Here is a 120,822-nt window from a genome sequence, read left to right on the forward strand (position 1 = left end):
GTGATATTTAACAGCAATGAATGCTTCGTATGGACTAGGGAGGAAGCATGGTTTTGTGGTTAAGCCAGAAACCTGGGAAGTAGAAGATCAGGTTTATATTCTTGGCTCTGCAAAAGACTTGGGATGTGCCCTTGAGGAAGTCACTTAACTTCTCTGTGCCTTAGTTTCCACCTCTATACCATTAGGATAGCACTTCCCTACCTCTCAGAGGTGTTGTGAGGCGCTTGGATAGAAAGTGCTATTAATAATGGGTGTGGAAATTCACCTTCCAGGGGTTTCTTCGGGAAACAGAGGGGTGCCGAAGTTTCTCATGTGTGTTTCAGCCTCAAACTGATTCTGCCTCCTCCTTTAGGAGCTTCTTTCAGTCCTTCCATAGCTGGGATCTAGACACCAAGTGCCTGGTTTCTTTCAACTCTGCCTGTCCCCGCTGTCAGTTTGCTTCTTCCACACGGAGTACACATGCTGGGCACATCTCAGCTGGCACGCAGACGGGGCAGCCCTTGATCCCAATCATATTCACTCTTCAAAACTCCAGTGGCTTGGCTGACATGGAAACAAACACCAGCCAGATTCCTTGGCACAGGACTTGAGCAGCCCCCTAACCCGGCACTGGGGGAGGGCAGCCCCCTAACCTGGCACCCAGCAGTGGGGGTTAGGGGGGAAGACTGCGGGAGGAGGGGGAATTTAGTCCGCCCCCGCCGGCCGGCACTGGGGGAGGGCAGCCCCCGAGCCTGCCCCCTCGCCAGGCACGGAGGGAACAGGAATTTAGCCTCCCTCCACACTCCCGACACTGGGGGGGGGGGAGGGGCAGCCCCCGATCCCGGCCCCCCCGGCACTGGGCTGGAGAGGGGCAGTTCCCGAGCCCGCCCCCCCCCCCGGCTCTGGGCTGGAGGGGGGCAGCCCCCGATCCCCCCCGCACTGGGCTGGAGAGGGGCAGTTCCCGAGCCCGCGCTCCCACCCCGGCTCTGGGCTGGAGGGGGGCAGCCCCCGACCCCCCGGCACTGGGCTGAGGGGGAAGGAAGTCCCCGAGCCCCCTACCCCCGGCACTGGGCTGGAGGGGGGCAGCCCCGATCCCCCCCCGCACTGGGCTGGAGGGGGGCAGCCCCCGATCGCCCCCCGCACTGGGCTGGAGGGGGCAGTCCCCGATCCCCCCGATCCCCCCCCGCACTGGGCTGGAGGGGGGCAGTCCCCGATCCCCCCCCGCACTGGGCTGGAGGGGGGCAGCCCCCGATCCCCCCCCCGCACTGGGCTGGAGGGGGGCAGCCCCCGATCCCCCCCCGCACTGGGCTGGAGGGGGGCAGCCCCCGATCCCCCCCCGCACTGGGCTGGAGGGGGCAGTCCCCGAGCCCCCTACCCCCGGCACTGGGCTGGAGGGGGGCAGCCCGCTCCCCGCGCTGAGGCGGAGGCGGAGGCGGGGGCGGGGGCCGGCCCCGGCCGGGGGTGGGCGGAAGGGGCGGCTCTAGGACCCGGCGGCCGCCGGCTCCCCGGGGGGCCGGGAGGAGGCTTCCACCTGCCCGCCCGCCCCGCCGCCCCGCACTCCCGCGACGATGCTGCCGCGGGTTGGTCGCTGCCGCCCGGCTCCGGCCGCCTGGCTCCGGCTGCTGCTGCTGGCGGCGGCGCTGCCCCGGCCGGCGCTGCCCGAGGTGCTGTTCCGCTGCCCGCCCTGCAGCGCCGAGCGCCTGGCCGCCTGCGCCCCGGCCGCCGCCTGCCCCGAGCTGGTGCGGGAGCCCGGCTGCGGCTGCTGCCCGGTGTGCGCCCGCCTGGAGAACCAGTCGTGCGGGGTGTACACGCCGCGCTGCGCCGCCGGGCTCCGCTGCTACCCGCACCCCGGCGCCGAGCTGCCGCTGCAGGCGCTAGTGCAGGGCCAGGGCACCTGCGCCCGGAGACGGGACGCCGCGGAGTACGGGGCCAGCGCCGAGCCGGGCGCAGGTGAGGGGAGCCCGGGGGGGCGGGACAGCGGGGGGGTCCGCAGGTGAGGGGAGCCGGGGGGGGAGCGGGACAGCGGGGGGGTCCGCAGGTGAGGGGAGCCCGGGGGCGGGCGGGCGGGACAGCGGGGGGGGGTCCGCAGGTGAGGGGAGCCCGGGGGCGGGCGGGCGGGACAGCGGGGGGGGTCCGCAGGTGAGGGGAGCCGGGGGAGATCGGGATAGCGGGGGAGAGGTCAGCAGGTGAGGGGAGTGGGAGGGGGTGGGACAGCAGGGGGGACGGGAGCTGGGCTGAGAAAGATATGGGGGGCTGGTGAGGGGAGCTGGGCTGCGGGAGGAGTGGGTGGGTGATGGGGACCGGGGTGGGGTGAGGGGAGTTGAGGTGAGGGGGAATCTGGAGGGGCAAGTGAGGTGAGTGTGAGTGGGCAGGGGCACCCCAGTGGGGTGAGGAGGACCCCAGTGGGGGAGGGGAGACAGGCTGAGGGGCAACCTGGGGGGTGGGTGAGGAGAGCTGGGGGAGTGGGTGTTAAGGTGAGGGGGAGCTGGGGGGTGAGCGAGGGGAGCTGGACTGTGGGAGAGCCAGGGGTGCAAGTGAGTGGGACTCCAGTGGGGAGAAGGGAGCTGAGGCAGGGGGATCCTGGGGAGGGGGCAGGTGAAGGACATCTCAGTGGAGTGAAGGGAGCTGGGCTGAGTGGGAGCCCAGGGGGTGGTGGCTGAGGGGAAGCCTGAGTGAGGGGAGCCCGGGGGGGGTGGTTGAGGGGAGCCAGAGGGAGAGGCAGCTGAGGGGAGCAATGAAACAGCCCCGGGTTGGCTGACATGGGCTAGCAGCGGGTTTTTCTTTGCTGTGTAGACGTACCCTAAGGGTACATTGCTAACATAATGGCTGTGTCTACACTACCACTTTCAGCGCTAAAACTTTAATTGTTCAGGAGTGTGAAAAAACACTCCCCTGATTAAAAAAGTTTTAGCACTAAAAAGCACCAGTATAGACAGCGCTTAATCGCCAGAATAAAGCTATCACCCCTTGTTCAGGGTGGTTATTTTTTATCGCTGGGAGAGCTCTCCCCTGGGATAAAGCGTGTCTACATTGCCCACATCACAGTGCTGCCTGATCTTGTTTGGAGCTTCTAGGTAGCATAAAGTATGTAAAGATCTTTAGAGAGCCAAAACTCCTGAGAACAACTTGATGTGAAATTTTGCTCAGCTTACAGAAAACAAATGTTAAGGGTCTGATTTTACACTCTCCAGAAAATCGTGGACATTTAGGTTTGTCATCTTGAGTTGCCTTTCCAGTTTTTACTTGTGCTGTTAGAAGGGGGTGGGGGGAAGCACAATAACTTCAGTACAAATTTAAGTGTCAGCCTGGATTTCCTTACTGAATGCTGTTTTCTTGCATTTGTGGATTTATCTCAGAACTTTTGTTACTTCAGTGCGGTTTTTTGTCTGGTTTTAAGTTTCTTGTTTTCTTGCAGTTTGTGTAATTATTTTTATATATATATATAACACACACAATAACAAATTTTAAAACACTTTAGTGCTCTGTATGTGTTACTCTGTAATGCCCATAGGGATGAATAATGAAAATAATGGCAAATCTTTAACCAGAGCAGTATAAAGCATGGTGTTTTAATACTCAGAGCTGAACATGTCTTTGCAAAAGGGGTTGGACATCTTCTCGCACCAAAGAGCGAAGGATTCAGTCATTTCGAGCTATGTAAGTTTTAACAGGTTGTTGCAACCATTGGGGGGAGGGGGAGGAAAGTTCCTAATAGCAGAAAATACTGTCAGCTTCCCCTGATGTTCTTTTGTTGAAATTCATATTGTACCTTCTAGCTGCAGCATGCACCCAAAATAAGGATGGGAGAGGTTTGTTTTTCCATTTCAAACAGGAACGGAGAACCATGAAATTCATTCTGTTCAGCTCTCACGTTTGAGGAGCAGGGGAAGAATCAAATTCACTTTCAGACGCTGGTGTCAAATAGTTTGAAATATGCTATGTTGTAGGAGCGGTTTTCTCTTGCAAAAAGGCAGGTGCTGATCCTTCCTTTTTATGCATTTCAAGGAATTCGCCCAGTTTTCACGCTTCCAGTTTGAAAAGTCTCCTTTTGCTGATTGGGGATTGGAATGGGAAACTCGTATGTTATTCTTTAAATTAGGGGGTTGGCAAGTTATTTTATCTCTGATGAGAGGCAGGAAGGTTGCCCAAGTGAAACAAGGCATAAGACTCTGAAAATTCTCCTGCTATGGGCTCCAGCATTGTTTAGTCTTCCACTTAGGTCTGCAATGCCAATCCAGAAACGGTTGTAGGCAGAAAGAAACATAAACCACCACGCAACTAGGAAACATGCAACACTGCTCATTGCACAAGGGGTTGGGGGTATTTTGAAGCTGTTGGGAATGTTGGAACAAAATAACAACAGTCTGTGAAAATCTGAGTGAGCATTTCTAGATGCACCCTTGGGGCCGGATGCCACAGGGTGCTGAGTGCTCTCAACTCCCACAGAAGTTGGAAGCTGAGATGCTCCGCACCTCTCAGGATCTGGTCCTCAGCAATAGTTTTGATGCCATTGAAATCTGTACTCTTTTTTACAGTTTATTTTACATCATTTTATAGTAAATTTTACACTCTGCCCACAGAAACTGTATAAGTGCGGGACCAAATTTGTTGCCATCTATCTAAAGTGATTATATGGCTTCCACCATATCTGAGGACCTCAGAATCTTTAACACATATAGCCTTATAACATCCCTGGGAGGTAGGAAAAATGCTGTTATCCCCATTTTACAGATGGGGAACCAAGGTACAGAGAGACGGAGTTGCCCAACGTCACTCAGGAAGAATATAGCAGAGAAGGAATTTGAACCAGGGTCTCCCAAAGGCCAATATAGCTGGACCATTCTTATTCTCTGATTGCTGTTCTAAAGACTATATGAAATGATTTTGTGTGTTGTTTTTATTGAAATGTCTTTAGCCTTCCAGATCTTTCAGAGTTTTCCAAAGGCTGTAGCAGCTAGTCTGATTCTTCTTATCATCTTCACAATTCTCATTCTTCAGTACTAGTCCTCCGAGGTACACCATTTTTTCCATTTGTTCTAGTTCTTTGTCTCCAAGTTTGACCTTTATCTCTTTCTTTTATCTTCCAACTGTCATAAGTTTTGTCTTCTCTGTGCTGATCTTCAAACCAGATTTTCTGATTCCCAGTCTACCTGGTCAGTTATTATCTGTAAATCTTCCTTGGTCAAAGCTGTGAGGTCAATATCATATGTATAGGAGACAACTGTCATGCTGATACTGCTGCATGGGTTGGAATGTTGGAGTTGTGACGGGTTGGATTTTCTCAGACTGGACACCTTCCAGGCCTGGGCACAATTCTTTCCCCTGGTACAGCTCTTGTTGCAGCTCAGGTGGTAGCTAGGGGATTCTTCATGATGGCTTCTCCCCCTCTCGCTTCTCTTCCCCCCTTTATATATCTTTTGCATAAGGCGGGAACTCTTTGTCTCTCTGGGTTTCCACCCCCCCTCACTGGAAAAGCACCAGGTTAAAGATGGATTCCAGTTCAGGTGACATGATCACATGTCACTGCAAGACTTCATTACTCACTTGCCAGCACACACATATACAGGAAGACTCACAGGTAAATACAGCCATCTGCAGACAATGGGAGTCATCAAGATTCCAAACCATCATTAATGGTCCACACTTTACACAATTACAATAGGCCCTCAGAGTTACATTTTATATTTCTAGTTTTAGATACAAGAGTGGTACATTTATACAAATCAGATGATCATACTCAGTAGATTATAAGCTTTGTAATGATACCTTACAAGAGACCTTTTGCATGAGGCATACCCCAGTTACTTACATTCACTTATTACCGTATTTTCTCTAAAACTATCTCAGTTAGATTATATTGACTTATTATCAAGTTTTTATAAAACCATATAGACTGCACAACGTCACAGGAGTATGAGGAAAGCCGATGAACGAAAGATTTTGACTGCAGAAATAAGCTGACTTAGGGCTATACTGAAAGTTTCAAGACTGCAGGAAATAAAAATGAAGAGATAAGAAAACAGAGCAAGAAATAACACTGTTACAGGCGATTCAAGAAAGACGACTGCAGTGGTTTGGACACGTGTCAAGAATGGACCCAGAAAGGATACCATACATGGCGATACATTCCAGAGTGCAAAGAACTAGGAATAGAGGAAGACTGAGAAATAAAGGACGCCGTGAAGCCGGTACAAGATAGAAAATGGTGGAAAGACTTAATTTGGCCCCATTGTCACTGTTGAGCTGATGAGTGAGAATCAAAGAGAAAGGAAAGAAGTGTTCAGATTACACACACAACCCCAGTCAAAATCATTGTCTTCCTCTTCTACAGTTTTAGAGAGGCCAAGAACTGAATGGGCTATGGAGATTCTGCTTTTGCCTTTTTGCCGTTAGAGGTGATCCCTCCAGGGCAAGGGTGAGGTTCACTGGTAGGAGGCCGTGTAAGAGACAGCTTGCTATAACAATTCAATGCACAGGAATATGAGAATGAGAAATACTGGTTTTGCCATGTTGAATTTAAACTGTTACTGGGACCTCTAGGCAGTGTCTTCACTAGGACAAAAGGTGTGTTCCTAATTTGTGTTAGCTAACTCGAGGCAAAATCTTAGCTAGTTTGTATTTTTCACGTTAGCAGGTTGAAATAAAGACTATAGGGGAGACTAATCTTTAACTTGACCAGCTAACTTGTGTGAAAACTACAAATTGCTTTGTCTTCTTCACAAGGATTTGATCTTGAGTTAGTTTGAGTTAGCTGACCCAAATCTTTTTTCCTTATTGCAGATTAGGCCATAGGGTTAAAACATGCTTCTAATTTTGAAAAGTGGCTTTAAAGATGGTACTGTGCGTTGTGGGGTTCCTTGTTTGTGTCTCAATTATTCTAGCTCAAATTTAGCAAAAAGACTGTTTTTCTAACTCCCAGAGCAGCACAATCAGCTTGGGTTCATGGGATGTAAAAGTCAACCTTTGTTTTTTCTGGCTCATGTATCATCACTAGTAATCAGGGCCTTGTGTACTTTGCAATTCCAAGTCCGTAGAAACTGTCACAGAATTCACCCTTTGCCACTGACTTATGCTCCAGAATATCAGCTTTCATTTAAAAAATAAGTTTCTAGGTCTTATGATTGCAAAGAAAACCTTCCAACATTAACTAAGCAGAGATCCTAAACAATAGCTCTGAGAGGTGAAAACTGGCCCCGCCCATTCACTGCAATAGGGTGTTAACTTTGAAAACTAATAATACAAATGTCAGCATCAGAATAGTTAACTTTTTCACTGTGGATCATTGTAACATCCAGCTATAATGCTTATTTGACAAGCTCCAAATGCCTCACATCCATCCTCAAGGGCCAAAGACCAAAAAGTAAAAAAATCTCCATCTTCAACCCAACAACTGCTTGAATACAGTTAAGCCTTTTCAATCCAGATTTGTATCTCACATTGACACTTACAAATATTAGAGGCAACATAAAATAAATTGAATGCAATATCAATTTGAAAAACACTGGGGAATGTAGTGAGGGTGTTTTTCATTTCCATCTTTAATCCAGTGAAGACCTCTGTGTTTTAATTTCTCTCAAGATGCTGCAAAATCTCCAGTCTGTTGTGCTGAAGTGCTGCAGAATGCAGGGCTCTTGCCACAGAAGTTAGGTTACACTTTGTGTGGACCACACATGAGTTTCCAGAAATTAAAATAACTTCAAATGGACTGTATTTAACAACTCTGTTGATGATGCATGAGCTAGAATAGAATACAGCTCATTTTCTCATCATTGCTGTGGTGCTTGCAGTAGGTTGGTCGTCTTCTTCCTATGGCTGATGTAGAGCAACAACTATAATTTTACAGTCAGATGGTTAAAACAGATAATTGTGTCAGGAGTAGCGGAGTGTATCACTGTATCCTTCATATTTGTGAATTGGGCATTGAGTAGTTATATGTTCCATGATCTGTTCAGGGTGACCACAGATGCACACTGGAGAGTCTTTAATTTTCCATTTGTGCGGCAAGTATGCACATCTGCCATGATTTGTACTGATGCAGTTTAGGGTTGCCCATGAGCTTCGCGGGAGATCAAAGCCAGGGATCTACTGCATCGGGTCTTTCTCAAGGTGTGTATTTGTGACTTCTTGTGAAATCAATTCCGCTTCCCAAGCTTCATCAGAGGTGAAGTTGCACGGGCGAAGGTTAAATGCATGGGTCCAAAAAGGCTTACGTGACTTCAGGTGGTGGTGAGGGATGTTGTTAAGGTTCCGTTAGATTGGGAGAGGTTCATGTTCCATGATCCCGAAGGGTTGTGGCATCGCGGCAAATGGATGGGGGAGCAATGGGCGACAGAAGCGGCAGCCAAGGTGTTGGAGTTGACTTGAGGGTTCCAGTGATTCACTGCCTTGCAATGTTCAGTTGGACATCAACAAGTCGAGTGTGGCTACTTCTGGTCCATACCAGTCTACGGAGTATATAAGGACCGTCGCTGATCTCCATATCCCTGATGTCCCCAGCTTGTGCTTGCCAGTTTCTGGATCAGGTTGGTCCTTGTTTTCATCTTGGCGGCCACCTTCTTCAGATGGTCATGGAGGGTTAGTGTGCGATCCAGCTTCACTCGGAGACAGGAGTGGGTGGGTTAATCTATGTTAGTTCTTTTGGAGCAGGATGTGCCTGTACAGACATAACACAATGGGACCCTAAACTGCCTGTGTAGTTGTAACAAATAATACATAATTACGAAGCAGCTCATTGACTATAACATAGCCATTCCTATCGCCACTTTCTCCTTACTGAGGTGACGGTGGTGGTTTGTAGGAAGGGGTGAAGATTTTGAAGACTTCAGGACACTTACTAAAGAAGTGTTTTATTTTTGTCCTGTCCGTTGGCAAATGTTCTGTTTCCTCCTTGTCCCAAGAGGCAATTGTTTCTTTTCCTCTTGGTTCCAGTTTGTTGCTAACTAAAAGCAGTATTTGCTGAGGGAATAATTAGAAGTTCTGGCTGAGAGAAACTTCATGTAATTTGTTTTATCCACATCCAGGAATTGAGCTCAGATAAACAATGCAGAAAGGAGAACAGTGAAAAATGGAGCATAGGGGGTGTATTTATTTATGAAACTTTGCACTAGAACTTGTCAAATGACTAGCTGTGCCTTATTTATCTGACTAGTTTAGCCATTGCATTTGCTCACATGTTATTCATGAACATAATGTGATTTTTACAAATTTGTTTTTTTATTCTAATTGTTTAGACTCCTTTGTACAAACATTTTAGCTGATAGAACTTCTTGTTTATGAATATTCAGAGTATTTGCTATTTGTGTCATATGCTAGCTCCTGTAAATCGCATGATATTTTTTCTATTCTTGATTGGTTGATCTTAGCTTTATGAAGTGGAGGAAGGCTAAATAAACCATTGGCACTTTGATTCTTTCAGAGAAATTATGTGAACACTTTAGGTAAAGACACACACACACACACACACACACACACACACACACACACACACACACACAGAGATGGAAATAAAGTTTTAGGACATTGTAAAGCTTTTCTTTCATACTAGAAAGAGCATTGGATCCAGTTGTGTACCTAGATCCCAGATTTAAAAATACCTTGGTTTCTTTCTCTGACTGAGAAAGATATAAGCTATATTTATAGGCTGTTTAGCAGACTTTACATGTGTTTGTTTCTTGTCCTAGTTGCACAAAGTAATTCTGTGTTTGTGTGTGGAAATGTTTTCAAAGATGTTTTCACACACATTCACCTGTCTTTCCTTGGTTGCTGTTCTGTTACATGTCCCATGCACAAGAGTATTTAATGCATCTGCCAAGAGTATGAATTGAATCGGTTGGTCTCTTTCATTACACTTTATCACCAGCTGTTCACATCTGTTAATAGTTGTATATGTGTACTCAGACTTGCAGTTGCCAGTCAAGGCTTTAAATATATTGCTTTTTCTTGTTGGGTTAGCTGTAGTAATGCCAGGTCTCTGGCCCAGGTCGTTTGGGAAAGCGCTCTATAAATTGTCCCACTCCTAAACAATAACATGCTGTTTCACATGTCTGCCAAATGCACTTCTTTGCTCTAGGACTCTCGCACTCCTCTCAAAATTCACAACAATCATTTGTGTCAGGAAAACTCAATAGTTATTGTACGTGCATGGTCCAGTGTGAAAAGAGTGAAATCTCTGTCACAACTGGTGTGCAGCGGTTAGGGGGCAAACTCCTCCCCTTGTTGTATTGATAATATTAAGCAGTGTCTCATAGTAATTGCTTGAACTCAATAGCACACATAATGAGTAAACAGGGCAGTTATAGCAAAACTGGAAGTAAAGTGAGGTCTGTTTGCTTTCAAAGATTAGTCCCTGAAAAGATACAAGGGGACAACCCTAAGGTGGTCAACTCCCGGGAAAGCTTCATCCTCGCACACTGTTATTTATGGTAGTGGCAGAGCACGGTGAACTGCTGCCCAGAAATACCAGTCTTATTTGCACAGGTTGATTGTGAAAAGCAGGAAGTCAGAGGCTAGGGGAGCCTTGTTTTGTGTATTTGTATACAGAGGATCTGGCAAATGTTCTTGTCTCAATACAGAAGGAGGCAGCAGAGTGTATCTGCAGCTGAGTCTGGAGGGGGTTAAACTGCTGGGAGAGAAAAAGATAATGTTGTTACTACCACAGTGCCAGCTACTCCTAGTGACATGAGGGTCACCTGTAGAATGGCCCTGGGAATAAAAATTCTGGCACTTGACCCGCTCCCCTTTCCCCATGTGGAGGGTGAGAGCTTTGGGAAGTGGGTGACTGCTGCCTCTCCATTGCAACAGGTTATTTTGTTGTATTTATTATTTTATCAAATCCAGAGGCTAGCAAGTCCTTGTGTAGAGACCAGCAGAAAGCAAGGGCCTTCCTTTGTGAGACTGCAATGGAAGTTAGCTATTCTAAAAAGAAAAGAGTTAGCAATCAAGGTACTTTCTTATGGAAAGAGATGGAATATTGGGCGAAATAACAATGATCCCAAATCGCTTTTGCAAATGGTAAAACAATGTTTCAGCATTTCAGCCATTATTCATAGCAAAGCTGAGTTGTGCCTCTTGGCTGGTAAAATTATATATTTACTGCCTAGTCTCCTGTCTAGTCAAAGATTCATGTGGTGTTCATTCTTTTCTGAGGAGCACTTCCTTTGTATTTGATTACAGAACCTATAACTGGAGTCTGGTCAGTAGTGACGCTTTTCGTAGATTGTGCATGTGGGACTTGGGCTATGTTGAAATTAGTACGGTTTAGTCTTGCATTTTCTGTTAATACAAAATCTCTGGAGAGATAACAGAAATATAATGTTTTTCCTAGAAATTAATAATGTGTCCACATCACATTTTTGTTCAAAGACAATTTTTCGAGAATTTGGTGTGAGATTTGTAGCTTATTCTGGTCGTCCAGTAGATATGGCACAGATAGCCCAGTTACATATTGTTGCAAATCGCTGGCCACCAGGTTTGTTAATATGTCGCAGATCTTGGCCACTCAGAAATTTCACAGTGAGAGAGAACTCAGATCCTCCTGCTCCAAAGGCCTCTGCCACTTTAAATAAAGGAGAATCATCTTTAGCTACGAGAAGTATTGGATCTATAATGCACAGTTGAGCAGTTCTGGTTCCATCCATTAGAGAACAGTGGTCTCACACAGACAGATTGAACCCTCCACACCCACAGGCTCTCTCCCAGACACACCAGTCCAACAGTATATTTACATATTTCTAAGCTCATCTTTGATTTAGGTAGCTGTAAAAACTGGCCATTATGAGCAGAATCACTGCAGTATTGGCAATGTTGGATGCAAAGTTTAACTTAATTCAGTTGGTAAGGAGTTAAACCATGGTGAGGTTTGTGGGGAGATTGCATGCCAGACATGTATATTATAGTCCTAGAGCTTAGCGAGAGAGAAATCTGCTAGGTCCTACCTAGTCCATCTCTCTGGGGTTCGTCTAGGATGTCCCTCTACAGTATATTCTCAAGTGTTCTGTCCATTCTAGTTTTAATTGCCCCAGTGACAAAGCACCCCACAGCCCTTTTGCAACCAGACCATCCTAATAGATTCCTCTCACCTCAGTATTAGAAGAGTTTTCCTGATAACCATCCTAAGTTTTCCTTTGCCTTTTAATAGTAAGACAGGATGGGCACTTATGTTCCCAAAGCACAGACAATATGCTTGTCTCAACCTGGCGAGACAGTGCAATATGCAGTAGAGTGAGCTATCAAACTAATTTTTGTTATTTTCTGGGTGTCCTTCAGACCCTTATCAGAACCTAAAAGGTGATGCGCACACCTCGACTCACCCGTTGTCTCTTCATCTTCAATCTAGTGACACTGCATCACAGCCACTCCGCCTGGAGGGGAGTTTCCAGATCCTGTCATTGCTGCTCCATGAAGTGTGATTATAACTCAGAATGTGACTCTAAAAATGGCATGGTGTAGCTCCATGTTTACTGGATCGATTTTTCCCAGTTTCCGAGTACAAATATTTCTTTTTTCTAATGGCCAGCCCTGCATCTTTCACCTAGGACATGAGTGTCAAGCTGGGGTTTTGTATGATCACCAGTAATAAAAGATTCAGAAATTGGAACTTGGACATTTCTGATGTAGAATCCAGCACCTTCATGCAGAGCTCTGATTACCCTTTAGGGGCAACAGAGTAAAGGTAGTAGAAAATTATTTTTGTCAGTGAAATCAGCAGGTTTAACTCAGAATACACATAGGAAGAGTCTTACCGAGTAAGAAGATGCCATTCAGCGTACTCACTTACTTGACAATAACCACAGATTAATTATCTGAAGGGATCACGGCTGAGTAATGGGAGTTTCATAGATTCTAGGACTGGAAGGGACCTCGAGAGGTCACCGAGTCCAGTCCCCTGCCCTCATGGCAGGACCAAATACTGCCTAGAGCATCCCTGAGAGAAAGGGAGGCACTCCCTTTCTCTCCTTCCTCCTCTGCCCCATTAGTGAAGTTACTATAGATTTATGCCAGTATCATTGAGATCAGGAACTGGTTCACTGGGCCTGATTCTCCTCTCACTGACTGAGTCACTGACTTCAGTGGAGATGCTCCTGATTTGCATTCGTGTCTGTGAGAGGAGAATCAAGCCCACTGTCTCTAAATAGGATTCAGTTCAGTGTACCAGTTCCTTCAGAACACAGATATAGGGCTAGATTCTGATCTGAGTTATACTATTGAAACTGTAGAAGTCCTTGATTGTACCAGTGTAATAGAAAAACATTTGCTGCACAGTGTGCAGGGAATACCCTATATATTTTAAGACCTAAATGTAACTCCTGAGGCCAATGGAGCTACTGTGGATTTACACCAGTGTAACAGACCAAAATTTGACCCTGTGCAGAGTTACTTAGGAGTTTCCCTCCATTTGAACTGAAGAAGGTGTCTTTTGAGTCCTGTAGATACTGAGCTGGGAGGGCACAGAGCTGAATGGTGGTTCTGTGTGAAGTGTCTGAGGCAATGCATGCTAACTTAGGGAAAATGGAGATTGACAAATTTATCAGATGAATGTCAATTCTCCCACACGTCCACTCCTCCATGGATGTGCCCACACCTCAATCCTTTGAGTTAGCTTTCCACTCTTCCTCTCCATCTGGCGCCTTTTACCTTAGACCTGGCACTGGACCATTTGAAAACAAACAAGTGAAAATTAAAAAGTATCTCCTAGTAACAAACAAGAAAAGTATGACAAATATCAACAGCTTATACTGTGGCCTTTCCTTGCAAAATAGGATGAAGCAACAGCGGAGGTCCCTTCTTTTTGTTAGCTGCTCCTAGGCCCTGTAGATTCTCCCCCAAATACTCCCTAGTGTATTCTTTCATTCTTTGCTAAATTATCTGTCCAGCTTTTACAGGGGTAGGCAACCTATGGCACGGGTGCCGAAGGCAGCACGCGAGCTGATTTTCAGTGACACTCACACTGCCCAGGTCCTGGCCACCGGTCCAGGGGGGGCTCTGCATTTTAATGTAATTTTAAGTGAAGCTTCTTAAACATTTTAAAAACCTTATTTACTTTACATACAACAATAGTTTAGTTCTATATTATAGACTTTTAGAAAGAGACCTTCTAAAAATGTTAACATGTATGACTGGCACGCGAAACCTTAAATTAGAATGAATAAATGAAGCCTCGGCACACCACTTCTGAAAGGTTGCCGACGCCTGGATTAGAATTTCCTTGGAGAAGGGATAGTATGTTCTTATTTCTCTGTACACTATATACATAAAGGAGTTGTTGGTCTCTGTTGAAACTGTTCGACTGCATGACTGGTCCCAGGCTTCCTCCAACCTAAATTTTAGCGGGTTAGACATGTTCAGCCAAGGCAATGTTATGCTTGCCTGAATATCCCTTTCTGCTTTTAATGAGATGTTCTGTGTCATCTCACTTGTAGGGACTAACCTGTCACCAAACTAGCCATTCATATGCCACTTTAGAGATACTTCGTTTCTTTGGATGTGCAATGAGAGCAGACAGGTGGAAATAAAAATAATACTGATCCTGTACTGAATAGTGTGAATTGATCACCATTGCCTTCTACTGGATGGAAACAGAATTACTTGTTTTTTGTCATTTGCCCTATACTGCTAATGGTGATTCCCCTTTTGCTCAAGTCTCAGAGGGGTAGCCGTGTTAGTCTGAATCTGTAAAAAGCAACAGAGGGTCCTGTGGCACCTTTGAGACTAACAGAAGTATTGGGAGCATAAGCTTTCGTGGGTAAGAACCTCACTTCTTCAGATGCTCAAGTGTTATAGACCTCTTGCTTTGTAGAAGGAGGATCTTACTTCTCTCCCTACTATCACTGTTTTGTTCCAAGGGACGCATAGTGACAACTGTTGTTTCCTAGTTGGCCATGGGTTTGTTTCAATATTTGCCCCTTATATAGCACGTTCCATCTTCTAAGTGTCATATAAATGTTACAGAATTAACTAAATGGGGAGATCACTTCTCCCCACCTTGCTTTCAGGGATGGCATTAGTCCACCTTGTTGCCATAATGCTTTCATTGCAGTTTTAATTGGATAGTTATTAATCCACCATCCTCTGAGATCACACATGCTGTGGGGCAAGGAGGGAGTAGCAAACGATGCTTAAAACAATTGACTAGCATTGTAGTTAAACACTTTTATTGACCTGAATGAACAATGTCTGCGTGGCTTGCACTGAGGTGTGTGGTTTTTTTTTTTTTTTTTTTTTTTTTTTTTTTTTCAGGAATTTAAGATAATACCTCTAATTCATTATACAGGGGTCTTCTCTGCAGTCTGTTGTCCTTAGAAAACCTACCTAGATTCCTTTGGCAGCTGGTTGTGTTAAGAAATACAATTATGTTTTCTTTGCGTTTAATTTTAGACTTCAAAATTGCAAGGGAAAGTAGTCACTGTTACAGGTGTCCATGTGGCTTTGTTGGTAGTACTCGCCTCTTTTGGGTCAAAAGGTCTTGGCTTCTAGTCCATACCAGGACAGGGTCATACCAACGCTCGCAAAGGAGGATGGAGGTAGGTGCTTTAATGTTGGATCTTTAGGCTAACCCATTAAACTAACACTGTCCAAGTGGAAGTTAAAGTGCTGTTCATCTCAGAAAAGTGACAGTGTAAAATATTAGCGAGACAAGGTGGGTGAGGCAATATCTTTTATTGGACCAACTTCTGTTGGGGTGTGTGTGACAGAGAGAGAGAGAGACAAGATTTTGAGCTTACACAGAGCTCTTCTTCAAGTCCAATAAAATATATTACCTCACCCGCCTTGTGTCTCTAATATCCTGGGACCAACATGCTTACAAATACCCTGAATAGATCACGGGTAAAACATTACTTTCTTCCTTAACAGACCTGCTCCCTGTGTGTGTTCAGAGCCATTTTTGCTGATTTTAGTAACTAAAATAAAGTGTTTACAGCATTTTACTCCTGTTAGTTCTGCAGAGTCTGCACAGCTAAGAGGGAGTAAGAGGGATTTTATTCCTTCTGGTGCACTATCAGGAGAATATGCCACATTCCAGCTCAAGGGCCAGTCATTTACACATGTTCAATTCCTTGCCACCAATATATTTGAACATGTGTCGTCGTCGTCATGATGTTCCCATTACACCTCTGGCGTTTAGGGCAGTGACAAAGCTCCTCCGCTCCTGTCTGTTTCTAGCAAGTCTTTCAATGGTTCCCCAGCTGTGCCCCAGGTTATTCAGCTCATCTTCCACAGCTCTTCGCATTGTTGTTTTCGGGCAGCCTCGTTTTTGCTTGCCTTCAGGTGTCCATCTGATTGCTACTCTGGTCATGGAATCAGTTTCCATCTGAAGCACCTGGCCCATCCATCTCCCGCGTCTCCTGGCAATGATGGTGTCACTGAGAGGATAAACGGAAGACAATCAGATTGCACAGGCATTAGTGAAGGCACAATTTGGTCTGAAGAACCTTTAATGCCAGTGATGTTTTGTGCGAAAGAAAAAAAAAAAAAAAAAACTCTGCTTGACTCCGGCTTAGTTGGTAGGACTGAGTCAGTGAAAAACATATTTTTTCTTTAAACTGAGCACATTTAATCTGGAATCAAAGAGAGAACATGGATTAACATGGCGCTTCATGATGATATTTTCTAAAGAGTCATGATGGTGCCTCAGTGACACATTTGAAAACATGTAAGGCTTTGTTAATTGATGTTGAGCAAGTAATGGCACCTCTGATAGTCTGCACGGCCACTGCACATACAATCTATTTGGAGCCTGTTCTTGCACCACTGAAATCCGTGGGAAACTTGCTATTGACCCGAGCAAGATGAATGGTCAGTACTGGCAGTTTTTCACAGGTGACGAAGCTTTAGCTACTTTGATAATACAGTTCTTATGAACTGCTTAATTTTTTTATGGCGAACATCCTTTCTGTTGCTCTAGTGTTGCCTGAAACATTGAACAAATTACATAGAAAAATCCAAATGGTGTTAAAAATACTGATTGGTATCTAAATGGTTTGTAAAAGGAAATCCAGGGCACACAGACACATTAAACCAGAAGCTTTCCCTACTACTAACCTCGGATGTTAGTCACGTTTTCAAATAAGACCTAAAACAAAAGTCCTGACCAGAAGTTGCTCTTAAAGATTCCATGGCATGTCCCACAGAGGTTTTAGTTCCCAGTGATCTGGCCAAATCCCAGGTCAAGCAATGCTGTCCTGCCTTCCTAAATTCCTCCTGCAGTTTCAGGTTGATATGGCATTCAGTTCCTTAGCTCCTTGTGCAGTATTGTTGTGTACTGTTAAAACATCTGCCATGTCCCAACCAGGAGATGGAGCATTTCTGTAACCCCTTGCCTATCTTCCAGGGGTGTTATGTGAGACCTCATCAACGTTTGTAAAGTACTTTGAAATCCTCAGAAGAAAGGCTGGTAAAGTGCTTAGTATATTAGTTTTAGTAAATTGAATGCAATAAAAACCGGAGCATGAGATTTTAGCCATTTGAAGTCATAGCGTTAGGTTGAATAGTCATGGGCTACTAAAGCGATAATTTTACTATTATTCCATTGTAAATCTGTGCACATCTAACCCTGTACGCTGTTGCTCAGCATTATGAACAGATGCTCTTTACATATTTAGTTTGATTAGATTTCAATCTCTTTTTAGAAATGCAAAACTTTCTTTTATGCAGCGGAATTGTAGCCATGTCAGTCTCAGGACATTAGAAAGACAAGGGGGGGGGCGAGGTAATATCCAGTAAAAGATATTATCTCACCTGCCTTGTCTCTCAAACACTTTCTTTTGGAATTTGCATTATATTAAGGAGTATTATGCAAAATGCAGCTTGCTTGGCCCATCTATTTCAGTGTTTGCTATGCTAGTATTACTTCAGATACGTGTGTTTGAACAGGAGTTTTCTCCATTTGAGCCCAGCTTCCCCTTCTTCCTAATCCAGCAATGACGTTAAAACCTGTGTTTGTGATATGTCGGTTTGCTTTGGAAGTGAAGGTGATGCACCAAGGTCAGTATTATGGGCCTGAGCCAAGGAGGGGCGGAGCACTTGTAGCTCCTGTTGAGTTTCATGAATGTGGTGTGTTCTCAGCCCCTTTCAAAACTACGCTCCATGACCTCACTGTAAGATCTAGTAGGGAGACCCGCTGAGCTGAGGAAGGGGTGAAATGTAAATCTTCAATCATCAGCACAATGTGCCCAGAAAAATAATGAAAAATGAAAGTGAAATAATGGGTCTGTTCTAAGATGAATCCATTTGTAAATTTCTCCCAGAGTATGAAAGTCTCTTTTAGTCCCAATTACTTTGATTTCCTTCACCTTCCTCTGTTTTTGTCTGCTCTGTCTCTCTTCAGGATGTTGAGAAGAATATATCACTTGCTCTCAGCTTTATCATTCCAGGGAATCTCCTTGGAAATACTTTACAAGGACTTTAGAACAACAAAAGAGACTGCCTTCCAGAGAATACGTCACTTTACATGGAGCTCCGTGCATGCCGAGGCAGGATTTAGGGAATTTAGTCCATGTTGTGTGAATGCCCACACAGTGCAGATATGATCAATAAAAGACATAATTATGTATCTCACTATTGGGTCTCTGGGCTTCAATTCAGGGAGATCCTACTAGCTGGAGACATAACAGAAGACTGTTCCTATAAGATTTCCAGTCGAGTTTTCCTGACCGCAGGGTGAGCACCCAAAAAGATTTGTGCGTAACCAAACCTCCTAACTCTTCTGAGGTGGCCCCACAGTAACCTAGCATACTAACTACCTTGACATTGGTCTCCTGGAAAGGCTGACCTTCTGCTTGTGCAGCAGCCTAGCTCTTTGTGTATGAGACAATCTCAACTCTTTCACCCCCACGACATGTGACTTTGTTCTAAGACTCCCAAACAAAACTGTCTGCACCTGCGGTGCTCTCCTATCTTCCTGTTTGTGCTTTCGGTGCAGCAGGCGTGGCAAGAGAATGAGAATCTGATTAGTTGAGCTGTAACTGGAGCGAAATAGCACCAGTCCAGTCTGTTGTTCCCCTGTGTTATCAACTTGGATAGTTTTGAATTCTCAGCTCCAAGGTGTGTTTGTGTTTAACTATGGAATTCTTTCCCGTGAAACTAGTCTGTTCTAGCAGAGCTAAAATGTTCCAGCTGACCTCAAAAACAGCTCAGCGTTAAAATGCGAGGGAGCTCCTATAAATGTTTAACCAAGACTGTAATTTTTTTTATATCTTCACTTCTCTCTCTCTCTCTCTCTCTCTCTCATATCAGCTGTGCGTAACCCTTTTGTATTTTAATTATACACCTTCCTTGCTTCCTCTCAGCAAAACTATCCTTGTGTAGGACTGATACCATGCTAAGTGACCCCATTGTTCTGTGGTAGTGTTTGTGACCTATTGGTCCTTTCACTACTATCTAAATTACACCATAAGAGATGTGCAACACCAAACAGCTGGAATAAGCTATTGTAACGGTCTCGTTGAAATAGGCTCCTATTTTGGATTTAAAAACTCTTTAGAGAAAGGATTCAGAAGTTTTGACAGTATCAAATGAGATTCAATTGTGACTGCTCAATGCTGCTGTCTGCTGTTTGAGATGCAGAGTTCTGCATTATATTGTTTTTGTTGCACTGAAATAATGATTTGTTATCGGTTATATTTTTCAATGTAGGTGCTGGTTTTAGTGCCCTCGCACAAGCCTGAGTCTCTAGATCTGGGCTCTGAGACACACTGCTGTGGATTTTAAAATACAGTGTAAGGGTACCCTGTACAGTAGAACCTCAGCGTTACGAACACCAGAGTTACAAACTGACCCATCAACCACACACCTCATTTGGAACCGGACGTACGCAATCAGGCAGCAGCAGAGACAAAAAACGAAACCCCCTTCCCCCCAAACAAACCCCAAAACGGTACAGTACCGTGTTAAATGTAACCTAATTTTAAAAAGAGGGAAAGCAGCATTTTTCTTCTGCATAATAGACTTAATACAGCTTTGAAACTTTATGTTCAGCTGTAAACTTTTAAAAGACCGACCAGAACGTTTTGTTCAGAGTTATGAACCATCTCTATTGCCGAGGTGTTTGTAACTCCGAGGTTCTACCGTATGTCCTGATCTAATGCACATTGAACTTACTGTTTTCTTCGCTGCTTTTTATATCCCTTTATCTCTGTCCTTTCCCCCCCTTCACTTGGTGTTGTCCATGGTGTTATTTTCTTCTTTACAAGTTGCTATGTTGTTTTTACTCTATTGCTCTTTCTTTCTTTCCCTGTGTCACATTTTCTGTTCACTTTACCTTTCCTCTCTGACTTTGCATGCAGAATTACTTTGTATGTTTTCGGTAAATCTCTGACATGATGATTCAGACCAGCCTCGCGCAGTGAAGACCTGCTCAAACTTGTTCTGCCTTCTGAGAAAGCAGGACTTCATGGCTATCCTGAGGGGGGAAGGGTCAGGTTCAGTGTGCTCTGCGTGTGCACATTTGTTAATGGTGAAGGGGGCCTGCCTCTTCTGATGCTTGGATTCAGTGACAGCAGCCCAGGTTCAATATGCTGTGGAATCTGTGGACCTCCAGATCAGCCAGTATATACAAGTCAATAAACTCTTGGATGGTGAATGAAAATAATTCTGGCATACTTTGCTGCTTTTTGGTGACCTGTCATGAGACCCCTTTGCCTTAATCGTGCCATCAGTCCATTGACTTTAATGGCATTACAAAAGTGAGTACAGCGAGCAGCCTTTGATTCTTGATTGTCTAACTATGCAGATTTAAGGCTTGATCCCACTCCCATGAAAAGCTTTGCCGTTGACTTCAATGAAGGCAGGACTGGACCCTTGGACATCTCTATGATGAGAAGAAACCTGCAGTATTTTTTTTAAGTGGGAGGGATAGCTCAGTGGGTTGAGCATTGGCCTGCTAAACCCAGGGTTGTGAGTTCAATCCTTGAGGGGGCCACTTAGGGATCTGGGGCAAAATCAGTACTTGGTCCTGCTAGTGAAGGCAGGGGGCTGGACTCAATGACCTTTCAGGGTCCCTTCCAGCTCTATGAGATAGGTATAGCTCCATATATTTATTATTATTACCTTCGTTTCCCTGTGCTTTCAAGATGGCCGTGCGTCCCAGGATAAGTCTTTGCACCAGATAATATGGGAGTCCTGTTTTTAATCCTTTAATCTTAAAGGATATTTTCCGTTTCTGATTCCTGTGATCTGTGTAATTTGTTCCTTTTAGTGATCAGAGGTCCTATGCTGCTCTCACTGGGTGCTGGCCTGCTGCACCGGGGGGTGAATTTCATTGAGCAGAAGCAGACCCCTTGATAATTTTATTATAGAAACTTAACTGTTCTTTGTAACAGAGAAATGTCACCTCATTCCCCTTATCACCAGACTCTGCACTTGTTTAAGTTGATCTCTTCTTGTTCTAGAATTCGATGCGTTGTAGCTTCTAACTCTTCCTTACTACTTGTTTGCTTGAGGCGTGACCCCGCACACCAAGAAACTTGCCCTGACTTTAAAAACCAGCGAAAGGATGGAGAATATGGGCGTGGATAAGAGGAGTGTCTAACTCTTGTGTTGAGACCTTGGTTAAATGGCAGGTCTCGGTCTCTTTCCATCTAGTAAAACCAGTTCTCACTCCAGCTGCACACAGGTACTCCGAGATTTGCACACAGGGCTGGTTATCCTACAAATGCACGCTTGTTTCTAAAGACGTGTTCAAAGTGTTTTCACTGTTCACAGCTTTCAGCGCTCACTTGAGAGCATTTGAGGAGAACCACTTTGCCTCACTACAGCTACGTGTATCTTTTAGTTACAGCTCCCTTCCTTTATGAACGAGCAATAAAAAGAATTTCAGGTGGCTGCAGAGAGAGCAAAATACTGTCGAGGCAGGAGATGCAAACTGTTACAGGCCACATGCTACCCTATGGCACCTTAGAGACTAACAAATGTATTGGAGCATAAGCTTTCGTGGGCTACAGCCCACTTCATCGGATGCATGCAGTGGAAAATACAGTAGGAAGATATCTATATCTATATATACACACACACCTCTACCCTGATATAACATGAATTCGGATATAACGCGGTTAAGCAGTCCTCCGAGGGGGCGGGGCTGCGCACTCCGGCGGATCAAAGCAAGTTCGATATAACACAGTTTCACCTAAAATGCAGTAAGATTTTTTTGGCTCCCGAGGACAGTGTTATATTGAGGTAGAGGGGTGTGTGTGTGTGTATATAATATCTATCTATCTATCTTCCTACTGTATTTTCCACTGCATTCATCCGATGAAGTGGGTTTTAGCCCACGAAAGCTTTTGCTCAGATACATTTGTTAGTCTCTAAGGTGCCACAAGGACTCCTTGTTCTTTTTGCTGATACAGACTAACACGGCTACCCCTCTGAAACACGCTGCCCTATGTACATGTTTCCAAACTGTGATGACCAAGTGGGGAGGAAGGGGACAGAACAGGTGTGGACGCGTGTTTCTCCTAAATCAGCTGATTTCCAGACACTTGCAGGGAGCAGGATTATTTGTGTGGAAGCTCAGTGCCTCTGTGTAGCTCACTGGGGTGCCTGGCCCCCATGGTGGCATGGCTCCCTGCTGTCTAGTACGTGTTTCTAGAACCCCCATTCAGACAGTGAGGGCAGAAGGTTTACAGACATGTAAGGAAGTTACTGGTGACCTGACCAACAGGAATCAAGCGGAGCATGCTATCCAGAGCAGCTGCACCATAGTAGCCTCTCAGGTCCTCCCACCCGGAGAGTCTTTGCTGGGGGGCAGGGGGGCTTTCCCCCTCCTGCTGTGGGTTTGTCCAGGCTTGCCACAGTTTGCTCCCCTCCAAATTTGGTGGTAGTACAGGGTAGCCTTTGAACCCATGTCTTTATTTATGAATATCAGACACTACTAAACAAAGCCCTGCCATATAATTTTGCATGAGTTTGTCTGAACTTTTTCTGTGGTTTAGATATGTAGGAGTTTGCACCCCTCAGAGATTGGGTTCAAACTCCCAAATTAATTCAGCACATTTAAGTTTCTCCCAGATTTCCAGGCAGTCCACACAGAAACATGAATTTGGTGGTTCTGCATCAAAACCACATGGATCAGTTCAAGTTCTGAAACTTCTCCATGAACCGTCTGTTTGTACTGAAACCCAGAAGGCTTGACTAGTAATGGATTTTGAAGGGAAAGTTTCCAGAGCTGGCGAGTCAGCTAATTGCAAATGCACTTTCTATAGAGGGAAGAAGGAGGAGATGCTTTATCTTTAGGTTTGGAAGGATTAGATTTTTATTGGTATATGTCGGTAAACGTCAATTTCCATATGCACATACAAACAGCTGAAAAATATTTCCATTAATAATAAACACAATTTACAGATGGGCCAAGTCAGAAAATGCTGCCCCCCAGTTTCTTACAACTGAAAATTTAAATAGATAAAAACGAAAAAAAGCTTAAAACCCATAATTTCACGCAACCGCGAATATTTAAATCGATAAAAATCAAAACAATGTTTAAAAATAAACATCAGTATTATCAGTTGAAATGATAAAAATCCTCTTCTGCCAAGACTGTTTATCTTACCCCCTCCTGGTAGTGTCTTTTCCTGCTACATTCTCCCCCCTTTCTATCTCCTCAGCATGTAAATTACACTTGTTTTGCATCTCAAAGAATTCAAGTTGGTGGAAATTAGGCTCCGGCACTGCTCATGCTGGTTTCCTGACTTACCACTTATGCCACCACCGAGTTTGGCTCATGCACTTCCACGGGGCTGGCACCCACTTACACTGGCTCAGAATTTGGCCCTTTGTGTTCAAGCTATTTGCAGTAGCTTGTGAGTTTTTACTTCCTTGCTGTGAGTCTTTTTTGTTTCACTAATGTGAGCCTTTTTCTGGTGGCGAGAGATTTAGGGTTGGGGGGGAGGTGAGAACACTCCTTGTGCTTAGAGAAAAATGATGAATGACTCTCTTGTGCTCTGAACAAAACCAGGATATAGTTTACTGTTTCTCATTTCCCCCGCCAACCCCCTTCTTTTAAAGAGGCCTCCCCACCTCCACATAAGCACTGGCTTTGCAACATCTGGAGCCCAGTTAAAGGGCTGTTCCCGAGAGAGCCCTCACTTGCCACTTATACAGATCCTCTTTCTTGAGAGCTATCAGGACTGCAAAGATACCCCACCCCCACCACCCTTAAGTGCTTTTCTGCCTGGGGAAATTGACAGGCATAGCTATAGCAGAATAGACTATTCCACTCTGTCTGTGGCGGATTAACTTCCTGGTGTGGACTCCCTATTCCAGAATTAAAGCCACCTTTTATTCCAGAGGAATTACGCCACTTTTGAAGTAATTATCCCAGAATACAAGCGTCCACATGAGGAAATACAGATGCTCCCCGACTTATGCAAGCGTTCCGTTCTGGAATGCCTTGCGTAAGTCTCGAATGTATACCCGACAATTGCACGCCCTCTCCCTCGCCCCTCCCCCCCCAAAGAAAAGCGTACGGAACTTTTTCCATAAGTCCGGATTTGCATAAGTCGGGTCTGTGTAACCCGAGGAAGATCTGTAGATTGGAATAGCTCCACAAATGGATGCTCTTATTCTGGAATAATTACTTCAAAAGTAACATAATTACTCTGGATAAAGTTATCTTTAATAAGAGCATCCACACAGGGAGCTACTCTGGTGGATTTCCCTGTGTAGACAAGCCCTATCAGCAGTTGAATCAATTCATAGATTCCAAGGTCAGAATGAACCATTGTGATCATGTATCTGATTTCTTGTATAACACAGGCCATAGGACTGCTCCAAAATATTTCCTAGAGCGTAACTTTTAGAATAACATCCAATGGTCAGTGATGGAGAATCCACCACAATCCTTGGTAAGTTATTCGAATGATTAATTACTGTCTGTTAAAAATTTAGTCCTTGTTTTCAGTCTGAATTTGTCGAGCCATTGGATCATGGTATACTTTTCACTGCTAGGTTGAAGAGCCCATTTTCCTTTGAGTAGTGGCCCTGTGGGCGCTCCACTTCCAGTGCGCCTGTGCCTTTCATCGGGAATTTTTGGTAGCAGTGCCCGTTCAGCCTGTGCATGCGACCGCACATGCTTGTGCCCAGTGCCGAGACTGCCCTCAGTTTTTTCTCAACCTCCTTGGGCCTGTTCTCTACAATTTAGCTTTTTCTCAGATAGTTAACATATAGGTGCTTACCTTATAATGCTATAGTTCTTGGAATAATTATTCCCTTTGTTTTTAATTGTTTCTTAAAAAAAACGAAACCCTTTTTATTTGTAGAGAGAGTTATATAATTAACCCCTCTAGGGTTAAAATTTCATTAGTTTTGCTTGGGAATGCTGGGTTCCCTAGGATTCAAAAGGTCCCTCTCCTGTCCTGAGGCTGTTCTCATGTTGAAGACCTCACCTTTGGCGGTCATAAGCTCTTGGCAGACTCGATGGATACATCTCTCCACACTTTAAAGGACTCAAGAGCCACGCTGTGATTCCTAGGATTTATACTTGTGTAAATGTGAGGAGATTTAGTAGGTCTCATACTGCACAAAGAGCATGCCCAGCCCCATATTTTACATATTGTAGACCCAAAAGACCAAGATACTCAAAAAAACAAACCTCCTTTAGCTACATTTTCTGAGCCATCCATGTCCTCCAAATGACAGTTTTGATAGCTTGGTCAAGAGTCTCCACCATCTAACCAGCAAGGTCTTACAGCTGCAACATCTCACCTCTCTCCCTCCTTTCTGGTGCCGCCTCTGCCGTTTTCAGGATGCATGAGAGCATATAACATTGGACAAAAGGGTTTTGGAAGCCATAACATCTGGTTATGCTATTCATTTCAAATCCAGCCCACCTACCTATTCCCCCTCCCTGTCCCTCCTCAGGAATCCCTCTAACAATTAATTGCTAAAGCAAGACAGTGATCTCTTTTCTACATATTGCAGCAACAGAACCACTTCCTCTGCAACACAGGAGAAGGGGATTCTATTCAAATTACTTCCTGATTCCCAAAGAGAATGGAGGTGGAGGCCAGTTTTAGACTTCAGATCTCTAAACAAATATGTAAAGCAACAAAAATTCATGATGGTGACCCTGGCAGCAATAATTCCTTCATTAGAAGTAGGAGATTGGCTTGTGACTCTTGACCTACAAGATGCGTATTTTTATGTCACTCTTCACACAAGAGGTTTCTTCATTTCCTGATAAACAACGAGCATTACCAATACAAGGTGCTCCCTTTTGGCCTATCTTTAGCACTGAGGGTATTTTCAAATACTCTGGCAGTAGTTTCCTCTCACCTGTGTTGTTTGGATATAATTGTTTCCCCATAGCTAGACGATTGGTTGATTGGGGCAGATTGTATCAGGAAGTGCGGACATCAGTAAAGATCCTATGTTCCCTGTTTCACAGCCTGGGCCATCAAATCAACCTCAGAAAGTTCATTTTGACTCCACTACAAAGTCTAGATTTCATAGGAATTTTCCTGGATACAGTGACTGACAGAGAATACCTCCCATCCAGCAGAATTCTCATACTAGTGAATCTCTTCTCAAAGATTCAAGACCGTCCTCAAGTTAACAGTAAGAGACTGTCATCAGCTGCTGGGACACATGTCAGCTTGTGTCTTTGTAGTGCAGCATGCCAGATTGTACCTCCGAGGTTTACAAAGATGGCTTCGAACAGTTTACAGATCAAGCAAACATAGTCTAAGCAGGTTACCGTCTGTTCACCAGTGGGTTCTCCAGTCTCTCAACTGGTGGAATCATAGAATATCAGGGTTGGAAGGAACCTCAGGAGGTCATCTAGTCCAACGCCCTGCTCAAAGCAGGACCAACCCCAACTAAATCATCCCAGCCAGGGCTTTGTGAAGCCTGAGCTTAAAAACCTCTAAGGAAGGAGATTCCACCAACTCCCTAGGTAACCCATTCAGTGCTTCACCACCCTCCTAGTGAAAATGTTTTTCCTAATATCCAACCTAAACTTCCTCCACTGCAACTTGAGACCATTGCTCCTTGTTCTGTCATCTGGTACCACTGAGAACAGTCTAGATCCATCCTCTTTGGAACCACCTTTCAGGTAGTAGAAAGCAGCTATCAAATCCCCCCCTCATTCTTCTCTTCTGCAGACTAAACAATCCCAGTTCCCTCAGCTTCTCCTCAGAAGTCATGTGCACCAGCCCCCTAATCATTTTTGTTGCCCTCCGCTGGACACTTTCCAATTTTTCCATATCCTTCTTGTACTGTGGGGCCCAAAACTGGACACAGTACTCCAGATGAGGCCTCACCAATGTCAAATAGAGGGGAATGATCATGTCCCTCGATCTGCTGGCAATGCCCCTACTTATACAGCCCAAAATGCCGTTAGCCTTCTTGGCAACAAGGGCACACTGTCGACTCATATCCAGCTTCTCGTCCACTGTAACCCCTAGGTCCTTTTCTGCAGGAAGGATCCGACCAAAACCTGCACAGCTATTCTGTTCTTACAGATTCCCCCTATCATAGTGATAACATCAAATGCTTCACTTTGGGGATGGGGGGCACATCTGTGACCTCACAAGGTACAGGAAAATGCTCACTACAAGAGTAGCTTCTCCACATCAATCTTTTGGAATTGAGGACCATCAAAAATGCTTGCCTACACTCTTGACTGATAAACAAATTGAAGTCAGTTAAAATGATGACAGACATGCATACATATATCAGTCGTCAGGGAGGCACACATTCCCCATCCGTCTGTGTCTAAGTGATAAAACTCTGAATTGGTGCACGGTCAATAGTCATCTCAGCTTTTTACCTCCCAGGTATTCAGAACACCATGGTGGATGACCTCAGCAGACATTTCTTTCTAAATTACGAATGGGAACTGAATTCCAGAGTCCTCTACAAGATATTCTTAGCCCGGGGGTGCCCAGTGGTTGATCCGTTTGCCATGGCAGCCAACGCAAATGCATCAGGCATATGCCTTTGATCAGAGATTTTTGGCACCAGTGCCCATTTGTCCCATGCATATGCCCCAGTATCCCTATGCCCTGCACCGAGGATATATGGGACTGCATGGGCAAACCACCCACAGTTCCTTCACCACCATAGAGACCCACAAGGGATATTCTGAAGCAGAGGAGAAGGGCATCAGGCATTGCTCCAGAGGGGTGCTTGATTCCCAATCTATAGGAGATGCCTTCCTCATCTCACGGATGAAAAGACTTCTCTAAGTGTAGCCACTGACACCATTACTGTTAAAGGCTCCAAACAAGATATCCAGCCAGAATCATATTGATTGCACCAATGTGGCCCAGCACGTCTAGTGACTCTCTTGCCCTTTGTGGAGGTTTCTGATTAGTCCTCATCTACTGATGCAGGATGCTGGTTGAACGCTTCATCCCAACCTGCAAATTCTGAGGCTTCAAGCATGGTTCTTTGATGGCTCTCAAAAGTAGAGAGATCCTGTTCGTCAGAGGTACAATGCGTTTTATTAAATAGTAGAAAAGCGTCTCTAAGAAATACTTACCTCCAGAAATGGAAATGGTATCTTTGGTGTAACAGTGGTCCAGTTTTGCTGACTCCTTTCCCCAGAGTATTGGATTACCTATCGGAACTAAGAACATTGGGTCTTTCTATGAATTCCATTAGGATTCACGTAGCAGCAATAGCAGCTTTTCACACACACATAGGGTTTTTTTTAATTCTTTGCTCACTCAAGTACGGCAAGATACTTAGGAGGTTTACAGAATATCTCTCTACAAATCAAAGATCCGTATCGGCGGGTAGCAATCGATTTATCCGGGATCGATATATTGCGTCTCGTTAAGACGCGATATATCGATCCCCGAATGCGCTCACCGTCGACTCCAGAACTCCACCAGAGCGAGTGGCGGTAGCGCAGTCGATGGGGGAGCCGCGGCCATCGATCCCGCGCGTGTGGACCCCAGGTAATTCGATCCAAGATACTTCGACTTCAGCTACGCTATTCGCGTAGCTGAAGTTGCGTAGCTTAGATTGATCCCCTCCCCCAGCGTAGACCAGCCCCTACTCTGAGCTGGGACTTGAACCTAGTACTTAATTGCCTTATGAAACACCCGTTTAAGCCACTAGTGACATGTTTTTTATTAGATATAGCATTAGATATATCATTGAAGGCAGCCTTCCTGGTAGCAATCACATCTGCCTGAAGGGTGGGAGAATTAGGGGCCTTAATGGCAGACTCTCCCCCCACCCCAGATTTACGGTATTCACCAGAGTGCAAGTGTCGCTACAGGCATATACAAGATTTTTACTTAAGGCGTCATCAGAATTTCATATTAAATCATCCATCTCCCCCAAACTGCACTGGACTACTCAAGAAGCCCTATTACATACCCTACATGTCAGGAAAGCATTATCCTTCTAATTAGATAGGACCAAACCGTGGAGGACATCTCCTAGACTATGTGTATCCATTGCAGACACAAACAAGAGTTTGGTAATTTCAAAACAGAGGTTCTCAAAATGGATCTCTGGTTGTGTTAAGATTTGTTCGAGAACTCATGTTCTATCCCTTTTGAGAGCGATAACACATTTCACAAGAGCACTAGCTATGTCCATAGCCTTACTTAAGGATGTACCAATTGCAGACATCTGCAGATCGGTGACTTGCTCATCCGTTTATACCTTTTCTAAACATCATGCTTCGATACCTACAGCAAGATCAGACGCTGCTGTAGGAAATGCAGCTTAATCTTCTGTATTGGACTCTGCTCCAAACCTTCCACCTCCTTAATGTTCGTACTGCTAAGAAGTCACCTGAAGTAGAGCACCCTCAGGGACACTGCTCAAAGGAGAGGTTACTCACCGTGTTCAGTAACTAGAGTTCTTTAAGTGGGATATCCCTTGTGGGTCTCTGTGTTGGAGAAGGAACTGAGGGTGGTTTGCCCACGCAGCCCCATATAGCCTCGGTGCAGGGCATAGGGACGCTGGGGCATATGCGTGGGACACATGGGCCCTGGTGCCAAAAATCTCTGATCAAAGGCATATGTGTATCTGATGTGGAACACCCACAGGGAGGCACATCTCAGTGAACTCCAGTTACTACACAAGGTGAGTAACCTCTCCCTATTAAATATTTGTTCCCTATGTAGGTACTTACGGACTGTAATCAAGTCACCCTATAACCTTCTCTTTATTAAGCTAAATAGATTGAGCTCCTTGAGTCTATCAGTATAAGGCAGATTTTCTACTCCTTTAATCATTCTCATGGCTCTTCTTTGAACCCTCTCCAATTTTTCAACCTTGTTGAATTGTGGACACCAGAACTGGACATATTATTCCAGCAGCGGTTGCACCAGTGCCAAATGCAGAAGTAAAATAACCTCTCTGCTCCTACTCAAGATTCCTGTTTATGCACTGAAGGAGCGTATTAGCCCTTTTGGCCACAGTGTTGCACTGGGAACTCTCATTCAGCTGATTAGTCACCAGGATCCCCAAATCTGTTTGTCACTTTTCCAGAATAGAGTCTCTTATTGTGTAAGTATGGCCTACATTCTTTGTTCCTAGATGTATAACATTGACATTTAGGTTTCAGAGTGGCCTGTTAGTCTGTATCAGCAAAAAGAACAGGGAGTACTTGTGGCACCTTAGAGACTAACAAATGTATTTGGGCATAAGCATATCCCACGAAAGCTTATGCCCAAATACATTTGTTAGTCTCAAAGGTGCCACAAGTACTCCTCGTTCTTTTTATTGACATTTAGCTGTATTAAAATGTATTTTGTTTCCTTGAGCCCAGTTTATTTACCAAGTGATCCAGATGGCTGTATATCAGTGCCCTGTCATCTTCATTATTTAACACTCCCACAATTTTTGTGTCCTCTGCAAACTTTATCAGTGATGATTTTATGTTTTCTTCCAGGTCATTGATAAAAATGTTAAATAGCGAAGGGTCAACAACAGATCCGTGTAGGACCTCACTAGAAACATGCTCGCTCGATGATGAGATGTATATGTTAGCCAGTTTTTAAACCACGTAATGTGTGCCATGTTAATTTTATATAGTTCTAGTCTTTTAATTAAAATGTCATGTGGTACCAAGTCAAATGCCTTAAAGAAGTCTGTTATATCAACACTATTACCTTTATCAACCAAACTTGTAAAAAAGATCTATTTTCCATAAACCCAGCGTGATTGGCATTAATTATATTACCCTCCTTTATTTTTTTATTAATCAAGTCCTGTATCAGTTGATCCATTATCTTGCCCAGGGTCCTTGTTAGGCTGACAGGCCTTTAATTACCTGGGTCATAATGTGTACCCTTTTAAAATACTGACACAACATTAGCTTTCTTTTAGTCTTCTGGAATTTCCTTAGTGTTCCAAGACTTGATGAAAATCAGCATTAACAGTCCAGCAAGTTTCTCCACCAGATCTATTAAAACTTTTGGATGCAAGTTGTATGGACCTGCTTGCTGATTGAAAAGTGTCTACCTTTAGTAGCTGCTGTTTAGCATCCTCCTGAGATACTAATGGAATGGAAAGAGTATTATCAGCATCATATGATGAGACATCATCTGTTTTTTTTCCCCAAATACAAAATAGAAATATTTATTGAACACTTCTGCTTTTTCTGTGTTCTGTTTGATAATAATTGTGCACCCTCAAAACATGTACATTAAAGCAACCGCACAATCTTACTGTAACTCTTGTCCTCTCTCTCTCTCTCTCCAGTGTTTGTTACCATCTCCTATCAAGTCATGTCTTAATGTAGGTTGTGAACTCTCTGTGGCCAGGATGTTGGCTATATTTTGCTCTGTTATGCAGGTGTATCTCCAGAGTAATTTTATTGGCTTCATTGAATTACTCCGGATTTACACTGGCAACGTGGAGAGCAGGGTTTGGCCTTTGGGCTTTTGTCTGTAAAGTGCTATGCCTGTTTATGGCACCGTAGAAAGAATTTCTAATAGTAAAATTTCAGGTTAGACAGGTATGGAGGACACTTCCTGCCTTCCTAATGTTCTTCTGGCCATTTTAACTGGTTACAATATTCCCCTTCACTTTCTGTCCTGTAATTTTGTGTAGTTTTACTGTATGTTACTTACCAGCTGCCACCTGGGTTGTAAAGCTCGTTGGGATCATTCAGTATGAAAGGCACCATTGAAATGTAAGTTCTTATTATTAGGAATAGTCCAGGCATTGTGTACCCTTTGGGGGAAGGGGTATACTAGGTACCATTTTTATTATGTTCAGGGTTCATGCCTTTCTTCAAGTCATAAAATTCTACTCATAGTCCCTTATGTCCTGCTGGAATACTTGAATTTCCAGGGCTTTTGTTTTAACAAGCCCAGAGGGTTTTGTATGTGTATAAAATATATTGTCATTCACCTATAAGGAGATGGAGTTGTGAAAAAGGGATACAGTTTACATGGCTAACTCAGTTGTTTGCACTACTATGCTTCGTAGCACCTTGTGAGGGATTGCTGAGTGAGACCTCCTGTAATTTGGTGACTGTTATGTTTTCATCATGTAGCTCTGCTTTCAATATTTCCATGCCGACTTTCACTAGAAGGCTTGTCGGGGTGTGTGTATTAATAGGTAGGGGAAGGAGGGCATGTTAAGGGTCGGCAGCATCTGCCTACTTGCTGAAGTTACACAAACTTCGCTATCTTGGGGAAAGATGGCAAACAGAATTATAGTAGATTGTTCCTTAGCAAAGCAGCATCTGTAGGCTTTTCTAACTGGTTAATGACGGGGTCTTATAAAATCCTAGAAATTCAGACCTCTTGCCTGGTGTGTGTATTACACAAAAGCTTACTGGGTTCAAGGGCAATAGCAGTATTGCCTTTGGGTTTATAACAGTTCCTGGGATTGTGCAGTATTTAGATGAGGACACGATTGCACAATCTCAAGTTATTTTGTCTTTAACCCAGAAGACAATATTTTATTGCTATTTTTCTTGAGCCTGGTCAATATTTATTCAGTCAGCTCTTTGGATTTTTCTCAGAGCTGGCTGTGCACTTGAAAAATATTATGGGAAGCAAGGAAAATGCACACGGTCACCTCTAATGGATTGTTCTCTGAACGTGGACTAGTGACCTGTTGGGTCAGTTTGGGAGCAATCGGGTCAGTTGGTTTTGGTCAAGTAACAACTTTTGAGCCAATGATAACGCTTCAAACAGTCCAAAGAGTCTGTGGCTATGAGAGAAACCCAGCCCCCCTGTCTCTGAGGCCTGAACAGGCTAGACATGTGTTAATTAGTTATAAGGTAATGATTTGCATGTTGAATAACGGGTAACTATTTTTTCTTTTGTTTGTGCAAACTTGGGAAAGAGACCTGAATACACAGGAGGGACAAATGATCCCTTCCTGTACCAATGATGCCCACTGCTGTCTGGTGAAGGATGAGAGGCCTCTTTGGGAGAAGACAGTGTTGTTTCATACCATATCCTCTCTTGGGTGTTCTACTGGGGCAAGTAATTCACTTTCCAAAAGGAAATCTGTAACTGGCCACTGAGGAGGTGTGCTGAATTAGCAGCCATTGCTGCCCCCAAATCAGACATTAATGGGTGGGTGTGATGTTGCAGAATCCCAATACATCTCCCCTAATTGACTTTTCACTGTGGGAGTCCTTACACCGTGATTACTGCTGTCAAAAGCTAGCAGAAACCGGGGTGATTTGAGCCCAATAGGCTTAATTTATAAAGTGGATTTATGTGGCAGTTCCTTAATCAGAAATCCAAGGATCATTGTTTGGTGAATGTTTGTACAGTTGGAGGTGGATTAAGGTCTCCTGGGGCCCTGGGCCAGAGCAAGAGGGGGGGGCCATAGCCCCGCCCCCATTCCACCCCTTCTGCCCGTGGGCATGCTCACAACCCCACCCTGTTCCACCCGTTCCCCTGTGGCCCCACTCCCGTTCCCCTTGTGGCCCCATTCCGCCTGCAGCCCCACCCTGTTCCACCCCTTCCCCCCAGAGCCCTGCCCCTCGCTCACTCCTTTCCTCTTCCCCCCGCTGCGGCACCGAGGCTGGAGAAGTTCTGAGCATGTGCCGGCTGCAGTGGGGAGCGAGAGTTCTTCCGGCTCCGTGGCCGTAGCATGAGGCCTTGGTGAGGAGAGATATTTCTGGGGACCCCAAATTGGCCAGGGCCCATGTGGTAATCCACCACTGTGTACTGTGCTATGCAAATGTAAAAGGTGTATTCAGATAGTGATACAGAAATAGAAACATTAGCGCGCACCCTCCCTGGTGATAGTTTCTTACAGTAAATTTTACTAATCCTTTGCCATTTCCGTAGCAACAGATTGTTATGTATATAAGTATCCTGGAGTTTTATTAACTTGGCGTTTGATGACTTTTGTGAGTTAGTTTTGTTAACGGCCAAATTGCATAATGATTAGGGCTATAAGAAAATTGTGCCTTTTTTTTTTTTTTTTTTTTGGTTGAAAAGTTGCAGCCCCGGTTGGTTAAAATCGCAGCTACAGTTTGTGAAAGTTGAGGTTCAAGGCATGCAACCTGTCTTCCAAAGCAGGGCAGAAGTGATGCCATGTGTCCTTCTTGGCTCCCGAAGGTAAGCATGATGCAGAGGTGGCTGGGCTATATTTGAGTGAGGGGCTTTGTGACTTGGCACAGGGGTTGCAATGCCACTCACATTTGTGGCAACTATGAAAGGTTGTGGTGGGGGTTAAAAGTTGTGGGTTTTGCAACAAAATTACAGCCCACAATTTTCTTACAGCCTTAATAACGATTAGGCCCTTTACTTAATTCCCTGAGAAGGGTGAGTTGATATGTTGTGAGGGGGCTGGGTGGCTCCAATAATGGAAGACTGAATTTGTCCCAGGTTGTATAGTGATCACATGTGACTACCTGCCTGGCCGTCTTGGGACAGTGAAATGAGTTGTTTTCTCCATTCCAGTTCCTTGCGGAAATGTGTCTGCATCTCTCACGTAAATCTACCATCACCGTTGCTCTCTTTGTAGACCGTCTCAGGAGGGAGGTAAAGGTAGAATTTCCCTGCCACCCCTCGGTTGATCCCGGTGGATGCAGAGGTGCATTTCAGGGAACACTGTGACACTTCAATAGTTTCATAGAGTTTAAGTCAGAAGGGACCATTAGCTCACCTCGTTGGACCTCCTGTATATCACTGGCCATTAAATTTCACTCAGTTACCCCTCTATTGAGTCTAAGGGAGCCTGAGAGTATGTTCGAACATAAGCATTGCCATACTGAAACAAGCCATGGTCCCTTTTGCCTAGTATCCTGTCTCCGCGAGTGCCCTGTACCAGCGCCTCAGGGGGAGTGTACAGAACAGGGCAATTATGGAGTGATCCACCCCAGTCTTCCACTCCTGGCAGTCGGAGATTTAGGGTCACCCCGAGCAGGGAATTGCATCTCTGACTGTCTTGGCTAATAGCTACTGATGGGCCTGTCCTCCATGAACTTATCCAGTTCTTTTTTGAACCCAGTTATACTTTTGGCTATCTCAGCATCCCATGGCCTTGAGTTCCACAGACTAGTTGTGTGTTGTGTGGAAAAAGTACTTCCTTTTGTTTATATTAAATCTGTTATCTACTGATTTCATAGGATGACCTCTGGTTTTTGTATTGTGTGAAAGGATAAATAACACTTCTGTATTCGCTTTCTCCACACCAGTCATGATTTTATAGACCTCTATCGTATCCCCCCTTCATTGTCTCTTTTCTAAGCTGAACAACCCTAACAACATAAGAATAGCCACACTGGGTCAGACCAAAGGTCCATCCAGTCCAGTATCCTCTCTACCAACAGTGGCCAATGCCAGGTGCCCCAGAGGGAGTGAACCTCACAGGTAATGATCAAGAGATCTCTCTCCTGCCATCCATCTCCACCCTCTGACAAACAGAGACTAGGGACACCATTCCTTTCACATCCTGGCTAATAGCCATTAATGGACTTAATCTCCATGAATTTATCTAGTTCTCTTTTAAACCCTGTTATAGTCCTAGCCTAATCTTTTTAGTGTTCCCTATATGGAAGTGTAGTAGGTCCTAGCCGGGGCTCGACCCTTCTGGACAGGAGGGGAGCCACACCGACTCACTGCTGTGGGAACAAGTAGTCAGTTAGTCCCGGAACTCCGGCTCTTTAGTGCAGAGTCGGAGCAGCCACAGTTAGAGCTCAGGCCCTTGACTGCAGGGGCTGAGCGAGCAAAGAGTTCAAAGCCCAGGCCCTGGATCAGGGCGGGGCGAACACGGTTGGCTCAGGCCCGGGTTTGCAGGGGCTGAGCGAGGAAACAGTTCAAAGCCCCGGCCCTGGATCAGGGCGGGGCCAACACAGTTAAGCTCAGGCCCTTGTTGGCAGGGGCTGAGCGAGTAAACAGTTCAGAGGCCAGGCCCTGGATCAGGGCGGGCCAACACAGGTAAGCTCAGGCCCTTGTTTGCAGGGGCTGAGCGAGCAAATAGTTCAGAGGCCAGGCCCTGGATCAGGGCGGGCCAACACAGGTAAGCTCAGGCCCTTGTTTGCAGGGGCTGAGCGAGCAAATAGTTCAGAGGCCAGGCCCTGGATCAGGGCGGGCCAACACAGGTAAGCTCAGGCCCTTGTTTGCAGGGGCTGAGCGAGCAAATAGTTCAGAGGCCAGGCCCTGGATCAGGGCGGGGCCAACACAGTTAAGCTCAGGCCCTTATTTGGAGGGGCTGAGCGAGCAAATAGTTCAGAGGCCAGGCCCTGGATCAGGGCGGGCCAACACAGGTAAGCTCAGGCCCTCGTTTGCAGGGGCTGAGCGAGCAAATAGTTCAGAGGCCAGGCCCTGGATCAGGGCGGGCCAACACAGGTAAGCTCAGGCCCTCGTTTGCAGGGGCTGAGCGAGCAAATAGTTCAAAGCCCACGCAAGGCACGCCTAGGCTTGCTGTAGCCGAGTGTCGGGTGAGGGGGATGCCTGCCACCCGTGAGTGGGGGTGGCAGGGGGGAACGCAGGCCCACCCACTCCACTGCGTTCCAGCCCGGGGCCCTAACAGCGGTTGCTGCCGCTGCTGGTCAGTGGGGTATCCAGACCGCAACACACTGACATAGGCTCACATTCAGTTGCAGCCGGACCGGGGTCGGCTATCCCCGGGCCACTTCCGTGATCCCCCTCAGATCCTACCTCGCTCGTCGCGCTGGGCTCAGGCCAGTCCACCTGCATGGGCTCCTCTGGGCCGGGGCTCGGTGGCAGGTCCGGTAGCTCTGCCGGGAAGTCAGGCCAACGGTCCCCAGGCGGCTCCTCTGGGTAGCAGCAGGGGCGGAGGGGTTCGGGTCCAGTCTCACCCTCAGGGTTAGTGGGGTCCGGTTCCCAGGGGTTCTCCCAGTGGCGGGCGTGAGCGGGCTCCGGCGGCTCCTCTTCGTAGCGGGCCCGGGGTAGCTCAGGCCAGCCAGGGTCCAAGCCCCGGTCTTCAACGGTCTCCTGGGCATGAGCTCCCGGCCGCACGTCTGCTCCCTGCGGTGGCTGGGCTCCAACTGAGCTCTGGCGGCCGGCCTTTATACTTCCTGTCCCGCCCCTTGACTTCCGGGGGGCGGGGACAGGCGGTGGTGGTCCCACCCACTCTGGTGCCGGCACGTGGGCTCCCTCTTCTGGACAGGAGGGGAGCCACACCGACTCACTACACACCCCCCCCCTTAAGACTGGCTCCCGCCTGTCGGGGCCAGGTCCTCCCATCTCCCCTATGCGGGATAGGAAGTCCGCATTCGTATGGTCCTTACCAGCTCGATGCTGGACCGTAAATGCGTAGGGTTGTAAAGCGAGGTACCACCGCATAATGCGGGCATTATTATCTTTCATCCGCATTAGCCACCGGAGGGGGGCGTGGTCTGTGACGAGGGTGAACGGGGCCCCGAGGAGGTAGAAGCGCAGGGCATCGCAGGCCCACTTCACCGCGAGGGCCTCTTTTTCCACCACGGCGTAATTCCTCTCACGGGGGAACAGCTTCCGGCTGAGATATACTACGGGGTGGTCCTTTCCCTCCACTTCTTGGGACAGGACTGCCCCTAATCCTACGCCAGAGGCGTCCGTCTGCAGGATGAATGGGCGTTTAAAGTCTGGGCTATAGAGAACCGGTTCCTGGCAGAGGCACTTCTGCAGTGTCCGGAAGGCCGCTTCACACTCGGGGGACCATCGTACCTGCCGGGGGCTGTCCTTCGTCAGAAGCCCAGTTAAGGGTGCTGCGATGGTCGCGAACTGGGGGATGAACCGTCTGTAATACCCGACGAGGCCCAGGAACTGCCGAACGTGCCGTTTGGTCGATGGGGTGGGACAGTCCAGGAGGGCCTGGACTTTCCCGACAAGGGGCTTGACCCGTCCGCCCCCGACGGTATAGCCGAGATAGTTGGTCTCTTGCCAGGCAATCCGGCACTTTTTGGGGTTGGCGGTCAGGCCCGCCTGTCTTAGGGACCTTAGGACCGCCGCAACCCGGGGCAGATGATCCTCCCAGCCGCGGCTATAGATGACCACGTCGTCTATGTACGCCGCCGCATAGTCCTGATGGGGCTGCAGAAGTTTGTCCATCAGCCGCTGGAAGGTGGCTGGGGCTCCATGGAGACCGAATGGCATCCGTGTGAATTGGTACAGCCCCGTTGGAGTGGCAAAGGCGGTCTTCTCTTTTGAGGTCTCCTCGAGGGGGATCTGCCAGTAGCCTTTGCTAAGATCCAAAGTGGTGATATACTGGGCCTCCCCCAGGCGGCCCAGTAACTCGTCTACACGGGGCATCGGGTAGGCGTCGAAGCGCGAGATGGCGTTTACCCTCCGAAAGTCAATGCAGAAGCGGCGGGTACCGTCCGGTTTGGGCACCAGGACCACCGGACTACGCCACTCGCTCTGCGACGGTTCGATGACGCCCAGAGCCAGCATGGCTCTTACTTCCTCCTCGACCGCACCCCGCATCCGATAGGGCAGGGGCCGGGTCGTTTCTCGAACCACCTTTCCCGGCTCGGTCTGGATGGAGTGTTTGACCAGGGACGTATGGCCCGGTACGGCCGTGAAGGTTCGCTTGAAGGTTTTCAGCAGGCAGTTAGTCTGTTTACATTGCTCTTCCGTGAGCGATTGTCCCAATTGGGGTGCCGGGGGGTCATCCGTCGAGGGTACCTGGGGTCCCAATTCCGGCTCGGGCGGGCATGGGTTGATTAAGAGGCCCTCCCGGTCCTGCCACCGTTTCAGCAAGTTGACGTGGTACCGCTGGGTTTCCTTCCGCTTGTCCGGTTGCCGCACCTCGTAGGTGACGGGACCGACCTTACGCACAACTTCGTAAGGTCCCTGCCACCGGGCTAACAATTTTGACTCACTAGACGGGAGGAGGAGTAGGACACGGTCTCCTGGTTGGAACTCCCGGACTTGGGCTCCCTGATCGTAGGTCCGTTTCTGCCGTTCCTGCGCTGTCTTTAAATTTTCGCGGGCCAGGGCTCCGGCCTGGGCAAGGTACTCCTGTAACTGGATGACATATTTCAGGAGGCCCTGGGCTGGGGACGCTGACTGTTCCCAGGTCTCCCTCATCAGGTCTAGGAGGCCCCGCGGTCTGCGTCCATACAGCAGCTCGAAAGGGGAGAATTTTGTTGAGGTCTGCGGGACTTCTCGGATGGCTAGCAATAAGGGTGGAAGGAATTGGTCCCAGTGGCGGAGGTCCTCTGCGGGGAATTTCCGCAACATGCTTTTCAAAGTGCGGTTAAACCGCTCCACCAACCCGTCCGTCTGCGGGTGGTACACGGACGTCCGGAGTTGTTTGATGCCTAAGAGGGCACATACCTGTCGCAACAATTGGGACGTGAAGTTCGTTCCTTGGTCGGTCAGTATTTCTCTAGGCAGTCCTACTCGGGCGAAGATTTTCAGCAATTCCCCCGCGATAGACCGGGCGGTAATGCTTCGTAGGGGGATAGCTTCGGGGAACCGAGAGGCATAGTCCACCAAGACCAGGATGTATTGAAACCCCGCGGCACTCTTCGGGAGGGGGCCCACGAGGTCCATGGCGACCCGTTCAAAGGGTGTCTCCATCACTGGCATGGGGACCAGGGGCGCCTTGGGGATCCCGGGCGGGGCGACCCTCTGACACTCTGGGCAGGAGGCGCAATATTCTTTCACCTCCTGAGAGATTCCTGGCCAAAAGAAGCGCGCCAGGATTCGAGCGAGGGTCTTCTCTCGCCCCAGGTGCCCGGCGGCTGGCACATCGTGGGCCAACTTCATTACCGCCCGCCGGTGACACAGGGGCACTAACAGTTGGGTTTGCGGCTCCTGGGTGCGGGGGTCACGGTCCAGGCGGTAGAGCCGGTCCCGGCGTAGCTCAAAATGGGGCCACAGGGTGGCCCGCTGGGGGTCCACAACACTCCCATCTACTGCCGCGAGCTGCTCGTAGAAGCGGCTAAGGGTGGGATCCTCTCGCTGGTCCCGACAGAAATCGGTATCGAAGCGGGGCTGAGGGGCCGGCTCTGGTGGCGGTCCCGCTGCGTCCGTGTCGTCTATCTCGGTCGCCGGACCCTGCTCGGGGTCCTCTGAGGAGGGCCCCAACCGATCAGCCCCCAGGACCGGCGTGGACCGTAGGACTTCCTCAAAGGCCGGCCAGTCCCGACCGAGGATCACAGGATATGCAAGATGGGGAGCTACCCCAACCACCAGGTGTCGGGTGATCCCCGCGATGGTTAGGGGGACCTGGGCGCTGGGGTATGGTCGGACATCCCCATGGATGCATTGTAGATGAATAGATCCTAGGCGGGTCTCACCCGGCGGTACCAGGTCCTTACGGACCAACGTCTGACCACACCCTGAGTCGATCAAGGCCCGCGTCGTCCGTCCTCCGACGGCCGCCGGGATGGTCAGCTTGGGGTTCATGGCCGGCCTGGCTCGAGTGTGGCCCGCCCACACTTGCCCATAGCTGCAGTCCATCTCCGGACAGTCTCGGCGGAGGTGTCCCATCTTCCCACAACTGAAGCAGGGTCCGAGTTCCGGCCGTCTGCTCCGGGGGCCTTCTCGGCTTGGGCTCCGGGGGGGGCTTCGCCGAGCCCTTGGGGGCCCCTGGCCCGGGGCCACTGGTCCGGTCCGAGGAGCCGGGTCTGCGTGCCGGGTCCGGATCTCGCGGCGGGGGTCGGGCCTCGGTGCGGGGTGTCGTGGTCCGCTCGGGGTTTCCCCTTTCTTTTCGCCGCGGACTGGTTCGGGCCCGGGCCGGCGGAAGGTGGGCCCTACTGCATCTTCGGCGGCCAGGAAGTCCTCCATTAGTGACACGGCCTGGGCCAGTGTCGTCGGCCGGTGGCGAAGCACCCAGGCGCGCCCTCGGGAGGGTAGGGTGTGCACGAACTGTTCCAACACCACCTGCTCGGTTACCTCCTCCGCCGTCCGGGTGCCGGGCTGTAGCCACCGTCGGCAAGCTTCTTTCAGGGTTTGGGCCACCACCCGCGGTCGGGCCCCGGTGGGGTAAGTCTGGCCCCGAAACCTTTGTCGGAAAGTCTCGGGACTGACGTCGAGGGCGTCCAATATCGCGGCCTTCACCAGGTCGTAGACCCGTGCTTCCTCAGCCGCCAATCCACGATAGGCCACCTGGGCCGCCCCCGTCAGGTAGGGGGCTAAGAGGGTAGCCCACTGGTCCCTGGGCCACCCGGCGACGAGGGCTACCCGCTCGAACGTGACCAGGAATGCCTCCGGGTCGTCGTCTGGGCTCATCTTTGTCAAGCGAAGGGGGGCAGCTAACCGTGGCATCTCCGCAGCCTCCCCCGCCGGCCCCGCCGCGGGGCGAGGGAGCGTGACCAGCAGCTGCTGCAGCTGGACTCCCAACTGCCGCACCAGCTGTTGCTGCTGCTCGAGCTGGGCTGTGTGCTGCTCCTGCTGCAACTGGAGTTGGGCGGCATCTCGCTGTTGTTGCTGTGCGAGCTGAGCGGCCTGCTGTTGCTGTTGCTGCTGCAGCTGGGCCGTCTGCTGCCGCTCCTGGCTCTCCGTGAACAGCTGAAACAGCCGCTCCATATCCATTCCTTAGAACGGGGGGGGGCAACTGCCACTCCCCCTCTAGCCCCTTCTCACAGGGGCAGGGGCTCGGGCCCCACGTTGGGCGCCAAATGTAGTAGGTCCTAGCCGGGGCTCGACCCTTCTGGACAGGAGGGGAGCCACACCGACTCACTGCTGTGGGAACAAGTAGTCAGTTAGTCCCGGAACTCCGGCTCTTTAGTGCAGAGTCGGAGCAGCCACAGTTAGAGCTCAGGCCCTTGACTGCAGGGGCTGAGCGAGCAAAGAGTTCAAAGCCCAGGCCCTGGATCAGGGCGGGGCGAACACGGTTGGCTCAGGCCCGGGTTTGCAGGGGCTGAGCGAGGAAACAGTTCAAAGCCCCGGCCCTGGATCAGGGCGGGGCCAACACAGTTAAGCTCAGGCCCTTGTTGGCAGGGGCTGAGCGAGTAAACAGTTCAGAGGCCAGGCCCTGGATCAGGGCGGGCCAACACAGGTAAGCTCAGGCCCTTGTTTGCAGGGGCTGAGCGAGCAAATAGTTCAGAGGCCAGGCCCTGGATCAGGGCGGGCCAACACAGGTAAGCTCAGGCCCTTGTTTGCAGGGGCTGAGCGAGCAAATAGTTCAGAGGCCAGGCCCTGGATCAGGGCGGGCCAACACAGGTAAGCTCAGGCCCTTGTTTGCAGGGGCTGAGCGAGCAAATAGTTCAGAGGCCAGGCCCTGGATCAGGGCGGGGCCAACACAGTTAAGCTCAGGCCCTTATTTGGAGGGGCTGAGCGAGCAAATAGTTCAGAGGCCAGGCCCTGGATCAGGGCGGGCCAACACAGGTAAGCTCAGGCCCTCGTTTGCAGGGGCTGAGCGAGCAAATAGTTCAGAGGCCAGGCCCTGGATCAGGGCGGGCCAACACAGGTAAGCTCAGGCCCTCGTTTGCAGGGGCTGAGCGAGCAAATAGTTCAAAGCCCACGCAAGGCACGCCTAGGCTTGCTGTAGCCGAGTGTCGGGTGAGGGGGATGCCTGCCACCCGTGAGTGGGGGTGGCAGGGGGGAACGCAGGCCCACCCACTCCACTGCGTTCCAGCCCGGGGCCCTAACAGCGGTTGCTGCCGCTGCTGGTCAGTGGGGTATCCAGACCGCAACACACTGACATAGGCTCACATTCAGTTGCAGCCGGACCGGGGTCGGCTATCCCCGGGCCACTTCCGTGATCCCCCTCAGATCCTACCTCGCTCGTCGCGCCGGGCTCAGGCCAGTCCACCTGCATGGGCTCCTCTGGGCCGGGGCTCGGTGGCAGGTCCGGTAGCTCTGCCGGGAAGTCAGGCCAACGGTCCCCAGGCGGCTCCTCTGGGTAGCAGCAGGGGCGGAGGGGTTCGGGTCCAGTCTCACCCTCAGGGTTAGTGGGGTCCGGTTCCCAGGGGTTCTCCCAGTGGCGGGCGTGAGCGGGCTCCGGCGGCTCCTCTTCGTAGCGGGCCCGGGGTAGCTCAGGCCAGCCAGGGTCCAAGCCCCGGTCTTCAACGGTCTCCTGGGCAGGAGCTCCCGGCCGCACGTCTGCTCCCTGCGGTGGCTGGGCTCCAACTGAGGTCTGGCGGCCGGCCTTTATACTTCCTGTCCCGCCCCTTGACTTCCGGGGGGCGGGGACAGGCGGTGGTGGTCCCACCCACTCTGGTGCCGGCACGTGGGCTCCCTCTTCTGGACAGGAGGGGAGCCACACCGACTCACTACAGGAAGCCATTCCATTTGCCTTTCTCCAAATCTTTTCCAGTTCCACGCCATTGAGATGGGGTAACCAGAACTGGACACTGTATTCAAGGTGTGGACGCACTGTGGATTCCATAGTGGCATTATGTTATTTTCTGTCTTATTTTCTCTGCTTTCCCTGCTAGTTCCTAACATACTGCAAGGTTTCACCCCTTACTGCATTTGTTGTGTGGATAAATAGAGCACTTTGGTCCTTTAGTTCTCAATCCGGGGCTTTTCACCAACACACACAATATTTTGCATTTCAGTAGTGCTTTTCACTTGATCTTAGAACTTGTAATTGAGTCTACACCAGGACATAAGTAGGGGATATAGAAGGATTGGTTTAGCTACATCTGGGATGAAACTCAGCTATTGTTGAACAGCACACAGCAACAGTTGAGAGCTCATCACTCTGGAGCTCCATGTGTTAATTACAGACCATTGCCAATTTATTTTGTTTAGGGATTGGATCTCCCACAAAAGGTAAATGTTGCTGATCACCTAATTTCCTTTGCTGCAGCTTTAGTTGTTGTTTAGTTTAGTTGTTTAGCAGTTTAGGTACAGTATGTGTGCAACCACCGTCCAGGCTAATTTCAAGAGAAAAGTATCAAACTTCAGTGGCCAAGAAAAAAAATGCTGACCTATTTCAGCCACTTATTTATATTCAAGAAGCCTCTCTCTCTCTGTGTAAAAAGTTGTTGTTACTCTAATTTTTGATAGTTTGTTCTTCTATAGTTTAAATACTATACAGTACAATAAGTAGAAGGCTTGTATATCTATTTTACATTACTCAGAATAAATCTAGGTTATTTTTTTATTTTATTTTTTGGTGAAATTTTTCTCAGAAGCTCATTTGCTATTAAAGTTGGCTTTTGGGTTATACTCCGAAATCTCTTTGGATGCACTGTGACAGAATTTTTATATATCCCTCTGTTTGTTTTTTTTTAAAATGTCATTAGTACATAGTTTAGCTTGATAACCAAAATGCAAAAATGACTAAAAAGTGTCACCACTAACCTTGAGCCCTGTGCATTACAAAAAGGTCTTGCATTGTATTATCACAAAATGTATAAAGGAACTAGAGAGAGAGAGAGGAAAAGTACCGCTCCATGGTGTCATTTATTGACTATTTATCATAGTGCCAAGTACTGTGTGCTCTTGTAATGAAAGACACGATTAATATGGTGCTTTCATCCCATTTTACAACTGCCCATGCAGGTCTTTATATATACAGCCCTATAGATACTATGGTTATTTTATTATTTTTTTATTAAATGGAAACAATTTTGTGTTTAACGTTAAGATTGCACTGTTAAAATCATAAAGCAAGAAAAGCAACGTTAAGGTATCTATGTCCAGTAACATTAACTAGCTACATTCCCCATTCTGTATATTTTACGGTGGAGGTTTTCAAAGTGTGGGGTGTGCCCTTTTGGGAGTGTGTGATGAGGTTAGTAAGGGAGCGCAAGGACCTGATGGGGCCACAGTCAGTAGGGGGGGTCTGTCCTGCCGAAGAAACAGACGGGGCTGTGTGTGAGTAGTCTTGTCTGCCGGGACCAGGCTCCCTGCCCGTAATATGGCCAGGTGTCCAGTTTTCGACCAGAAAGTCCGATTGAAAAGGGGACCTAACAGAGTCCAGTCAGATCCCAAAGTCTGGTTACTGCAGGCGGGGAGGCACTGGGTCATCACCTGTGCCAGACGTTCCTCAGCCAGGGCCACTTCCTACCTGCATCGGGTGGCTGCAGCTCCGGTTCCGCAGGTGAGTCCCTCCAACCTGGGGAGGGTGCGGGGGAGAGAGGAAAAGCAGTGTGCAATGGGGGAAGACGAGAAAATGGGGGTGGGGCCTTGAGGGGGGAGGCAGGGCAGGGCCTCGGGCATGGGGTCTGGGCGGGCCCTCTGGGGTAGAAGTGGGGCAAGGGCGGGGCCTTTGGAGGAAGGGCTGGAGACAGACCTCTGCAAGAAGGGGCAGGGTCTCTCGAGGAAGAGGAGGGGCAAGGGCGGGACCTCAGGGGGAAGAGGTGGGGCAGAGAAGGTCCGGCACTCCTGCTGGAGTGTCTAGTTTTTAAATATTACAAAGTTGGCCACTCTACCTGCCCGTTAGGGCGGTCACTGTCCTATCCCCAGAATACCAGCCATTCTGGTACTTCCGGGAAAAGTGTGACCTCCGCCCTTGTTGGTGTGACCCCTCACTGACCAGCATGACCTCGCACACGCACTTTGTCCTCACTGGCGTGACTTTACACACACCATGCGTGTGAGGTCATGGGGGCAGGGCTCTCTTCAAAATGGAATCCCCTGTCTGATACTGGACAAGACTCATCCGGTTTTGTCTCCGTACTGGGCAGGGAAGAAACCTTCCAAAGAGAGGAGTGTCCAGCTTAAAGCCGAACAAATGGCCTGACTACTGCCCATCTTGTTCCCTCACTGCTACTGGACAGAGCCCCCTTTTGACGCTGGTCGTTTAGCATGACCTCAGGGCACAGAGCCCCATCCGCTTCCCCTGCCGGACAGAGCCTGCGCAGGGGAAGGGGATGGGGCTGTGCTGAAGGGCTGGGTTCGAGAGGGGGCTGTGTCTAGCCGGGTACTCACAAGGTGCAGCCTTCCTCTCGCCTCTTCGCCCAAGCCCTTCATTGCTTCCTCTGTGCAGTGGAGGAGCGAGACAGGCAGGGAGCTGGGTCCTGGCAGCTGAGACACCCCCACCCCCACTCCTTGCTGCAGTGGAAGACTTCCGCATCTGCCACATGTACTGGGCACCCCTTCCCTCTGCAGCCCCTGTGAGGACAGGGCATATCTGGCCCCCATGAGTGCAGGTCACCCCTTTCCCCATCCCTGGCTCCCATGAATACAGGCCATCCTTCCCCTTAGAAAGAGGGGGGTGGGACATGAATCTTCAAAGAGGGGCTCAGCCAAAAAAAGCCAGTGATGTTCTGATTTAGGGCATGCATTTTACAACATCATAGTATCATAAGCTACACATTAAACTACAGAGGCTTGGCAAATATTGCACATGTGCAGGGCATCTGAATTAATCCTGTTATAACACTTAACTTTTGCATTTCCTGATTTTTTTTAAATGTTACGTTATTGTAGAGGAGTTTTGTATTTCATTTCTTAGATTTTTTTTTTTTAAAAACTAAGAGAGCAATGGAGAAAAAGAGGAAAAAAAAGTCAGGAGCTACTTGATTTATGGGAATTACAAGCCCTCTGACCTCCTTAGCCACGCTTGCAAGTTCATTGAGCATACCAACATACCGCTAACATGCACACACAGTGCATCTATAGTAGGGCCATATCCAACTCCCAGTGAAGTTAATGGGAGTCTTTCCATTGTCTTCAGTAGGAGTTGGATTACACTCAGAGGATTAGGGAAATTTTCTCCGTACATATGCTGGTATGCAATTTTCAAATATATCGTCTCTGTATTCTTATATGGCCCCCAATACTGTGGAAACTGAGTGTCTCCTCAAAGTAGAAAGAGGTGTCCCTGCAGTCATTATGTTGTATGGTTTTGATTTTGTTTAGTTGGGTTTAAGTGTGGTGCGATTGTGGTCAGGCTCGGTCAGAGAAGTGGGCTGTGTATTTGGCTCTGAAGACAGCTCTGTGCATGCTTATCCTGTTCCCTTTGGGCAGTCAAGCTCCCTGTTGGGAGGCTAGTTTCCAAGACAGCCCAGTCTCCTGCACACTCTTGAGGCTGACAGTTCTGTTGTTCCAATAGAGTGTAGCTGTTCTGGACGGTTGTATTCAAGGATAAAGAAAGACAGTCTAGTCTCTCTGTTAACTAGGGCCAGTCCCATGAAGGGCCTTGAAGATGAGGACTGAAATCTTGAATTTGACCCGATACTCAATGTGGAGACGGGGGGATGAAGTGCTCTTAGCGACCTGTGTTGCTGAGCAGATGGGGGTGCTGTGTTCTGAGCAATCTATAGTTTTTCATAGTTGGTGGTTTTGTACCTTGGTACAGAGAATTGTGCCAACGAAGCCTGAAGCGTGAATTGCCATGGCTGAGTGTGGATCTGACAGGCTTTGGGGTACTCTTGACACCTATGCACAAAAAAGGGCAATTTTCCGGGCTGCAGCTATTTGGGTTCCAGAAGCAGTGAGAAGTCCAGAGGACACTGAGGCTGCAGATTGTCCTAACGATTCGAGAGTAAAAGCTCCTAGGGGAGGGCACTGTGACAGAAGTGGCAAGTTCTTCTCCACACCAGCAACACCTCTGTTCTTCATTCAGCTGCTGATCTCAGCCACGCCATAGGAGAGCTCAGAGATGGTGCTGTTTGTCTGCCGTGAAGGTGATACAGAGCTGCGCATTGTCCGCATATAATATATAAAGCGAGTGGAATTTTTCAAATAGGAACAGTGGGCGAGATCGTTGTTTGGCTGCCCATATAGAGATTCTCGGTACTCTGACACATTGAGGAGTGAGATCAAATCTGACATGGTGCTGCAAAGCCCAGGAAAATGACCTTTCTAGTGACATAGGGCACAAGCTTGAGCTCCTTATATTGTAGATGTTCATTTCCTACCATTCAGATATTCAGAATCTCCAGTTATGAATGTTCATGTGTGTGTGCTGTTTTGTAACCTCCAATAGTGCGCTGGTAAATTGCAATTAGTTCTATGCACTCTGAAGTTGTATTTCCAAACACAAGTGCTTAAATAATGTGACAGACCCAGACCAGTGGGGTACAGGAGTCTGGTAGAGGGCAAATATACTGGTCACTGGATGAGTAGTTTTCTGTTCCCTGAGTGACCAGAGCAGGGGCTGCACTAGAGTAATCAAGAACCTGCTAGAACCAGTTAAGGCAGGCAGGCTAATTAGGACACCTGGAGCCAATTAAGAAGAAGCTTCTAGAACCAATTAAGGCAGGCTAATCAGGGCACCTGGGTTTTAAAAAGGAGCTCACTTCAGTTTGTGGTGCGAGTGTGAGGAGCTGGGAGCAAGAGGCACAAGGAGCTGAGAGTGAGTGCTGCTGGAGGACTGAGGAGCACAAGTGTTATCAGACACCAGGAGGAAGGTCCTGTGGTGAGAATAAGGAAGGTGTTTGGAGGAGGCCATGGGGAAGTAGCCCAGGGAGTTGTAGCTGTCATGCAGCTGTTACAGGAGGCACTATAGACAGCTGCAGTGCACAGGGCCCTGGGCTGGAACCCGGAGTAGAGGGCAGGCCCGGGTTCCCCCCAAACCTCCCAGCTGACCTGGACTGTGGGTTCTCCCAGAGGGGAAGGTCTCTGGGCTGTTCCCTAACCCACATGGTGAATCTCTGAGGCAAGAAAATCCGCCAATAAGCGCAGGACCCACCAAGATAGAGGAGGAACTTTGTCACAATAAGTTGTCTGATTTTCAAAGAGTCATTGACTTAAGTGGGAGCTGTGGGTCCTTTACACCTTTGAAAATTAGGCTCTGTTAGAGTGTGTGTGTGTGTGTGTTTAATATGGAGTAGGTACTTAATTTTAAAAAAACACGTTTCAAAATTTTGGGTTAACTTTTTGGTATTCTTGATTATGGGTCTTATTCAAAGGGTGGAGTCTGGAAGTTCAGAATGTGACTTGATGATTAGGGAGGCAGGATATTGGGAGTAGAAGAAACCTTTACTGGATTTGCTTTCTTCTTTGTGTGTATTGGACTTTTCATGACTTTTGGAAGAGGTGAAGTGGTTTCTATTACCTTGTGCCTCTGATCTGCCAGGCATAGGGGCTTCAGGAATCAATGGTGTATGAGTTTCAGTTTCCAGCGGTGGGAGTTGTGGCTTCTGAATGGCCTGATACTGGATTTTGTTCAGTGCTGTGTCTGTTCTTTCCCTGTGTCGCCACTTTGGTATCAAGGCAGCAGGGTTTTGCTTAAATTCCATTGCCACTTGATTAGTGCCTACATAAAGCAGCTCCATAAGTGTCTATTAGATTCTATTTTTCATATTTCATTTATTAGAGAGAGTTGTCATGATTATTTCTTGTAATTACAAGTAAATGACAATGATCTTCAGAGAGATGAAGAAGATGCATCTCTAGCCCCTGGATATCATCCTAAATAAGTACTGTATATCCTGTTCAAATTTTCCTCTGAAGGTTGTCTAATTTTCATTATATTTTAATGAATTGGCTAGTATGTATGTATGTCACTGCTCTCTATTGGACAGATTCAGAACTGCTTATGTGTTTCATAGATCCTGTATGACTATCAACTGATGGAGACACATGCTATACTGCAAGACAAAACTGCGTTTTATTTCTGAGGCATTACTCATATGTTTTAATAAGAGATTTCCATTGTTTAGATGAGGCATTTGATTCCACACATTGCATGCAGGGGGATAAACTGGAAAGAAAATGCGAGGGACTAATTGGGAATACAGTTGCCTAGCTGAGAAATGACACGCCATAGATATTTAATATAACGTTTCCTACATTGCGTTCCAAAGAACAATAAGTCGTGAGCAGACAGGGCACGTTAGAGTAGGTCACAAGGCACATGGCAACTGGTTACTAGGGGAGAGTTTTATTTTAACCAGTGATGAAACATTAATAAGGCTGGGATTTCGGCGAAAGACATGTATGATAATAGTTGTGTTTGCCACCTTGATATTTATCAGTTCAGTCTCCTTGGCCTTTTTTCCTCCCCCTCTCTGTTGGCCTGAGAGGACCCTCAGATGAATGGGTTTGTTTTGATTGCCTGTCTGATAGCTTATGGGTCAGTGCGAGAATTCCAGGAAGAGTGACATGTCTGCTAGGGAGCAGTGTACCAGAGAGTGCAGGGAGGGTGGCCACTTTCATGAGGATTTCTTTTTTTTAAATTAACCTTTGTTTTCTGTCAGGAAAGCTGTCCTGAGGCTTGACTTACTGAGGTAAACATGTCCAGACAATCAGAGCGCTGCTAAGCATGCGAACAGGGCAGATGGTTATACCTCTAATTAGTGTGTGTGTCTGTAATTTTCCCCCCTCTCTGCTGACTGACTGAGTCTTGAAAAGACTTGCAAGATGTGTTGTATGATTCATGGTGGCTGATTAGGTTCTCAGTGAAACCAGAGAGGAGAGGCATTTGGCTTGGGTTTGGAGGCTGATGGTAGGGATTAGTCAGAAATATTTAGGTCCTGATTCAGCAAAGCACTTAAGTCAGTGGGGCTACTCATGTGCTTAACATTAAGCACTTGCTTAAGTTCTTTGCTTAATGGGGCAGGTGGGAGGGTAGAAGGAAGATGAGCAGTGCTTTTGTTACCATTTTACAGGGCCTTCTGCAGCAGCAGAAAACTGGTCATGTGCCAGCTGCTGGGTTTTTGGACTTTTCATGAGGAGGCTCCCAGATACCAAGGTGATGGGCAGAATATTGGCTCCTCACTCCTCTTTCCAGGCTCAGACTAGGCCACTAGGGACAGGAGGCTGCTGAAGGGCTGTGGGCTGGTTCTGGGGTCAGCCACCCGTCCCAGCCCATGTGCCCCTGAATGTGCTGGCTTGGCTGGGAGCATATGGAGATAGGTTGTGTGTAGTGGACTCAGCCTGCACCTAAGCAGAAAATGCACAACAGCACCACCTGGTGTATAGTGCTGGGTTGTACAGGCAGGACCCGTAGCCAGCTTCAGCTGCTGCCCGTGGGGTTCACTCGGATCCTTCCCAGTGTAGGGGAGATTCCAGTGCAAACAGGAAAAGAGGCCAGTCCGCTAATAGCTTTCTCTTGTCCCTCAACCCAGCAGCCAGGCGTGAGTTGGAGGATGGATGCTGGGCTCTCTCCCAACCCAACTGTAAGCATCCACCCCAGCTTCCAAACTACCCACGCTACCATCCCACCCTTCCAGCTCTTCGTGACTCCTAGTCCAAGGAAGGGAAACTTTGGGGTGAGCAACCAGAAGTGAAAAGGGTTTGGGGGTTTGCTGAGGGAGAGGGGGCTATATACATTAAATAAATGTGGGGAGTAAGCGATGAAAGAGTGGAGCGGGGTGTAGAGATGAAAATAGCGAGCAGGGGGTTGTAGCAGTGGTGGGATTAAATTTTCGGGGTTGTGGCCAGACAGAAGAGAGCGGAGGGACGAGAGAAGGTATTGTCCAGCTGGAATGGGGTCAAGCGTTGACTTGGAACGGTTACTATGGCTTGGGCATGGAGGTGGTTTGAATGAGGGTGTAAGATGTGAGGCAGAATTTTGGAAGTGCTGAAATGCCTCGTGGGGGAAGCGATGGACATTGTGTGCGGGGAGAACCGGGGTCATAAAGATACTTCTGAAGAGAATATTTTTTTCCTTTGGGATGCATTGGATTAGCCCAAAACCTTCTTCAGGGAGCGTTACCATGAGGTCTCCTATATGAATGCCCATGCAGTCCTTGTGCCCCCTTCTCCTTATGCTTCTACATTATTCAGTGTAGAACCCGTTTGACCAACTGCTGAACACCCTCCGTTTGTTTTAAAAAAAAAAGTGGTGGACATTGACCCTCCATTGTCATTGATGTCAGTGTTGACTGAAAAAAGAACAGGAGTACTTGTGGCACCTTAGAGATTAACGAATTTGCTTGAGCATAAGCTTTCGTGGGCTACAGCCCACTTCATCGGATGCATAGAATGGAACACACAGAAGATATTTATACATACAGAGAACACGAAAAGGTGGGAGTAGCCCTACCAACTGTAAGAGGCCAGTCAATTGAGATGAGCTATCATCAGCAGGAGAGAGAAGAAAACCTTTTGAAGTGATAATTGAGATGATCCATAGAAGGTGTGAGGATATTTTAACATGAGGAAATAGATTCAATTAGTGTAGTGACTCAACCATTCCCAGTCTCTGTTCAAACTTAAGTTAATTGTATCTAATTTGCATATTAATTCAAGTTCAGCAGTCTCTCTTTGGAGTCTGTTTTTTGAAGTTTTTTTTTTTGTTGTTGCAAAATTCGTTAGTCTCTAAAGTGCCACAAGTCCTCCGGTTCTTTTTGCGGATACAGACTAACACGGCTGCTACTCTGAAATCAGTGTTGACTGAGTGAAGGAGGCACTCAGCACCTCATAGGATTAGGTCATATTTAGTGGGCTGGTCAAATGATATTGTCTGGATGAGTTTGACCCGTTAGTTTGCACTGCTGCCACACGACCATATAAGCAGTGAGTGAGCAAGGCGTGCTGCATTAGCTTGGTGGAGATGGGAGACCCCAATGCCTGAGTGTTCCGTGTCTTGCTAGACAGCTAAAGATTTGTAGAAATATCTAGTGACCCACATTTAAACGTACCATCAGCAGCTGCCTGGCCCTGGTGAGATACTTAGCACTGGTCTTTCCTCTCACCTTCCCTGTCGCTCCCACTGCTGAGGGTTTCTCCAGGATGCTCTAGCAATTACAGTCAGGATGCTACTTGCACCACATACTAGGGGCTGTCCCAGAACCATTCTCACTTCCCTCCTATCTGCTTGGAAACTGCTGCACAACTCTGACTTCTTCTGCAACCCTGCCTCCCTAGGGGCGAGCCTTAGTTAAGTGGGCCAGCAGGAGCCCAGGATGTGTGTGAATTGGCCCTAGCTCCCAATAGAGGTGGTAGTCCTGAAGAGTCTTGGATGTCCTGGCTGGAAGGTGCTATATGAATATCTGGCCATTATTGCCTGGCAGCTCATTCTGTAAATTAAATTATTTTATAAATTAAATTGGTAAATGAAATGGTAGTATAGCATCTTCTAAATATGTATTTAATCCAGGTGTACTCAGCACAATAAGGTTTAGTACAAGGCAGATCAGAGAAAAGGGAATTGGAGAGCCTTCTGGAGATGCAAACTGTCCCCTTTCTGACAAGCACAGGTGCTTCCCCAAGATTTCACGAAAGGATATGAGCAAGCTAACAAATTGGTCTCAATGGTCCCGCCAATACAGGCTAAAATTGGAAAGGTTTTACAAATAATCCTCAGAGAATTGTTTCTGGGTATCACTGGTGAGCATAAATATATGCCTGTGAGTTGGGGTCAGCACGCATGGAAAGGTACAAATCGAGATGTTCCTGACCCGTGGTTGTGTTATTATCCATAGGGTCACAATATGGAAATGACATGTACATCCCACCAAATGCAGAGTTCTTGCCTAGATTTCTAGAGCTTATCATATGTGCTTTTAAATGGCCTGAGAGGGAGACAGCTTCCACGACTTCCTTCTGGAAACTATTCCACAGGCTGTGTCTTACTGTTGGGACTTTTTTTTTTGGCTATTCAACCTACATTTCTCCATCTGTTTTTCCTATTGTGAGATTATCCCACATTCTTATAAATATAATTTAACTAGTTAAAGAAAATATTTATAATCCAATTTTTCTCCCAGTGAATTTCTAATTTTTTATTACAAAGAGGTAAAATTCACTTAAATAAAAGAAAAGGGGCCTCTCAGGCATTTATAACTAATTCTTCCCTCTGCCCTGTTGAAGATATTTTTGTCTCTAGTGCCATTTGGTTGGCAGGGAAGAGCAGTGGGAGGCAAATAATGGAACCTCAGTTGCATCTTGAAGATTGCAACAGGGATAGAAGCAGTTTCTTAAAGAAAAAAAAAAAAATCTAGGAGCCCTTTCACTGACTAGCACTGAGGAATTGCAGCAAACCTCAGCTCTTTTGCAGGAATCCCTTTGGTTTGAAAAGAAGTATTCATGCAGTTACGCAATCCATGTTGAATTTTCAATTTGTCACAGGGTTCCCCCCCCTCCCCCTTTTGTTGACCAGCTCGACTAAGCGTCTAGTGAGTCACTTCATTGACTGACGTGGTTTAGAAACAGTAATAATCTTAAGAGCCTGCTCCTGCCGCCCTTCCTAAGACTACTCATGTGAGTAATGGCTGCAATGCAGAAGCAGGCCTGAAGTCTTTCCGAAAGTTAATGTGAGACACACGAAGAGAAATAATTTTTCATGGTGAATTCTTTCCCTAAGGCAGGCAGTTGCCTGGTGTCTCGGTTTCTCTCTCTGGATCTGTGTGTGGAAGCCACTAGCATTTATAAGTGGGCCTTGCTCCTTTGAGAAGAAATTGCAGAAAATGAGAATCCTGCCATTCTCTAGGACCAAAATCAATCCTGCTCCAAGGAAAAAGGACATTAGATAAAGCTTAGGAGTCTTCCCTTCCCTTCAGTAATAATGTTGGCTGTAACTGGCAATGCCTAGGTATGGTATTTTACTTTGCTCAGAGAACTTCATACCAGCTGTGGAGTTGCTCCCTAGTTACACCACTCTAAGTGAGGTCAGAATCTGGTCTACTGGTTGGAAGTCCTCTGTCTATCTAGGCAAAGTGTTTACACTAGGAAACTTACCCACTGCTGGCAATGGCCGTTAGCAGTGGGTGCAGCTGAGTCAGTGAAGAAAATGGTTTCATTGCAAGCTTGGGCCAACTGGTTTTGGCATCATTTTAGAAACCCCTGTTGAACCTTAAAGACCATGTCTGTGCAAGGAATCTTTATCAAAAGTTTCCTCGGGTGCTAACCTAATGGTTAGGAACCCTAGAGGGTTTCAGCATTGTTGCCTAACACTACAGAGTGCTGAAAACCACGCTGGCACCTCAAATCTTGTCTATACTAGGGTTCCTAACACAGTCTGGTGATATCACTAAATTCTCTCCAGTGCTAAGATCCCCTAGTGTAGACAAGACTAACCTGTTTTCAGCAGTCAGCTGCCCCTTTGCCAGCAACATGTATATTTCCTACTGTAGGGAAGTCTCAGGGCATGCATCTGCCCCATTAGATTCCAATATCAAGCCATTGCAGTAAATTTTAATCTGTCTATCTTGTGGCCTCCCTTCTCTGCTGGGCCCACAGAACAGAGGGCTCAGTATTTGGAAATGGAGGGCCTGATTAGTTGGAGTGCTGATATATATATATATATATATTTTTTCTTAATTCCATTCAGCCTGTGTTGATCTGGGTTGGGAGTAGCATTTTCCTTGGCTCCTTTACTTTCTTTTTGACGTTAGAGGCTACATACTGTCAAAAAGCACAGATTCCTACCTAAGCTAAAGGATCGTTATTAGCTGTAATCGACATAAGACCTATGAGAAACAGTTCATAGAATATCAGGGTTGGAGCGGACCTCAAGAGGTCATCTAGTCCCACCCCCTGCTCAAAGCAGGACCAATCCCCAACTAAATCATCCCAGCCAGGGCTTTGTCAAGCCTAACCTTAAAAACCTCTAAGGAAGGAGATTCCACCACCTCCCTAGGTAACCCATTCCAGTGCTTCACCACCCTCCTAGTGAAAAAGTTTTTCCTAATATCCAGCCTAGACCTCCCCCACTGCAACTTGAGACCATTACTCCTTGTTCTGTCATCTGGTACCACTGAGAACAGTCTAGATCTATCCTCTTTGGAAACCCCTTTCAGGTAGTAGAAAGCAGCTGTCAAATCCCCCCTCATTCTTCTCTTCTGCAGACTAAACAATCCCAGTTCCCTCAGCCTCTCCTCATAAGTCATGTGCTCCAGCCCCCTAATCATTTGTGTTGCCCTCTGCTGGACTCTTTCCCATTTTTCCACATCCTTCTTGTAGTGTGGGGCCCAAAACTGGACACAGTACTCCAGATGAGGCTTCACCAATGCCGAATAGAAGGGAATGATCACGTCCCTCGATCGGCAATACCCCTACTTATACAATCAGTTGAACTGATTCCGCCCCACAGACAGTAATGGTGATACATGCACACGAGCTAATTCATTGCAATATTAGACACACGTGATATGTAGGCTGAAGATTGAACATTCATGAGATAGTGTTTGTGCACGTGCTCTTAATCATTATAAACAATACAGTCAATGAAAGGCTTTGCAGCAGAAATGTGTTTTAGGGGGAGATTTGAATGCAGAGTCGGAGGTTAAGTTGTTAAAAATATCAGTTGTCATTTGCTAAAGTGTTAGTTAAAAACACCCCAAAAATGTTCAACAGAAAAAAATCCACTTGCCCATTGCTGTTTCCATGGTTCTCCTGCTTTGGTGATGCACAGAGGTTTTGTAACTTTAGGGTCTAATAACATGCAAGTGTTCATTCCTCCTATTCTATTGCAGTCAGGCTTTTGCAGCCAGGTGGAAAGAGCTGAATGTGAAATCATCTGGAAGGTGTAAAATCCAGCTCTGGTTTCATGTAATCTTGTGTAGCTTTCTGAATTAAAAAGAAAAATGCAACCTTTGTTGAGATCTCCTGGCATGGGAAGCAGCAGGCCCCAAATCTGACACCCCTCCCTCTACATAATGTTTTCTGTTCATAATTTTTTGGTGCCCCCCTAAACAGAAAGTTGAAATAAGTATTAAAATCCCAGCTGCTAGGCAGCAGGGTTGGGCTGTTTCAATCCTGCTCCCCTTCACAGGGGCTGTAGACATGCCTATGCTTGTCTTTTGTGCTTGCCCTCCATCCTGACACAGCTCTTTTCTTTTTTCTCTTAAGGGTCAGGCTGGGGGCGTGACAAATTTTAGGCCCGTCAACCTTGACAGTGTCCCTTGGAAATTACCCTAGCACTAGAATGGAAAACTTGTTGGAGCGTTTGAATTGCCGACTGGTTTGATTGCCTCCTGGGTAAATGTGACAATGGCAAATACCGCTCCTTCCAGACAGGGCTTGATTGGAAACAGCAGGTCCTTTCACGTGGAAACTATCCCCAGAATACATGGTTTGCAATGCAGTGAACAAATGTGTGTGTCAGTCTGTGGGATCAGGCTGTATCTCGTTAGTGCTCCACTCACTCTGAATTAGATTTTACTTTTTTGTTAATAAAATCACTTAAAGTTTATTCAATCTTATTTCACTTCACATCATCTCCTTCCTTTCTCCCCCGTCTGGGTATGGATAGAGGTCTGGAAATGTGGACACCCCCTTGAGGGGGCAGAGGGTTCTGAGAGCAGTGGTTAGTGGCACATACATTGGAGGATGTGTGGCGGAAGAGGGCTTCGATGGATGGTTCTGGTCTCAAGTGACTCTTTGGAGGAATCTGAGGGTTTTGGAGGCTGAACATCTTTCTTCTGGGGGTGGAAAAGGCAACTCCCCTGCCCCCAGAGGAGAATGTAGATCTCAGTGGAATTTCTTACCCCCTTGTGTAAGGTTTTCCCATGCAGCGGATGATCTGCACCAATGCTATTTCCTTTCCCTGACGCAGCTTTAAGGATATATACATGCACAGACAATGCCTCCTTGTTTCACAGGCAAAGGCAACAGCTGGGGGCAGGTGGCAGACAGGCCTCCTGCTGTCGTTTTTGCACGACCTACCAGTCAGCTTTGATTCTAAACAGGCCTCTTCAGAATGCCCTAAACCTTCAGCTGCATATCTGCCTCTGCCCATTCACATCCTGTGTGAGCTCTCGTGGCATTTACTCCCTTTGCTGCTCGAGGGCTTGACTCAGAATCACTGTGACGCTCTGGTGAGCACAGGCAAGTGTGTTTGCAGTATGTTTTGGGAGTCCAGCTTCACCAAGCCTATTTCACGCCCCCCCCCATCCTCCCCACACCTTTAAAATCACTTAATTTCACATTTAGATCCTTTACTATGTGCCTCTTTCTCCCCCATCCCTCCCCCTCATACGCTTCGTTTCTCAAAATGCTCTTGGCAGTGTTGGCATGCAATTGAAGACAGAGTCCTTTACAAAAAGAACATTTTATTTTCCCAGAGGGGCTTGTTCATTCCACTGCCAGCATCTTGGGCACTTGCGCTCTTCAGTGTTTCCTTCTCCTCTAAAACCTCTACAATGGCCGCTAATCTCTGAGGCCTAGCGGTGCCATTAAAAAACAAACTTCTACCAAAATATAAGGAGGAAGCAAATGCACACGGTAGAGGAGAAACAGAGATGTTATTATGGTGGCAGTCAGTAACCATTTGGATTTCAGGTGAAAAACGGAACAGGTGGTGGTTTAAAAAAAAAAAAAAGTTTAAAATTTAAAGTACATTTCAATATTCGCTGTATATCTGTGCAAAACACTCATTAGCTACTTAGGTACTACGCTGAGAAGCACAGTCCAAAACCCTGGACAGAGGGAACCAGACCCAATTATTCACATGTATTGGTGAACTATACCACTTCCAAAGGCTCCACATTCTTCTGTAATTTAAAGGATGATTCTGAGGCTATAAGATTACTCATTTAAGTTACCCATTTTACATGTGGGAGGGGAAGCGCTATGCGTTGTTGTTGTTAAAGCAGTAGTAGGTGTAAAGTAATGGCAGGTGTGCGTTGCCCCCAAACTTCAGTTAGCATGTTGGGTTTCAGCAGGATTTAGGAAGATACAGCAAATACTACTCCTTCGGCTTTCTCTAGCACCTTGTAGCTGAGGACTTTGAAGTGCTACATAAATTGTAATTGTTTCAGTCTCACAGCCCCTCTGTGAGACGTGCTCAGATTCCGTGGTGAGGCGTTCAGTGTAAAGTCTTAGAGGTCTATTGTAGGCACTTATACCCATTACTGTAGTATCTGAGTATTTGCCCTCACAACAACCCTGTGATGGAAGTCAGTGCTATTATCCCCTTTTTGTAGATGGGGAACTGGGGCACAGACACTAAGTGACTTGCCCAAGCTCAGGCAGGAAGTCTGTGGCAGAGCAGGGAACTGAACTACGGTCCAGGCTAGTGCCTTAACCGCTAGACGATCTTTTCTTTAGGTAGGTAGTATTATCCCCATTTTGCAGATAGAGAAACTGAGGCAGAAAGTGGGGAAATGACTTGCTGAAGGGCACAGAGCAGATCAGTGAAAGAGACTGGAATAAGAACCCGTGTTTCTTGACTTCTGATTGGGTTACTTACCACAAGCCATCCCATGATAAGTTCCTATGGAAAGGATGACAGGCTTTATATCCGAGCAAAGTAGTATTAAGATTACCCAGTAAATTGTCCTTCTGCTCAGGGGCCGGATCTTCATTGAAAAACAGTGAGACTCGACCACTCCTTTTATAAGAACCAGCCGATCAGCTCCCTGAGCTGTCCAGCCTCTCTAGCCCACGGTTACATTTCCTGTGGCGTCAGTAGGATGTAAACTGCTCTATTGTCACAGCATAACTGGGGGTATTTGTTAGTTTGAGGGGGGTGAATTTGGGGGATGGCAAATTGGGATAACTGACATAATAGTGAAAGGTTTCAGAGTAGCAGCCGTGTTAGTCTGTATCCGCACAAAGAACAGGGGTACTTGTGGCACCTTAGAGACTAACCCATTTATTTGAGCATAATAATGAAAGAAACAGCTGTAAGTGACTATATGAGCTGGTCTACACTGGGGGGGGGGATTGATCTAAGATACCCAACTTCAGCTATGTGAATAGTGTAGCAGAAGTTGACGCATCTTAGATTGATTTACCTGGGGTCCACACGGCGCGGGATCGACGGCCGCGGCTCCCCCGTCGACTCCGCTACTACTGCTCGCTCTGGTGGAGTTCCGGAGTAGACGGGGAGCGCGTTCGGGGATCGATATATCGCTTCTTAACGAGACGTGCTATATCGATCCCGGATAAATCGATCGCTACCCGCCGTATCGGCGGGTAGTCTGGACGTACCTTCTCTCTCAGAAGAACATCAAGGCGAAAGCAGTGGGTTCTGTTCTTAGGGCTGGCAGTGCACATGGAATAGGGTTGCTACCTGTTGTCCTTTTACAGAATAGTCTGTGTTGAGAGGACTTCCCTGTGTCTTATAAATGTGTCTGCAGTTAGTTGGGGGTCAGCATGTCATCCTGTTGCCATGAGCTTGTCCTGCCAAACAGACTGTTGAGAGTAGCCTCCTTAATGTTGGGGCCTCTCTGGCTGGTGACTTGGTGACTTTTCCCCTCTCAAGACCTGGATTCTATTAACTATGAATTTGTTGGTCTCTGCATGGGAGACTCCTGCAATATTACACTGCATCTAGCCAGGATTTTTGGTTCCTCATTCACATGGATAAGAAATTTACAGAAAGTTTTTAATAATATATGGCGATATACCTATCTCATAGAACTGGAAGGGACCTTGAAAGGTCATTGAGTCTGGTCCCCTGCCTTCACGAGCAGGACCAAGTACTGTACCTGACAGTTTTTTTGCCTCAGATCCCTAAATGGCCCCCTCAAGGATTGAACTCACAACCCTGGGTTTAGCAGGTCAATGCTCAAACCACTGAGTAGCGCACTCATTTTGAAAATAAAATGATTGTTCTTTATGTAGGGGACAGGAAAGGGGCTTGTCCATCAGTGTCTTTACTGAAGAGTGGAGATGACCTGGTCTGATGTTCCTGCCGTAGCCCACTTCCACAGGTGGCAGGATCTCAGACTGGATGGTCTGACTTAGTAGGGCAGCTCCTAGAGTATAAGAACGGCCATACTGGGTCCGAGCAAAGGTCCATCTAGCCCAGGATTCTGTTCATTCCCACTGGGGCACCTGGCATTGGCCACAGTTGGAAGACAGAACAAGGAATCAAGTGATCCATCCCCTGTCACCCATTCCCAGTTTTTGGCAAACAGAGGCTAGGGACACCATCCCTGCCCATCCTGGCTAATAGCCATTGATGGACCTATCCCCCATGAACTTATCTAGTTCTTTTTTTAACCCTGTTATACTCCTGACCTTCACAACATCTTCTGGCAAGGAGTTCCACAAGTTGACTCTGCATTGTTTGAAAAGATACTTCCTTTTGTTTGTCTTAAACCTGCTGCCTATTCATTTAATTTGGTGACCCCTAGTTCTAATGAGAAGGAGTAAATAAGGAAGTGTTATTTACTTTCTGCACACCAGTCATGTTTTTATAGACCTCAATCATATCCCTCCTTAGTCATCTCTTTTCGAATCTGAAAAGTCCCAATCTTATTAATCTCTCCTCCTATGGAGGCTGTTCCATACCCCTAATCATTTTTGTTGCCTTTACCTTTTCCAATTCCAATACATCTTTTCTGAGATGGGGTGACCATCTTCAAGATGTGGGCGTGCCATGGATTTATATAGAGGCATCATGATATTTTCTGTTTTATTTATCCTTTTCCTAATGAGTCCCAACATTCTGTTAGTTTTTTTTTTTTTTTTTTTTTTTGACTGCTGCTACATATTGAGTGGATGTTTTCAGAGAAGTATCCACAATGACTCCAAGATCTTTCTTGAGTGGTAACAGCTAATTTAGACCCCATCGTTTTATATGTATAGTTGGGATTATACATATAACATATAGTATGTTCTAGTCTAACGCCTACAATATTCAGTTGTCCCTGCTGAAGAATGTTTAAGGCCTGGGACTGGGAGGTCTGAAGTCCAGACCTGATTCTTCAACAGATTTCTCATGTAACCTTAGGCAAGTTGCTTCATCTGTAAACCTTAGCTCCCTTTCTGTGAAATGGGGATAATACTTCCCTATACTAGAGGGATGTAGTGAGATTTGCTTGATTCATTATTAATATTTCTAGAGTGGTCTTGAGAACCTGTGCTGGAAGGTACTATAGAAGAGATAAGTATTGTTATAGGAATGTGTACATGATTATATTATCTGACTTTTCTTTTACTATATCCAGTGAAGGAGCTACTAATACTGGCCTCATAAAACTATCTGATGGTTTTTGTTTTTAAAAAGGCCTGGTATTGAATCTGTATGTTCCGTTCTGCAGTTTCAAACTAGGGCTTTTCATTCCCCTCCCCCGCACTTCTCAGGGCCACTTTTCCTCTTTTGATGGCAACTCCTTCTTGGTGTTTCTAGACCTTTATCAGGTGGTCTCCTTTCCATGCTATGCATACTTAAGTCTCCTTCTCTCCTCCTCCATCCAGTCCTCCAGTCCCTTGATTTTTTTTTTTTGACTACAATACACCCCAAAGCTAGGAGCAGATGACTGATAGGAATAGTGCAGCATCCATGTCATAATCCCTATTTGTTCTTTCAAGTGGAAATCCTTATTAGCAAATGAGTTTGGATTGGAGTTTATCTGGCACTGAAACAAAGGGAGGGTGGGATGACTAGTATAGGTGCTGGAGAGGGAAGTGAGAAACTCCCTGAGCAGAAGTTAATTGTTGTCTGAACAAGTTGCTTTGCATCATCTTTGTCCAGTTTCATTTTGTGAGGTGGAACCCTGTTAACAACTACGTCTTTCAGATGTATGGATTGTGTTGTCCGCTAGCTCTCACGGGTAGCGATCACCTCTTTGTTCTGTGTTAGTACAGCACCGATCACAAGGGGGCCCTGATCGTTGTCGGTAATACAAACAGTAGTAAATCGGGACTGGGCTCTGGCAGATTAAAGAGGGGCACTAACTGCATCCATAGGGATGTCACCTTGAGCTTGTGGGGGAAGGTGGGACTAGTAAGAGAAGTGATGGAAAAGGAGGAGGAGCCTTGTGCCCAAAATGGGGGTTGTGGTTGCTTGTAGCTTGAGGTGACATAACACTAGATTTAACTGGTGGAGAGTGTCTGTCTGCAGTAGACATGCATTGTCCTGGCTGAACCCAATAAGTGCAACTGGACTAGGAGCAACTCACCTAAATTTGAGATGCCCTTGAGCACATCTGATCTTCATGCTCTGAGGAGGAACAGAGCTGCTCTCCGCTGTGGCTATTTAGTGAAGGAATGACAAGACTTTGAGACTGGTAACAACTGTCTGCTGTCCTTATAGAGGTGGGCTGTATTGCTAATTCTGCTTTGTCTTTTATATGTCTTTCAACCCTATTGTAGTCAAGGCCGGTAATCTGGACATAAGGTGAGAAAATTCCAGCTTCATGACATGTGGAGTAACACCCCAGATTGAGATCTGAGCTTGCATGAGACAAGTTGCCAAGGCCCAAAATCACACTTTTCATTATGGAAGAACACTCTTGTGGCTAAAGCTGGGAACAGGAGTAAGGAGCACTGGCTTCTAATCCCAACTCTGACACCAACTCCCTGCATGATGCTGGGCAAGTGAGTTCACCTTAATGAGCTTCAGTGTCTGCCCCATGGGGGCTCTGATATTTCTATGATGACTGCAAAACACTTTGAGAACCTTGTTGGAAGGTGATATAATAAAAATTATCATTAATAATCCATTCTAGGAGTGTGTAGGGCTCTGTCTTTGGTGGCGCTAGAGGGCCACCCTGTGATGCCACCAGTCACTGCAAACGTTTAACGAGACACCGTTAAGGAGGTTCAGAAGGAGGAGTTGAAGTTGTGAGAGCTCAGCACTTTGAAAGTTTTGGCCTTCGGGCCTATACCTGCAAATTGCTATATTGAGTTGGATACCTAAAATTTGATATTTAAATCCATCCAGTCTGATGGGGAGTGGGAGTTGGACGTGTTCAACATCTCTGAAAATGAGGCCACTTTTTTTCTTTGATTGTATGCTCTTTGGTGCTGGGATCCTCTTCGAATATGTTTGCATAGCACCTAGTACATCCTGGTTGAGGCTTCTACAGCAAAGCTAAGTACTAATGGTAACACTTTTATATAGCTGCCCAAATATGGATATAGGTACCTGAGTTGAGGCAGCAAAAGTTTAAAAATTAAAATTTTTGGTTCAAGTTCTCAGTTTCCTAAGTTATTTTTTCAGGGCCAAACCCTGGTCTTTCTCGAGTCAGTAGCAAAACTCTCACTAACTTAATTGGGACCAAGATTTATCCTTCTATGAATTAGCAACTCAATGCCCTGATCACTTTTTTTTTTTTTTCCTTTTTGGGTATTCCAATTAGTGGGATGTTTGGTGACAGGCATCTTGTGTCATATTGATGCCTTTGACATGAAAAACGACAGTGTTAAAATGCAGATTGCTTGTGCTGAAATGTAGATTCTTGCCACTTAAAAAAAAACATGGCCCCCAACATTCTGTTGACTCTCTTGAGCCAGGGAGCTTTTGCCCCACTTGTGTTCTGTAATTATGTGCCAGATGCTGAACAAACTGCAGAGCTTAGCGACACTTAACAAAGCGATCAGGTCTGTGGGATATGTGGCTCAGGTTACTGGCTGTAGCTGACTTTGCATTCTTCCAGTTATTGAAGGCTTATTGTCTTGAGTGAGGCAGGTGAGGTAATGACCACAATGCCTTTCCTGTCTAATTTGCTTATCCGCTCCAGTCATGGAAGGACCGAGATAAGAAACCTGCTCTTTTTGTCCATCTGTAGATTTCTTTGTTTTGCTGTCTCGGGGGAATGCTCTGACCAGTTACCCTTTAGGCTTTACTGCAGGGATAGCAGCATGCATCACTGAAGTAAAATGGTATCATCTGTGTGTCACCAAAAGTGTGCTCAGTGCCTGAGGGGCAGACACAAAGACCAAGAGGGCTTGATCCTATCTATCTCTTTATATGGCCTCCATCACCATAGCAACCAACTGCCCTAAGTATTTATGGCTTTATTCTTACAATCACACTGTCAGGTAGGGAAGTGTTCTCATCCTTGGTGGATTTACAGATGGGGGACTGAGGCATGGAGACATTAAATGATTGCCCAAGGACACAAGGGGCATCTGGGGTAGAACTGGGAATTGAACTATCAACTCTCCTGAAGCCCTGTCCAGTGCCTCAGCTACAAGACTATTGTACTTCACCTTCTGATCTCAGTTATACTACTATAAATCAGGAGTGATGTCCATGAAGTTACACCAGTGTAAACCGGTTTAAGTAAAATCAACGTGAGGTCCAGGGTCCCTGCTTCGAAGATCTTACAATCTGAAATAGATAAACTACCCAGGAAAAGGGAGTGATAGCGTGGGATGAGGGAAAGGAAGCGACAAGAAACAAAATATTTGAGCCATGAAGTTTGGCTCATGGTCTTAATAGTTCCTTGGGGTAGGGAGATTGGTACAGGTCATTCTTCAGGATGCAAAGGCCCATCTTTCTCCTGGTGTAAATCTTGCCCATAGCCGGCTATTCCTCCACATTTTCCCATGTTTGATTATTAGGCTTTAATTTAAACGAAGGACTAAGGCACGTGTCTAACTTTAATTATGGGACTGCAGTGAGACTGCTTAGATGTTTAAAGTTAGGCACATCCTTAAGTATCCTGCTGAATCCGAAGCTTTTTCCATTACCCTCTTTCTGTCTGCCCCCCACAGTTGCTGGGGCTGACGGTCAGTGATTCATTTCAGTTGCTTCATTTCTAGACCTTTCCTTTGGGTCCAGTCCTTTTTCAGTCTTGCCATTAAAGCTTCCCTTTCCCTTCAGTCTTGGAGTGATTTCACTGTGCTTTATTTTGTGATGCTACTTGTGAAGGGTATGTTTATTTCCCAAACCATAATAAAATGTTTCTGGAGTACCTTTTGTAGAAGTACATGGTTCTGTCAAGTAACAGAGACTCACTGACACCAGAAGATCATTGTTGTTTCATTATTTTTAAAATATCTTGTTGAAAATAGCTTTTTGATATGGTTTTCCGTTAGCATTGTGATTATAGACATCAGCTCTGTACATAGTGCCGGCGAATCAGAAAACGAAATTCAGTAGTCTAGTATCCGTATCATTAGGGTGTAATGCGGGAGAGTAATGAACAACACAAATGATGTTACCCATTAGTTATTAGCCACACAAATAAGGATTTTATAAATACTAAATCTATCTATCTATCTATCTAATCTGTCTCTGTCTCTTTAAGATGTGTGTCTAACTCACTAGTGAATACATTGTGGGCCCTGTAATTCTTACCTCATCTCGACTTTGCAATAATAAATTTTTGGCTCATAAGATTGAAGTTCAGCGATTAATATTTGTCCATTGAATTAAACAAAAGATGTGCTCTCAGTGTTTGGAGACTAGTTCAAAGTGCAGTCTTCACATTTAAGCTGAAGCCATGTTTATGTTTTGCAATAGGTTACTATACTGATTTTTAAAAAGAAAATACAAGTTGCAGAAATGTTCATTTGCTGCCTATATTGTTAATCCTTTTTTATAGTTCTAGAATCCCATTCAACAATAGGATACTTCATTCCCCCCCATTTCTGATTGTTTAAAAGGCCTTTTTATTGCAACAAATCAAAGAATATGACATACCTTTTCCTAAATCAATTTAAGATTTATTCTTGAGATTTGAGTACCCAGCTTTCAATGTTACACTGAAAAGCTCAATCAGCGTAATAGAAATGCCCTTCATTTTGTTGTTGTTGTTGGAGCTAGAGTTTGCCCAAAAACAAAACCAAAGATTTGAACACTCCCATACTTCAGGGACATTTGAATTTTGAAATTTGAACTTTGTAGCCTTGAAGACTCTCTGGTGACAGAACTAGTGAAATGGTGACACCGCAAGATCCAAGAGAGTGAAAGATGAGCTGTTGAACAAGGAAGTTGTTGTGTTTTTTTTGTTTTTTTTTCTCAATCCCTGTGAAATTTCAGTGACTAACAGTTTGGAGAAAGGAAGTAATTGATAGATTCAGCACCCCGTCATTCAGCTTAGGTTTGGGAGCTATCCATATACGTCCTATGTCCTCCCAAGGAAAGATTAGTGTTGACATTCTTGATATTTCTAATTTAATCTAAAACAAAGCAGAAAACCCCACCTTTTTAACAGAAAAAAAATCCTTTTCAGGCCTCCTTCATACATCATCAAGGTTCACCCCAATTTTTAAAAAATTCTTTGCAGGCAACTTTAAAGTGACTTGATTATTATGACTTGGTAAGTCAGTGGCAGAGCTGGGATCAGAACTCCGGTATTGGTGTCTTCCAAACTCAGTCTACAAGGGCACGTTGCCTTTGAGTTGAAGGAGTGAGATGTGTTTCAAGTGGCATGTCTACGCTACAAATTTATGTCGACTTAAGTTAGGTTGCCATACAGCCGCTGCAGTTATTACATTGCTTGTGTGTGTGCATATTTGGCTCCTTGTGTCGGTGGTGCACGTCATCACCAGGAGTGCTTCTTGTATTGATGCAGTGTGCAGTGCACCACAGGTAGGTATCCCACTGTGAAACTCTCCACCATCCAGCGAGAGGTATTTGGGGAAGTTTTCGCAATGCCTGATGGGGCTGAAATGAGTCACTCAGGGATGACTGGGAGCATGGAGTCAACTTCCCATAATGCAGCGTTCTACATCCTATAATTTCATATGCATCCCAGAATTTTCACGCCTTCTTTTCAAAATCCCACAAACCCACGCGTCCCTCCTCACTGTCTGTCATCTCTGACAGAAGCATGAAGCCTGCACAGCTCTGCACTATTGTCACAAGTGTTGCAAGCCCAGGACATGTGGTCTTGCAGTATTTGCAGAGCCGCAGGAGGAGCTGTGGGGAACATGACGATTCCTTGGAGGCTAGGTTGCTGTGGGACATAGAAAGAAACAATTCAAGGTTGTTGGTGGCATTCGTGGAGCAGCTGGAGATGGTGAAGCACTAGTTCTGGGTCCGAGAAACATGCACTGAGATCGCATTATGCAGGTTTGGGATGATGAGGAGTGGTTGCAGAACTTTCGGATGGACAAGGCCACATTCCTGGGTCTGTGCTGAACTCACCCCAGCCCTCCAGCACCGGGACACCAAAATGAGAACTGCTCTGACAGTTGAGAAGCAAGTCGCGATTGCATTGTGGAAACCTGGAAAGCCAGATTGCTATTGGTCAGTCGGGAATCAATTTGGAATCAGGAAATCCACTGTAGGGGCCGTTGTCATACAAGTGTGCAGGGCCACTGCTCGTCAATGTCCACATTTCTCCATCTGGGTCAGAGCTGCCCCTGCATAGCCTCTTCTCCCCACAGGCCCAGGAGATCCAATATCTCCTGTTCACTCCAGGCAGGAGCACGTCTGGAGCATGTAGCTGGCACGGTCAGCTGGGCAGTTACACTCAACAATGGAGAGCTGCTAGGTGTGCTCACCAAGCCGGGCAACCAGGAAAAGGAATTAAAAAAATGTGCAGGGCTTTAAAGGGGCGGGGAGGTTTCCTGTCTACCTGACCCCTGGGCAGCTGAATTCAGAACTGTGACCAGAGCGGTCAGTGTGGGGCATTCTGGGACAGCTGCAGGAGGCCAGTAACGGTTGACATAAATAACGCAGTGTCTGCATTCTCACTGTGTGTACCGACCTGCATCGACTGTGACTCTGCACCACTCGGGAAGGTGGTGTTATTGAGCGGGCATAGCGGGGCACTTACGTCGGCAGGAGCCAAATTGATATGAAGGAACATCCACAGCTAGGTTGACGTAAGCTGCCTTGTGTTGACCTTACCGTGTCGTGTAGGCCATGCCAGACTGTTTACAGATACAGCACATGCAAAAATTTCACTCTGGAAACATTTTAGGGAGTTGATAGCTATTTTAGTATCATTTTTGGCCCAATATTCAGCAGCCTTCAATCATTTTCCAGCTAATTTGTCTGGGAGAGTTCTCAGATAATATGTTAAATCTTCCATAAGATGGAATTTTGATAAGAGTTTATTTCACTGCCCTTTTCTTGGGATACTTCATAGTATCGGCACCGCAGGGTCTCTTGGCTCTTCTTTAAGTCTATATTGTCACCACGGCTTGAGACACCTAACCAATCAGGCCACGTTTTGTATGAAATCGGCATCCTGAGGCTTCTGCCCCAGAGCTCGGAGCTCTGCGCTGGTAGGCCTGATTTGAATCAAACTGTACCTATAATGTAGGTTTACTCAGTTTATAAATCAGTGCATGACATGTCAGCTCCTATCCTTTATGAACCTGCCTCAGATATTGTGAGGTTCATGTCTTTCTATTTATTGACTCATCCAGTAAATCGTTTTCTTATTGAAAACAGTTATGCATTTACAAAGGTCATAAATTCCTTTGTCCACTCTTACCAATTGGGCTATAGGTAAAGGGGAGTTTTTTCCCTTGTTGCTTGTTTCCTTTTTATCGTATGTGACTTGTTTGTTGTAGTGCCTATCATAGTAGCATCTCAGCAATGAATAAGACGCGTGTGGGAAACACGTCTGCATGCGGTAGGTGCTGCTTTTCATCACTGATCAACAGCTTACACTCTCCTCCATGTCATAGAATCCTAGATTATCAGGGTTGGAAGGGATCTCAGGAGGTCATGTAGTCCAACCCGCTGCTCAAAGCAGGACCAATCTCCAGACAGATTTTTTGCTCCAGATCCCTAAATGGGCCCCCTCAAGGATTGAACTCAAACCCTGGGTTTAGCAAGCCAATGCTCAAACCACTGAGCTATCCCTCCCCCCTCCTTTTCTTCTGCCCCCTTTATTAATAAACATTTATAAAGCATCCTCACTTTGCATGGTACTTTACGGGTATCCAAAGAGACGTCATGCCCCCAAGAATTTACAGTCTATGTTTCCATCCCCCCAGGCCGTCATGGTGCCTTGGGAGGGGAGCAGAAATGATAATTCCTTGCATTTCAGCCCAGTCCCATGAGGGGCTTGGCAGCCTTGGCTTCTGTAGACTTCAGTTGGTGTTGAGGGCACTCAGCACCTTGCAAGAGGCCCTCTGGCCAGCGTATAACCGGATCTGTTCGTGTGGCAACAAAGTGTTGACTTGCCAACTGTTGTTCCATATGGAACGAGAAATATTTTGATGATTCACTTGCTATTTGACATTTCAATAAGAAATGACCTATGCAATATATTATATCTGATTTTGTTTAATGCATGCATTGAAACTAACACTTAAATTTAACATCATGCTAAGTTGTTCAATATATTTTATGCCGTTGCATGCAGAGAGACATCCAGTGAACTTTGTAAGGATTGCGTAGTTCATAATCCCACTGGTTCTCTTCAACTGAAGGCAGGGTGGAGGACAGGACCTGTTTAGCATGGGGCATGAGCCCATCAGTTCTGCTCCTTCTCCTTGACCTATAGACTTTAAGGTCAGAAGGCACCATTGTGATCATCTAGTCTGACCTCCTGCAGATTGCAGGCCACAGAATCTCACCCACTCCCGAAATAGACCCCTCACCTCTGGCTGAGTTACTGAAGTCCTCAAATCATGGTTTAAAGACTTCAAGTTACAGAGAATCCACCATTTACTCTAGTTTAAAGGGGGGCATGGATCAGCATTCACATCGCACTCCCTGTCAGTACCTGGCTTGGGCCGGGGAAGCTAATGATCCAACCAGTGGACCACATTCGGTGACGAATCCTGGTCACATGCCACCTGAGGCATATTGCGCATACACTAAGAAGAAGACTAGTTTAAACCTGCAAGTGACCCATGCTACAGAGGAAGGCAAAACCCCCCAAGGGTCTCAGCCAATCTGATCTGGGGGAAAATTCCTTCCTGGCTCCAAATACGGAGATCAGTTAGACCCTGAGCATGTGGGCAAGACCCACCAGGCAGATACTTGGGAAAGAATTCTCTATGGTAACTCAAAGTCCTTCCTATCTAGTGTCCCGTCTCCGGCAGTTGTGGATTTTTGCTAGTGGCAGTTGCCAATCGGCCGCATGCCATTGTAGGCAGTCCCCTCGTACCATCCCCTCCATAAACTTATCAAGCTCAGTCTTGAAGCCAGATGGGATTTTTGTCTTGATAGCCTATCTTTATATTTAAAACTCCCTGCGGCATTTGTACTACCGCTACTGTAAGGTGCTAAATATCATTAGCAGCCGTATATGTTGTTCACTATCTACAAGTGTGATGAGCCTTCAATGGCCACCAGTATGTGACTGCTGCAAGCATGCTCCCAGGCAGGAGTACATTTTCAAATGGGCCCATGGGAGGTGTGAGGTTAGCAAAGAGATTCTTGTGTTCAGCTGCTGAACTAGTTTTGCTGTGGACGACGTGTTGAATACATCGATGGCTTTAGCTGGTTGCAGACTCTCAGTGAAGTCAAGGGGAGTGTTTTCTTATAACCGTATTCTACAGCAGTTGTTCAAAACACAAGAAAGACTTACAACAATGCATTATTTGGGGCTATTCGTCTAGAACCTTGTAAATATTGTTTATAAAGATTCCAACTTGAAACCAATGGATATGGGCACCGTTTATTGGTATAAAGCAGTGGTCACCAACCGGTCTCTTGTGATCGACCAGTCGATCCTAGAGGATCTCCTAGTCGATCGCGATCTTTGGCGGTGTAGCGTGGCTGCCGCTAAGCCAGGCTCCCTGCCTACCCCAGCCCCACGCTGTGCCCGGAAGCAGCCAGCGCAGCCCCGAGAGCGGTGGGGCAGGGGTCTCCCTCGACGCGCTGCTTCTGCCTGGAAGCACCGCCCCCACTGCTCCCATTGGCTGCGGGGGCAGTGCTTGCAGAGAGGGCCAGCGTGCAGAGCCACATCCCGCCCTCCCCAGGTGCTGCAGGGGCGCGTTGGCCCCTTCTGGGAGCGGTGTGGGGCTGGGGTAGGCAGAGAGCCTGCCTTCGCCTCCGCTTTGCTGCACCTGCCGCTGACCGGGAGCTGCCGGAGGTAAGTGCTGCCCGGCAGGAGGCCACACCCCAACCCTTATCCCTGAGCCCCCTCCCGGAGCCAGCACCCCTCACCCCCTCCACCCCAACACTCTTCACCAGCCCTGATCCCCCCTCCTAGAGCCAGTACCCTGTATCTCCTCCTACACCCCAACACTCTGCCCCAGCCTGGAGCCCCCTCCTGCACCCTCTTATAGCTTGCACCCCTCACCCCCTCCTGCACCCACCCCCCACCCTAGGCTCAGCCCAGAGCCCGAACCCCATCACCCTGCTCCAGCCCAGTGAAAGTGAGTGAGGGTGGGGGAAAGTGAGCAACGGATGGAGTGAGTGGAGCGGGGCTTTGGGGAAGGGGCGGAGTAGATCCTGGGTTGCCCTTAGAGTCAAAGTTGGAGACCACTGGTATAAAGTATTATCCCAGAAAAGGATATGCTAGAAAAGGGCTTAGGCTGCAGGCAGGAGATGAGAGGTGGCATTGGGGGGGGGGGGGGTAGGAATAATTACGGAAAAGCAATAATTGTGCTGCTGGATTTCAGAGCAGGATTTGCAATGTTAACAGTAATAAATGGCCAATTAATAAATGCCAGATCATCTGTTGGGCGCCCTGTTAATTACTTCAGCCTGTGCCAGACAGTGGTATCCTTGAAACCTGAAAAATCCCATTAGAATGTGCTTTCATTGGTGAGCCGCCAACCGGCTCTGTAGGCTTTTTAGAAAGAACAGGCCATTAAAAGAAAGAGCCTGATAGGCTGGTGTTCGTAGAGCAATAAAGAGGGTTTCGGTGTCGGGGGAGTCTCAAGTCCCTTGTGGGGCATTTTGCATCGGTGGTTGGGCACTTCCATGTATCCCCTACAATATTTCTGATGGGTTTAAATTCCTAGCTTTTGAAGTAGGCGAGTAGTGATAAGGCTACACTTCTGCTGCGGCTGTTCTCCATGTGCTCTGGCATCTTTCCTGTGCCTGCTGATTGTTCCAAGGCCCTACCGTGTTTATGAAAGGTCTGGACACAGAAGAATTCCTTGCCTTAAAAGAAAAGGGGTCCTGGCTTAAAGCCCAGAAATAGGTTTGCAGTAATTTTCAGAGGTGTGATGGAGACATGTGTAAAACTCATTTCACTGTAATCCTGTACTGCAGGTGCATACCACTCTCTAAACATTTGTTTCAGGTAATGCACATACTGATCAAGGGAAAGGCCTTTAAACGTGTTTGAACAGAGTACCAAGATTTCACCTCTGGTATTCAGACCTCTACATGAACTTGTTCCAACCAGCTGCACATCCCAGCACTATGCTTTAGACCTCTCTCTCTCTCCCCCCGGGGGTGGGAGGGAATAAGAACAGCCATACTGGGTCAGACCAATGGTCCATCTAGCCCAGTATCCTGTCTTCTGACACTAGCCAGTGCCAGGTGCCCCAGAGGGAATGAACAGAACGGGGAATCATCAAGTGATCCATCCCCTGTCGCCCATTCCCAGCTTCTGGCAAACAGAGGCTAGGGACATTTCAGAGCATGGTTTTACATCCCTGCCCACCTTGGCTAATGCCCATTGATGGACCTGTCCTCCATGTGACACTACTGCACTGGTGATGCCCTTCTTTGCATTGGAACACCTTCCCTCCAAGTCATTGAAGCACTTTCTTCTCTTTAAACTGTATTTTAAAACCTTGTCTTTCACCTATGTTTGACACTAACATTATTTTCATGAATCAGATGTGTGTATGAGTGTGTTATCAGTGCTCTCTACCAGGTTGAATCACAACTGTTCAACTGTGTGTCACAGGCCCTATACTGCTCACAGCTAATGGAGATTCCCCATTCAAATATGTAAAAGGTTGTTATAAGGAGGAGGGAGAAAAATTGTTCTCCTTAACCTCTGAAGATAGGACAAGAAGCAATGGGCTTAAATTGCAGCAAGGGAGGTTTAGGTTGGACATTAGGAAAAACTTCCTAACTGTCAGGGAGGTTAAGCACTGGAATAAATTGCCTAGGGAGGTTGTGGAATCTTTATCACTGGAGATTTTTAAGAGCAGGTTAGACAAACACCCGTCAGGGATGGTCTAGATAATACTTAGTCCTGCCTTGAGTGCAGGGGACCGGACTATGTGACCTCTCGAGTTCCCTTCTAGTCCTATGATAAGTACTTGAGGCAGCAGGGCCTGGGTTCTGTTGCTGCAGTGGCGTTGTTGTGCACAGCCATGAAGTCCAATCTGAGGTGTCTGTGGTTTTGTTACAATCTGATATGGCTCTTCCTCTGCTGATGGCTTTGCACAAACCGAAATATACGGGAACCATGTCACCTACCCCTGAAATCCAGCCAATGTTTAACAGCATACAGCACAGGGCATGACAATTTAGCATAGGAAGGTAATGAGACGCCTGCGTCCAACTGAGACTTCAGGGGGATTTATATTCTAATAACCCTAACTAGAATCTGACCTGTGGATTAACACTCCTCCTCCTGGAAAAAGCCCTATGGGGTGTTATAATGAGTGTATGGTCTGGGTCTCTATTTTATATTTATTCCAAAAGCAGCTTAAACCCGGTTTACTTTTTCCTTGGCCTCTCACCACTGCTCTCACTATCACAGCCATGGATAAATATCTGTTTGTACCTTTTGTCACTTTGTATTTCACTTTGACATCATCTCTCCCTGCCCCCTCTTCATTTTGCCTTTAGGAGTCACTAGCCTTTTCTATACAGTGACTTTATCTCTCTCTCTCTGAAGGGACACTACAGGTAAATAAACTGAACTGAGTTCCCAGGGTCAGGACACTCATAGTTTGAGCAAAGGAGAGGAGACTGACTGCAGAGCTGTTGCTTTCACATTCTTGGTTTTGGCCTTTATTCAACAGAGTTTCTGAATTCTACTACGTGCAATGGAGCCCAACAAGACTCTGAAAGATACAATTGGATTTTACATGGTAAATGTGTCACTGATTAGTGTGAAAAAGCCAAGCTTGAAGGGCCAGGTAGTGAGAAGAGGTTTTGATATTGTTATTGCATGAATAAAACACTTGCATCCAAAAAGAACCCCAAATTGCTTTACACACTGTAGATCTAGGGGTTGCTTATCCACCACTGAAACAAACGCAGCACAGAAACACAGCATGGCAGCTTAGAAGAGGAAGTGAAGGATCTTGAGTCCAGATGAGACCACGTGGAGAATATCAATATGTAGAATGTGATCACAGGAGTTCAAATTTGGCCACGTTTCAATCTGTCATTTAAATGTACCATTTACGGAATCTGAAAAACTTGTACTCTTTTGGAGTCAGGGCATCCACCCCAGTAAGTTTTTTGTTGTTGTTGTTGTTGAGGATATGAGTTGCTTTGGCTTTCCAGCTTGTGTGTCTGAGGGGGTGCTGCTGTGATGTTCAATGCACATATTTCAACAGCCACCTGAGAGAAGATGCTTGGCAGCAGGTGTAACAGATTGTCAAACCAAGCACCACAGCATGAAATCAAGTTGGAACATGGCCCTGATCAAGCTGACGCCTTTTGAACATCTTGGTTTCCTGGCATAGGCTGTGGATGGAGCGATCTGCTTCAGCTTCCTAGTGGAAGGGTCAAAAGCCAGCAACTTACGAGGGAGAACTCTCGCGTATGCCAGGCTAGCAGGATTCCCTTGTGTCCAGACAGTGTGCCCTCATGGGGAATGACTTATCGGGCTCAAAAATGCACAGCCCAGAAAACATCCATGCAGAAGAAGGTGTCTGAGAAGTGCGACCCCTTTCCCTGAGTGACTCGGTCCCAAGTGTAGGGAATAGCTCTCTCTGCTGTGTAAGAGAAAGAACTGACCTACAGGTTACTGGCCGAGCCAGTGTTCTAGATAGGGTCTTCATAGGTGCTACTATTACTTGACTACTTGATGGTGAAAGGGGGTACGGATGAGCACTGTCATGGGCATAGCACGAGGTTTTCCAGCCTTCTCGGGCAGCAATCCTAGTTTACCAGACTAGAGCCTTAGCTGTAACTTCCAGGCCCAGCTTCCAGCAATGGGATTTGGGATGTTTGAAACCCCAGCCCCACAACTGAGAGTGGCCCAGACTCCCTGGCAAGTTAGCACACCTGGAGTTGAACAGGATGGGATGGTGGGCACACACCAAAGCCCAGCAGGCTGTTACTGTAGGGTGGGGGAACCTAGATTGATCGCACTAGTGTTCTCCATCCCAATGATGGGAACCCACTGGCATGGCTTGGGAATGGGAAGACAATACAGTTTCCTGCTGTTGGCTCTCCTCTCCACCCCGGGCTCACCCCTTCTTTGCCCGCTTGTGACCTTTAATATGAAGTGCACAAGCAGTTTCAGGTTTAAGGCAGTTGGGAACCTCATGTAAAGGCTTCTTAGGGTTGGAAATTGACAAAGGGATTTGCTGTTAACCCTTTCTCCGGCCACTGCATGAAGAACCTTTGCACTTACTGGAAGGGATTTAAAACACCCCATGCAACGGATGTAGACTTCCTGGGTTTTTGTTCTGACCACCTGGAAGGATGTGCCAGAGGAGACTCTCACTGTAATTGTTTGTGAGCAGTAGCTGGCATCAGCACAGAACTAAGTGGGCTGATGGCGGGGAGTGTGGGGGCTGTGTTTTGCTTTTGCTTTTCCTGTTTGTTGTAACTTGGCAAACTCGAAGTTTCAGACGCTGCAGGGGCAGCGAGTTTTTATTTTTTGTTTTTTTTTCCTGGCGTTGGCTGAGATGGCTTTAGCCAACAACTGATTTTTTTCCAGGGGGATGGAGGGAGAGTGGGAGGTGGGGGAGTTAGCGTGTTAATGCTCTGCAGATTCAGAGCACGCACTGCCAGAACACTTAGCCTCCCATCTCGTCTCTGAAGCCGATCCTTTCTTCATGGCCTGCTCAGCTCCCATGAGTGGGCTGTGGTGGGAGCTTTCATTCCTGGCGGGGGATGGAGTCCCTGTGGAAAAAGAAAAAAACAAAACAAACCCCCCTGTCCAGGAGACGGAGATAAAGCAGCAGTAAAACCGAGAGTTCAGTTGAACCAGACGTATCTGTTTTTAAAACACTAACAGATGTGGTGGCGGCGGCAGCAGGAGCGTTAATGAAGTAGAGTTTTTATTAACTGAGGGTAATGGAGGAATGTGTATGTGCTTTGTACCAGGGGTTGGAGCAAGGATTTATTTTTAGGAACTATGAAACTTAATATAGCAGGTGCTGGTCGTTCATCTTTTCTTCCATTCTCTGGAACAGTGTTTGCCAACCTTTTTGTTTGGGGGGGGGGGGGGTCACAGTGGAGTTGAAGATGTGCTGTGTTTCAGCCACTGTGTCCATCTGTGGTCATGAAAGATCTCATGGTGCTGTTCAGAAGAATTAGGGGCATTAGTTACAATGCTCTAGTCCAATTCCAATTTGGCTACTTACAGTCCGACATCCTAAATTCCCCCAGCAGGCTAAGCTGGATTCTTCTTCACTTCCTGTCCCAAACTGTCGTACCGTGGTGTCATGTGCAGTTAAATAACTGCCCTGTTTCACCCTAGAAATGGCTGCACTTCAATGGTAGGTGAAATGACCTGCTGTATCTCTGTTGTAAAGCGCTTTGAGATGCTTCAGGCTTGAAGGTACAGTATAAATGTCATGTAAGATCACATGTGCACCTGTACACAGTGCCAATCTGTTTATCTTCAGAATTTATAGACATTTAAGGCTAGCTTTCTTTCCTCTTATCTGTGGCAGCACATCACCATCCAACAATCAGTCTGCCGCGGTGCGTGGCTGTTTACCATGTGCATTGTACCTCGTGGCCCAATCTTTCTTTAAATAACACCATAATCCTTCCATCTACAACTCTAGACCAATGGAGAATTGAGGGGACTCCCAGGGTAGGTCTACACTGCAAATGAAGGTGTGATTGTAGGACAGGTAGCCATACCGCCTGCTTTGCTTTAATCTAACAATGTAGACATGGGGGCATGGGCTTTTGCATGGGCTAGCAACCCAAGTACATGCCATCCAAGAGATGCCTATACTGCAAGTAAAGGTCTGATTGTAGCATGGGCAGGCATACCCATGTGAGCTTCACTCTAGCTGTCATGGGTAACAGTAGCAGTATAGGCTTGGGGGTATGGGCTAGCAACCCAAGCACATGCCCAGGTTTCCTGAAGGGCTTGTGCTCTGGTTGCTAGCTTGTGATGCCTCCAAATCTACACTGCAGGTCTTGTTACCCATGCCAGCTAGATGAAAGCTAGAATGGGTATGCCTACCTGTGCTCCAATCACATCTTTCACTTGAAGTGTAGATGTACTGGCTGTGTCATAATGCAAAGGAAAAGCTAGTTCTCGGGGTCTGTGTGAATACCAGGTATGTAAAGAGTGTGTCAGCTGGGAAAACTGGATGCTTGTGAAGTAGCTGCTCGTGTAGGATTTGTATATGACAGAGTGTTAGATAGATGTGATAATAGCTGTAATGTGAATGCTGCTCACCTCAGGGGATTAAGTTGGATCAGAGATCCCCAACTTCTTTCTTCTGGAGCCTTCTCTTATATTGGCAGATGGACCATACACATCACGGCACCATCTTTTTTTCTGTCCATTTTCTCAGTCTCTTTTTCTGCCTCTGTTTTTGCTCTCCCACTTTTCCCCTCATCTTTCCTTTTCCTTTCTGTTTTCCCTTTCCTCATCTTTCTGGTTTTGTGACTCTCCCTGCCTGTTCCCCACTCAGCAGGAGGATACATGTATGCTACTTAACGTGGGGCCATTGGTGATGCCATGGGTGGCCCAAAAAGCAGGAAAATTGGAAACAGTGTAACAAAGACATAGTGAAATCCAGCCTGTTTCTGTACAAATGCAAGAGACAAGTAAAAACACCTGTCTGAAATTGTAACTGCACACTGTCCTGAAGTCTGTCTTACACTGCTACCTGTTTGAGAAGAAATTTCCCTCCATGGAGGGTGAATGACGTTGACAATTCCAGGCTGCAGGACAGGTAGGATTTCAGAACTCCAGGACTGCAGCATGAAAGAAGCAACATGAAAGCTAATGTCTCAGGGAGAAGGCTCTCACGAAGGATATTAGCCACGATGGTCAGGAATGCAACATCATGCTCCAGGTGTCACTACAGCCCCCGCTTCTGGCAGTTGGAGGTTGATGACAGGGGATGGATCACTCAAAATTGCCCTGTTTTGTTCATTCCCTCTGAAGCGTCGTCTCTGACAGCGGCCAGTGCCTAGGATGCTGAACTAGATGGACCATTGGTCTGACCCCGTATGGCTGTTCTTAAGGCTTTGAGGTGAATAACTTCTTCTGGCTGGTCAGTCTTTTCTTTCTAGCTGATACTTAATGAGTGCTTCCTCCTGTTAAATTACTTACACTTTGAGCTGCTTGAGTGGGGATAAAGTAATCCTCAGATTTTAGCCAGATTGTCTGATAATATCTTCATTTATAGAGCACTTTTCATCTCAAAGGACTCCAAATAATTTTGCAGTCTTAGGCCTTGTCTGTAGGAGAGAGTTGCACTAGCTTAATTTAAATAACTTAAACGGGTTAAAATTAGTGCAAACCGCATGTGGACACACTTATGTCAGTTTAAGAGTGGTTTATTTTAGTTCATCTTAAACCAATTCCTAACTGACTTAAGATAATTTGAAATAAACCTGGTTGTAACTAAAATAAGAGCCTTCACACAGGGGTTTGCATTGGTTTAATGAAACCTGTTGAAAATCAGTCCTTTAGTTAAACTAGTGAAACTATGATGTAGACAAGCCCTTTAACTATGGGATGAATCTGGAAACCCTTACTCGGGCAAACTTCCTGTTTATTGCAGTGGCAGGTTAGCCTGAGTAAAAGGACCTTGGGCATCAGTAAGAATAGCCACCTCTAGGGTTGAACATGGCCATTGTTTAATAGCACTAGTTGGAGAAGAAGTGAAGAAGAATGTCTGTAGCCATTTGAAACTGTCACAGGGTGTAGGTAGGTGGAATTAAGTTTCCAAAGTGAAATAAAACATTGATTACCTCCTTTCAGTAGTGCTGATAATGGAGATGTAAGTTAAGTTGTCAATTTGTTTTATTAAAAGAAACTAGTGGTGGGCTGAGGGGGACGTGTGTTTCTGGGGAGAAAGCAGATAAGAGCTTAGTTTGAAGTCTGGTGCTCAGCCAGGAGAGACAAAGGATATTTTAGTTTCCAAGCTAATCCTGCCCTATAAATCACACAAGTGGTAATTGAAATTGGGGTCTGGAGTTGTTTCTGAGGAGAAGATAGAAAGGAATTAGAATAATATTGCATTTTTAAAAGGCAGACTTTGAGAAAATGCGCAATGAGATTTGGGTGGGGACGGGGGGATAACCCTGGATTAAACCACTGTCTGGAAAGTTGACTGTGGAAAAGTGAGATGTTATTTTAAGACTAATAATACCAATGGCTGAAATCCATTCCATTTGCATGCAATAGTCATAACAACAATAGAAGCCAATATCGCTGAAAAGGGAAAATGGAGCAATCTGAAAGATGGATGACTAGACCGCTCTAAAAGGCAGGGTGAGGTGTTGCTCTGACCTTTTTTAAACTTTACTCATAGTATTTTCCTCCTATTTTTCAATCTTTATGCTTCTTTGCAGATCTTTGAGTGGAAGGTCAAACTTTTGGCAGGGCTACACAGCATCCTTTTCCAAATGCATGCAAAAATATTCGGTCATAGATTCTGAGGGTCAAATTCTGTCCTTAGGCACCTGTGTGCTCAGCCCTTGACTTCAGTGGGAGTTTGCTTGTTTGTCTAAGGGCAGAATCTGGCCTCTAGAAGCTAGAGATGGAGAAGACCTATTTGGTCAGCTACCCCATCCCTAATGAATCAGTGCAGGATTGATTAATGGACTCATGACCTTTAAGGCCAGAAGGGACCATTAGACCTTCATAACACAGGCCAGAAAATTTCACCTAGTTACCCCTGCAGTAAGCCCAATGACTGGGTGTGACTAAAGCATCTCTTCCAGAAGGCATCCAGGCTTGATTTGAAGACATCAAGAGATGGAGAGTCCACCACTTCCCTTTGTAGCTTGTTCCAATGGTGGTTCACCCTGTTAAATATTCATGCCACCTTGCTCATTTAAATGTATCTGGCTTTAGCTTCCAGCCATAGGCTCTTGTTTTGACCTTTTCTGCTAGATTAAAAACCCCTTTAGTACCTGGTATTTTCTCCCCATGAAGGTACACAATCAAGTCATTTCTTAGTCTTTTTGATAAGCTAAACAGATTGAGCTCTTGAAATCTTTCTCTGCAAGGCATTTTCTCCAGCCCTCAAATCATGTTTGTGCCTCTTCTCTGCACCCTCTTCCGTTTTTCAACATCCTTTTTAAAATGTGGACACCAGAACTGGAGGCAGTATTCCAGTATCGGTCTCACCAATGTCCTATATAGAGGTAAAATCACTTCCCTACCTCATGCACAACTCCCCGCTGTATACATCCAAGGATTGCATTGGCCATTTTTGCCACATCACCACATTGGGACTTGCTTGTCCACTAGGACATCCTTTTCAGTGTCTCTCCTTTCCAGGGTACAGTCACCCATTCTGTAGGTCTGGCTTACATTAATGAACAGAAAATGGATGACCTTACCTTCTGTTTGGGCCCAACTTACCAAGTGACTGGTGATGGAGTCTCATCACATACTCATGGTGAAGCCTGTTAGACTCTGGAGTAGTCTCTCCACAGAAGATTTTTCTAATATACAGCCTACATGGGCTGAGGGCTGTTCGACTTTGCAGGGGTTACAATATGGATTTCACATATGAGCCTGCAGATTCCTAGTCTTTGGGTGATGCTGGAAAACAGCACAAGTTTAAGAGTCACCAGAGAAAGTGATTCACCTGTCAAAGCATGAGAAAACATGTAACTCCTGTTTACAGGAATTAGGGGTTAGCTGTATGAGGCTCCGATTCATCAAGGCAGTTCACACGAGTAATCTCATTACCTTCAGTTGGATTACTCATGTGCATAAATAATTTGCTGAATTGGGCCCTTAATCCCTAGCAAGTTCACAAGGGAGAAGGAAAAATCAAGCCCCCCATTATGCAACTCTTCCCTTTGCACATGGTGTGCTACCAAGAAAAGGAAGCCTTCACTGGGGCCTTTCAAATCAGAGCTCTTCCTGTTATTAAGAAATACCTGAATTGTGTCTGAGCTGTCTGCTCTTCATAAAGGTCTGGCTACAAACAGCTTCAGATGCCACATAGAATTATAGAAATGTAGGGCTGGAAGGGACCTTCAGAGGTCATCAAGTCCATCCCCTGCACTGAGACAGGACCAAGTAAACCTAGACTATCCCTGACAGATGTGTGTCCAACCTGTTCTTAAAAACCTTCGATGACCGGGATTCCCCAACCTCCTTTGTAAGCCTATTCCAGAACTTACTACCCTTATAGTGAGAGAGTTTTTCCTAATATCTAACCTAAATCTACCTTGCCATAGATTAAGCCCATTACTTCTTGTCCTACCTTCAATGGACACAGGGCCGGCTCTGGCTTTTTTGCTGCCCCAAGCAAAAAAAAAAAACGAACAACAAAAAAACCACAACCAGGTTGCAGGGAGGCCGGAGCGGTGAACCAAAAAAAAAATAGGGCAGACATGCCACCCTACGATTGGGCGGAATGCCGCCCCTTAGAATCTGCCACCCCAAGCACCAGCTTGCTCGGCCGATGCCTGGAGCCGGCCCTGAGTGGACATGGAGAACAATTAATCATTGTCGTCTTTATAATAGCCCTTGGCATATTTGAAGATTGTTATGAGGTTCCCCCTGAGTCTTCTCTCAAGACTAAACATTCCCAGTTTTTTAACCTTTCCTCACAGCCCAGGTTTTCTAAATCTTCTGTCATTTTTGTTGCTATCTTCTGAACTCTCTCCAATTTATCCACATCTTTCCTAAGTGTGGTGTCCAGTAGAGTGGGACAACTACCTCCCATGTCTTACTTACAACACTCCTTGTAATGGGGTCAGCACCCACCTCTCGTGAGTGCCCCCTTTTCTCTCGGATAGGTGTGAGCCTGCTTTTCTTTTTTGGTCTTACATCAGGGTGACACCTGCCTCTCACAAGCTCCTTTCCTGGCCGCTGTTTCTCTCCGCTGGTCTTTGGCAGCTCAGCCCTCCAGCCAAGCCGTGCACACTGTCCCCCATTCCTGGGTATACAGTCCAAGTTCTTTCTCGGCCCTGGTATGGGGCTGTAGCTCTAAGGCTTCTTCCCTGAGGCACTGCCTTCTTCAACCATCCAGCCGGGGCCCATCTCGGTACCCTCAGCTGGTCTGGCCAGGTCCTGGACTCAGTACCCTGGGCTCAGCCTGCCCGCACTGACCTTTTCATGGTCCTGCTGCTACTCCAGCAAGCCAGCAGCTGGTTTTTGGCAGCCTTCCCTGGTATCAGTTCTGCCTGGTGAGCTCTCTTCAGTGAGCTGCCCGTGGCCTGCTGTTTGTCTAGCCAGCTGGCACCCGGTCCTCCCATTGTCAAACTCCACACAGCAACTGACCTCTCTTCTCTGCTGCTTGTCTTATATAGGGTCCTTCTGGCCATGGATTGGCCGCTCCTCTGCAGCCACTCCAGGTTGTCTGGAGGACTTCTCTCTGCGCTCTTCTGGGGCAGGGTGATGCAGGGTCACGAGGCCTACCGCAGGGGCCTCTGGACCTAGTCCACCCTGCCACACTCCTATTAATATATCCAGAGTGATATTAGCCTTTTTCGCAACTGCATCATATTATTGACTCAGATTCAATTTATGATCTACTATGAGGCCCCGCTGCTTTTCAGCAGTACTACCGCCTACACAGTCGTTCCCAGTTTTGTAGTGGTGCATTTGATTTTTCATTCCTAAGTGCAGTACTCTGCACTTGTCTTTATTGAATTTCTTCTTGTTGATTTCAGACCAGTTCTCCAATTTTCCAACATCATTTTGAATTCTAATCCTGGCCTCCAAAGTGCTTGCGACCCCTCCCAGCTTCGTGTCCTCGACAAATTTTATAAGCGTACATTGTCCAAGTTATTAATGAAAATAGTGAGTAATACCAGACCCTCCCAGTTGGACTGTGAACCATTGATCACTCTTTGAGTGAGGTCTTTCAACGAGTTGTGTACCCACCTCATAGTAAATTTCACCTAGACCACATTTTCCTAGTTTGCTTATGAGAATGTCATGTGGGACTATGTCAACAGACTTAACATCAAGATATATCATGTCTACTGCTTCTCCCCATCCACTAGGCCAGTTAACCCTATCACAAAAGGAATTTTGTGTTTTGACATGTTACTTTTCCATCAGTTATCTGAGTACTTCAAGTCCCCCATTACAACCAGGTCTTGTATGCTTTTCTGCAACCATCTAGCAGTCTTCTTATTACATATAATTTGCTTTAAGATGGGTTTCCCATTGGCAGATTCAGGCAACAGTGTTCCAGCATCGTGGCTTGCAGTTCAGGAGATCACTATACCAGAGGGTGCTTAAAGAATATTTTTCAGAATACCATTTAGCTGTACTGAATTGCCCAGAAGATTTTCTCAGTGAGGGGCATTGTTATTCCTTTGAAATAACAGCGTTCCCTTCAAGTACAGGACTGTATTGTGGTGGGTATTTTGTGATACGTTTATGTTAGAGATCATCTATGAGGGAAGCATATAGTAGATAAAGGCTGTTCCTGGGTAGCCTCCCTAGATCAGAGGAGGCAAGAGAGCATTTTTATTATTTTTGCTCCTTTAGCCCTCTGCATTTGGGATTTGTTGGCTTCAAAACTGAGAGTCCCTCTGTTGCATGGCCAGACCTACGGACAATTGGCTCTTGGACTTTTGCAGACACCGGAGGACTCAGCATCTTCCTTGATAAGGAAGGACAGTCATTTGCTGCAGATTTTCTTTGAGACTCTGGCAGTTAACATGGTGGGTTTATACTACTTAGGCTGAATAGCAGTTCTGCCATATCTTCAGGTTCAGAATGACACATCTCAGAAACTCTAGTTCACACGACTTGTGCAGTTATTTGGTCGCTGGCAAAAAAAATGAATGAGTCCAGCGGAATGGCGGGCGGCACTGGGGCCTGTGATACCAGGTTGACCTTTTAGCTTCATGACAAAGAGCCTGGGGTGGGGAAGGTTGGGATGGTTTCAACACACACTAGTGAAACGCCGGGAATTCTAACAAGGCAGTAGAGGGGAAAAGAAATAAGTAAGGTTATTTTGTGGTCTTTGTGAATTGCCCAGTTTGATTTTGGAAACTCTTAAGGACTGAGGAATTAAGACGAGAATCACCATGGAAATTGTACAGGCCCAAACACCAAGGATCACACGTACCTGTGCGAATAATTATATTTATATAGAACATTTAATATATAATATATAGTTATAACAGAGGAAGCAGGGACAGAAGCTTGACCTTGTAAAGTTAACGGCTTGTTTGATTCAGGTGAAGCCTCCCCGTGACTAACAAGTAGCTGCTTTATTGAGGATTTTAAATGTGGGGTCAAGGGTCAAATGGGGAAATTGCAGTCCAATTATTTTAAGCTGGGCTGTGGCAATGGTATTAAAAGTAATTAGTTTATTTTGGGCTGGGGAAGATTGCAGCTTCTTTAAGGCGATTCAGAACAGTGTCAAGGAAGCGCAGTATGTGCTTCAACATTGAGGGAGAAATCTTTTATGGCATCACTGCCAGGGAGCACAGGGCGGGAGTTAGGCCCAATTCAGCAAAGCATTTAAGCACATGCTTAAAGAGAAGCACATGCTTAAGTGCTTTGCTGAACTGGAGCCTTTGAGCGTTCACAGCATCAGGACTTGGCTTTTCGGTCGCCCTTCACATCTTCAGAGCACTCCTCCTCACAGTGTCCTGTAAAATAGGGAAGTAGTGAAACTGGAGGAGAGGAGCTTGTCCGCAGCCCCACACAAAGTGGCAGAGCTAGGAATGAAACCTGGGAGTTGCTGCTTCTCAGCTGCGAGCTCAGTGCAGTAGATTGTGCAGTAGATTGTGCAGCCTTTACCAGAGATTTAGATTTGCAGAAAGTGTTTGGCAAAGGTTCACTTGAGGGTTAAGGTCTTAGCTCTGCAGTTACATGCTAGGGTGGAAATTCAGCTGACTGGTTAGAAGAGAAGGGACAATGAAGAAGAAAAAGAGCAACTACAGTGGTAATTTTTTTAAATGAGAAGATGTGAGAATAATTTGCTGGATGCTCCAGGGATTTCATAGAATCATAGAATATCAGAGTTGGAAGGGACCTCAAGAGGTCATCTAGTCCAACCCCCTGCTCAAAGCAGGACCAATTCCCAGCTAAATCATCCCAGCCAGGGCTTTGTCAAGCCAGGCCTTAAAAACCTCCAAGGAAGGAGACTCCACCACCTCCCTAGGTAATGCATTCCAGTGTTTCACCACCCTCCTAGTGAAATAGTTTTTCCTGATATCCAACCTGGACCTCCCCCACTGCAACTTGAGACCATTGCTCCTTGTTCTGTCATCTGCCCCCACTGAGAACAGCCGAGCTCCATCCTCTTTGGAACCTCCCTTCAGGTAGTTGAAGGCTGCTATCAAATCCCCCCTCATTCTTCTCTTCTGGAGACTAAACAATCCCAGTTCCCTCAGCCTCTCCTCATAAGTCATGTGCTCCAGACCCCTAATCATTTTTGTTGCCCTCCGCTGGACTCTTTCCAATTTTTCCACATCCTTCTTGTAGTGTGGGGCCCAAAACTGGACACAGTATTCCAGATGAGGCCTCACCAATGTCGAATAAAGGGGAACGATCACGTTCCTCGATCTGCTGGCAATGCCCCTACTTATACAGCCCCAAATGCCGTTAGCCTTTTTGGCAACAAGGGCACACTGTCGACTCATATCCAGCTTCTCGTCCACTGTGACCCCTAGGTCCTTTTCTGCAGAAAATTTGAATTGGGTCCTTACTTAGTCATTCTCTGTACAGAGTAAATGACGAGGATAATGAGGTACTGCAAGCAGGATTTTCAGGTTTGCAGTTGGATATAAAAGGGTTAGGTCAGAAGTTCCCAAACGGTGGCCTGTGGACCACTTTTGGTCCATGGAGAGCTGGGTGGTCACATGATACTGGCTCGTCTTCCATATGTCCATCTGTACATCCCATTAAAAGAAAGCTAACAATACTTAAATCCTTCCCTAATGTTGTTTTTCCATGTAAGCAATTGCTGTAGTTGCCATAGGGATGCTACATGGCCATGAATGGGAGAAGTGTCCACGAGACCAATTCTGAATGACCTTGGGTTAAACAGTTCAAATAGCAATCGAGGCAACACACGCTGAGTTGCCCGTTTTTTGTTTTCTTTACTTCACTGAAGGTACATGTCGGGCTGATCAAACAACTGTTCTTTCAGATCCATTTCTTGGCTGGTATGAGGTTGCATCTTTCATCCAAGCCATTAATCTAGACCTGGCTCTAGAATATGCGATGTAGTCCATGCACAGAGTTCAGATTCATAAGGTGGCATCAATCATGCATCATCACACGTTGGCTCCTTCTTTGATATGGGGAGAGCACATATCTGATCTTGAAAGAGATCCAATAACTGGAGAGGGAAGATGAGGGCCTGGGATGACCTCCCCTCTCCATTGCCTTTGCTCCAAATGCTCATTATTTTACACTGAACTGCTAGTGCCTTTGCTGAACAGTAATTGTCAAGTCCGTGAGCTTTGAAGGATTTTAAATTGTTTCCTGTGGAAGGCTACAGCCAAAGGAGAGCACTGGGTACCCTTTGGATCACCCCTGTGCCAGCAGCCCGGGACAAGAAGAGGCACTTGCTAAGCAACAACCAGCCAGAACATACCGTTCTCCTGCTTAATCATTCACTCCCTGCTTGCATAGATAGGCTGTACAGAGCAGACAGTAGAAATAATGGGTTTTTATCTAGTGCCTTTCAACCAGAAGGATCTCAAAGCACTTACAAATGATGGGTTGTTCACCAGTTCTCACACAGGCAGCTTTTAAACACCTTTTGACTTAAATGGGAGTTTGATGGATGCCAGGACTGCAACATCAGGCTGTGTGAGTGAGTGTGCATGCATGTGTAACGGATGATTGTTTAATGAGTTCCATCAACTAAATCACACAAGGACTGTGCAATCCTAGAGAACATCATGGAATCTGCCCCAAGGACCTCACAAACTAAACTAGACAAACAGTACCGTTCAGATACATCAATGGTGGATTAAAACCCTTCTCTGAAAGCAGTGCAGGTTATGGATAATAGGGTTCCTTCTGTGGATCATCATGGGACCAGTGTGCTTTTAAGGAGGGATTTGAATGAAGAGAGAGTAGGTGTGTGGGGCACAAGACAAGGGAAGGAGTCCCAGGGAGTGCATGGAAGACTTGAATGGGAGAAGGATACAGGAGGGACATTTTAGAGTCCAGCTTGGGGGAACAGGTGGAAGTGAGAGCTGAGCAGTGGAGGGCACTGCATTTGGGATTTGTTGGAGTGGAGGGCACTGCCCAACCTTGATGGTAAGAATGAGGATCTTGAGTTTGATGGGGAGGACAAGAGGATTCAAGGAAGGGAGTAACACTGTCTGGGCAGTGGGCAAGGAAGACAGATTTACTAGCTGCATTTTGTATAGGCCACACAGGAGGAGGGCAGTGGTCAAGGCCAGAGTTTGTCAAAGTATGGGTCAGGGGGTTTGCAATGGAAACAGGGAGGAGATGTGGATTGTAGAGGAAAATGTGACAGTGTTTGGTAAGAGCCAGAATGTGGAAGCAGAGGAGTAGGGTTACTTGAATCTGGAGCCTGCATGATAGGGAAGATAATGGGAAGGGAGGAAACAGGAAACTAATTTTTTGCCGTATTAAATTTGAGAGTGCATTAGGACATCCAGGGGGAGATGATGGAGACTGGACCTAGGGGGTCCAAGATAGATAACACAATGGGGGGCACTAGATTTGAGTTATTGGCAGGAAAATGGTAACCAAAACCACAGGAGTTTGAGGCGGATCCAAAAGAGACTATAAAGGGAAAAGAGGCTCAGAGAATGGAGTCCGGAGGGATCTATCTGGACATTGGTGGTAGGAGCCCAAGGAGACTCTGAGGAGGCAGTCTGACCGGTACATGGAGAATCAAGAGAGGACAGCACTGTCGAAGCCAAGGCAGGAGAGCGAACGGAACAGGAGGTAGTAGTGACTGAAAATTAGCACATAGCTGAGGATAAGAGATGAAATTACTGCAGCAGCTTCAGGTGGCACATGGCCCCATCACACAGCAACACTGCACGATACTTTAGAACAGGAGGGGAGGGTACCGGATCCAATTAAGGGGAAAGGGGCCTTATCCCATTTCCCGCAGCAGATGAGAGACCATGGTCCAGGTGACACAAGCTCTTCCCTGGGAAGGTGTGAACCAGGAATCCGTGATGGGAGCAGAACTCATATTCGTTCTGTGTCGGTTATAAACCCAACGGACTGCTTGAAAATAGAGCATTTCAGATGACTTGTGGGCAAGCGGGTGAATCTGACATTATGGTTATACCGTGCCACTGAGTGAATGTTTGGGCACCACAGAGGCGGCATTTCGGGGCAGGACTTTCCGCCGCCTAGGGCGGCAGAAAAGCTGGCGGCACTCCTGACTTCAGAGGTACCGGAGTTGTAACAATTGTAACGGTTTTCTAGAGAAGACCGGGTGGAATATAAAAGGTGACACGCATCAAATCAAAGCCTGGTGTTTGTGAGCAATGTCCATGAGCAAACAAGTGGGGGCTTTTGTGTGGGTGAGTGTGTGTGCGTATGATTACTGCTGCCAACTTCTTTCTCGGCTATCTGAATTCCACATGAGCAAAATCTGCTCTGGAGCCACCGACAGGAACCTTTCCCCAGGTTGCTCCTGAAAACGCTAAGATGGCTTCGGAAGAATCAAGGGGACAGCTGGACGGGTGGGTGTGATGTTTGTGCTCTTTCTCCCGCCCCCCCCTTTCCAGGTAATCTTTCTGCAGACATCCCTATGGCTTTCATTCAAAAACAGCGTCAAAAAGACAGCTTAGCTCTAAATACTGGCGCTTTGGGCATTTTGCTCTGCCTTGATTTCCTATTTATAATGCCTCCCTTTTTGTCTTTGTGGGTGGGAGTGTAGCTAGTGATTAGAGCAGGGAATGAGGATTCCGGACTCCTGGGTTCTCTTCCTCAGTCACTGATTTGCTGTGTGTCCTGGTGCAATGCACTTAACGTCTCTGTGCGTTAGTTTACTGATGTGCAATATGGGGACAATAGCTCTCTTGGGGGGTGTTGTGAGGCCTAGTTAATTAATTGTAAAATGTTTTGATGTCCTCAGATGAAATGTGCGGTAGTAAGCAGAGTGCCGTTATTAAAGAGAAAATAATGGATAATTTTTGGCCTCTAAGGCCCTGATCCTCCAGTGAGTTCACCATAAGCAGCTCCCTGTGCAAGTGTAGAACCCCACTGAAGTTAGTGTCTCTGGGTGAGTGCTGGTGTCCATGTGAGTGGAGTTCCTTGCAGGACTGGGGCCTACATCAGCACTTAGGCATTCTGTAAACATGTGAGGTAGACAAGTTGTTGAATTTGTCACAGTGCATGTGAGCTCTTGCTAAAGAAAACAAATAGACACAGAATGGTGCTCCAAGGAAGGACAGTAACCAATTGCATGCTGTCCAGGCAGCTCATGGTTCAGGTTGGAGCTGTTGCCCTGAAGAAATGCTATTGGCACGAGTCCAGCCTGCAACTCAGATGCGTTTGGAAACGGATAAAATTCGTAAACGGTGTCATAATAACAACGCTTTTTGTTACAGTGAGCCTGATTCTGAGTGCCTCCGTGTTCTAGAGGGGTTCTACCTGAGCCCTCTAGAGAGCTGGAATTGGCCTCCCAAAGACTGAAGCAATGGAAATTGGTGCCTGCTTTTGGAAGTTTTGGTCAGACTGTGTAATGCATTACAGACATTAGCTGATGTACATTTTAAATATGCTTTAATTGCAGCCAAATCTTAATCTTATTGAAGCTAATGGGAATTTTCCATAGAGAAAGCTGTAAGAACTCATTTTCTTGGCACACAGGCAGGTATTCCATGGACTCCACATCAATGCATATTCGGTAGAACTTCTATCTGCTTTGACTTCTGCCACAAGTGACCCCGCCCAGTGTGAAACACTCTACCTTTTGATCCAAAAGAGAACAGGAGATGTTTTCCACACGCCATATGAAAAATGAAGAACTATAAAACATAATTGTTTTGAATGTTAGCACTGCTTTTTTTAGTAGAGCTATTTAGTGTAAATTGAAATTGGTTGGCAGAAGGGTGTATGACAAATGGGTTCGAGATGTATCACAAAGGCAAACCAGTGCTTGCCCCACCCAATACTTCAGGGTCAATGGGTGGCATAATTGGTTCCTGGATAGATGCATAATGGTCTTCAAAATGAATCGCTTCTCTCAGGCAGCATTTAAAAAAATATTTGGCTGTAAAGAGTCACTATTTAGCTCAAAGTCTGTTTGCTCTTCCAGCCTTGAGCCCTTTTTCTCTCTCAGCTTTTCCTGTTGCATCCTGACTCCTGCACTGGGGATGTTTGCTTTCTCTTTGAAATGGAGGCTGTCAAATGTAATCCTAATCCAATCCAATCTGCCCCATGCGCGTGTGCACACACATCTTGAACATATTACAAGTATTAAAGGACTCCCGTTGCTTTCCAAACATGGGCCATCTTCTCTGCTTCTTCGTTTAGCTCTTATTTCTTCGGTCATTGTAGAGCGAAAGTCCTTGTTGCTGACTTTTAACGCAGTGCAGCAGCTGGGAACAAGGAAAGCCAGCACCGTATGTCCAGCCAGCTCTTCAGAGGCCACCAGCAAATACTCCATGGACCATTGGGGTCTACCAAATATAGTTTTAGAACCCCGATCTAGGGAATGGAAAAAAAACAGGCTGGTCACTTTGTCGCTTCCTCTATTGAGGAACAACCTATGCAAAGAAGCATGTCGCCCATGATGCTCTGAAAGAATCAAGATCCGAACTTTGATTATGGTGATCCTTCCTCCCGCCCCCATTACCCAGCTGCAGGTCCCCACCTCACAAGAGTTTTACTCTGATGTCCATCAGCTGCATTGTCAGGCCACAACTTTGACAAGAACTGGAGCTGAACAGGGACCCAGTACAGAGTCTGCAGCCCTGCCCTAAGAAAAGTTGCAACCGCTTGCACATAGCCCCCGCAATCAGCCCCAGGTAGGGCATGTTCTAGGAGTCCAGTCCAAAGGTGATGAACGCAAGGATCACCATGGACAGATCTGCGTCGGAGAGGAAGGGATGCAGTCTCTACCAACTAGAGATTTCCGGCTCCTGCTGCAGTTAAACTCTTATGATCACATTGTTTCCAAAACCATTCTCTCCCATCTCCGGCGTGTGCGCTCACATCCAATGTTTTCTTTGGTTTTATATCTGTTAGCTTTGGGAATAAAAATTGTATGAAAAGATCAGAAGCAGATTTTGTGAATGAACCAGCTGACAAGATGTTTACCATCTGGCCTTGTTTTACTAGAACAATGCTTACTTGGGCAAATTTATCTATATTTCAGCAAGAAGCAGGAAGCAACAGGAGTTGATCAGGAAAGGACTGGCTGGCCCTGCTTTGGATTTTCTTGCTTTACATTAGCTCGTGCTCATGTTTTTTTCTGAATGAAGCAATGGAGAAGCTTGAGTGAAATAGCACCATTTCATTTTCTCTGTCTTAAATCCTGACCTTATTGGCAGGCACGCCACTCATTCTCAACTGTAATTTACCAACATCTAGAGTTAATTATGTCTAGGAAATGGGTAAAACTTGGTCGTGTTTTGAGTTCTGCTTTATAACACGAAAAGGCTAAAATCCTCGAAGGGCTTTCAGAAAGCTGGGGTTTGGCACAATATTTTTCCTTTAATTCTATTCATTTCAAAGGCAATTTAATTTGTCATTGTCCCCCCACACCATCATATGTTTCTAATTAAATTGGAGACCTTGATGTGTAAACAATTAAGATTATTATTAGAAAGTAATCCTTGGCCAGCTCCTAGGATGGCACAGAGAGCATTAAGTTATTATTTTCTCTGTGTCCTGACAGCACACTTGTGTCCTGAGGTAACATCATGTTGTGGAAATATGTAAATGTTTTACAAGCTTAGTCTCCTAGGAAGCAGGACAGAACCATAAAATTATAACAGTTCACAGAACAGTCCTAGCCCATGCGCCTATATTCCATCACACACAGTTCTATCATTACTTCACTTTGTGTCCATTGCTGACATCCAAAATGCTGGATTGCTTAAAGTGAAATTGCATCCAGATGTAAACACGAATCCCAGATTAGTTCAGGCTTTAGTTACTGATGTTTGCTGACGTGCTGTAGGTTTTAAAGGCTGGAGTCCTACATTTGGTTCTTTACATGTTGAAAGATACTGTATGCATGTCTTTTTTGAGATGAATAAGGCCTGGCTTTTGTCACAGCAGTAACTAATATGTGCTCCAGGTTCTGAAAGAATGGGGAAAAAAATCTACCAAATATTAGACTGGTTCATGGGTGTGCATTCCACTACTCGCAGATGAACTGCTCCTCTGTGTCTCCACAGCACTGTACTGCCAACAGTTAGTGGAGGTTCTCTTTTAGCACCGAGACTTGTCAGGGCTTGTGCCTTTGAGGCAAGCTGGAGAACATGAGTTCTACCCCCACTGCTACGGCATAATGGCTGTGGTTTGCGGCAGAGTGACAACCATGACCTAGGTAGGAATAGATGGATCACAAAATGTTACACATTCTGTTGTAGGAGAACCCAAAGGTGTGCAGAGTTTTGGAGTAAGCCCAACTGTAAATTTGAGTTTTCTTGCTGCTTGAGTCTGATATTGCTAAATTGTATTTTAGGTCTTGACGCTGAAAACAATGGCATGTTTAGCCCAAAGCACCTGCACTTGTGTTGGAGTGGAGAGAAGTAGCCAAATGTAGCATATTTGGTTGAAGTTGGACCTGTCAAGAAGTATCATTGAAATGACAGGTTCTACCAAAAAATTATGGCACTAGTAAAACAGTGGCGGCTATTTCTGAGAACAGTCTTGAACATTTACTTTAACACATGTGGAGTAAGTATTCCTGTAGATACACTGGGTGATGATAGATAGACCCAAAGTATCGTTACTAATCACTTCAGTTTTAAGCTTTGAAGCTGAAATATAATTGGCACCGTAAACCCAACTGGACTTCTGATGGGAAAAGTACATGCCTAAGTAAGTAATTTAGAAGGGCAAAATAAAACCAGCAAGAGTAGCTCAGAAATGATTTCCCCCTCTGCTCTAAACTGTCTTTTAGAGAGGTAATTACACCCTAATGAAAGGAGCAATCCTTACTTTCCAGATTAAAGGGCTAATGTGATTTTAAATTTGGCATTTGTGGCTTGGTAATGTGCCAGCCTTGAAACAATCCAGGAAGGAATTGTGTGAATGATTGAGATTTTTCTTTACCTTCCTTCTGTCTTACGCAGACAATGGTGAGGACGAGCCTGAAGAAGTCTTTACGGGGAATTATGTGGATGGCACACCCGGGGTGGTGAGTGGAGGTGGCGGGAGAAAGCCCATGAAGCCTGGCATGAAGGAGCTTGCGGTCATGCGAGAGAAAGCGAATGAACAGCAGAGACAGATGGGCAAAGCCATCAAGCACCACCACAACCATGAAGAGTTGAAGAAATTACGGCCATCATCCATGAGGGTCAGTTGGCAAAAACTGTGTGTTAATGGGGGTGGGGGGTGAAGGGCTGGGAGAGAATCATCATTAGCCTGGTTCCAGCTGCAGACTCCCAGGGGAAAATGTCAATCATTGCATTTGCAACAAGCATTTTTTAAAAAGGGCAAACAAATGAAGCAAACATTTGTTTTGGCCTGAAACTGGGCTCAAACACACAAATAATGAACTTTGTGTGCTAGTGAGAAGGCCTTGCTTTCCTTAATTCTATAGCGTTATGCAGCAATGCACTAAAAGGGATGCAGAATATCCCCCTTTGTAGGAACAGGACCTCTTCCTCCTAAACAGCAGTAGGTGACAGTGGTGTGAATTGGCTCCTTGTCCAAGGCTTGGTTTCTCACACCCTTTTCTCTAGATGACTCCAATGAACATCCCTGTGGGAATCTTTGATTTATCCTTGTACAGTACAGGTTCACTTCAGTTTACTGAAGACCACTGTAGCCCACCACATGGTCATCTGCCCTCACGGCGCCCGATGTAGATACGTTTACTAGGTGAGGGATTTATGGTAAAGGACACGTGGCGAGCTTCATGGTCTGCAGAGAAAGTGACCAATAATGATCTTGTCTCGGACCCCACTTAACGTCAACCCGGATTTGATTGACCACAAAGGCAATGGAGCCTTCGGAACCGGTTTTGTACCGGGCATGGAATTTGTGCTGCAGCAGAATTTCGCTGGTGTTTTAGAGACCGTCCCCTATGTCAATGTGGGCAGCCACAAACCATGCCGCATACTGTTGAGGACTGCAAAATGACTCCGTTTCCTGGAGGCCTTCATGCCTTGAACTTGGTTGATAGAAATGCTGTGGCTTGGCTTTCCCAGATTGCATACGCCAAATAATAAATAAATCCTACAGGCAATGATGGCGCTCTATAAATTGGCCAGTGGGCTGTCATCTTCCCTATAGATTCATGCCCCACAGATCCCAACAGGCCATGGTCCTCCTTTATGTCTGCAGGCTGCAATTTCTGAATTACAGAGGAAGAGCACTGTAACCTGCTACATTTGGTAAAAGTCCTGTCCCCAGTGTTCATGGCCTTAGAAGAGCCAGTACAATGCTTCTGTGCAAGGCATTGCATCTAGGCTCGGGGAAGTCCTGTAGGGAGTGTAGACCTGCATGGTATGTGTGGGCCAGGGGAGGGAGGATGAGCCTATGAATCTCCAGCTGTATGGATCCATCAGTCTTCCGTCCCATATTGGAGGCTTGATTGGAGTGTGTAGGGTTGGCTGAAGTAGCCTCTGATGAGCAGCTCTGCCTATATTCTGCAGCCTGGCAGGAGAAGATTCCTCCCTCGTCCCCTTTCCCATGTTGTGAGGATGTGTCTCTAAGGATCTCGATAAGTGGCCACTTCGTCCCTCTAGTGGACAATTTAGGTGTAGCTGTTGTATAGTATTGTCATGTTTCAGAGTTAGGCTTGGTCTACACTAAACCCCCAAATCGAACTAAGGTACACAACTTCAGCTACGTGAATAACGTAGCTGAAGTCGACATACCTTAGTTCGAACTTACCGCCGTCCAGACGCGGCAGGCAGGCTCCCCCGTCGACTCCGCATACTCCTCACGGCGAGCAGGATTACCGGAGTCGACGGGGAGCACTTCTGAGTTCGATTTATCGCGTCCAGACTAGACGCGATAAATCGAACCCAGAAGTTCGATTGCCTGCCGCCGAACCAGCGCGGTAAGTATAGACAAGCCCTTAGTCTGTATCCGCAAAAAGAACAGGAGTCCTTGTGGCACCTTCGAGATCAAAGCAAGTTCGATATAACGCGGTTTCACCTAGAACGCGGTAAGATTTTTTGGCTCCCGAGGACAGCGTCATATCGGGGTAGAGGTGTACCTGCCAAGCAGGGGTTTAAACTGCTGACTCCTGCAGAATTGAAGCTTTCATTAAAAACATTGAATTGCCAGGGTAAATCTAACCGCTGCAGTGCTGGGTTTGGGCATCTAACACTACAGGAGAATGTTTGTTTAAATCCAGATCCAGGTGAGGTTGAGGGGGCAGCACAGAATACACAATTCCTGGAGCGGGGCAAAGGTGATTTAATGCTGCCTTTCCATCTCGGTGTCTGGGCAGGTCTGGGAGCCAGCATGACTTAGAGTGTAAACTAGAACAGTTCCAAGGGCAGAGCACCAACCAGTCCCCCCTCACCCAGCCTAGGAGACTCCTTCAGCACACCTCTCTGAAGGGCTCCTTTTTTTGGACACCCTTCCCTGGTGCTGGGGATGTTAGCCAGCTGCCAGTTATGCCAGCTTTGTGTCTTCTTTGTGGTGGCTCAGATGCCACAAAGGGGCTGCAGTGGAGCCTGGAATCGGGCCCTTCGTTTGGGGTGCAGGGGGAAGGATGACGAAAACATGTCCACTCCTAGTAGGGTCCGTGAATGCTCCCTCTCTTGCTAATCAAACCCTAACTTGCAGTGCCTACGCTGTGCGAGTGTCCCTTTAGGGCGACACACGTTCTTCGTGGGGGGGGTAAATCCTGCTCACCACTGGGGTATTGGAGAGGCTCTGAGCCTGGTGGAACTGGGGCAGTTTTGCTACATAAACCCCCTGGGCACCGGGAAGCCCAGATCCCCTGGGACTCCTTCCACCGCCCTGTGCAGGGAGCTTGAGGAATAGGTGGGCTTAAGGAGGAGTGAAGACAAAGCCAGCAGGTCCATTGATATGCAGATCCTCTATTAATCTCCCACCCCCATGGCAGGGGTTTCCGCCATTTTTGTGTGTGCGTGCGCCACAGCCCTGAGGCTGGAGAGTGAAGAATCTTTCTACCCCCTGATCCTCAGCAAGTTCCCCTGCCCCAAACTGAGTATGCTGCCTGGACACAGGAAAGAGAATTTGCCCCTAAATGATCCTGGATATCAGTCAATTCACTGGTTTAGTTCCCGCAGCAGAAGTGAGAATCCCAGGCAGTCTCTGCTCCCTCCAGCGCTGACTTTCCTAATTCAGTTTTTGATATTCTCAGGTTTGCTGAGTTGAGGCGATACAGGCCACTCCGGTGCTCACATCTTTTGGATCATCCTGGAGCAGCCATGTTACAAGGGGCTTTCCTCCCGTTCTGTATGTTTATAGTTGCTAGAAACACTGATCTAGTTGGCTCCTGCCCGCTCTGCGTGGCCTTGTGCCGAGCAGAGTTTGAGTCCCTGAAAGTTTTTGACACGGACTGGCAAAGTAGAGCATTAACATTGTTTTAAGACTCACTCCAAAGCGTTTGTGCTCTGGGAGCGTGTGAGGGGCCTGGGGAGCTCGCTCCTCATGGGTGGCCTTGCATTTTCCAAATTGAAGGGGAGGTAGAAAAGGGAAAGGGTGGCAGCAAATGGCAGGCTGTGCCAAGTGATGGAAAAATGTAGCTGATTAGTAGGGGCTGTGGGAAATTGTGCAGTCAGACATTCCTTGTATAATGGGCCTTGGAACTACCCAAAACCCAAAGAGGGAGGCCACAGGGAAGAATCACTGGAGAAATATAGTCTGATGTGATTCTCCTCCAGTGCCATGTAACCTACATAGAGGGGAGGTAAATCGAGTTACTTGCCCTTCTGTGCTACAGAACTCTGCTGGCTGACTTAAGGTGTCTGCACAGACCATGAATTCATATCCTTGTAAGATACAACAGCTGGACTTTCTATAGGAACACTCTAAATATGAAAAGTGGAAATTATAATAGGATTCACTTTCTTCACTCTTCTTAGGAATCAAGTACTAGTCTTCACCATAAGACAGCTACACACACAGAATTAGCAATTACAGTTTTCTTTTTACCGAGTAACATTCCATTACAGCAAATTCCCAGGCACCCTAGCTAAACTAACATCACTAACTAGAGATTTATTTTCCTTGAAAATGAACAATATAACACAGGGCCTAAATCCTAAAATATATATATTTAATAGGGCTGTCAAGCAATAAAAAAAGATTAATTGCGATTAATTGAGCTGTTAAACAACAATAGAATACCATTTATTTTAAATATTTTTGGATGTTTACTACATTTTCAAATATTTTAATTTCAATTAAAACAGAATACAAAGTGTACAGGGCTCACTATATATTTATTTTTGTTTACAAATATTTGCACTGTAAAAAAACAAAAACATTGTATTTTTCAGTTCACCGCATACAAGTACTGCAGTGCAATCTCTTTATCATGAAAGTTGAACTTACAAATGTAAAATTATGTACCAAAAAAACTGCATTAAAAAATAAAACAATGTAAAACTTTAGAGCCTACAAGTCCACTCAGTCCTACTTCTTGGTCAGCCAATCACTCACACAAACAAGGTTGGTTACAATTTGCAGGAGATAATGCTGCCTGCTTCTTGTTTACAATGTCACCTGAAAGTAAGCACAGGTGTTCGCGTGGCACTGTTGTAGCTGGCGTTGCAAGATATTTACGTGCCAGATGTGCTAAAGATTCATATGTCCCTTAATGCTTCAACCACCATTCCAGAGGACATGCTGATGATGGATTCTGCTTGATAACGATCCAAGTAGGGCGGACTGACGCATGTTCATTTTCATCATCTGAGTCAGATGCCACCAGCAGAAGGTTGATTTTCTTTTTTGGTGGTTTGGGTTCTGTAGTTTCTACATCAGAGTGTTGCTCTTTTAAGACTTCTAAAAGCCTGCTCCACACCTCGTCAATCTCAGATTTTGGATGGCACTTCAGATTCTTAAACCTTGGGTCGAGTGCTGTAGCTATTTTTAGAAATCTCACATCGGTACCTTCTTCACATTTTGTCAAAATGTCACTGAAAATCCCAGCCTGCTGCAGAAATGTTTGTAAAGAGCTGTGACTTCTGTCAATGTGAAGCCCCTGCACCCCTAGTAAACTTGGCTTAAAGACCAAGCTGTTGCTGTGGGTATTTTATTGCCAGTGAATTCAATCCACGGGCAGTTTCTGTTAATCTATCCGGGGAAATACAAGCAAAGACTAACATTAAGATGATTGCGTATGAAGGCTTGATTGCTGTATGTAAGTACACATGCTAATATAGTGGCAGGGCAACTTGCCAATATGTCACAATGTTTGAGGGAACCTCTTTGAAGGTCGAGCGACCTTGACAGAAGGCCCCGATACGAAAAATCAGCAGTGCTGGTAAATGCTCCAAGTGCCTCTGAAGGGATTTTTTTTTTCTTTGATTGTTGAGAGCAACCTGAAGGCTGTGATGAGTGAGAACTGTGAAACAATACCTCTTCCTGCTAGGTGGCTGTCAGGGGCCTTGACCTTACCCTGCATACGTCAGAGAAAGGGGAAAGGATTTGTCCTCTCTTTTGTTTTGGCTGAAACCTGCTGTTTCCCTAATTTTTTTTTTTTCCACTTTCTTGGCCTTTTTTCAGACCCCCTGCCAGCAGGAATTGGATCAGGTCTTGGAACGTATCTCAACCATGCGTCTGCCAGATGAGCGTGGCCCGTTGGAGCACCTCTATTCCCTGCACATCCCCAACTGTGACAAGCAAGGCTTTTACAATCTCAAACAGGCAAGTGTGGAGAGCTGCTGGGCTATCCTGAGTGCATGCCACTGCAAGCCGTTCAATGTTGCTTTGAGGTCATTGTTCAGCTATTCCTGCATTGGAGGACGTGGGCGAACAAAAGAGCAACTCACACCAGCCCTCAACTTGTGTACGTAGGTGCTGCCCTGGGAGAACATGGGTCCTAGCATGCAATGCTTCATCATAATCCTAGAATATTAGGGTTGGAAGAGACCTCAGGAGTCCATCTAGTCCAACCCCCTGCTCAAAGCAGGACCAATCCCCAACTAAAGCATCCCAGCCAGGGCTTTGTCAAGCCGGGCCTTAAATCTCTAAGGATGGAGATTCCACCACCTCCCTAGGTAACCCATTCCAGTGCTTCACCACCCTCCTAGTGAAATAGTGTTTCCTAATATCCAACCTAGACCTCCCCCATTGCAACTTGAGACCATTGCTCCTTGTTCTGCCATCTGCCACCACTAAGAACAGCTGAGCTCCATCCTCTTTGGAACCCCCCTTCAGATAGTTGAAGGCTGCTGCAAATCCCCACTCACTCTTCTCTTCTGCAGACTAAATAATCCCAGTTCCCTCAGCCTCTCCTCGTAAGTCATGTGCTCCAGCCCCCTAATCATTTTTGTTGCCCTCTGCTGGACTCTCTCCAATTTGTCCACATCCCTTCTGTAGTGGGGGGACCAAAACTGGACCATAGAAGCCAGGCCATACGTCTAGATAGGAGCTAGGGACATGGACTGTCGTTTTACTTAGCATTTATATGAGCCCGAAGAGCCCTAGCTGGTCACAGCTAATCTTTCCCCAGGGGCCGGTGCGGGATTATTCCCTAGTGCTGTGTGCAGGCTGCTCTTAAAAGTCCAGAGCAATTGGGCTTCCACCCCTTCCTGTAGGAGACCATCCCACAGCCTTCCAGATCTCACTGCCTGAACGTTTCTCTGGATCTTGAGTCTTAACTTCCTCTTTCTTCTCATCCCAGTCCTTTGGGTTTATAACCTGGGGTGTGCAATCATTACTTTCTCTCACAAGCCCTTCCCATGCTTGTGTAAAGGTTATCAGACACCACCCATTAACTCCTTTTGCTCTCCCCCATAAACCAAGTCCTCCAGCTCCTTAATCATAGCAGCATTGTTTGATAATTACTTAGACGTATGTTTGTGCTGCCCTTTTACTGCAGAGTTCCACACTTACATACTTGTGACTTGGCACAGGAAGGAGGAACGGTTTTAGTCTCCCATTCTCCCCCAAACGGGGGAGAAAAATGAAATGTTCAGACCTTTGGTCTGATTGGGCCCCACTAAATTGTGGGGGGGAAAAAAGAGGGCAATTCTGTGGTGTGTTGTACAACCCTACAGACGCCCTAGCCGGTGGAAACCCTGAAGGGATGACGATAAGTTTTGGGTATCAGGATTTATGCCAAACATCAATCGTTTTCTACCACAAGAGTGATGTCGATTCCAAGTTACCAGGATTCTGTGAAGGATGTTGAATTGGAGTCCTGGGGTACATCCTTTCACAGAAGCTCAGGGCTGAGATCTGTCACCCTTCTGAAGAAATCCACTGGGCCCAGAGTCCACTAAGTCAGTAGATGGGTTTGACCCCTTGGCTAGTGAGTTGTAGTAAGAAAGGTGGTTGGGCCATACAGGAAAAGGATGACTTTGGCCGGATATGCCCTCTGCTTTTAGCATTTATATTGCACCCTTCATCCCCTACATACATATAGCACCTTTGTTGGGGGCCCCAGCACCCAGCGTTATCACACCGCTGCACAGGGAAGGAAAATATTGGCCAAGGACACCAGGGAAAACTTCAGCTTTTAGCTCTGGGATCTTTAATGTGCATGCAGAACAGACAGACACAGCCCGTTCCTGTACCCACCACCAGACTCGGGGAATAAGCCTCAGAAAGAGGAAGGACTGAGCTGGTCCTTCCATGTCTTGAACCTGTGGCTTTATGGTGTCAGGGTGTTTTAGATACAGTGCTTTAACCACAAACACAGCCTCTTTGGCCATAATAATAGAAGGCTCCTTTACAAGACTTCTAGGCATGAGTAACATTGTGGTGTGCAGCTGTTAGCAAAGGTAGCGGCAGACACCGTGCAGTACTTTTCAACACCTGAAGGGGGAGTAGGACTTTTGACAATTCCCATTGGCGTTGCGACTGGAGAGCTAGACCAGAGTCCAGCTGTGCTATGTAGCCGGGTTAGGAATCACTTTGCATGCCCTCCCTCTGTAGGGGAACTGGGGCAACTGGGAGGCCCATTATCTTTTTGCTCCTGGGTGCATGTACTGCATTGTGAATAAACACGCACTGGGGCCCCAGCTGAAGAGGTGGGGCCTAAACATAGATTGTAATTCCATCAATGCCAGGACAGGGGGATACACAGAATCATTGTGCGTGTTTGGCAGCCCAGTCTGCTTGGTGGTGCTTAAAAACAAACGATTAAGAAATTATTATGCTCTCTGAGTTGTGACTATTTCTGAATTGTTTATGAATCTTGACTTCTGCTGTCATTACATGGTTAAAACATAATTAGTATTGCAGGGGATTTTTAAATTCCTGCTAGTGCAAAAATGTAAGTGTATACACTTTAAAAAAACCAAGAATGTGGAATTAAAGGTTAATAACTATCAAGACTGATAAAGATGCAAAATTGTCCCTCCCCACCCTGAATCCATAGTCACTCAGGAGTATCATGACTTACTGTGCAGTACACCATGGCCATGTGGAGCATCACAGAAGCCGCGGGGGATAGAACTCACATCTACCCTGCTCCGGAAGGACAAGTCCCTAGCATATAAATTCAAGGAGCCTCTCCATTAGATTTTATCAGTATAGGGCTTCTGACACACAGCTGAGCAGTTCTGAGTCCATTCAATAGAGGGCAATGCAATACGTACACATACTAGCCATCTCCTTACAGTTCAGCATATTAGCCTCAGCAGTGTTTAGTCTCTGGCTCCACAGAGAGCTGATTGGGGTGGGAATGTGTCGTCTTCTGTATTTGGAAACCACGTGCTACCAGTTGGGTGCTAATATTTAAAGGAATATTTAAAAAATAATTTTCTAACTGCCTCTTTCCATGCAAACCCGTGCCATGCATACCTGTCAAAGTGAATGCAATTAACCATCGATCAGTGCAGTCAGTTAGAAGGTAAACCAATCTGGATATGGGAAACTGTTATAAAGGACAATTTTCCATTCAGCCAAATTCTTACTACAGGCTTCAAAAAAGCATTTATCAGCAGGGATCGAGAACAGGCTCTATCCACCAACATCGGGTGCTCTTGAGAGGAGGCATTAGGTGCACTGGAGCAATCTATGTTCAATGCCTACATCTCCTCCTTTAATCTAAATTTACCTTGTCTCACTAATAACGTGGGACCATCACAGCTACACCAACACGGCATGCGTGTCTCTCCTTGTCCTTTGTAACAAGAAGGGATTGGCCTGAACCCTCACTGCTACTCCACATCCCCGAGCCCATCAGATCCCCAAGGGCTATCTTTGTTCTGCCCTGTTAGTCACCTGCTAGTGCCCATTGAAAGTGTTTCAGGGGCTGGCCCCAGGAGGCATGATGTAATAGCCCCGCAAGGGATAATGAACAAAGAGGAGATAGATAGTGGGAGGACCAGGGTTAGGACAGGAAGAGATTTAGAGCTGTTTTATTACACGTGCATTTGATCAAGTGCTTGGATATTGCATGGTATTTATTTCGTGGGGCTGAGCAAGGAAAGCGGAATCTATATATACACTGATAATTATAAGAGGAAGGGAGAATCAGGGGACAGGAGTGCGGACGACTCGTAGTCAAGTAACATCCACTAGACAAAATAGCTGCATCTGTTGTGTGGTGTAGCACAAAGCGTTTCGCCTGAATGTTGTCCTAGGATAAATGTCTGCTACTTTGAAAATCAGCCTCTTGACTTTGTGCCTGCCATTCATCTGTCAGCCGGAGACCAATGTGAACTTCGGCCACCAGCCTGCCCCAGCCCCTCCCCACTAACGGGATTTCTGTGATCTTGTAAGCTAGCAGGGTCCGGTGAAAGGCCTACACACGGAAGAACAGGTGCTGCGGCCCAGCACAGTGTTAGGGGATTATGTGCTATGGTGATGGGTGGGAGTAGAAAACCCTAAGCTCGGGAAAAGCAGTGTTGGTGACTCACTCATTGGCACTCTTGCTCTGAATCAGGTTTGAAATTGGGAGTGTCACCAGCATGCAGTCTAGTTTTAAAATTCCCAAAGAGTCTTCCATCACTTTCCTTAGACCTCCGTGATAGGAACCATATCCTGTCATTCAGTTTAATTTTTTCCTTTCATTATTTTGTTCCATTATACATGTGTGTCACTCCAAATAATTCCTCCTCCTCAGTGTCTCACCCTTCAAAGATAGCTGGGCAGAGATTCTTTTAATCTCTCTATAATACCTAGCTCTTTTATAACACTTTTTATCAGCAGATCTCAAAGCACTTTACAAACAAGATCAATCCCCATTTTACAGGCGGGAAAACTGAGGCACAGAGCAGTTAAGTGAGTTGCCAGAGGTCACTCAGCAGGCCAGTGGCATAGCTAGGAATAGAACCCTAGTCTCTTAAATGCCAGTCTACTCTTCTAGCCACTAGGCCATACTGCCACTCATCAATCAATCCCTCCACCTCCTCCTCATATCTGTTGTTTTTCTCTCTACTCCCTCCTATCTGTGCAGTATCTTCTTTGTAACTAGAATAACATGACAATCTTCCCTCCAATCCCTGCCAAAAACTGAAGTGAACAAATGAGCTTTACTCCCTTGCCTGTAGGGTCAATAAACTGTCAGCACTGCCATACCAACAGGCAAAGCAAATTCCATAGCCAGGCACCCTCTGTAGAGAATGCTTTGTCCCCAAAAGGTCAAATCTAGCCACTGTTTGGGAGAGCATCCAACATGCCAAACCTGCAAAAAACAAACAAACAAAAAAAAACCCCACTGAAATTGGGCTTGTTTTTGGCTGAATTGGCTTGTGAGTTGCTTGTTGGCTTGTAGGTTGTTGCTTCTCTTTTTTTGATCAGCTCCTGGCAAGCAGGGGCAAGGGGGGGAGAGAGTCGGGTGCACAGCGGGCCCACCATAGTCCCAGACTGCACGCCGGGGGGATCTAGTCACATAGAGTGTTGGGGTTCTTAGGGATTGGCTTGTTTTAGCCTTGTTTTGAAATGGGATTAGCTTGATTTATGGCTTATTGTGAAAGTCGGGGGGCTTATTTACCGTGTGAAAGTTGGCACCTGAGAGAGCATCCCATCTAATCTCAACTGCTCTGATGGCGCATTGGGAGAGAGGTGTCTCTCATGCAACCAGGACCCACATCATGTAGGACTGGTCTGTAGGAGCACTTTGGATTGCACCTGGCCATTCCCTCAGTGGTCTCTGTGTTATTAATACCTAGGCCAGGGGTTGGCAACCTTTCAGAAGTGGTGTGCCGAGTCTTCATTTATTCACTCTGATTTAAGGTTTTGCGTGCCAGTCATACATTTTAACATTTTTAGAAGGTCTCTTTCTATAAGTCTATAATATATAACTAAACTATTGTTGTATGTAAAGTAAATAAGGTTTTTAAAATGTTTAAGAAGCTTCATTTCTTCATTGGTCCTGCTTTGAGCAGGGGGTTGGACTAGATGACCTCCTGAGGTCCCCTCCAACCCTGATATTCTATGATTTAAAATTAAATTAAAAGGCAGAGCTCCCCGGACCGGTGGCCAGGACCCGGGCAGTATGAGGGGCACTGAAAATCAACTCGTGTGCCGCCTTCGGCACGCGTGCCATAGAGTGCCTACCCCTGACCTACGAGATGCCTTAAGAAGACATGTCCCAGTGCTCCATCATTCATTTTCCCTTAGCCACTCCCTTGCTGAGCTGGGGTCTGGACTGGCCACTGTGGATGTGAGATGACAGAAGGGTGTGGTGGCTCTGAGGTAATCTCAACTCCTTGCCCTTGGGGTTATGAAGCGGCACAAGGCCCAGCTGGATTTCCAGGGCTGTAATTATCTTGGAATGACCACACCCCATCAAGCTGGCTAATTCCCCTGAAAGCGATTATCTGTCTAAAGGAATCTAGGCTATTGAATAAGCCCCATGCAGTCCAGGTTTCACTTGCATTGCGAAGAAAAAGCCTCTCTAAAGTGGATTTCTGAGAGGAGATCATGCCCGAGAAATGGGTGGGGCTTTGCACTAAAGGACAAATGGCTAGATACCCGAAATAGCAGCGAATCCTTCCCCCGAACGCCCTAGTGAAGAGAGAACTGAGACAGGCCAGCTGCTCCATTCTGGCCTCCCCTGTGCTTGGGGAAGGTTTCACTTCTGGTCCAATCTGGGCTGATCCTGCGGTCATTGATTTTAATGGGAGTTGAGAGCACCCAGCCCTTGCAGGAGACTCTCAGCTCCTTGCAGGACAGAGCCCTCATTCGGTCTGATCCTGCCTCAGTAAAGTCAATGGGGGCTTTGCTCTTGGTTTCAGTGGGTGCAAGGGCAGCCTGTAGAAAGGTCCTGCAGCTGAGCTGTGGGCCCCCGAGCCTGCTTCTGGAGGCAAAAGGGGATGATGCCCCAGGCTCATGGCCCCTGGGCCTGCTTGGCATTTTCCCATAATGTGAACAAAATACTGGCCCAAGTAACCTGTTGTTGATATTTCCTGAGTGAGTGCATCTCCCACTGACAGCTGGGTGCACACACCTGGGGACTGGCTGGAGAAGGGGAGGGTGGGGGCAGCGTGAGATGGGGAGGGCAGAATACAGACCTAGATAGAAGAGGATAATTAATGAAGCTGCTGTCCAGTAACGGGGGCATTTCAACAAGGCCTAAGGGTGCGATTTTTCATCTCCACTCAGCATTGGCCTAACATGGCTCCTAGTGCAGTCCCACTGACGTCCATGAAAGCAGAGTTAGGATAACCTGGAGTACATTTGAAAATCGCACTCCAACCAAACACCTACCTGGGCAGCCCTGTGGACCCTAGCGTGAGAGTAAGGGCTGCTGGATTGGACCCGGAGTGCCTGCAGGATGTTCATTGTAAATGCCCACAAGCCCTCTTGCTGCTGTGTGGCGAGGAGGGCATGCTCAGTGCCACCCAAAGAGTAGGCACAAAACCACAGCCCATGCCCTTTCAATGGGGAAGGGTTAGTCTTGTAGTTAATGCATAGGCCTGGTCTCAGGTTCTATTCCTGGATCTGCCACAGACAAGCTTTCCGAATGAACCTCTGCCGTACGTATTGACAGCGCCAGTCACCATGGGCACCTGGTGCTGCCACACAGGGCTCTCTCCAGGCAGGGGCGGGGAGCCAGAGAGTTGCAGGAGCAGAGAAACATTCCTTCCTCCTCTGCACAAAGACGTTGGGGCAGTACGCTCCCCGTGAGGCCTAGTGCAGCTGCTAAGGACGCCGGGCCCCATAGGGTGCTACTCCCTCCTGCCGCAGCATTGGCACTAAGCTGCTGCAGGCAGGAGAGGGAGTATTCCTTTGCAGGGGGTCACCCTACTGCTTGGCCCTCCAGAAGTGGTGCTTCTCAGAAGCCTCAGGGGGATGTGGGTGGCAGTGGCTCCCTTAGAAAAAGGAGCGCAGGCCCTTTAGCGTCTACACAAAGCAGACAGGGCAAAACATCCCTGTCTGGATCCTTTCTCAAAGAGCAGGGTTTGCTTGGTGCCCTTGGCCAGTGCTTATTCACCAGTGTGCCGGCTGCCATTCCCCACCCCAGAGGTGGCTGCGTTGCAGTATGTATGTGTGTGTACAGCCCCAAAGCATCTTGGGCTCTCTCAGGAGGAAAAAGATAATCTAGTAAAGCCAGAAGATGTTCAGTAGAGATGGGTCTGAACAAAACACTCCCATCTCCAAGCATGCCCCTGGCCCGTAGTAGCTCTGTCATGGGTCAATGTGACAGACTGGTTCCAAGCTTCTCCTCCCTGGGAGGAGTCAGGAACTGTCTGTGGGGATGGATCCAGGCTGTAAACGTCAGTGTTAATTATTAGTGTAAGAAGCGAAGGAGTCTGTATCTGTTTCTTACCAGGCTTCTGATTTCATTCTTCAGCTGGAGGCCAGTTCTCCGACATGTGGGCTCTGAAGCAATTTGCTGTCCAGTGTCTTTTCCACCCAATAACCATTTCCATCCTGCCCTCTTCCCCCCCAGTGCAAGATGTCTGTGAATGGGCAGCGAGGAGAGTGCTGGTGTGTGAACCCCATCACTGGGAAAGTGATCCAAGGAGCGCCCACCATTCGCGGAGACCCTGAGTGCCACCTCTTCTACACGGCACATGAACAGGAGGAGCGGGGAGCACACGCCCTGCGCACGCAATAGATGGACGCGTTCCTGCTCACTGGAGACTGCTCAGCCTGGCCCCGGTGCTGGATTTTACATGGGTTTCAGCATGTCTATTTATATCCTGAAAAAGACTGGCTTTGTGCATTGCCTGTGGCCCTCTTCTCTTGCCTTCAGCCTGCTGGGGAAGGACTGGGGTGCAGGGTGGGTTGCAAGAGGGGAAGGGGCAGAAATTGCTTTTCTTTGGTCTTTCGTGTAAAGTCAATGAGAGACAAAGCTTTGTCTTCTATCGGCTCTGCCCCCACTGCAGCGTACTAGGTATTCGTGTGCTTCCAGAATCACCCGCGGCCCACTAGCCCCACCACCGCAACGTGATAGCGTAGTGCAAGGGAAACAGGGCATACGCGGGAGGCCCAGGTGAAAGCCAAGCAGCCCTGTTGAATGTAGAGTCCTGAGCTCCCCGGATGTCTCCAAAGAGCCTAGGTGATAATGCTCAAAACAAGATGGATGAAAATCTCTCTTCCCTCCCTCCCAAGACCAAAGAATGTAAATAATACACATCACCTCCTGCTCGAGTCCTGTCAACCTGTCCCGATTGCCAACCTGCTGTTTCATGAAGTGGGCTGTGGTGGTGGGGTAGGAAAGGAGGGGAATTCCTGAATGTCCCAGATGGATCACGCCAGTACACAGCTCCAATAACCCTCCTCGGGCAAGGCAAGGGAGAGAGAAAGGAAGTGAGACTGTACAGCCAGCCCCATGCATTGCACCTGGGGCCCTATCCCCGGAGAGGCGGAGCACTTTCAGTTCTCAGAGACTTCACTGAGAGGGGATAGTTCTCGGGATCTCTCAGGACCTGGCCCTGAATTATAACCCAAATCTTAAAGATCCAGCCCCGGGATCTGCTGGGCAATCTCACTTCTTGGGGATAGGAGCCTTACGGGTAAGGTGGGAATTAAGGGTCTGATCCTGAGAGATGCTGACCACCTGCAATTTAATTTAATTGCAAGTGCTCCGTATTTCCCAGGATCAGGCCCTACATTTTTTTAATTGAAGAAGCAAGAATTAAATTACAGAGAGAGGAGGGCTCTTGCAGGTTTAGAGTAACAATCCAGGGAGTCTCTCTCTCTCTCTCTCTCTTTCTAAATAGCAAAAACCCATCTAAAACCCGCACTTCCAAGCGGCTGCCAACGTCCCTCATATGTTGCAGGGAGCATCAGCCATTCAGCACACACCTTTTGTAAGTAAAGTGCAGTATATATATAGTGCTTTGGAAAGCGCCCCCCACGCCCCCCATGTGCGCGCGCGTGCACACACACACATACACACACACTCTCTCTCTCTCTCTCAGATTTAATAAACACAATTCCAGGAACTGTCAGTGATGTTGCACTGGAAGATCAGTTCCCACACTTTACTTTACACATTGATTTGTTTCTGTATGAAACACACAGAAGCCATGAGATTTTCTTTCATAGCTATGACATTTGCAGGACAAAAACAACAAAGAGTCCGGTGGCACCTTAAAGACTAACAGATTTATTTGGGCATAAGCTTTCGTGAGTATAAACCTCACTTCTTCGGATGCATAGAAGTGAGGTTTATACTCACGAAAGCTTATGCCCAAATAAATCTGTTAGTCTTTAAGGTGCCACCAGACTCTTTGTTGTTTTTGTAGATACAGACTAACACGGCTACCCCCTGATATTTGCAGGACAGTTACTAGGTCCTTACACGTAGAGTAATCCTTGGAATTTTTTAAAAATATATTCAACCAGGAAGATAAGGCATCTCCAGCGCTCGCGTGTGGAAGTTGGTTCATTTCTAAGGTGGTGATTAGTTGAAAGGAAAGGAATGGGATTTAAAAGACAGGGCAAAGCATGTGGACTGCCCAGGGGGAGTTTGACTAGACTGTTGGAGCCAACTATGGCTCTGCCGGACAGGCACGCTGAAGATGGACAAGTGCTTTGGAAAAGCTTTCAGGGGGCAGAATGTCTGCTCGTGGGGAAATGTGCGGCAGCTCAGTGACTCACTGGGGAAGCAGCCACCATCCACTGAAGCATGAGAGTCATTTTGAGGCGCTCCTGTGTTATCCCGTATGCATCAGGTGCTGCCCATAGAACTGGGAGAGGGGTTAAAGCTGCACAAAATTGTTACCAGCTGAAATGAAAGGAGGGCGTGTGACCTGAACTTCACTCTGCCTAACAATGTAACACACCTCTGGGCTTAGACTTTCCATTCACTTCCTTGCTATATAGTAGTTGAACTGAAACCGTGGTTGGCAAATCCGAGAACACCACTTGGGGTAGGAAATGAGACCAGGCGTAACAGTTCTTCTTTTGCTCTGTGAATATTTGCTGGCCAATGTAATGTACTTTTTGTGATCAGTTTGCAGTTAGTTACCAGTGCCTTCAATGGGTAAATATCACCTGCACTTGAACACACACACAAAGATGATCTTAGTTACCAATAACAACGGCAGACTCTTCTTAAATGCAGATGCAGCACTGTAATGGACAAAAGCATCGGGGGGCGGGGGGGGGGGAATCACACCCAGGTTTAGCGTTGTTAATATGAACAGAAAAAAAAATTCTGGAAAGGATCAAAATGTCACATGGAAACCGCAGTGTCACAAATGTCTCAGAGAACCCCCAGCATGGGAGCTGCTCTCTGAAATTAACCCCCCAACTCATCCATCCATGAGATGAAATACGAAGGAGATTACAAAAGGAGGGGCAGGAGTCATCTCTTTGGTCTAGTGTGTGTGTGTGTGTGTGTGTGTGTGTGTGTGCACGCGCGCAAAATCTAGTCGTAAAAATTGGTGCTACCTGTTTTCTGTTAACATCAAAGGGGGGTTGTTCTGCTTTTCACATAAACCTAGTGAGCATCTGATCTTGTCTGCAGTTTGTACCTTTTGTTTTGTTTAGAAATCATGATGCTTTTTTTCTTTCTCTTTTGGAAAAGCTGAACTGCATAAAGTTGGAATAAATTAAAGGGGATGCCAAAAAGTGTCATCTTTTTTCCCAATCCGTTAATAGAACATGTGTTTTTGTCTGGTGCATCACACACAAATACTGGCCCATTCCCTGCTTTGTCCTACAGGTATTGTAAATATGACGCAACAGGCAGCAAGGAGACGGTGGCCATTTATTATTATTATGGGTCCCAGTTGTATATGGCGAGAACAGAGGTAGAAGTTAGCCAGCCTGCCTGATGCATTTATTCAGTGCTCCTGGCTTATACCGTTTTGAATAAAGATACGGTAAGTCTTTGGCCCTCCTAGCTGCAAAGAAGATCTTCGATGTACGAACCAAGTGTAACCCAAGGCAGTGAGCCTGTTGACGGCCTGAAACAATAGCTCTGAGAAGTGTGAACCTCTCTGCCACCCCGGCTTTCATTGAGAGGTTAACTCCAAAATGTACGGGTGGAATTTTAAATGGCAGCATTTATTAAGTGATCATTGTGGCAGACGGACTGGGGAAGAAAGGAGGAGTGAAGGCTAGGAGGGATGGTAGTTGGGAGCTGCTGCAGGAAGGAAATACAGACCCAAAGTAGGGGAGAAAGAAATACAGGGAAAATAGAGAGAGGAGGCTGGGGAAGGAAGAGAAACAGGGCAGAAGCAGAGATTGTCTGGGTCACAACTAAGGACAACCACCTGTATTTCCCCTCAGTGGCCCAGCAATAGGGTGACCAGATAGCAAGTGTGAAAAATCAGGACCAGGGGTGGGGGATAATAGGTGCCTAATATAAGAAAAAGCCCTGAATCTTGGGACTGTTCCTATAAAATTGGGACATCTGGTCCCCCTACCCAGCAAGAACACCCACTCATGCTTCCTGTTCCCCACCATTGCCTCTGCACAGTTCCCTGCCTTCATTGTGTTATTCCCAGCAAAGGCCAACTGCCCAAGGCTGCCTGCTTGCTTTCTCTTCAGAGATGGTTAACAAGAGTGATTGCTAGGGTTATTCGTTCCCACACTGCACTTCCTATGCAAGCCTACTTTATTCTTATGGGAAAAGCATTAGAGAGGAAACATCTTAAAACAATAAAAAAACCTACACACATGCTAATGAGCTAACCAGAGTTAACCCGGACCCTGGCATGGATTCTGGAAGGAGCAGTCCTTCAGACCCCTACCCCGGGGGGATTCCTTGTTGTTACATGTTCAGCAGGGGACAGGACTAGAAGACCTCTCAAGGTCCCTTCCTGTCCTGCACTTCTATGATTCTATCACCGCTTCAGCTCAGAACAAGCCCAATCTTATGGGGGTCCAGTCCTTCCAACTCTACCCTAACCACATCAGCCACACCATCAAGGGCTCATTCACCTGCACGTCTACTAATGTGATATATGCCATCATGTGCCAGCAATGCCCCTCTGCCATGTACATTGGCCAAACCGGACAGTCTCTACAAAAAGAATAAATGGACACAAATCAGACATCAGGAATGGTAACATACATAAGCCAGTAAGTGAACACTTCAATCTCCCTGGTCATTCTATTACAGATTTGAAAGTCACTATCATTGAACAAAAAAACTTCAGAAACAAGCTTCAAAGAGAAACAGCAGAACTAAAATTCATTTGCAAATTTAACACCATTACTTTGGGTTTGAATAGGGAGTTTGGGGTGTTCAGCCCCTCAGGATCAGGGCCACTACATATTATTTGCAGAGCACCCCAGTTCTGCTTACATAAGACACCATGACCATCCAGGCCCACACCAGAGTCATCAGCAGGGACCAAACTTTGGCCCTTTAGAACAAGCCTGTATCTTATGAGTATAGTGGCAGTAGCTCTGGTACAGCTAAGTAAGGAGCAGGTGGGTAGCCTCATTGTGGGTGGCCAATTGCAGGGTCTGTGATGCAGACCCTAAACCAGTGGTTCTCAACCTATTGACCATTGTGGGCCACATCTAATTCTACATGCATGGCCCTGAGGATGTCACGTGGGCCGCAGCTGTGTGCTGATTGGGCTGCAAGTGGCCCATGGGCCACAGGTTGAGAACCAACCTGCCCTAAACCAATGCATTGTACTGGAGAGTTTATGGAACAAAAAGCAGACACTGACAATCTGAAATAACAAACAGTCCCGGGTTACCAGGGATTTGCCAGATAGGATTGTAATAACTAGATGGTTCCTGGTGCTTAGTCCTGCCTTGTGTGCAGGGGACTCGACTAGGTGACTTAGTGAGATCCCTTCCAGTCCTATGATTTTGTGGGCTGACCGAGTTTTCACATGTGTTCCAGGCAAGGCGGGGGCTATGCGCTAGAAGAGGACCAGAGACAGTTTATTCCCTGCCCAACTCTACGCTGGTTGGCAAAGCAGGTGCGTATAGGTGACCCACTCGTTTCCAGCTCAGGCAGCGTTTGACAATGTGGGGCAGGCAGGATGTGGTCAGTAACAGGTGACTCTTAAAAGCCGATTCTGGGAACTGTCCCATTGACTTCAGAGGGAGTGGGCGCAGACCCAAATAAAGGGCGCTGCAACAGGACTCTGCTTTATGCTGCATCTGAAGAAGGGTTTTTTTTTTTTTTTACCCCCGAAAGCTTATGCCCAAATGAATCTGTTAGTCTTTAAGGTGCCACTGGACTCCTCATTATTTTTGTGGCTACCGACTAACACGGCTATTCCTCTGACGCTTTATTCTTGTGTCAGGGCTACCCTCTGAACGCTGGAGGAGTGAGACCACACTAGTACACTCACCAGCGCTACTGTTACTTATTCAGTGATGCCCAAGTACAGATTTTTGCAAACCAACCCCAGAGCTGCCAGTGTGTGGCTGGTGCCTTCGCAGGGCTGTCAGCCACTGATCATTTCCTGTTCCCTTTGGTGGGATCACTCACTACGTAGACGGGGCTTAACCTATCGTTTTGTTCCTCATTGTGCTCTGGACGTCAGCAGAGAGGGTCAGTGGCTAGGGCGCTAGGCTAGAGTTCAATCCCTGCTCTGTCGCACACGTCCTGGCAAGTCATTGTCTCTCTGTGCCTCAGTGTGCCATCTGTAAAATGGGGCTACTAGCCAGCCCGTCGCTCACCGGGGTGTTGGGAAGCTAAATGCATAAAGATGGTGAGTGCTCAACTACTACGGTAATAGGGCCCAGATATTAAGTACCTACACTCTATAGAAACCCCTACTAGGCTGCTATGACGCGGGGCTGGAGGGTGAAGACAAGGCTGAGTTTAGCTCTACTATGTTAAAGCAGTTTGATGAGTGACTGGGGAAGAAGGAGGATCCCCAGATAGCTACTACAGGAGGCGCTTTCTGTTCAAATGCCAACCAGCCTGCAGGTGGATGGGAGTTGGGGCCACCCACCCACATTGCACCGGGCATTATGGGACAGGCTTTCCCCCAAGTAGCAAGTTCCTGGAATTGTGTCAGCAGTGCTGCCGTAGCCATGTTGGTCCCAGGATATTAGAGTTTTGGATAAGCTCGAAAGCGTGTCTCTTTCACCAACCCAATAAAAGATATGCCCTCACCCACTTTGGCTCTCTATTTCCGGCCTGGAATCAAGGCAGGCCTGAGCTCTCTGGAAAGATCAACAGAAGGGTCAGTACCTCTGAGATCTAGGCAGGTGTCAGTCAACAATGTCAGGTCGAAATGCCGAGGTAACGTTCGCTCTCCCTGCAACATTACATGGATACAAGTCGCTAGCACTTCCTGTCCCAAGTTGTGTGTAGCACGGGCAGTGCACGCTTAAACAGCTGCTGTGTTCCACATCAGAGCTGGGTTCAGTGATGAGTGACGGTTGTAGGGGGTGGTGTGTGTGTGTGTGTGTGTGTGTGTGTGCGCGTTATTAAACAGCTGCTGTGTTCCACATCAGAGCTGGGTGCAGTGATTGGTGACGGTTGTAGGGGTGGGGTGTGGGGTGTGTGTGTTTGTGTGTGTGTGTGCTATTAAACAGCTGCTGTGTTCCACATCAGAGCTGGGTGCAGTGATGGGTGACGGTTGTAGGGGTGGGGTGTGGGGTGTGTGTGTTTGTGTGTGTGTGTGCTATTAAACAGCTGCTGTGTTCCACATCAGAGCTGGGTGCAGCTCAGTGATGGGTGACGGTTGTAGGGGTGGGGTGTGTGTGTGTTAATACAAATATATTATCTCCTTGTATTGTTGTGAAACTGGCAAATAAACAGCCAGGACCCCACCTGCTGAGACTATAGCGTCAGAGCCAGAGAAGACACATCTTCGCAACTGACATGGTTTCTTTTTAATTAATTTGCACTTATTAGCAGCACAGCCTTAACTCTTCTAGAAAGTGCCCTGGGATTTGTAATACCTGCAGTTGGCCAGGAGCTTACTTGGCTGTTTCATCCAAAAGAGGGCACCTCCTTCAGCATACAGGCTGCGTTGATGGATCGGTACTAACTCCAGGGGAAGTTAGTACCTGCCAACCACCACCACCACGTGCAGCTGCAAAGGAAACCCCAACTCAGTGGAAGGGGCAACAGCAAAGAAAACCATTGACCTAATAGTCAAAGGGACCCCACTGCCTCTCCAGCCCAACCCACCATGCGGCAAACATAGTCTTACCCTCTATAAGTCCTGCTTAGAGCCAGAGGGGAGCGACCGGGCCCCTAGGACCTGGGAGTCAGGGAGCTGATGCTAGGTAAGATGGTTGTGAATCGTGATGATGCCTCTGGGAGTCAGGGAGCTGATGCTAGATAAGATGGTTGTGAATCGTGATGATGCCTTGGGGGAGTGAGGAGCTGTGAAGGATGGTGTGTGTGTGTGTGTGTGTGTGTGTGTGTGTGTGTGAGAGAGAGAGAGAGAGAGAGAGAGAGACATAACACAGTGATGGGAGGGAAATAGGAACCCACATTGCTAGAGGGCGGCAGAGGCCCATGGCCATGTCCACCTAGCTCACTGATCCAAAGAGCACAGCCCAGGGCACACCCGGCCTGGCCAGCTCTTGTGACTTTATCACCTGTCTCGCGCTATTTGGCTGCTCAGGCGTTTCTGAGTCTGAGAATGGGGTGACCAGAGTCCCGATATCTGGGGCATTTTCTTCTATAGGCTCCTATTACCCCCGACCCCGTTCCGATTTTTCACACTTGCTGTCTGGTCACCCTATGCCGGAATGGGGGGGCCTGCTGACTTTTCACCATGGGGCCCCGCCCCTCCTCTCCACCCCAAGGCCCTGCCCCCGCAGCCAGGCTGGCAGCTGGAGCCTGGCCAGGGAGCCCAGACATCTCTGGGGCACTGCTGACCCTCCTGCCCTGGGCTGCTCCCAGCTCCCCACCCCAGGCAGGTGGCGGGTCCATGGCTCCAGCTCTTGGCTTGGCTGGGGGCAAGGCAGGAGAGGAAGAGGCGGGCCGGGGCCTCGAGTGGAAGAGGTGGGGTGGGGGTTGCCAAGACTCTAATCGCACAAAACCGAACACGCTTGCCCCGCCCCCTACCCCGCCCCTTCTCGGAGGCCCCGCCCCTGCTCACTCCATCCCCCCTCCCTGCGTCACTCGCTCTCCCCCACCCTCACTCACTCGCTCATTTTCACCGGGCTGGGGAGGGTCCCTTTTCGACCAAGTGTTCCCGTTGAAAACCGGACACCTGGCAACCCTGTGGGGGCCCCCAGGGCCCCCCCACACTTTTGGGAAGGCTCCGCCGCCCCTGTTCTGAGTTGGGTCCCGTTTGGCCCGTATTCAAAATGGCTGCCCTCTCCCATGACCACCCAAGCCTCTGGCTACCCTCAGCAAAATGGCTGCCATTTCCCTACAGCCTTTGCAAGTGACAGCCAGCCTGCCTTCAGCAAAGATGGCCACTGGCTCCCCTTGTTTCCCAGGGGGCTGAAGCCGGCCTGCCCTCAAGGCAAATAGTGGCTCCCTGTGAAGGACAGGCAGAGGCCAGGGGAATATAAAGAGGCAGAGAGTGAGCCTGTCGGCCAGCAGGTTTGGGAGGCTGGGGGGTGGGAGCAGGACAGGAAGGTGTCAGGGAATGAGGGGGGCAGGAGGCAGGTTGATTGAGGGCGTGCAGGGGATGGTGTGTGTGTATGTGTGTGTGTCGGGGGGGGGGCAAAGATGGAGCCAGTGGCACCAATTAGTGGGGTGGGGGATGATTGCCCCCCCAAGACTTTCACCCTTGTGCGGGCAAAGTCCCATAGGCCACAAAGCCAGGCAGGTGGCTGTGGCCTGACCACATTTAAGCAGGGGGTCCTGCACTAAATCAGTATAGCTGCTACCGGCGTGGTCCCGAGCATCGCGCCGGCTGGCTGGTGCCAACGCCTCTGAAATGTGCGGCCAGGCCAAAGGATGCTGGGACCTGGCGCCCGGAGAGCCAGGGAGTCCCGCCAGAATCGACTCCTGGCACGGATCCGAGGAGGGGCCAGGAGCAGGGACCAGAACGGGGTCCCTACCATGAGGGGAGGTAGGAACTGGAAACCCCCCTCCCACCGAAATATCTTGAAATGGTGCCATTGAGGGAGAATGTGATGGGTAGAAGGCTGGGAAGGAAAAGGGAGGGTTATACGGGGGGCGGGGAGGGGAAAGTGAAGGCAGGGGACTGTAGGAAAGATGGAGAGAAAGGGCCAGTGAGGCAGTTGCTAGGGATGGGTATAGCAATGGATGGCAGGGCAGCCTCCCTTCACCCCCACCACGGGGTTAGGGGGCAGTGGCTGCCCCGCAAGGTGACGGAATGAGAAGGTATCAAAGAGCCGCGTGAGTGAAAAATCTCATGGTTTGGTGGAGTCCTCACGCTTGAGTTTTGAATGCTCAGGGCTGGTGACACAGCAGACATAAACGCACACACACACACACACACACACACACACACCAGCACATGTGCGCACACCCACACACCCACACCCCCGTGCATGCATGTATCAGCTCTCTGTAGTGCATTTACAAATGAAAATACAGCCTGGCCCAATAACCGGGGGCGGAGGGCATGGAAAACACGCGCCCGCCCAGACCTGAGGAAAAAGGATCGAAGCTAGCGCTGAGCCTTTCTTTGCCCTCTGCGGCTGCATCAGTCCCTGACCCCAATGTGCTACTAGCCCAGCCGGTTCTGGTTGCCAGGGGCCGTGGTGGGGAGATGCTGGGCACAGCCGCCCCTGCTCCCTGTATGAGACATTGCACATTGGTGCCTCTGGGCTGCCTGCCTTATGGAGTCTCCTAAACAAAGGAGGGATGTGTGTGACAGGATGGTGGTGAGGGGGTGTCATCAGGCAGGCAGCTAGGGGTGGGGGGATGGGCTGGAGATATCTGCAGGGTCAGTGGTGGGGAGAGACCCGGTTGGGTCCCTGACAGACCCCAAAAGCCAGAGCCGGCTAGTCGGGTCTGTACGAAGTGTAGCCGTAAGGGTCATTGTCACCCTTCAGCACCTAGAAACCTTACCATCCCGCCTTTGATTTGTGCAGGGGGGGTGCAGCACCCCTCTGCCCTCGTGTGATGGGGCTGCAAATCGGGTCGTTACATGATGTCTTTTAAGGAGAAAAGTCATACTGGAGACAGGCGCCAGGCTCACCGCACGGGCGGGATGGCTCGGCGTGTCTGGTTAGTCACAGACCAGGGCCAGCAGCAGGCCCAGTGCCACACGTGTGAGTGAGCGAGCGAGAGGAACTGCTGGAGGTCTGATGAGGCCTGGGCCAGAGCAAGCCAAAGGGAATGTGCTTGACAGGTCAACCCTGAGAGATGTCCTCCTCCCTGAAGCCCAAGGGAGCAGGAGGGACAAAGCCAGCTGCAGCTCCCCTCCATCCTGCTGCACCAAGGGGCACCACCCTGCCCCGGCGGGGGACAGGGGGACGGGGACGGACATGCATCCTGCTGGATGGTGGTGGTGGTGGGGGCGTGTGGGCTTCAGGGGAGCCAGCGGGGCCTGGTCACTGCTCAATGCCACCTTGGAACTAGTGTCCATGGGTCTGGACATGCAGCTGGGTTACAACGACACACCACCCCCACCCGGTGGCAGAGAGTCAGTACTGCAGCCTCCCACTCGCATCCTGGGGAAACTTAAAAACTCGGGCTGCTGTTTGGTCTTTGTGTCTGGCAATGTCTTGGTCTTGTCTGTTCAGGCGTGGCTGTCGGAAGGGCGGCGTCCTGCGGCCCAAACAAGGTGACTCCCATACAGCGATCACACAGCATGAACAGGTGATGCGGTTTGACGCCCACCCACGGGGGGTAGAGCTGGAGGGATAAGTCTGGTTTGCAGCCCACGCTCCCCCTCCCAAAAGCTGTGTAAAGACCAGACCTCCTTCACAGCAACTGGGTCCTTGGAAAGGCGAGATTATTCCCTGGATGTGTGCAGTGTGACTTAGTCTGTTTTTAACGGCACTTTCAATGAGGACTCACCCTTTTGGATCTAGAATATGCTCTTGCTTGGGCGTCCTCCCTGAGCTGGGCTGCATCTGCAAACCATGGCAGGACGTGCTGCTCCTTTAGCCCATAAGGCAGCGTTCCCATGGCTGCACGTGTGCAATTAGTGGCTTGCCTCAGTGTCGCATGCTCCGTATAGTCAGGGTGTTGGGCTGGGGCTGTGGGTGGGCATGTGACCCCACAAAACTCTGCCTAACTCACTTAGATAAGGCACAGTCTTGTCTTACTCTCTGTGCTGCTCTAATGGACGCCATGTGTTGCAGCTGCTTCATTAGCGTGTGCGACACCCCTGGCGCAAGAGTCCACGAGTTCTATTCCCCGTGCTGCGCGGACCGCCAGCGCACCTCTGTGCATCTGGCCTGGGATTGTTTGTTAGCGCCTGGCAGCGTTTCCTGTGTGGGAAACACAAGGCCTTTAGTCCCTTCCGTGTGCGGCCAGACCCATTGACCTTTGGTGACACTGGCCTGATACGCTGCCCTGTTTTTCATCCCGTTCGGATAAGGCGTCTCTCCTCAGCCTCCTCACTGGAGTAATTTAAAACTAGCCTGACCCAAGCACTGGAGAACATTCCTGCACTCCCACCAGTTCCCTTGGCCTCAGCCACAGACCCCCTGGGCTCTGCTCTAAGCCCTGCCGCAGACTTTGGCTAGCTCCGTTAGCCACGCTGTGCCTGAGTTTCTCCTTTGGGAAACGGGGGCGCGTGATTCTGCCCGTCCTTACCAGAGGATTTGGTCGTTGCAGTTTGTGGAGGGCTGTGGAGATATAATGGCTCAGGGGGCCTTATCAGGATGTGCGGAGATTGTTATGAAGCGCTGCCTAAGGGCCCGACGTGGCACAGCCATGAATGAAAAGCCCCTCCCCGCCCGCCCACCTTTGGTGGGAGGTCAATATTTCCTGCCTACTTTACAAATGGGGAAAGTAGGGCACAGAGCCATCAAAGGTCAAACTTGACTGCTTAAAGTTAGGCATCCAAGTGGAAAGCCGGCCACTGCGTTAAGTGCCTAACGTGAGGACCCTAAGTTGGAACATTTTGGCCTGTGGGAGGCGCCCAGCAAGCCGGCGGGAGAGTCAGGCATCGTGCCCTGGTCACATGTGGGGTATGAGGGAGCGGTGCTGCCCTCTCGTGAAAGGCTATTGCCTCTGCTAAAACACGGCCACAGACTGCAAGGGCTATCGTCCAGGGAGAGAGGCATGTGGGTTTGGGATGTGTGCTCACTCTAGTAAGCAGCCAACCCATTCTCCCCAGCAGGACGGCCTTCCGCTCATCGGGAAATGGACCGGTTACCAAACTAACCAGGAATCAGCCTCGTGAGAGCGTTTAGCAACGTCCAGCGGTGTCATAGGACGCGGAGCACCTCGGGTCTGCTCCATGCTGGCAGTTCCTGTCTTTGACAGCAGCCACTAACGAAAGCTTCAGAGGAAGACGCAG

The 120,822-nt window shown here is 47.3% G+C and overlaps 1 protein-coding gene across 1 annotated transcript; it reads left to right on the forward strand.

Annotated features, from left to right (window-relative positions):
- The first annotated feature begins 1,534 nt into the window (after positions 1-1,534).
- On the forward strand, positions 1,535-109,558 carry IGFBP2 (insulin like growth factor binding protein 2). The gene is made up of 4 exons (XM_054044362.1): positions 1,535-1,929; positions 94,093-94,316; positions 99,683-99,823; positions 107,970-109,558. The coding sequence occupies exons 1-4, from the start codon at positions 1,548-1,550 to the stop codon at positions 108,135-108,137; spliced, it is 915 nt and encodes a 304-aa protein (XP_053900337.1). The 5' UTR covers positions 1,535-1,547; the 3' UTR covers positions 108,138-109,558.
- The last annotated feature ends 11,264 nt before the right edge of the window (positions 109,559-120,822 follow it).

Source organism: Malaclemys terrapin, chromosome 11 (assembly GCF_027887155.1).
Source record: "Malaclemys terrapin pileata isolate rMalTer1 chromosome 11, rMalTer1.hap1, whole genome shotgun sequence".
NCBI classification, from domain to species: domain Eukaryota; kingdom Metazoa; phylum Chordata; order Testudines; family Emydidae; genus Malaclemys; species Malaclemys terrapin.

Excerpts from the sequence above, each read along its gene's own strand:
- IGFBP2 (XM_054044362.1), top strand. The coding sequence starts at position 1,548 with ATGCTGCCGCGGGTTGGTCGCTGCCGCCCGGCTCCGGCCGCCTGGCTC. Across the intron at positions 1,930-94,092 it reads CAGCGCCGAGCCGGGCGCAG|ACAATGGTGAGGACGAGCCT; the intron begins GTGAGGGGAGCC and ends TGTCTTACGCAG. Across the intron at positions 94,317-99,682 it reads TACGGCCATCATCCATGAGG|ACCCCCTGCCAGCAGGAATT; the intron begins GTCAGTTGGCAA and ends GCCTTTTTTCAG.